The sequence below is a fragment of the Calidris pugnax genome, unplaced genomic scaffold, assembly GCF_001431845.1.
Source record: "Calidris pugnax isolate Ruff unplaced genomic scaffold, ASM143184v1 scaffold103, whole genome shotgun sequence".
In the NCBI taxonomy this organism is placed as follows: Eukaryota; Metazoa; Chordata; class Aves; order Charadriiformes; family Scolopacidae; genus Calidris; species Calidris pugnax.
The window spans coordinates 8,198,649-8,342,827 of record NW_015090990.1 but is presented as its reverse complement, the minus strand read 5'-3'; the positions used below and the strand labels follow the sequence as shown (position 1 = coordinate 8,342,827).

The 144,179-nt window shown below is 37.1% G+C and overlaps 4 protein-coding genes across 7 annotated transcripts in view; 1 reads left to right on the top strand and 3 right to left on the bottom strand.

The window, feature by feature from the left end:
* The window catches only part of DYNC1I2 (dynein, cytoplasmic 1, intermediate chain 2), a 29,768-nt gene extending 6,583 nt beyond the window's left edge, over positions 1–23,185 (bottom strand). The window contains exons 1-10 of one of the 4 annotated variants that reach the window (XM_014954307.1): positions 22,828–23,185; positions 21,108–21,225; positions 19,008–19,122; positions 16,308–16,452; positions 11,996–12,055; positions 10,631–10,746; positions 1,778–1,867; positions 1,346–1,508; positions 1,154–1,253; positions 488–613 (exon numbers count right to left, since the gene is read on the bottom strand). In XM_014954307.1, the coding sequence (XP_014809793.1) occupies positions 488–613; positions 1,154–1,253; positions 1,346–1,508; positions 1,778–1,867; positions 10,631–10,746; positions 11,996–12,055; positions 16,308–16,452; positions 19,008–19,122; positions 21,108–21,215 (1,023 nt within the window). In that variant the 5' untranslated portion in view covers positions 21,216–21,225; positions 22,828–23,185. The remainder of the gene's footprint in view (positions 1–487; positions 614–1,153; positions 1,254–1,345; positions 1,509–1,777; positions 1,868–10,630; positions 10,747–11,995; positions 12,056–16,307; positions 16,453–19,007; positions 19,123–21,107; positions 21,226–22,827) is intronic. The other 3 variants (XM_014954308.1, XM_014954309.1, XM_014954310.1) reach the window with 3 other exon arrangements.
* A 24,190-nt stretch (positions 23,186–47,375) lies between these two features.
* LOC106895320 (cytochrome b reductase 1) lies at positions 47,376–61,456 on the bottom strand. Its single transcript, XM_014954684.1, has 4 exons — positions 61,249–61,456; positions 54,447–54,655; positions 51,665–51,819; positions 47,376–51,563 (listed from the first exon to the last, which is right to left on the bottom strand). Exons 1-4 carry the CDS (start codon positions 61,433–61,435, stop codon positions 51,263–51,265), a joined length of 852 nt encoding a protein of 283 aa, XP_014810170.1. The 5' UTR covers positions 61,436–61,456; the 3' UTR covers positions 47,376–51,262.
* Positions 61,457–72,226: 10,770 nt separating this feature from the next.
* On the bottom strand, positions 72,227–89,927 carry DCAF17 (DDB1 and CUL4 associated factor 17). The gene is made up of 14 exons (XM_014954731.1): positions 89,477–89,927; positions 88,089–88,192; positions 86,639–86,729; positions 85,628–85,767; positions 84,782–84,860; positions 84,538–84,627; positions 82,194–82,301; positions 81,557–81,662; positions 77,922–78,064; positions 76,488–76,597; positions 75,999–76,086; positions 74,340–74,423; positions 73,718–73,873; positions 72,227–72,954 (listed from the first exon to the last, which is right to left on the bottom strand). Exons 1-14 carry the CDS (start codon positions 89,645–89,647, stop codon positions 72,766–72,768), a joined length of 1,659 nt encoding a protein of 552 aa, XP_014810217.1. The 5' UTR covers positions 89,648–89,927; the 3' UTR covers positions 72,227–72,765.
* A 154-nt stretch (positions 89,928–90,081) lies between these two features.
* On the top strand, positions 90,082–118,972 carry METTL8 (methyltransferase like 8). Its single transcript, XM_014954345.1, has 12 exons — positions 90,082–90,189; positions 90,621–90,733; positions 96,588–96,743; positions 100,737–100,828; positions 107,010–107,401; positions 107,940–107,989; positions 110,433–110,496; positions 110,839–110,978; positions 114,082–114,188; positions 114,293–114,358; positions 115,482–115,708; positions 118,693–118,972. Exons 2-11 carry the CDS (start codon positions 90,729–90,731, stop codon positions 115,670–115,672), a joined length of 1,263 nt encoding a protein of 420 aa, XP_014809831.1. The 5' UTR covers positions 90,082–90,189; positions 90,621–90,728; the 3' UTR covers positions 115,673–115,708; positions 118,693–118,972.
* The last annotated feature ends 25,207 nt before the right edge of the window (positions 118,973–144,179 follow it).

Below are 144,179 nucleotides of genomic sequence, written 5' to 3'. Positions count from 1 at the left end.
ATTTTTCAGAATTACAGCATTTTGAAAGTAAAGTGGCTATCCCAGCCTTGGCATAATGGAAAAGATTTGCATGATTTTATCTTTCAGAAAACCACTAGAAAACCTACATCTGCCTTTTCCTTGATGCATATGTTTCTAGTTTCCATCTTTGCTCCATCTCCTCAGGCCATCTTTCTTCACTTCATTCAATAAACTAAGCTCTAGTAGTATACAATCCCACTCAATCCCTTTACATACAAACTTTCTTTGTGGTTCAACAATTGCACAATAAAATAAGAAAATTAGTTCTCAAGCAAGACTGAATTTTGAATGACGTCAGAAATTCTGGAACAGAATAATGTTTCTAAACTGACATCTCTAGCTATCAACATCTGTTTGCAAATACATATGGTTAATGTGAATGCCAGCTCAATGAAATCATTATGCTGAAGGTACTTGTCCAAGTTCATCAACATAAAATCTTTAGCCTCTCAAGACAGAATCATACCTGGCAGTGAAAGACATACTCTGGGGTAGTTTTCTTGTACTTCATATTCCATACAAGGGCCACCCCATCAGGCTCATGAGGTGCATCCTCATTGTTGTTGTAAGAGGCTACAAGCAATTCTGGGTACTGTAAAATAAGTGAAAAAGACTCAAAGTAAGCAAGATGACTAGCTAATGGTCAAGACAATCCTAGAATCTTTGTCTTCTTTTGCCAAAATAGGGTTAGAACACCCAACAAAAAACAAAAGCCACCATATTTTATATATAAATGAGAAATTGTCAGTTAAAACTGTAATTGTTTCAAATTTAGCTCATAAAACAACATTCACTTATACATTAGAGTCTTGTTCTGTCTTTCATCATAGCTTACTTTTAATTGTAAAACCCAGTAATTTGCAGTGAACTTTTTTTAGTGAAGCTAACAGTTACCTCTACAAAGTAGTGCATGAACCAGAAACAAATATGCCAAAGACTTATGTCATAATACAAACCGTTGCTACTTTTCCCATGAAAGATTAACAGCTGTATTTACTTTTTGCAAACTATGGAGCATGTAAGAACATGGTGAGAAATACAACCTGTATCAACTGAACTTATAGAAGGGTCAAGTGCACAGAACTAGAAGAATTTACAAAGATAACTGCTTAATAGAAACATTATTTTTTACCTGAGATGACCAGTCCAAGCAACTGACAACACGATGCTTTGACCAACGTTCATCAAAAAACTGCCTATTTAATGACAGTTTTGCTCCTGCTTGAATCTCTCTATAAAGACAATTAGCAGATATTAATCTTAGATTACTTTTTCAATTACAAATATTACACATCCACAGTAAAATATTCAACATCCATGTTACCCTTCTTTGTCTTCCAAGTCTCTTCCACTGTAGTCAAAGAAAATGTTGATTTGCTCAGAAAGGGCTCTTTCAACAATCCTTGTGGAGTGATCAAAGAAACTCAAAAATTCTTCAGAATGCAAAATCTGTTGTTTTTCCTCTTCTGTCAGCTCATGAGGGGCAGCTAGAAAAAGAATTATACATGCATTCTCTGGACATCATACTTTCACCAATTTTTTCCAAGAAAGAAAAACAGATTATTTATCATGATGTTGGAAAGCTTGTTTCCTAACATCCATAGATTTTTAAATACACTTTTACATTTTTTATTTTGCTAGCTGATTGTTAAAATGTAAATCAAATTAATTACAACTTAAAAGAATGAAAAGAAGTTAAAAATGCACTGATGCCTTTCTTTTCGGCACACTCAGAATGTCTTGAGGTGAACTGTACCTTCTTCCTCCTCCTCTTTTTTTAATGTTTTTTCTTCCTCAGGTTCCACTAACGGTTTTGGTGCGACCACATCATCTTCATCTTCCTCATCTAAGGAAAAACATTACGGTGAGAATGCCAATGCTTTTTAAGAGGAACAGTAACATGCCATATGAATCTCAAATAAGCTGATGTGAAATGGTATCGTTTAGCTTAAAATGGTTATATTTGTAAAATGTAGTCCCCAGGATAACATTATCCCAAACCAAAAGCTCATTGGAACACTGTCTGCACCTGGATTTTAGTTGCACTAAATTATGTAGTTGTATAAACTGAAATAAGACACCCAAGAAATTGTAAAGAATCCAAAGTGGAAATCTCTCTTACAAGCACTTATGATTCCACACAAAACCATGTGGTGGATGCGTGCTCTCTGTAGTACACTGACACATTAATGCTGCAGAATAAAGAAAAATCAAATGTCTAAAATAGTCTACAGAGCAGCTGCTTACTTGTGATCTGAAACCATCAGAGTCTAATGGGTCTTCACATGGCATGAAGATGGCTTACATTAGCTTTCAGGTTGCTATTCTGAGAGGCAAATTTTGCTAAAGATAATAGCAGGGAGATTACATTTTTTCTGTCATTCTAAATGCAAGTCTCATTATCTGTATCATGTTTGGCAATGAGAACTTTACAGCAAAATGTGTTTTCCCTAATTGCAATGAATACCATAAAATGTTAATGTTCGGGAATACTGACAAGGTTTACAGCACTTTCTGCTTTTCTGTATTTTATTCTTTGAATACTGTAAACCAGAAAATAACTTTAAATTACTTAGTGTTGTGGAATATACATTTCCTGGGTTTTCTTCATCCGCTTTCTGGAATAAGCTTCTGAAAAGACTATTTTTATTGGTTAAACAGCTATGTCATCTGTTTATAAGGGAATGGCAGCAGGAGTCTGCCGTGTGCCTCATCACACGTAATGAGACAGTATTCAACAGGGACTACGCTCGTTTGTTGCGGCCGTCTCCCTGACCCATGTTCAAAGTTATCTAACAACAACAACAAAAAAGTAAAAAAAACCTCCACATGCACACACACACAAAAAAAAAAGGGAGGGGAAAGAAAGGAAAAAAAAAAAAAGGTGGTCAAGGGATGGGAACCAGCTGCCAAGCCATGGTCCCAGCAGCCAGGCCAGCTGACTAGATAGCAACAGCCAGATGGTACTGCTAGGATTGTCTCTCCCCTACGAGGTGGCAATGGGATGGCACAACATTTTTCTGCCTGACTGCTTCCAATCATGTCTTTCCCCAATGGCAAGCCTGTGCAATTACCAGCACTCCAGGAGGTCTACAGACAAGCCTTTACCCTGCAAACAAAATACAGCTTGTAGGCCATACCAGCTGCCAAACCACACACATAGTGATAGGTTTAAAGAGGTCTGAAAATCTTTCTAACTCCATAGTATAAGCAATAAAAATATAACCGTACCTGCAGGAAAGAAAGCTTTAAATGACACTGTATAATGCACACAATAATACAAACTCCAACTTAATCAAAATGATAATGACGTATGCCAATCCTACATTACTTGAAATTGAGCGATTTTTACGTTCTGACAAGTTTACAGAACTAGGATAAATGGCATGAATGATTTCAATATATGCTCATACTTTTGAACCAAATGGTGAAGGTTAAAATCTTTCCTTTCAAGGGCCTCAATCAGCCACAAAGGAAAACAGTAATCACTGTCTTTTCAGCCAGCCCAACCGCATTTGTCAGCCCTTTCTCCGTCAATGCAGCCAGAGCAATCAACCTGCCAAACATTCAGAATGGAAAAACAATCTGAAAATACAGGGTATAATGCACCTGCCAGTGAAAATGGCCATTTCAAGAAAAGCTAGTGATCTCAGTGACCCTGCTGAGGAGGCGGTGGTGCAAAGGGGAAAGAACGCGTAAAAGAATTCTTAGTGATCTCCACTCTCTTGCACATTGACACTTCCTTACAAAGCATGCCAATTACAGCTTTTGTGCTACTTAAAAAAAAATGAAAGCTTTTTTGGGCAAAATAATCACGCAGAGAAACAGAAAGACACTGCTCCTTTTTAGATGGATTCGCATGTACCGCGGAGTAGTAATCTGAAAACTGTATAACTTGTACCAATTCTAAAGAATGGAATTCTTAATGTCAAATCACTATAGGTGTGAACACTGATTAATTAAAAAATGTAATATGAGTTAACACACATGATTTTGAGAACAACAAATACAGGACTACATATTCACCTTACAGCCACTTGGACAGAAATCCCCCCCCTTGTTCGCCCTGCCAATCAATCTTGCAGATTTAAATGATGCCTTCAAATTCAGAAATTTGGTTTTGGGTCACCCTGGATACATTATTCTAGCTTTGAAAGTCCCAAATTAGAAATTTCAGCCCAACCCCCCATTAGTCATACTACACTGATTCTAAGTACCATTTTCAGTGACAGGAGTCAAATTCTTGTCAAATGCAGATGGTCAACCCCTTAGTGCTAAGTGACCTTCTAATCTACATATTTTATTCAAAAGATCATATAGTTGATTGCTCCTGCCTTTTAATGTTTGAAACATAAATGGCATATATTATACAGAGATCTAAATTCCTTCATAGTACTTTCACTGCATACAGCCAGCTGATATTACTGCATTTAAATGCAGGATACAGCACTTATTTTAATATTCTCAAAGTATCAGACTTGAAATTGAACATGTCATCTCACTGTGATTTATCTGTAACTACATAAATCTAAAACCTTCTCTCTAAAGAAAGAAAAGCCATATGCAAACTTTCTCATTAAGGAATCTGGAGGAAAAAAAACCCACAGGCCACACAACACAACCCCCTCCCTCCCCCCCATACATGTTCTTGATCTCATTATACAAAACTAGAATGCTTTCTCACAGAAGTTTACAATCAAAAGAGGCAGCATGAAGCTGTTGGAAAACAGAGAGATCAGAAATTTTTGTTTTAATTACTCCTGTCTCTCCTTTATTTTGAATGTATTTAATAACAAGCCAGCTGTGGGTATTTGCAAGGAATTGGCCTAACGGTAATATATTACCCAGCAGAAGAGAGTACTTACTGAAAGACTGGACATTATATTGCTGAAAAAGTTCCACATCTAGTAAGTCAAGAACCCATGGTGCAGTGATGCACTGCATTTATTTCAAGTCAGCTACATAAATTTGGAAACCTTAAATGGCACTGTCTAACTTCATCCTCTGTATTCATTATTGACTGCACCTACTGGCATTTTATGCCACCTCAACTGTCAGTATACCAAATACAATTTTGCATTTAAAAAAGGCTGCTAAGACTTAGAAGAGTCATAGGGCCATGAAGACAGGAAATGGGACTCTATGTCACATCAACATATTGATGAATATTCATTATAATATGCAAAGGGATTAACTCCATGTTATTTCTGACAAGCGATCAGGGGATCTAAGGCTACAAACTGAGCATTAAAGATTGCATAAAAATAGAAACTACTTAATAGTGACAAATTTCTTGTCAATGAATGTTAGGAACAGCTTTAATGAACAACTGAATTTTTACTTTGAGTTAAGATCAAAATTGTGATGTATTTTGGCAAGAAAGAAAAGTGGTGCTGTAAATTAGACTGCACCGAGCAATAACACCATAGAGTGAAGTTCCAGTTGTCTGAGTAATCTGTTGCTGCAGAGTAGGTTAATCAAAGTTAAATCATCTGTGAAATGGGTGGCTTTTGTTAAGCTGAATGTCTTCATATCAAGTTTTCCCATCTATATTTCACTGTATATTAAAGGCATGTACAGAATAATATATACATATAAAAGGGTCCATTATTTCTTTTTAAAATATTAAAATGTAAAAGTGCTACATTTGCTGTTAACAGCACCCAAGAAGCCAATCCTGTACACCAAGTTGTTATTACTCTGCTTAAATCAGAATTAAAAGGACAAAAATGCTTAATATTCTCATTCTCTGTCTTGCAGATTTTACCAGACAGTAATTCCTCAAAGAGCAAAGCAAATGCAGTAATACTGTCTGCAGGGAGTTGTGATTGCACACGCAGAATATTGTACAGCAGCACTAAGTAAGTAACAAGTATCCCTTTAGCCCAGGAAAAGCCTTAATTGTGACAGCTGAGCAGAATCATATTGCCCTATATGCCTATCTTTCTTTGCATAATTACTTGAAGGATTCATAACACATTTTTTGGATGCACAGGTGATAAATTTGAACAATCCGTTAGCAAATCACAAAGGAAGAGATCAAATAGTATAGTAGAGAGAAGTGTAACAAGAAGATTAAAAAAAAATTAGCACTACTGATTACAGTACTCTGCATGGTGGCCGACATGGAGCCTGCAGAACATTGAGACATGTCTCAGGGTTCACCTATGAACTGCATCTCTGTTCCCGAAACTGCTTCTGCTGCCTGTTAGGAAGAAATGAGTCTGTGAAGGGAACACAATTTCAAACGTATTTTCAGAGAGCAGACCCGAAAATCTGCTGCCTGATGGAGCGTGCCAAACAGAGGCTAAATAACAGCCCTAATAACCAGTTGACCACACTGACTAAAAAACATGTCCACCAAAATTGGGCAATGAGGGAAGCAGGTAGCAGTGTTACACGCAGCATTGTGGCAAATGAGAAATGGATTTAGATAGCAGAAAAAGGCACAGCAGAACAAGGATGATGGGAAATGGAGCAGCCTAAACACAGGATGATCCTGTTATGATGGTGACAAAAGTTACCAGGGTAATAATGGTGCAGAGACCTAGACACTTACAGTTATTAGTTACGAAATAAGGGAGAACAACACCAAGTACAGCACAACACTTCTCAAGCCAAAGTAAATTTTTTTGGTCCCTAAACAAAAAAGATGGCCATCATATCACAGAATGACTAAGAAACAAACAAACAAAAAAAACAGATCAGGACATGTCAAGAGAACAAGAAAGAGAAACTGCTGTATTCCTCAGAATAATGAACCATTTCATTATTTCATTTCTTTTACATAATAAATACAACTGCTACAGAAACACTCAGATTAGGAGCCAACAGCTATTAAATATTCTGGAGAAAAAAAAAAACCAAAAAAGTGAAAAAAAAATAATAATGAAGTACTGAAGACAGACACATGTCAGTATTTTCATCAAAGCAAGAAGTTTGAGAGCACCAAGATGACAACCCCAACACCATTTCTTACTGCATTTCTCTTTTATATCCTTAGTCACTTACTTATACACATGGGACACTGGGGAAAGAAAAGCTGTGAGTTGCACCCATCATACGAAAGGCCCATAAAACAAGTACTGCAGATTTACCTTCTAAGTCTACTTTGGATATGGACATCTTCCTACGAGAACTGTGAAATGTATTAAGTTCAATTAATGGGGACACTGAATATTCTATACTGTTTAGAATACTGTGAATAACTTCCTGTGGCAAATACTTCATGCTCTAAAGACAACTTATCTCTAATCACAGAGTGAAATCAATTTATGGGAGAGATCCTGATTTTGTTGTTTTACAATATTATAAAAAGAATCAGTCTTCTCAAGACAGGCAGCTTCTCAAATACTTCGAGGTCATAATAAATCAACACATTAGTACTGCCATAAAATAATGGAAGTTGTGAGAATTGTTAGTACACTAAATGCCTCCATCTCTAAGCAAGCTGTGACGTTTCAACATCAAGAGCTGGGCATCCCACAGCAGATGGCCTTGTCTTTCTGTTATTTTGGATACAACACTTCAAAGGGGTGGGGGTGAAGAAATGTGGAAAAGTAATAATTCCAGCAGTGATACTTTTTTTGTCTTAGCATAAAGAGGCTACAGTGCCACCAGCAGTGAGGTCACATTTAGCTCTAGCATCTAGGGCTGCAAGCAAACTGGTCACTCTTTCATTACAGATGGACCAGGTCACCAGCTCAAAACAGTTGTAGCCGAGAAGCTTTGTGTCCACAAGACAAAGGGGGGAGTTACTGCATATGTGAATATTGTCTAGGATGATGCAACGTGTCTGCACTATACAGAAGCATGAACACATGAACAGTCTACCTCCCTTCTCTAACTATGGAATTTTCCTGCCTTGGATTTCTTAACTACTGAATGCAGCCTTTTCTATCAACTTCTGAGATGAGTGACCCTTGAATTTTAAAACCAGAACTGTTGAGCTGGAGGATACTCATTATTTGAATTTAACTGTTTGTTACACTGACTTCAAAATGGGCATCTCATCTCCAAAGGCCAACTTTAAAGTTCAGGACATGAAATCTCTCCTATGTAACTTTTTTTTTGTGCTGCCATAAATATTTCCATGACAATTAGGAACTGTTTTAGTAGCAGCTTTCCCATACTTCCCATCTGTCCTACTAGACATACAAGTTGTAGCTTGAATGTTTCCCAATTTAGGTTATAATTTAAACACATAATCATTGTAGCACATAGAAATGGAATTGGTTTTTTATTTTTTATTTGGTTTTGAGTTCGTGTTGGGGTTTTTTCCCCCCCCAAATCAGTGTTAGAACAATTCAACCTATAGACAAGTAAATATAAACCTGCAGAATGCCTGCACAGTATATCTAATAAACTTACTTCTATTTTCCTTTGTTCAAAAGCACAGCTTCAACAGCATTTTAAAATCTCAAGATATGATAATTAAAAAAGGTCCGATCCACTTAATTTCATAATAAAGTGTGAATACTGGAGCTAGACTAGTTGAGATGCAACTAGTCACTGCACAAGCGAGCTACTGAAGATTACTTGTATGTGTAAATTCAGTTGCAAGCCCAAATTTCACGTGTACTTTTTAAGATTATCTTCAGTTTACAGGATCCTGACTAAAAAAAAAGACCCTCAGATTGTGAGAAGAAACAATAATCAATGAGATACATTCTGTCTGATTTGAATTAATCCAATTGCACTCTGAAAATTCAGCACCTTGCTTTTGTCAATTGTTTTAAAGACTTCAAAATTTTCTACCCATAATCAAAATCTGTCACCTAATGACTCTTTCTAGAGGCAACAGGATTTTTTTTTTAAAAACCTATGTTCTATTTCAGATATTATCATAAATTGTGATCATAGAGCTTAATTATGAATGCATGTAGGCAGTCTTAAAACAGACCTTAAGAAGATCCTCAACACTGAAATGATGAAAAAGCATCTGTAAGTTACTTTGGTGAAGTACACATACATGGCCCTCAAGAAAATGGTATTATTTTTATGGTGGAATGGATCAAGAGACAACATCTGTATTGAGAGAGCTTTCTAGTAAATGCAGAAGTACAGATCACCCATCTTTCCAGCTCCACTACAGTAAAACTCAACCACAGCCTATCTACTGAGCATGAAACTAGGCTTGTACAATCCCCAGCAATTTCCACTGACAGCAAGCAGAAGCAAAATTCTTCAAGTGCTCAAACTACGAACGAAGTCCTCAGATTCCATGAACCTGACAGAGAGAAGGAAAAAGCCTGAGGGATTAGAGAAAGGAAAAGGTAAGGGCATGGGAGAAATGAAAGCAGGAAAATCCAAAATGCCTATTTGTGCAGGGATACAGATAAAATTAAGAATGGAAAAGAAATGCAGTTAGAGAAAAAGCTTATTCTCTGTTATTCTGGCTCACTGAATAATGAGGTTTGAAAGATCTAGTTTGTGTTCTGAAGACACACCAATCCCTCATACTGGATACCCAGAGATAAGAAGGGAAGAAACTTCTCAACACAAAGTATTGTTGCAATTTACTTCTTTTCTTTTCTTTTCTTTTCCCTTCCCTTTCCCCCCCACCTTAAACTCATTCACAGTGTCATTTGCATCTAGTTAAACTTGCCAAAGTGACTTCAAGATACGATCCAGACAAGAGCAGCATATTGATGCAGACTGGAGCAACAACAACAATTCTGCATCACTTGTATTACACTTTATATCATCTATATTACACTTTCAGGTAAATTATACAGTTTCTGGAAACACCAGCATAAGATTTCAGTTGACTATTCTCTTCCTGTTTTAAAAAAATGCTTTTATCTCCTTGCAAAAGATTTCCCATACCCAAAATTTCACATTCTAAAGAGTAGGAAGATGCAAAATTATGAATGTAGAACTAGGTCATAAAATTGCTAGCAGACACATATTCGAAGTCAGTCATATGAAACAACTAAGAGATTTTGTTGTGGAACCACATACGAAGTAGGCCAAGATTAGTATTTTCATTTGCAGCTAAACTGAAGTGTTTCAACATTGAAAAGTAACTTTATTAGCAAACTATGTTTTCTTTGGAAAAATTTCTTTTCTGAAAAGCAAACAAGTCATGATTGAAAGAAAGCATATGTTTAATTGCTGAGAACAGAAACTGCATCGGTTAATAAAGAAACGAGTTCCTTCTTTTAAAACTCAATGTATAACTCCAGGTATAAAAATTCAAATTCTTAAAAAGTTGGGCATTTTAATGGCTAAGTTTGTTGTAAGGATACACAGCCTTCAAGTAAGTTGCTTGTGGATTCTTAAATGTCATAAATGCAAGCTATACCCCACTTTTCTCAGTTATCAGCTAATTAAGAAACTCTGTGTCTAATCTGAATATTTACTAGGAGTGAGAAAATAGCATGTATTAGTAACAAGACGAATGTTAAACAAGATGCAGAATAACAGTGACACTCTTAAGCAAGACCTATATGAATTTAGTAATAGAATTTATATCAGTTATCTCACAGATCAACCTTCATTTTACCTTATTAAGTTTCAAGATCACAAGTGCTGGTTCCAATTCAGTCAGTCGTCATTATTATAATAAAAGAAAAATAACTTAGATAGTAACAAGTTAACCATTCACCTTCCTTTGGCTGAGTCATAACAGGTGTTTGCGTCTCCTTTGTATACGTAACAATTTCTCGAGGAGGAAAGTCAACTTGTGTAATTTTGGCCATTCCAAGTTTAACAGGTCCACGTCTAAATAAAATTAACAGAGAAATCAGGAAAAATATTTAACTTTATGAACGACTTCACGTTTTGCCTAAAAAACCATCCAGGTAGTCATGTTACAACACTGCTAAGTCAAACTTAACTCCAGTAGAAACTTAACTCTGAAGAAGTCACTTGACTATGACTAATAATTTATCATCATTATTTAAAATCAGCAGCTATTTATACATCTGCGACAAAAAGAAAGATGTGCAAATACACATATATGGATTATAGGATAGAATTTTAAAGTCTTGCTCTTTGTGGTTGACTAGGGTACTGCTATATATATGTATGACATATCCCTGTTTTCAGTGGAACAGATCTGCTCACGAGTCATGCTTGTATGGCAGTGGTTCCAGGATTTTAAAGTTTGAAAACCAGCTTAGTTATTCTGAAGGAAAAAGCATTTCCTAGTCCTTTTTAACTTTGCTGCCCTTTTTGTCTGTCTACTTCCAAAATACTACTTAGCATGCAGAACTGCCAGTCTAATCTGAAACTCAGACACTAAAGTGATTTATCCATAATACATTACTCCAGAGTACGAAACTGAAAACCTCTGAGCTTTCTGACGTTAGCTTATGGAACCATAAACAGCAGGTATAGTTAGTATCAAACTACTGTGCATAACATACTTCCAAAAACCACACAAGATGAGTTCAGTCACTGTAACTTCCTATAAAAAACAATTTCAGTATATATTGTAGTAATATTGGAATGATCCAACAACAATTTAGCTATCTCAAATTTAGTTTCTTATTATCCACCCCTCTCCTAAGATAAAAGCAAAAGAGTAAACCTTTTTGAAAGATTATGATGGGCAGAATCATAATTCTTATAGCACAATATGGGTTTTAGTAAGTGCTTATAATGAGCTACAGCTTTTTAAAACGTATTTATAAATAAAGATGGGAATCACTCTGGTTTAAAATACAGTTATTCTAAGCTTTTAAAATAAATTACTTCTTGAAGTTTACATTTTGCTAAAGAAAGATTAAAAGGAAAAACAGGAATAAGTAAGTTCTGTTATTAGAAATAAGCATCTTATATATATTAAATAATATAAAAATTTTCCATCGCAAGCAAACTTCACCAAGTCTAGGCATAGTGAATTTCTGTAACTTACAGAACAGTCTCTTAAGACCAACTTGAAGTCTTAAAGAAAAAAAATAATTAGCTTTTATACTTATTATCCGTAAGTACATGAAAGAGGGAATATAAGAAATCTATGCAATACCCCAGATCGGAATCAGAGTGGAGCTGAAGAACTGATGGATCAGTATCCCAATGCAGCGTCCTGATACCCCAGGTTGAACAACCATGCAGCATTAGCAAAAAAGGCCAGAGATTAGTGAAGCAAATACACACTACAAAATGCCAGAGTTACAGTAAGCTATAGCTATTTCATTGTTCACAAGAAACAAAAGCAATGTAACATTAGTTAAGGGAAATTCACCAAACTTTCAGTGCAATAATACATGCAGTAAACACAAAAGTTAAAAAGCAAACACAGGATTCAGAGCTATTAGAAAAGAATCGAATTATTTTAAGGACTGAAAGTTAAAGATCTGCAAACAAATGTAGCCTTTGTGAGAGGTAAATAAAATATTTTAAATAACAAGAACCATTAAAAGCTTCAACTTCCTTTTAAAAAAATCTGTTCAGATTTGTGCATGTCATCTGAAGACAGATTTGTTAATGTAACACAATCTTGCCCAGAGCAGTAAATATGTGGAGGAAACTGTCATATTGGTAAAGGAAATGAGTCAACACATACGCCTTTTTGTAGAGGGGCAAAACACATTTCCACTGGGATAGAGAACTGCTAGAGTTTCCAAATCTGACATTGCAGTAATTACGGGTTAAGCACTGCCTTGGGCTTATAAGTGTCATCTGATTTAGAGCCAAGTCCATTTAAGATATTTAAATCTCTTCAAAATAGTGGGCTTTATATTAATAACACATTTCAAAGTCATCTGGAATAATGAACAGAATAGATCCATTTCAAGTCACTTTTATATCTGAAGAATTATGAAGGGGGAAATAAATCTTCCTTCTGCCTTCATTTAGTCTTTATCCCTTCTCCTCAAATTTTCATTTAGTCTGCTGCCTGCTATCAGGCTTAGGCAGAATTTAAGGACAATCTTATAACAGAGATTAACAAATGAACACACGTTTTTTCTGAAGTTCTTAGATGCTATTATAATTTTTTTAAATGTTATTTTATAACAAATACAAAAAATAAAGAATATGTAATATTTTACTATGAAAAGTCAATAAAAGGTAATTTTCCATTTCCATTCCATACATGGTAATGTTCTTATAAACCAGGTACAGAATTCTGAAAGGTAAAGCTGATCTCAAAAATGTACCAGCCATACCACTAAAACTCATGAGCATGTCATGAACTACCTTGTTCTTGTAGAAAGTATGCATCAGAAGAATAATTAATTATTGTTTAATTAAGAACTACAAATCCACTGCCTTCACATTTAGCAATTCATTCTGTGTAACTGCTATTGCATCCACAGCAATAGCTTAATACCTAAATCCCTATTCTTTAGGTCTCTGCTATTTTTCTTGACCAAGAAAGCTTGGAGTTTAATTTTGTGCCCGTGACTTCAGGCTGGATATTGCTAATATTTCATTCATCGAATTTCATTCATGCATCAAAAAAAGAAAAAAGAAAAGAAAGAAAATAAAACCAAACCACCACTACCTCAACCTTCATGTTGCTTCTGCAAAGAATGACTTATCTAGAGATCCAACTGCTGCATTGCCACAATACTTGTCAATCATTTTCTTCACTGTCTCATTCCTACTTAAGAAGAACTTGGAGAAAAAGGGCTACAAACTTAAAAGGCTCCAACTTTTGTGCCTGCTTAAGACCTAGCCCTTACTGAGGTTGCTTTCCTGCTTTCATTCTTTTAACTTTCAACAGTTGTTTCAGAGGCACAAGGTATAGCCTGCCTTTTAAAAATAGTTTGGGTCAACAAGCAGCACAGGATATACAGTTAAGTCTCTCAGAGATATTATTTTAAATACAGGTAACATTCTGAGATAAAATTCACGTATTATACATGTACCAAAGTGATGTAAAATGCTGTTCCTTTTGCTTTCCAGATGTTTCTTATGCCTTAAGTGAAATGAATTTATCTAGAAGCCTCAGTGAAAAGATGTTCCCACCTTCTACATACGCCCAAACTTTTCTGTATCCAGGCATATTTCTAATGCTGCCTGTATCTCTGAAAGGTATTTTCTGCATTTAAACTAATTCTACAAAGCATCCACCTAGCCTAGAAGTAAACCAACTGCATTAAATTCCAGTCTTGAATTTATACTCTTAACTGAGGAAAAGAAAGAAAGAACTGTATCAAACTCAGAATCAAAAAACCTTACCGATGAAAATAAAGCAAAACAGGTTCTGAACACTGCCCTACTAATTACTAAAGTTACTGACAACACTTAGTATTATAAAGGAGAAAAGACTAAACTAACAAAGGAGATCATCTTTGTAAAGTATAGTTGCAGCATGAAAAAGGAACTGAAATAATACAGTAATATGAAAGGGTTTGTTTTAAGATTATCAAATTACTAAGCATAACAGAACAACTTGGGCTTTCTAACACATCTCCTATTGATATGAAAGTCCCCTGAGAAATGCCAGGTATAATGCTAAGGGATATCACACAGTCCAGCTTTTCCCATTAACTTTCATGTTGAAGCACAGGTGTACGTTAGGAACACTGCACAAACTGGTACTAACACACGAGGATATCGACATCTCCTTACTGCGGGAGGGAAAGAATGTTATTCAGTGGTGAGAGAATAAGCAAGGGGACTCTGTGACTCTATATGGCCTTGACTTTAGCTAGACATTCATACCTCCAGGACTTCAAGATTCAATCTTTTTATGCTTCCATGTCTGGGAAATTGTCAAGGCACAGATTTAAAGTTTGCAAACACATGAAGCTACAGAGGATTAAAATACAAGCTTTCTCAAGGTTTCATAAGAAAATTTATTTATACAACATCATGTTATGATGTCCGAGAAACATACAGAGAGCACAGTACACCTCAGGTGGAGATCAATTTAGTCACAACATGGCCTTCAATTACAGATATGTGGCCTTTACATACTGTTTCATATTGAATTTAAATTATGTATGAATGGAAAGAAATTATTATTTTTTTTTAATTAAAAAGTCATCATCAAATGATTCTTGGGGATTTTTCTAGACAGTGAATTTAAATATAGACTGACAATTTAAAAAGCAATAATCACAGATTTAAAATAATTTAAAATCTGCTTGTTGCTCAGTTAACAAACAATTATATTCGTTCTTTATTAACGTGACAGGTGAACTTCAATTGCATAGTAAATAAGCTATACACAAAATCACACCTGGGCATTGTTAAAAAAAAGAATTTGGGTTCATATCTGCTGCCTGATGTATTATCCATTTTAAATGAATGGTTGCTACTTTGAAATAGGCACCTTGTAACCTTTGTTCAGGTCATTAAAATCTTGATTATTTTCAGATTAAGATTGTATATAGCTATGTATGTATAATCCATACACATACAAGATGTTACGGCAGTCTTTTTAAAAGATGTTTCAAAGCAATGTAAGTATTCAATCGTTCTCCAAAACAACTGAAGTAACTGATGATAACTGCTTCAGTAACTGCTTTAACTAAACTTCACCCAGAATGCATACTCAGTACATTTCAAGTACATGAATTTACTTTGCTGAGAAAACATAAGTTAACAAAATTGATTAGGCAAATACTATTTCCAGACTGTGCACGGGAAACAGTAGAAATACCCTTTGGAATAGTGTTTCTCACTTATCTCCCATGTATTGTCACTTTGAATTCCTAGTTTAACAGAAATATTTATCTGACTCTCTTCAGAGCAGCATTTCTCAAATTGTCATGCACAAAAAAAGGTCAAATAAATGTGGATCTGAAAAAAAATCCCATGGCTTAAATACATGGTGCTATCTTTTCACCAAATGAGAGAGATTGTGAGTGGTATAGTTGTGTTACAGAGATGGCTGCAAAGTGAAATAGCAAGATATACTGTTCTGAGTAAGGAAAAAAAAAATTAAAATCAGAAGCAAGGCAAAATTTGTAGACGGTATCTTTTATTGGACCAACTAGAATAGAGGGGGGAAAAAGAAATATACACATCCTTCTTTATAAAAAAGCTGGGAAAAGCCCAGAAGTTTAACTCTTCCAGTTTTCTATTGTCCTGAGACATTAATGCATATGAGAACATTACCACAAGACATTCAGATTCATTTTACTTTAAACTTGCAAGTTTAAGTAACTCCACATTAATGTTGGCAATTTCAAATTAGGAAGTGCAGTTGCATTTCAAATTTTAAAGTACTTCTGTAGAACAGTCACCGTTCACAGATTCAGTAACACTGTAACCTCATGTTATTATATTATAATCAAGTAATTAACCTCGATTTCTTCTCAAGCTTAATTGTTCAGTACACAACCATTAAGCAAAGGAATATGACATGGAAAGCGACATACCTAGATCCAACAGCGCCATCACCAGAGTCCTGGCTGCCAGCCTCACTTGGCGTACTCACGGATTTGGAAGACGGAGAGGTAGGAGGAGGGACTAAATAGTGAAACAGACAGGTATCCGCTGTTACTACTCGCAGAGGTTGCACAGCTTAGGATGTTTTCAAATTAATTTAACATGAAGTATTAAAAAAAAAAAGTGATGGCAAACAAAAAATACATGGATGAAAATGAACAGTAGAAAGAGAGGGGAAAAGACAATGTTAACAATTCATGCTGGACTTTCATGCAGTTGTTTGGCATTTATGCATCTGGAGCATACAAAAAAAAAAAAAGACATGGAGGGAAAGACATTTAAGAGAAAATGAATTGAAAATGTACTTTTAGTCTGAACTTCTGACCAATGATGGAATCAGTTTTCAAAGTGCAATTTCCACTAAATCATGTTGCTTAAACAAAAAAGGAAGGCAGTTGTTAAAATAGCTTTGACACGAGTTTTTCTTAAAAATTAGGTATTGAATGTATTTAATGGGTAATTTTGTTTCAAAATATATAATCACCAAAGCATGGACAAAAAAAAAAAGTGGCTTTGTCATACAGTATATTGTTATTTTTGTTCTAGTTTGAATCAAATAACATAAAACCTGTGTATCACAACAAAGTTTCTAGTGTTGGGTTTGGGGGTATTTTCATGTTTTCTTTCTTTTTACTTGACAGTCTAGTGCTGTTCTATTAAAACTTTTAAGAAAAGGTCAGTTCATTTTCAGTATGTAGATGAAGATCCCAATTATCATTTAAAAAGCAACATGTTTTTTGGAACTGATACATAATAGTGAATGATAACATGCAACCTGATACAAACACAAGGCTATTTTGATATTTCTTTCAACTTTTCTTTTTAGAAATAGTGAAAGTCATTATTTGAAGAAACTTAGGTTTATGCTGAAGAATCAGGTTGAAGGGCCTTATACACTCCACTTTTCAGCAATATGTAAAACATTCATAAGACACGATCACTCCTTAGCAACCCTTAAGAAGAACCTTGAACCAAGGAAACACAAGTTATGTATATAAATTGGTATCCGCTGTGTCAGGGGGAATTCTAAATTTAGATCTGCAACATTTCTAGAGGATTTCCTGAAATCACAAGTAGATTGTGAATTCTGAAGAATGCTTCCATCCCATCGCAAAACAGAGACATAACTGTGGTTGACAAAAATTCTACACTAATTTACAAAATCATCACAGTGAATGCTTCAATTTATTAAATTCATACATACACACACTTTATACATCTATATAAATATGGATGTATATATGAGTGTATATATATTCTTCAACTCATTATCACCATCTACTGAATAATTTATACGAAAGGAAATACCCATAGTCCTTTATATTCCTACATTATTTTTTGTGCGTTATCAGAAACGATGACATTTTAATGTAACCTTTTCTTAACTGAAGGGGTGACATTACAAATATATCTTGTTACCATTTACAAAAGTCAGCCAGCTCTACCTAACAGTGAGCACGGCCAGAAGAACTCAGTAGTTTAGTTTTGATGCCACAGTGCCCTCTTGTGGGGCACACTGTTTTCAATAAAGTTTTCCCATTGGTCTCAGATTTAAAAAACCAACAATCACACGCATCTCCTCAGCTGTCTTAGCAAAACCGCACACAAGATGCCATTAAACTATTAGACTACCAAACAAAAAAAATCTCGAGTAGGTAAGAACTGATTACTTAAAACGCTGTACTCTAGAGCTAACGTGGCCTGAAGGCAGTTTCCAAACTGCCAAAACAGTTCAAACTACTGAAATTGATTGCTGTTGCTGTTGGAATGGGGAGCAGCTATAATGGTATTTATTCCACATTCACTTTTAAATGCTTGAGGACTTTACAAAAGCCATTATGAAGATATCTGTGACTGTATGACAAATTATTATATTTCATTCTCAAACCCAGTTGAAATAGACCCTCACCATTGAGCCAAACTGAAAAGTAAGTTTTAAACTCCTTATGTTTCGGAGCTAGAGACAAAAAAAGTGGAGTTAAATTGTCACCCTCTTCACTTTTGTCTTCCAGAGAGACGTGGGCTATGTAAAGGCAAAAATCAACACCCAATATGCTAACCCATCCAAGAGCAGCATGGGCACGAAACATCATCCTTAACAGTTAAATTTTATACTTAGCCTTGCTATTACTCCATCAACATCAGTCAGGTATTTGAGATAAGGGAAATTAGGGTGTAAAAGATGCAGAAAGGAAACATGTCAACTCAGCACAAAAAAATGTCAGAATTAAAATTTGGCATTATGAAAAAGAGAAAGGAAAAAAAAACACAGAAGAATAATGTGCATGGAAAATAGGGAAAAAAAAAAGAACAAGTACATGATACTTATAAAGACTCAAAATAATCCACCAAGTGCATACTTTTTCCAGAATAGTACTAGTGATGTGTACTGGAGCACATCATTTCACACTCAGAGAGATCACACAGGACAAAATAGTGCAAAACCCAGATATGTACACCACAAAAAATAGAGGCCAGAAAGTTTTCATGCTAGTTATATAAATAACCCACTACCACCACACCTCCCCCAGTAAAACCCAAACACACCCTCCACCCCACAAAAAACCAACCCAAACAACCAAACAAGAAGTCCCCAAACATTTATCTCAAACTAATATTAACATTCCTACCAACAGGAGACTCAGGTGTCAACCCCATGCTCTGAAGTAATGCTTCAGCTTCTCTTCTCTTCTTTTCAAGATCAGATTCTTCTTGTACAGGAAGAACTTCTTTCTTCTGATCAGTCTAAAAAAAGTTCAATAATTATAGCATTTAACAGGTATTAAAAACAGTTCCTTTTTTTTTTTTTAAGATATCATAGGTTCCTTTATGCTACTGAAAGCTATCATCATATAGGTTAGATACTTAACTGTAGTAATTCTGATGGTCCTTTACTGTAGATAAAGTAAACAGACAGGAATGACAAAATTGCTCCTGCCTTTAAAAGACATATAACGTGCAAACAGCACCTTCTAATTTATCAAAGTAACTGACACTTCATAAGATCAATAATACCTTTTTCTACACTAATGCTAAGCACTGTAAAATGCAAAGACTGAAAAAAAAAAAGTACTATGTGCCTGTGTATAGAAGTATTTTAAAGACATGGTCATATTATTCCAATTTTGAAATGACAATAACTGTGTCAAAGAAAAAACTATAGGGTTAGAACAACAGTAGAGACAATCCTCTTTGGTCAAGAAAGTATTAGGACACTTGGCTAATCAGTGCAATCATTAAAGTGTGTAGCAATTAAGAAAGTATGTGTAAAATGTAAAAGTGATGATTGTCTATGTGTGCATTTTAAGCTATTTTTAAAAACAAAAACATCAACAAGCTGTTCAGTGAGAAAGCATTCTTTCGGATCTCAGGTTTCACAAGAAAAATAGGAAGTCTTAAAAAAAACTTTGCAGCAACTTCAAGTTTACAAAGGCATTTAAGGAGTTTTCTTTAAGGTGTGGTATTTGCTAAATTTCACATACACAAAAAAAAAAAAAGAACAAAAATTACACCCTCATCCCCATAATTTAGAAATAACACAAGCTCTACTGTGAAAGCTGCTGAACATTCTATATCTTTCCACACTCATTTAGCTACTCATTCAATTACAGAAATATGTTTTGTATCTTAAGGTGTTCAAAACGCAGTCATTGGCATGGTGTTTATTCCACATTCGCAAGTGAGCATTTTATAAGTATAAATTGATGATACAAAGACAAGTCTTTAATAGAAGCAGCAAAATCTAGACCAAGCTATTCTATACCTATGCCGTGATTAAATACTAATTGCTCCTCGCTTGACTGCACATTATGTTTCTAATCTACTGCACAAGTCCTTTTAAGAAAAAAAAAAGGAATTCCCAAGTTTTAGAGCAAGTTCTCAACTGATAAACTATTACATCACATGTGGAATCGCAGATTCAAGCAATACACTGTTACAAGAACATCAGAACACAACCCCAGATATTTTCCTCTCTCTCTGAGTCATGTAGCTGGCAGCTGCCCAGCCTTCAGTCATACGCTAATTTACCACAGCTGCAAGATCATAACCAAAATGCAGAGAAGTCTTGAAAAAGTACCCCAAAACATTCCAGCAGAAGTTGCATTTATGAGGTATAACCTGCATTCAGGAGAAACATGGTATTAAGTCACTGACGTCACGTACTTTTGTAGGGAGAAATCCAGAAGACTGTTAACAAACCAAATGTAACACACAAGCAGCACACACATCTTGAGTGTTGCTCTGATTTTAAAATTCAGGCTAAAATAAGTCAAAGAGAAGAATGTAGCGCATTGTTTGTACAATAATGCTACTGACAGACAGACAATTCATATGGACATCCTCAGAACAGCACTTCAGAAATGAATTAACACCATCACAGCTCATTAAGCAGAGCTTTTGTGCAATACTTTGCAGTGACTTCATTAACAACATTCCATGCATAAAAGTAGTTTTAGAAATCCAAACTTTACACGAGTGCAGGATTTTAAAAAAAAAGTTAAAATCTAACTTACCATATGGATAATTCTAAAGAAAACAGTAGATGTTTGCTCTTACCAGAAAACGAAAGTGCTACATTTGCATCAGCAACCAACCATTAAATAGACACTCCCTGAATAACATGTAGCCGTTGAGGCTTTTGGTGGTCGCCTCATCATTGTGAGTCCATTGCATTTTGGGCAAGTTGCATATGCAAACAGTCAAATTTCAAAGAGAAAATTATTTCTTACTTCTTTTTTCTTTCTTTCTTCTTCCTTTCTTTTCTTCTCCTCTCTGATTTGAGCTAATCGTTGCTTCTTGCGCTCCAACTCCGCCTTCAGTTCACTTTTGTCAGACATGGCTGAAACACTGATCAACAGAAATGATACCATTGTTTGGTTTTGGGTTTTTTTGCTTTTAAGATAGCAGCTTTCCTTTAAATAAGCTATCATTAAGTCAACTACACCAGCTTTTTAAAACCAGAACTGTGAAAAGTCTTAATATAATAATTAATTAAAAAAAAAAAAAAATCACATTCCTATTCCACATTTCTTTCACTTAACACATTCTCAATACTAAAGCAACTGATTTAAAACAAAACTATGTTCAAACAGAACTACGACATGGTGACAGCATCCATTCCCAAGGTAGTTCTGACACTGATTGAAGGAACTGCTTTGAAAGAAACATCAGACACCAAAGATAGGGCTATCTGATCTTGCCATTGGATTCTGTACAGTGCCAACTATGAGATGAAAAGAGCAAGAAAAGTACCAATACAATATCTATCTTTTACTTTTTACTTCAACTTCACTTGGCATGCTATAACTTAGCAGTATATAAGCTATATATCCTTCTACATACAGTTGTAGGATTAAAAATACAGATTTATTATAAGATTCAGTAGGATTACTATCAATTGCAACAGAAAGTAAGTACAAGTGCGATGGCTAAAAAACCCTGTAAAATATGTGCATTATAATTTTTTCCCCAAACTTTCTGTATGCTGCTAAGAAATTGGTGGATATATTAAAAACAAAAATTTAACAAAAACTTTTCCTAAATGGCTAACGCAGTTACATACAGACAAGGAAGTCAACAGTAAACAAAAAATTTTAAAAAAAATCCACCGCAGAACGTAACAAAGACTTAGAAAACAGGGATGAAAAAACATGTAAATGGGCTGAGTGAATAAAAGCTTAATTTTATTATTTGTGAGCAAATCCAACCCAGTAGAGAAAGCACAGATGCAGTTCTACAACAAAGAAGGGATCCATAAATGCTTTTACACTAAGCTTGACAACAAGGATACTGGATTACGCATTAGTAGTATACCTACTCACTAATTCAAAATTAACAATACCTGCAAGTGTTTGCATGGCACACCTAGGAACAGAAAAAGATGCAAAAGGATGCGAGCCTCATACATCTACCCCAATATTCTTAGTAGCATGTGCATTAGGGTAAACGTACGTATCCTCCATGTTGCCTGCAAACATTTAAGTGCTAATAAATAAGTAAAATCTGCTGTCGGCATTTATAAATGGCATTCCCGTGTCGCTTCAGAAGGGCACTCGGAAGCTGCGTTGTCACCACACCACCCGTCCCTCCCACCGGCCCGGGAAAGGCAGGAGGCACGGACCGGGGCACCCCAGGGCGGGGCCCCCCCCGGTGGGAGATGACACGGCGCCAACCAGCTGCCGCCGGGACCACGTCCCCCGCCTAAACCCCGCCCGGGCCCCACCAGGGCAGGAGCCTGGCAGCGCACCCCCACCCTGGGCGGACCCCGCCCCACGGCACCCCGAGGCCCAGGCGAAGGCAGCGCTACCAAACCCCCCACGGAACCCGCCCGTACCCCCTCCCGCTTATCGCGGGCCGCCCTCCCGCGCCACTCTGCTGCCGCGCCCCACAGGACGAGGCCGAAAGACGGAGGGTCCCCACTGGGAGGGGCGGTGGCGGCGCCCGGCTCACCTGGCAGCGGTTCCTCCTCCTCCGACGGCCCTGCTCCGCTTCCGCCGCTTCACAAAGGCGCCAGCAGCTGACAAGCAGCGGCCTACGGCGGGCGCCGAGGGTCACACCAGCTCCTAAAGCGTTGCGGGATGCGCAGGCACTTACAGGAAGGACACGGAGGCCTACACCGTACCGCGGCGCGCTCGGACACCAACGCTCCGCTCGCCCGCGCTGTCAGGGAGGAGCGATCTGACAGGGATTCCCGCGGGGAATCAGCGTGAAGCGAGGCTCGGGTGGGGTGCTCCCAGAGGTCCGGCACCAAACCCCGCCGGCGGAGCAGCCTTGAGAACAACGACGCCCGACATGCAGCGCGCCCCACGGAGCGGGCCTCGCCCTCGGCGCCCTACGGCGTGAGGGTGGGGTGGCTGCGCTTTGCATGATGGGAGGTGTAGTCTCTTGGCAGGGCGGTGGCCGCTCATGCGCTCTCTGCTGTGGCTCGTGCGGCGGCGGGAGCGCGCGGGCGGGGGCCCTGACAGGATGTCGGCCCTGAGGAGAGCGGTCCCTGAGGAGAGCAGGGCCCTGCGGGCAGCCCGCCTGCCGGGGTCTTCGCCAGTCACCCCCGTGCAGGCACCCATCGAACTGTGTGAGTTTAACCGTACACTAGTCAGGCTGGTGGCTGTAATCACTTCAGCGAGCTAAAGGTAAAATGTATAAAATCCCGATTTGCTGTGAGTGTCAGGCTCGGGACAAAAATGACCCACACTAAATCCACACTAAATCAGCTTTGCGTTGATGTTGGCAAGAGGACTTTAGTTGCCAGGTTGATACGACACTGTACATTAATAAACTGCTTCATTGTGTGTGCTGAATGGCATAAAAGCTATGCCAAACCCAAACTGCAATGAGCTACCACTGGGAGTGACTTCACCGTTCCCAGCTTTGGAGTCCTCAGCACAGGAAGGATGTGGACCTGTTGAATGCGTCCAGAGGAGGGCCACAAAGATGATCAGAGGGCTGGAGCACCTCTCCTGACAGCCTGAAAGTTGGGTTTTTTCAGCATGGAGAAAAGAAGGCTCTGGTGTGACCTTATAGTTTCTTCCAGTATCTGAAGGGTGCCTACAAGAAATCTGGAGAGGGAGTTTTTACAAGACCATGTGGTGATAGGATGAGGGGTAATGGCTTCAAACTGGAAGAGTGTAGATTTAGATTGGATATCAGGAAGTATTTCACTATGAAGGTGGTGAGGCACTGGAAAAGACTGCCTAGAGAACTTGTGGATGCCCCATCCTTGGAACTGTTCAAGGCCAGGCTGGATGGGGCTTTGAGCAACCTTGTCTAGTGGGGGTCGTCCCTGCCCATGGCAGAGAGGTTGAAACTAAATGATCTTTAAGGTCCTCCCAATCTAAACCAATCTATGATTCCCCAGCCATCTTAAATAAATATTACCACTTGTATCCTATGGAAACAGACATCAAGTTTTCTATGTTTTTTTCATAACTGCTGAGCTAGTGCTATAGACTACTATGTCAGTGAAGATCTTCTAAAACTCTCCTTGCCAAAGTAGAATTAATACGGACAACTCATATAGTTCAAGTAGAGCATGTGTTCACAATGCTCTATGAAATGAAGTTCTTAGTGGCAGTGACTAACAGCTTGTAAAGTTTCTGCTATTACAAATTGGAATAGTTTATTTAAAATCACTGGATCTACAAACATTTATGTCTGGTGAGTATATCTTCTGAGCCCCTGCTGAAGAGCACTGGAGAAAGATTGCATTTGCAGTCCGGCTCTGTCCAGCTGCAATCCTGTTATGTATGATAACGGAACAGGTTGGTTGGTACTTTGCTGGGATAGCTCCCAGGAGAACTTGAATTGCTGCAGGAATCAGTGTTGATTATTTACTTCTCTCTAGTCTTCCATCTGAGTCAGAGTTCATACTATACCTTAAGATAAATTAGAAAAACTGTGTGTTGTCTAGATGGCTTTTGATCATTGAGTAACCCCCATGCATTTCATAAGAGTATGGGTGTTACCATTCAGAGAAACTGTAAGTGGAACTGTCAAAGAAAATTGTATGATGTGCAAGAGAAGGGGTTGCATTTATCTTCAGAGATGGAAATATGAATATGATAGTAATAAACTTCCACAAGCAGCTGTCGCCTTTGAATTTATTTGCCAGAATTTTTTAATACCACTTACAATAATGTGTGCACCTCAGAACAAGAATGTGCATTTTATTTTTGTATTTTAAGTGTGCTTCTTGTTTGGCCATAAAATATCAGTTTTGTATTTGAAGCTTTCCAGTAGTATTTTTCAAGTTTACATTTAGAATTATGAATGTAGGAGCCAGATATTTCACATTTGTGGTGAATTTAGCTAAATGATTTTTGGTAATTGATCTTCAAAGCTGAAGTGTATTTCTTTGTCCTGAACCTACATGTATCTGTTGAAGGTCATGTTATTATTTTTTACATTAGTCCTTCATCTTACACAGAAACTAGAGTACCTAATTTTTGCAGCACTGACATCCCCATTGTTGTAAATGATGGCTATAGTTTTCCAATAGCTTGTCCTGCTTTTGGCTGGGATAGAGTTAGTTTTCTTCCTAGTTGCTGGTATAGTGCTGTGTTTTGGATTTAGGGTGAGACTGATGTTGGTAACACTGATGTTCCAGTTGTTGCTAAGCAGTGTTTACACTGAGTCCAAGGACTTTTCAGCCTCTTATCCTGCCCTGGCAGGGAGGAGGCTGAGGGTGCACAGGGACTGGGGAGGAGACACAGCCAGAGCTGCCGACCCAAACAGCACAAAGGGATATTCTGTACAATATGACATGATGCAACAATAAAACTGGACGTTTCTTGGCAGGTGGTGAGCAATTGCATTGTGCATCGCTTGTTTTGTATATTCTTTTGTCATTATTATTACTATTGTTTTCCCTTCCTTTTCTGTCCTCTTAAGCTGTCCTTATCTCAACCCACGAGTTCTTACATTTTTTTCCAATTCTCTCCCCCATCCCTCTGCGAGGGGAGCAAGCGAACTGCTGTGTGGTGTTTAGCTGCCTGCCAGGTTAAGCCACAACACAGCTCTCTCTGGGTTTGTTTAGCAGTGACAAACTCACTGACAGAATGCTAACTCTATACAAAAACATTTATGATTTTTTTGGCAGTTATTGATCTCACAAGTAATTAGAATTTAAATTTAAATAACCTGACACATTTTTCATCAGCTGGAAGGCTCATGAGGTATATGGTGGGAGGACAGGTTTGAGAAAGCACACTGGTTATAGATGTTTACAAGTGAGTGTTTTCTTCTAGCCTCAGCTTCCTGGTGACAGTATCTTTTGGTATAGTGAACCCCAATTTTATAACGGTCTGTGAGAATGTGGAGAAGTTGTGCTATGAGGTGGAGTCTTCCTGTATGTAGAACTGGGAAAACAGCTTGTAGGGGATTTTATGCACTCATCCTATGCATTGGGTGTAGGATGAAGGCTTGGTAGGCTTGCTTAAGACGTGAGCACCAGATTTAACAGTGATTGTGTACCCATGTAAACACAATTAGGGTATTACTGAGAAGTTATTTTGAGACATGTAAAGGAGTGATAAAGATAGTATCAGATCTGTGCTGCAGGAGACTCCTGGACAGAAATCCAGACTAAACACAAGATACCATTCGATTCAGAAGAGCCTCTACTTTTCTCTTTTGGGGAACATTAGACTTCCACGCTGCCTGGATCAGAAGAAGGGTAGATAGCAAAGGCAAGCAGAGCCTCACCTTGCTTTGTCACTTAATTGTGCTGTTGGAGAACAGAGGTTTGCTCTGGAGCATGAGCCCAAGATTTATGCTGGAGAAGACAGTTCCCTCAAGTAACTGCCGTCACTGCGCTGGCCTCTCTAGCAATGTGAGATACTGGGAAAAGGCAGCTGGCCTGCCTTTCTCCACTGAGGCTCCATTTTAATTTTCTTTTTTCTTTTCTCCTATTTCAGGAAAATTAAAAGTCCATTTTACAGAGTTACTGGAATTGAAATAATAAGGAAGATCTCATCCCATAATATAAAGGCATAACTTTTCTGGTATCATTTAATAGTCTGTGCTTTTCCCTTAGAAAATTTTCTGCATTGCCAATACAGGTTTCTCTCTGTCCTTCTCCCCCCTTTCCTGTTCCTGCTAGATGGACATATTTTTTTTCCCTTGTGTCAAAATAAGGTGATGGTGAATGATGGGTCCTTTCTGAGATGAGAACCCTTTTGCAATCTGGTAACCTTTGGCACAAAACACATATACTAGTGAATGGTCCAGCACTTAAGAGTGATTCCCTACTAAGCATTATAGAAAATAGGTTTACCAGTTGAAAAATTCCAAGGCAAGTTCTCCTTCCTCAGTGTCGTCTGTGTACAGTACTCTCATTTTGTTTCTATTATGTGGTTAAGAGAGGAGATAATGAGAGCTTCTTAAGGGATCCTGTAATGCACCAAAACCTGCACTAGTTCTAATGGTTTTAAGAGAGGGTATGAAAACCGCCCAGAGATCAGCCAAAAGGAACTATTTTAAGATATGTTGTATGCCAGGTTATATTCTACCCTCATTCATCAAAGGGAGATTGTGTTTGAATACTTGTTAAGTTGATAGCAGAATTCTTTTTTTGTATGTATTATGTTAGCGTTATTAGCCAAAAAGGTAATAGAGTAAATAAGAAGAGAGAAAGTGTTCACTTTTTTTCAAGGGCTTTTTTTGATTTTTCATTAAGTTATTTTTCTGTCTGGAAGCAAAAGGAGTATCTTATATAATCTTAAAGTATATTTTAGACTAGAATTAATAGGAACAAGAGCACACTAAAATACTAAGTTTTACTAAAACTGAATGCACTTTTCATCCACTGACATCAAATTACCTCATTTTAGAAATGTTAAATAATTACCTGTATGAAGTACTACGTAATTATTTACAATGAAAAAAGAGTTTAAAAGACTTAAGTGACATGACCACAGGGATTAGAATTTAGGATTCCTTCCAGACTTCTATTCTTGCCATAAAGTAACATTTATTCTTCTGTAATTGTTAACTGTAACAGTTAACTTTTCATGTTTTCACATTATTTTGGGAATTAGTTGAGTCACTGACTCACAGCATCAGTCAGTTCTATTCAATAGAGACAGGTGCCATGGGGTCATTCTGCTGCTCACAGCAATGCAAGTCAAGATAAAATTTGTTCCTTTTTCAAATTATTTTTAATAAGAAACTTACTAACGTGTTGGAAGAAGGTCTGAAAAATTATATGGAAGTAAATTATAAGGCAAACACATAAACATCAATTTTTAATATAATTTTTTTCTCAGAGTATCTCCTGCTTTTTAACTCAAATAAATCTTTTCTTTTAACATAAGTTGCAAGGCAATAGAAAGTTGGAAATTAATTTATTACTAGCAGAACCCAAGCTCTAGGCCATACTTACAGAACTTCTGAGCAGCAAGGAGGTGGCACAGAAATCTCCTGTAACAATTACTATAACCGTCTGGCTTATAGCAGGCACCTTGCTGGAACATATCACAAGTCCCAAACAAATCCATAGTTAGTCCAAACTGGAAGCAGCCCTTCTCTGGCTGAATATTTCCCACAGTATGATAGAACTTCATCCTCCTTGTTCACAGAGGTAACATGCTAACACTGGTATTTAAGCCTTATATCATTTGCAATGTTTGTAAGGAGATTTCCTGTGCATCTTGCAACAGTTTTTATGCAAGAAAACTTCTATTTTGAGAATCTGTTTGGCTGTCAACGAAGTCTGTTGCAGCTAAACTGTATTTGAATTTGATCAGATTTTTGTTACATTTCAAAAATGTCACTGAGACATTTGTGTGCATTCCTATAAAAAAAATCATAGAGAAAAGTTTTAAATTCAAACCACATATAATGTTAGTAAACAGGATTTGGATACATCTTGGACACATCCTAGGGCTAATGCTAGTTTAATTTTGTATGCTTCAAACAAACAATTTCCGTTGTTTTATTTATACATTGTTTTCCTAGACAAACACATCTTACTGTCTTAACCTGTTTGTTGTTTTTTAAAAAATCAGGATAAATTTAATCTTTCTACTTTGCTTGAACAAAATTTGACCACATTAATATCCTGTTATTTAATCTATTTGGCAAGTATTTTGGATCATGTTTTCTTGTGAAATAGTCTGATCTATGCAAGTAGTTAGTTTAAAAAAACCAACATTTTCAACGAAAGTAATTTGTTTAGGTTTGAATGTTTGATCATTCAGTGCCCTCGATTGCATTAGTGCATCTGTATTAAGAGAGAAAAAGAGAAAAAAACTGCAAAAGGCCTTCTGTAAGGCTTGTAAATGGAACATATGTGTGTGAACTTGTATAGACTTAAGTAAGTGTACATCTTTCCCATGACACATAATTTTAAGACTCAAGAAAACCGTAAGACAATGAAATGCACACATTATATAATGTTAGAAATTTAAACAGCTGCTGCTTTCAGTTTTTGAAAGGCTGAGAGAAGTTTACAATTTCCTGCAAATAAGGTATATATTGCTGGTGTGTATGTGTTTAAGTGGATACTCTACCACTGACAAATTTTTCCAGTAAATGCTTTTAACCATAGGCGTCATCATCACAAGTCTTGATGGCTGTCAGTGTTCAGTTTTCTGTGGAGTCAGATTTGTCATTTCTGTCAGAAAAAGTTTTGCAAGGCATGAGCCTGTTTGTCTCGGAGAAAGCTGTTTGTGGTTTTGTTTTGTCAAATTTGCTACGGGAATCTCTTCTGTCTGGATATTAATAGGAGATTAGACAGCTATTATATGTTAAAGTACAATGATTCTGCTAAAGTAGCTTGGACTAGATCTCTGGTTGTATTTTCCAAGTCTGTGTTCCTACTGTGCTGTGAGTGCAGGAAGGAAAAAAACCCTGATGTAATTCTTCTCATGCAACAATACCTTCTTATGAAACAGCGATCTGGAATCTTATGCAGCTTTAGTAGTTTGCAGTCAAACTCTGCTTCTCTGAAAAAAATAAACAATTTGAAAAAATTCTATTCTTCAACTACATTATAATTGCAGAAAAATATATTTATAAAGTTTAAAGTCCATTTAATTATAATAAAATATTAAATATATGTTTATAGCTGTGGACTTGCATTTATTTTCAGGAAATAGAATATATTCAGATATTTTTGTTGAAAAAAATCTACTTGTATGATTTGGCAGGTTTTGTTCTGCATTACCTATACAAAGCAGGCTCTATCCTGTTAAATCTAATTTTTTATAGTGACATGACAAAAATTAAACAACATTATTGTTGTTACTATTGTGTATGCCTGTAATGCTAGCAAGCTCCAACATATATTTACAAATATGTATGTAGGAGCAAAGTGTACTTACAGCTGTTCTTGAAGTCAGTGGAATTATGTGATATTTAAGCAATACTCTCATTAATCAAGAAAATTATTTTTCATTTCACTATAGCTATGAAGTATTATATCTTTTCTTGCTATTCATTACCCTAAAAGTGGCTGCAATTCAGGAGGGAGGAAAAAATCCATTGTACATGCTTGCTTAATTCATTATATATCTCCACAGAAAGTTACTGACCAACTGTTGTGATGTATTTAGAGCACCCATTTAGAGGTCAAGATTTAGTAAAAAATACAGATCCATTAAATTTTATAATTTTATTCTTATAATTTTTATGTTTAGTGATGCAAGAAGCATTTTGTAGAATTTGTTTCTCTGAAAGAAGCTTGTGGCTACATAAGCCACATAGTTCATCTTAAAAGGAACCATTTTCCCGGCTCTTGTCATTGCTCTGGAATTGTGGGGGCATCTCTTTTTCTCATCTCTTTTCCACCGTGATATCAAAGGAGAAAAAATGGTCTTTTGCCACCAGAGTTTTTGCCAGTGCTTTTCAGGTTACAGACATATCTTTATTTTCTCTCAGTCTCAGTTTATCAATGTGTCAAGTTAACCATATTTATTTCAATAACGATATTTCTTACAGCTAAAGCTATGTGAATTGATACTTGAAAGAAAGCTTTTTGAACGGAAGGCTCCATATATAACTTTGAGTGTTATTAAAATCATATCTGCATGGCATAGATCATAACTTCTTTACTGACAAAGAAATCAACACCTGAATCATGCCTGCATGATTTCTGAGCTTTTCCTTCTGCCACACTTCATAAGATGACAGCGTGACCCTCATGACATAGGTATAAAGTAAGGGTAACAAATATTATCGAGAGTTTTACAGGACTTAACTGAAAATCAGTCAGAGATATTCAAGTGACAGTTAAAAATTTCCCTTCCAATTCCTGGTTCCATGATCAACTCAGAAGAACATACTTGTTTTCTTAAATATCAAATACTGTTTAGAAGTAAATATTTTACGTGAGTGCAAATTCTAAATTTTTCAAGTTAAAGATGGCCTCTATAGGGTGAAAATTTCTGTGGGCCATTGTTTGAACTCCTGAAAGGTACTAAAGCAAATTTCATATTTATTTCCATTGAGAAGGCAAATTACTTTTTATAGAAAAGGATCAAAAGCAGCAGAGTGGATATGGTATATTAATAATAGCTGGGACAGGGAGGGTAAAAGAACTGATGGGACGCTTAACGGTTCAAGGAATTCAGCACTTTTCATTTAAGCTGGAAAAAATGTAAATGATGTCACCCTCGCCTCCTAGAGCAAAGTTATCAGACAGACATCACTAAATCATATCTCTGACATTAAAATGACTGGAATGATATTTCCTTCTATTTCTTTTCTCTTGGAAATCTTGCAATACCTTATAGCAAATGAAACAAAAATTCACATATAATGGTGTAAGAAACAAAAATCTTTCTGTAGTCTTGGTGCTGGATTATTGCCGTTCTATCTGAAAGCTAATTGAAATCCAAGATGTTTGTATCAAAGCTGTAAGGAGACACTGACAAATACCTTTCTGCCCCACTGGAAATGTAATCTTTCTATTGAACATTTTGTCCTGGTAAATTCCATCTGCAACAGGACTAGGCATTTTGCATTTGAATCAAGAAGGTCACTCCTTTGGATCAGATGATATGGTATACACTCCACTTGCCTTTAGATGAAATTGATCCTTTACTGTGTTGAACATAAGACTCTGAATTTTTTACACCTAATTATCTTATTGTTTCATCTAGATGAATTTGGAATGCTAACGCTAATGCCACTTTTTGATCTTTGCATATATCAGTGTGACAGTGCTCTTAAAAGCCCATTATTCCCTAGCTGGGGGAGTATTTTAAGTATTCGGTTGCATTTCTTTTCTAAATAAAACTGAGCAAGATCACAGTGTTTCATTTATTGATAATATATTGGATCATTTGTGGGAACTGAATATTTGATAACGTTTTCCTCACTTTTGTAGCAGTAAAGCAATAGTTCTATGTATAATTACTCAAACTTGTTTGAGTAAACTTATTTCCTTCTAAATACCTGGAAACTAAACTATGTATTCAACATTTGGGTTGTTTTACTCATAAATAATCCTACTGACTTCAGTGAAGAGAGGCACTGTAAACCTGAATGGCAGTTGCAGTCTGTACACTCATCCTCAGTGTTAAAACTTCCATTAGCTTTATTTACAAATGCATCTTGTTATTTTTTTTTATAATATAAGGTAGATATACAGAGTATATGTACAAAATCACTACTTTTTTCCTCTTCCTATTTTGTTTTGACATAAATATATACTCTTAGTATTTTCACTTCACATCAAGTAAAAAAATAAAACAGAAGAGATCTCTAGCTATGGAAGGGATAATGTGAAAGGCATAAATAGTAGCTAGTCTCCGCAGGTATGAAGCTGTTCTTATTTAAATCAATGGAAATTTCACCGCTGACTGCAACAAATGCAGGATCAAGTCCTCAACTCTTTCTAAAAATCAATTAGATGCATTCTTAATAGGCTTTCATGCCTTTGAAAATGGGTATCTAAATTACTATTGGAGACCAATCAATTAGATATTGGAGTTCATTTTATTAAAATAAATTCCACAATATTGTGTAAAATGAAAGGAAATATTTTAATTTACTGGGGTTTTATTTATCCAAAAAGATTAAACTCTATCTGGGATTGTCAAATCACCTTGTTTTATTTGCTGAAACATGTAGGACTCAACAGAATGCTGATGTGACTCTTTGTGTATTTGAATTGTTTCTGCACTGTGATGAATAGTGCTGGTACTAGGAAGCTGAGAGAAGAGAAATTGCTATGTCAGGCATTGGACTGAAATACATTTTAAATAGACTTCTTGTATGGTACTGTAGCAATTGAAAATTCTGATTCAATGTCTGCTAAGAAAATGTTGGAAATGCTTTTAGAAGTTTTTTAGCCAATACTAAATGTGCCAGTTCAGTAATAGTGAATAACCCAAAATATATTCTTTAAGGAAGATTAAGCAATTTTTAATGTAAAAACTGTGGCTTATTCTGATTTGGATTTATTTTGAATCTTCCATTGTTCACAGGAGATTCGGTGATGGCTGAAGAGTACGTGACAAAAGCTGGCAGGTGGTACAGCATAAGGTTTGCATAAAACTAATTATTTCATTTCTCATTTCTCATCTGCTGTCTTTCAGACTCAATAATCTGTTTCCTTAAACTGCATTATTGTTAAATATTACATTGACCGTGAGATCATATAATGTTGTGTTAATGTTATGCTACACTATGCTATATTTACCTAGAGAATAGCATATTCTTTTGAAATCTTAGCTAGTTATATAGCTTTTCTAGATTTAAAATTACATTAACATCTATTTTGTGTAATTAAGATACATTTTAATTGAGATACTAAAAAACAATATATTTATGGTTATATAAATTAAATTTACGTAATGTAGATAATATATTAATACATACATGTAGCATGTATATTAACATATGCATATTTAATATGATAAAGATTGAGATTATTATTAGTTTTATTTAATAAATTCTGATAGTCAGTCAAGTCAAAAGATGCCAAGAGGAGAAAAACTTCAGGAGGAATTTCAAAGCAAAGAATTTTTGAAAGTGGTGTTTGAGGAGTTATTATATTACTTATTTATAATTAGAAGGGGAAAAAAATAACAAGTTTGAATGGAAATTAGGAGCTATTGTAATTTGTAAATATTTAATAAAAGCAGCTGTATCTGTATAAATTTGAAAGCCTGATCCTCAAAAACTACTGAAAACTACTAAAAATGGTAAAAATGTGACTGTTAGTCTGAGAACAAGCATGAGAAGTATTGGCCTAGAGGTAATTGTTTTGAAAAGTTATTTTAAGCTAATGAAAAGAAGGTCATAGAATAAAAGTGTCATTTTAACCATGTAAATGTAATCAACTCACATAATGCAGAAGTCCATTTTGGCAAGAATAAATAAGCATTACAAAGCCTGATATGGACAGTATGGAATACAGAAACGTATCCAAATGAGTAAGCATCAAATGAAGGATTATCCCTACTTGTGAGGGATCCATTCCAGCAAGAAATTGAACTATGGACTACTGCATCTGAAATTTGTAGGATCCCTAGAGAGCTAAAAGGGAATCTGCAGATTCTATCATCAGTACACCAAAGCTCTCCGCACTGTAGTGTAGTGCACAAAAGTAAATGTTCCCCAGATTTCCCTTTTAAAGAACTTATTTCAGAATACTAATCAGACCTTGGTGTTCTGAGTTTTTACAAGTATAGCTAGGTTCTCTTTGTTGTTGTTTTGCATTTGAATGCAAGAAAAAGGTTCTGATTTTCTAAACATTCTAAAATAAGAAAAAAATATTGTGATACTCAGAAATGGCTTGAAAGGTAAATAGGTTTTAAAATGCTACCAAATGTGCAGGCTTTGCAATAGTACCGGTAACAACAGGAAAAGAGAAAGCATAAGCATTTAAGGAGAAATGCTTTATTCCAAATTTAGCTTGAAGTGGAAAGAGACTGTCCAAAGCAAATAACAGAAAGACAGCTAGATCTGTGAAACCAGATGTCAGGAGGCTGGGGAAGTGTGGAGGAAGACATTTCCAAGGCCACAGAATAAAGGTGTTAGGTATAAATCAGAATTGATTTTGTACTGAAGGACCTGCCAAAATGATGGTGCTAGAATATAGTGGTGCAGGAGCATCCTGCATATATTGCATATGTCTCAAACAACTTCCAGAACACCACACTAGGCCTCTCCAGAGCAAAGAAATTATACATGGATGATGAGTTAAAGAGAGAAAAGATTTCTATGTACCTATGTTAATTTGGTATAGAAAATAGAAAGAACTGCTGAACAAGATAATGGCAAATTGTGTACTCTTAACAAGATTATTAACTGTGTGAGTCAGAGACGATAACATATGTATAATACCTGCCACAAAAAAGCTTTGGCACTTGAAGCCTGGAGTGTAGTAATTTAGAACATCTATATTTTAGCAATTGTCAAAGAGATAGGAGATAAATAAGTGAGGATAAAATAATTAAAATTATTATTTCTTGCAAAGTGGCACTGATTTTTGGTGACCAAGGGGTATTACTTTGGGGGTTAATTTTGTAGTTAAAATGAACACCAAGAACTATAATGACTTCAGTAGCCAATTATGGATGCTGCAACAGTTCTTAAAAAAAGTCCTAACACATTTCAAGTAGACACACATTAATGGACACATGCAAAGTCAACAGTCCGCTTGAAAACTGTAGTCAAACAGCACAACCATCTTTTATGTAAATACCTGTTTTTTGTTTGGAAAAGGATTGCAGTACGAAATTCTGTCTCTGGACTCGCGAGGTAATGTGATCTATAGAATCAATGCTACAAAAGACTTGACAATTTTACTGGATTTTTTGAACTTTGTGTTTTGTATTTCTTCTGCCACACATTCAGTTGGCAGGCTCACTATAGTATGTTATACTTCTCATATGATCAGGAAACCTGTAATTTTAATTTCTATAATTTTAGAAATGCAGTGTCATAGTTCTCTCTTCAACACTGTTCCCTGATTGACTTTGTCAATGTAAAAAGTGTGATTTTATCTGTCATCCTTTCCTTATCGTTTATTTGTAAGCCTTGTTTGCACTAAAAAATATTTTAACTAAATAACCTCTGATTAAAACTTAATTCAGTTTTAATTGAACAAGTGTACGTCCCTGTTACAGAATCTCCCAAGTTACTTTAAGATATGTAATTTTAAATTACAATATGTTTTACATAAATAATTCTTTCATTGACTGTTCTGGCTAAACTGGGTCTCACTGTGGACACCCATTCTCAGCCATATTCCTCTTAACTGGGCTGGTTGTGTGATCATATGAAGAACTGGATCAGTATTCTAATACAGTTCACCACATAACCCTGCTGAAACTTAGACCACCACGATGGAGGAGCAAGTTATGAGTTAGAAAGAGGAAGCAGGAGATCATGGGAGTTCTTCTGTCCATATGCTTATTCTTACCTTGTCCCTACTGTAAAACAGAATATGTTAGTTTCCTCAACTTTCACCAACATTTTAAGTGAACTCATAGAGAACATGAATGCATACAATTAGGATTATTCTATTAATTCTGCAAGCCTTCGTAATTTGATTTGTATTTTCAGTCCTGTGTCCAGCTGCATAAAAGTGTGGATTAGGGCTTATCATGCACAAAACTGTACTGAAGAATCAAGACATTTTAGCAGAATATCCCAGTAGCCAGAGCTGTGCAGAAGAGTCCAGTTAAGATACTGTTAAATGTTTTTGCCAACCCTTAATGAAAAACACTGTTGTAAAACTTACAACAACAGCTAAGAAACATAAACATATATTCAAGTCAATGAAAACTAATTAGATAAGCTGACATCAAATTCGATGTGATTTGATTATATATCCAGAAAGGAATCTTCATGTTTATGAAAACTAGATTTCCAGTAACATAGTAATGAATTGCAGCGCATCTTTGCTAGTGCTTTTTGACCATAAAATAAAAAAGATTTTTCATTTTGTTTATTCTATAGCAATAAAAAAGATTTTTCATTTTGTTTATTCTATAGCAAATGGCTGCATGTTTGTGATAACACTGTAGTAACATTGACTTGTGGAATGTTAATGAAAAATCTCATCCAGAAAGCATGTTTATTTCAAACAAAGCAGAAATATTCATAATTTGATCTTTGGGGTGATATACAGACACTTTTACTGTGGAAATGTAGGCCTGTTCCCCTTAGATCTTCAGTCACAGAACTCAGCTGAAGTCAATACTTTGGACCTTATCTACTGTACTCAGTGAAAAGCTTCCTTATTATTACGTTTGTATTATGACATAAATAGGGGCCCTAGTCAGAAACAAGGAATTTGCTGTATGATGGGCTACACAAATTTTTTAAAAAAAAAGATACCTCTTCACTAATGGGTCCTATAATCCAAGTATAAAATAGGTTGGACAGAGGTAGACAGTTTAGTATGAAAAAAAAGAAGCCAATATTGGCTAGCATGATAGGTAGTGATGTCAGTGTATCCATGACTGAAGCACTGTCAAGTTCTGGTAAGCATCATGGAACAAGACAGTTTTAAGGAAAGAGGTCCAGAGAGCTGGCAAAACTGGATCCCAGCAGCTTACACAACTGCTTAGGCAACCGATGATAAGTCGATTGGTAAGCAACACTTAAATCATGGCAAATGCTTATATGTTCTGGCTGGCTTTTTTACTTTTACACAAATAGAATACAAGGATGAGTCCTCTCAAACTGGAAGAAGCTAATTTGTGCTTAAATATACACTAAAAACACTTGAAGGGCAGTTGGGCAGAGTAGTACTTGGGTATATGCTATAGTATATCTCATTATGCAGTAATTTTCCACTGCAGATACATCTTGAATAAGCTTTAGGTGGATTTTATTATACTTTTAAGGCCTCAAAAATTAATTACTGCTTTCCATTTAGAAGAACAGTTCCATCAGTGCAAACAAAATGATGGCACATAAAGCTGCCCTGCTAGTTGATTCATGTGAAAAAAAATCTGTAACATTTAGTTTCTAAGTCAAGTTTGAGGTGAATAGTTCGGAAAAAATCTTGTTACGTAAACAATAGACATACTGGAGTTATAAGTCTTTGAAATAAGGAGAATATTCATAGAACCTCTCTATGCCTCTATTTCAGAGAAAAATTGCAGCTGCTCTTCAATGTATCAAAAGATCTGTTTCAGGGTAAAATGCATGCAGAAATCCAACTTGTATCATTTATTTTATAACTCTGTCAGTAAGCAAAAAAATCTTAAATTATTATGCTGTCTTTGAAGTAACAATCTTAAGATGTTCTTCTCAATACAATCGAGGGGGGGAAAAAGCAAAAAACCCTCAAACGTACCTTCAGGGAGAATAGTTTTTTTGGTTAACTAACAGTTTGTAACAGCTCTAATTGTTATAATCTGTGGCTGCAGTTTAGCTTTGAATGTAAACATTCAAGCTTCTGATAGTCCATGGCTTCCTGAATGCTTCTGTTGTATAAAATAACTTACAGTGTCAGCAAGAACTGTGGACATTGTTAGAGAGTGAAGGCAAGGATCTCCAAGTCAGTTTCTTAAGGTTGTGTGGTTGTAAAGACAATAGTGGAGCATGGGATTCTGAACTAGGACTACTCTTGAGTAATTTCATGTGAAAGTCTAAGAAAGTTGGTGAGAACACTGCTTGAACTCGTCTCCACAGAAGCTGGTGGGAAAACAACTGTAGCAAAGTGTGGATTCTATGGTATAGATACTGCAGTGCGTGCATGTTTGTGTATAACTGCATACACACACACACTCAGTAGTCAAGGCACTTCCTTTTCAGAAAAACCTTCAGTCTGCAGAATTATGCCATATCTAGGCTATTTATACAGTGTCTGTTGGTTGGGTGGATACATGTTAAAGAAAAAACTTTGTGCTTACAGGAATAGAACTCTAATTGTGAAAGCCAGCTACCTCTGCATTTCTACAGTTGCTTATGCAGTTGGAGATGATTTATTAGGCCATTATTAGATGTGTAATTTAGTAGTTCAAAATAAAAGACAATTTGACATTTGGCAAAAATAATAGATTTAGCATGTTCTATGTTTATAGATAACTTTTTAAAAGTGTTAATCCATAAATTTTGGACCATGACAACTGTAGGTTCAAATGCTGGCTTTTAGATATCGTAAATTACCTACTGCCTGGGACAAAACCTGTCATTTTATGTACACCTGCACGATGTGCAGCCTGTTACAAGATTATTACTGACACAGCATCAGAAGCTGTTTTGAAAGATTTGGACTTCACAATGTATGTCTATCTCCTACAAAGCAGCTAGCACCCACAGGCCATATGCATGTGTGTTTGTGTCTGTACGTACCTGCACCACTGTGTGTTAATTCTGTCATTCTAAACTCAAAATATATAGGTAGAGTTCCTTCCTTTAGCTACCTTTCATAGGAATGAGTTAAAAAACCTCAGGTATGCAATTATTGTGTACAATGCAAAGCCGTCCAGTTTTCCTTTTCAGATAATTATGTTATTAATACTGCAGCATCCCTAGATCAATAAAAAGTGGAAGGTTTCTACTACCAAAACCCCTTCTATGAGCCAAGGGAAATATTTTGCTGTAAGTGGCAGTGGAAGCTAGTTATATGTTAAAAACAAAACAAAAACCAACCAGCCAAAATCCCCAACAAAAACTAGATACATAGTAAGATGTGTAAAAGGAAAAAAAAGTGTAGTATTTCCCTACAGTCAAGGAACTGTTGGAATATATTACTTCACTTAATGTTCTTTTTGTTTCTTCATACTTCATATAGATAGTTTGATTACTTGTGAAGTACTGTCATGTTTAAGGAGTTTATATCCATAAACTCTGAAGTAACTCAATTTCTTTGTTTTTCTCAATTTCTTTTAACTAAGGCTAGATTTCAATTTCTAGTGTGTTAGAGAACAGGCTGCCCAGGGAAGTGGTTGAGTCACCATCCCTGGAGGTATTTAAAATGCCTGTAGATGTGGTGCTTAGGGACATGGTTTAGTGCTGGACTTGGCAGTGCTAGATTGGACTCAATTATCTTAAAGCTCTTTTACAACCTAAACGATTCTATGATTCTAGAGTCCATCTGACTTCCAAATAAAAAGCTAGATTTTATTCAATAAAATATCAAGTTATAGTTTTATAGATGCCCTAGAATTTGGTAGGTTAGCCAGTGTCAGAAATTACCACCCTAGGGCATGTTCTAGAAAACTTCGGTTTCTCTTTTCTGGTGCCTTAATTTTATATTGCAGGATGAGTTTATTGTAATATGTTGGTAGAGTTTTTGTAATTGGAGTTTCATTAGAACTCCACTTGAAGAAGAATCTTAATACTTGGAAATGTCAGTCTAAAAAGTAGTACCTGCCTTGCACTCTGTATGTTTCCTCTACTGTCCTGTAGTACATTTAATTACAGTGTAAGACTTTCCTACAACTATTGATCATCAGTTTGCTTTGGAATCGTAAAGCAATCATGGCACTCCACAATAGTATTTATCTCAGAGAGTAGCAGTCTCTGGAATGGAGAACAACTGTAAAAGTTGCCTACCGTTTCCTTTTCTTCACTTTGTTGTTCTTCCATGTCATTCTAAATTACCCGGAGACCACCTGCCTATATATACAGATAGGGTTGCATATTGCATGGGTACCTCAGCTGCGAGTCTTTTTCATTGCAAAACTTTTTGCTAAAAATCCATTAGGTCACAATGAGCACATAAGCTTATTTTGTGAGACTATCCATGCTTGTTCTTTTGAGTCAAGGGGCATGAAAAATTAATAACATGCTCAAGCATCTCTTGACACGTGGATATTTGTTTGGCAGTGCAGAAATTTGTGTGTTCCAAATACAGAAGAAAGTATACCCAAATCAAATATGTCAGGAAATATATATGGAACCACAGACTGCAGTGGTTTCTCTCTGCTACCCATTTTGTGTGTCTACTGGAAACTATCCTCTCAGTATTTACTTATTTATATTTTATAATTAAGTATAGGAGCAATGTGCTTGTCATTTTGCAAAAATAGCTCAATAGGACTCAGTTAATAAAGCAGCAGTGGTCTGGAAAGCTGGGAAGCTGCCAGCAAGACTTCTGGTTTTCTGCTTGGAATCCAGTTTGCGCATACATTTAAGAGTTTGGACGTTTTTTTGGTATTTTATAGGAAAGCACTGTGTTTCTAGCTAGTTTCCTCTGATGTGGTGTATATATAGTTACACTGTTTCCTTTTCATTGGCTCTTTTTCCTTTAACCTTTCAGAAAGGCTCTCTTGGTTATATTGCTAACTGTAATCATGGGCTGGTTGGTTAGTTTTTAAAAATCTCATTGTACAGGTTCCTGTATTGGTGGAAATAGGATGTGATGGTTTGTCTTTCTTATAAATCTGGTGAAATGTCTTTCCCCTTCATAATGTCACCTTCCAACTTGTGACGTGGGTGTAGAAAAGAATTGAGGCAAAGAAGTTCTGTGAGCTGCTGGTAGTTTTGTCCCAGTCCTGCCCTGAACCATGTGGATGAATGAAATGGCCAAAAGAACCATTGGAAGGTGACCTTTTATCCTGTTACAAAAGTCAATTTTATACCAAATCTTTAGAAAACTAAAGAAAACTTTATTTTTCAGAAGAAATTGTGAGAATTTGAGTTCATATATCTCAAAGAAGTCCTAAAGCCACCTTTGTCATATATAGGATAGTTTTCTGTTGTATTTTGCAGGAATAAATGTGAATTTGCTCTGCCTCTGCACGGAGACGGCTGGACTCTGTTGGAACATAATAAATATGGTGACAGTTTGAGCTGGCAGTGACAAGCCCAAGCTTGAGCTATTAAAGATTTTAGCTTGGATATAGCCCTGTGTAAGGGTGTAAAGTGATCTTCCTAAGTGTGGTCTTATTCCTGGTTTGTTTAATTACTAATAATGGGATTTCATTTTATTTATTAAGTGTATATGATTAAATTAGAAAAAATACTAAAATTTTGTTAGATGACCTGTTAATAATTACATTTGAAAACCCATATGCTTTCAGTGCTCAACTCCCTCATACTGCCTTCTGCCCTCAGTATTTCTTGCCTGCTTACTGTGGAGTCTTGCTCTGCTTGTGAAGTTCCCTGCATTGTGATGCAAACATTTTTCAGTGTCTCACAACATTGCATTTTCCATAGGTACTGTAGGTTAACAAAAGACAACAGTCTGACAACTGGCTGTAAATGATTTCATGTTGCACAAGTCTGCTGTACAAGCAAAAATTTTAACATTCAGAGCATGTAACCCAAAATCAAAGAGTATACAGACAATGAATTGCTAAAATAGCTGTAATGATGCACGGTTCTACCATCACCCTTTTCTCTCTGCTGAAGGACCCTGCATATAAGGCAAATTTCCACCTGGCAAATTCTAATGACAGTTTTTCTTAATTACCCATCTGTTACAAGATGCGGTATGGTCAGCTCTATATAAAAACAATATATTGCTTCCATGATAGTTGGACATTTGCATTAAACCACAAATAGTTTCTTTGCTTATCTGTGTTCCTGGCTTGAGGCCAGTAGCTTTCCTGCCTTGTGTTAGTTGCAGTATAATCTAAAATAGAGGCTGAATAAAATAATTGACCAAGAATATAGCTTCAGACAATATTGTCTGTGTGCCCCACTCTGTCTTTCCCTTTTCTGTCTCTCCCTAGGGGAAAAGCAGTTATCTTCCTTATGCTAAATCCAGTTCCTATCCACAGCAATCATGTAAATCTTGGCATCAGTCTCACAGCAGAATAAAAAGTCAAATCAGCAGGAAACTTCCACATAAGAGCAACAGGCAGTCCCAGGAGGAAGAAAAACTCAACAAAAAAAAATCCTCTCAAACTCTTCCATTTATTTTCTCTCAAAAATAGGAGTTCTACTCATTAGATACACTCAGGTTTCCTTGTAATTTTTAAGATAATATGCCTTCAAAGAATAACAACTCATTGTTCAGCAAGCTTGCCAGCCTTTCAAAGCCTTTTATTTCAAAGCTTCTTTCTGAATAAATCTATAAAGAGAACAAATTGAAGTTTCTGCTTTTCCAAGTGTTTTGCATAGAGGCTACACAAGCTGCCTTCTCTCAAAGTGGGTCAGACCTCAAATTGTAGCTATAAAGTAATGAAAAATTGTTGGACGTAGCTGGTGGGATGGATTTTATGTATTTTACATACAGACTGACTCTGTATGTAAAGCCACAAAAGATATTTTTAATTGAAGATTCGAGATGTTAGATCCAAACCCCAAGGTATTCTTTATTATTACAGTTCTACATATTCAAAAATATTACTAGTAATTTGATTATTAGAGATAGGCAAAGGAAGACTGTTTAATACAAATAACTATTATATAAACATGTTGACAACATAATAGAACTAAAAGTGTGGTTGGTAATATAATCTGAATTTGTACATATTGGACTGATGTACAGAACGTCTTTGTATCCAGTTATTACATTCCACAAGAGCTTACTTCAGAGTGAATTAGCCCTTAAGGCATTAAGAGGAAGTCTTATTCAAGACCAAACTGACTTGCCCTCCCCAAAAGGAGAGAATGATTACCAGGGTTATAAAACAGAGATACTGTTATATATACTATAAAACAGAGATGCTACTCAGAGATAGAAAGATTTTCTTTGCTAGAGCAGAGATTCAGAGAATACTGAGTTAGGAAGAACTGGAGAAGGGAGCTTTGAATTAGAAAGAAATGTTATTTAGTCAATGGAGCACATGTAACTCAGTGGCTTAGAAAGCTTAATGTTAGTAGGTGCAAGATAATGCAATTTGTAGGGAAAATGTGAAGAAAGGTCTAAACTCTCATAGGATTGTAATCACCTCTTAACTTAGGAAGGAGACCTGGGCATTGCTGTGAAGAACTCAAACCAGCTGTAGATTCCCTGATGGAGGCTCCTATATTCATTTCTGTGTTAGGACCTGAGTAACAATTGAAAATTACAGAGAGGCTGAAACAGGGTACGAAAGACTCCCCAGTGACTGGCGTAGGCTTACAAAGGAAGAAATCAAAATAAGCACTATATGTAATTCTGTGCCAGGGTACTTTATAGAAAAAGCAGGCGGAGAGTATGGGTACATTCAGAGACTGGAATGACATTGAGCTCTACTGTCTCTGAAGTCCACTAAAAACTCTTGAAGCAACTCTTACTTAAAGATACCTTTTTTCAAAGTGGCATAACGCTACTGTGGAGATCTGAACCCCTGTTGGTGTGGGAATGGCTGACTGCCTGCATATATTCTCTCATATATTTGAGGATAGGGCAGCAGTGCTTAGGTCCATATGCAAACTCTTTTTGAGGCAAATGCTGCTTTTGGTTATACACTCACAGTCTGGTGGGTCAGCAAATTCTTTCCAAGCTTTTGCAGTGCCACTGGCAGGGTCCCACTGCTTGGTAGCAGAGAACAGTTCATCCAAGTCCATGTATAACAGTGCTACCTTTGCTGGGGAGCAGTCGTTATTTTCAGTCACCAGCTGTATAACCGTCAGTACAGACAAAAGAGCTGGGAAGTTTTCTAGTACAGCATTTTGAAAGCCACTGCAGATCTGTTTTGGTAAAGGCCCTTCCAACTTCTGCTTCTGCTATGCAATAAAATGAGGATAAGGTTTATCTCGTTTTACATTGCTACAAACTTTAAGAAGCATATTCACACATTTCCAGCTGCTACTCTTACGAGGTATGGAGACCTGTGAAGTGATGGTATGATTTCATATCACTCTGTAAACACAGGGGGAAAAAAAAGTGCTTTATTTTATTTACCGCAACTATCCAGCAAACATCTTTGTTCACTCCATGCACCTCATCCTTTATTTGTGAATTATAACTAAAATGTAACTTTAACGCTTTTTAAGCAAAGTATTTCCATAGAACCATATGAAGAGAGATGGAGAAGCCATTTCCTGTCCATGGCAAATACTCGATGAGGACTGATCTATCCAGTTCAGAGCACAGGCTGAGTATACAAGATTGCTGTCAGGGAGCAATGAGGGCTGGCCAGGAGCAGGGCAGGTACGGAAATCTGCCACAGTGACCTATGAGCTTGGCCTTAACTGCAACAGCAGTTAATGTTTTTAACAAAAATATCAACCACTCAGGCTGAATTGCCAGGATAATACCTATAGTGGAGGTCTTTTAATGTAGAATTTCTACCAGATCCAAAAGTCATAGAAATAATGAGAATAATATCCTGGAGAATCAGAATTACACTGAATTTTGCCACTTTGTTGTCCCAAACATTAATACAAAGCTTTGTGAAAAAGCACAGTGCCCTGTCTACATCAGCACTCCCACTGTTACTAACACCATGAAATCACTGCCATAGCTATAGGAGACAAAATATTTTCCAGTATAGCTTGAGAGGATAGGTAAGCAAGTTGGATCAAAAAGTAGCACTAGCATACTGTGTACAAAGTAGCTTTCAGTAGTACTGACATGGAAGTACATTCAGTGGAATATATCAGAAAACACGCTTACACAGTCAGTGCCCACAAATAGCGTAAGTTAGGAACAGAAGCTGTTAGCACGTACCAGAGGGGAGAACTTTACTTTTTGGTTATTTGAAATTGGCACAAATGCTCACTTTGTCAGGATCACATTTACATGAGACTGAAAGTTCAAATGGCAAAAGTACTGGAAGTTCCTGTTTTTTCTAATTCTTGCTGCTTTTGCATCTTGTATGTGAGCTTATCCCTAAATTTTCATGCTGTTATGTTCTCTTTGTTGCTTGTTACTCACACTGAAGTCAGAAACTGCAGTTTAACAAGTCTGTGGTAGGGCACAATAAAGAACGATTTCCAACACCAGGGATGAATAAATACTGTATTTTAAGTGGGCCCTTTAACAGAATATCAAACTAAATATATAAATTCTGTTATGACCGTGTGTTTTATGTCTACTAACCTCGTAATTTTATTTTATGGCAGATGACTCATCATATTGTATCATTTAAAGCAATGATAGGCTCGCATCTGCCAAAGGCCATTTTGGCAGTGCTTGCCACCTAGTGGATTACTGCTTGTATACACATATGAGAAGAATCATCTGGTACAAAAATATTTGAAAGTATGCTTATTAATCACATTATTTAATGATATCCTGCTGATGTTGAGTACCACTAGACGGACATTTTTTTTGTTGGAGTAAAATGCTAGTGAAAATTGAAATGAAAATTACAAACATTTTCACAACTTTTATCCATTTTCTGGTAGCTCTATTTATAGCTGTTGCTCCACTCGGTGACAGGCAAAAGATGGAATTTGAGAGCCAATGAGTAGTCAGTATACATGGCTATGGACTCAACTGTAAACTCAAGCCCCAAGCTAATGTATGTTGGTTGGTAGCCTGTGATGACATTATTTGGCAAACATAAGTGAGCTCATTGACATTTATACCAGTTATTTCTACTTCTTCTATTGGAGTTAGATGTGGCCTTGTCATTTTTGTTACAACAAAAGTTCTGATATGTGTACAGTAGAAACTGGATTTTTTGAACTTTACCTCTTCTATTAGCTGCATCACTTGGAATCGTTGTCATCCATTTTTTTTCACCTGGACTTCAGTCTCTTCCTCTATAGTAATTTACCCTTCATTACTTCCCACTATTCTTACTGACATCAAAAGTGTTGCTCATACCGTAACACAATGCAAGAATCTATACTTAAGTTACAAGGGTTCCATCAACTACTGGCAAAACTACTCCACACAAATGCAATCCTCCTCCAAAATTTTTACCTCCCTCTTTCAAATGTGAATACAATTGAGCTTTTATTGAATTTTTTAATAATGTATTGAAAAAATACAGACTATTTTGCCAGAACTTTCCCCAAAAAATCCAGGCTACAAGAGACAGGTAAGAGAAGTTAATAGTAACAGGGAATTGTCAGGTTTGAATATAGGAAGTTTTCCGCTATACTGATGATTGTAACAGTATTTTTTACTCTTCCATGATGATGATGATGATGATGGAAAGTTTTAGCCAGCAGCTATATGATATTCAGGAATAATCAGTTTATGCTTTACACTTTTAGAAGACTTCCCAATTAATCTTATTAAACTCAAGATACCATGGGGTCAAAACTTTTCCTCTGTGTTCAGTTCGGCTGTTACTTACCTGAATATATTTGGATCTTACAGTGCATTATGAGACCATCACACATCACAATTTATGATCTTCCCTTATTTGCTGTGGCAATCTTATGACTGAGGATGGTTTTGGGTTGTTTTCCCCTCTAAAGCCTCTTTGTTTTTTTTCCTCCCCTCTTTCTTTCCTTATGGGGAATTTCTGTTATCATGAGAAGGTGAAATACAGTAATTTCTTTATACAGTGAATTCCTTCACTTTCCACTATGTACTGATTATCCTTCTAACACTACACATTATATAAATTTCATCAGGAAGATCATCAGGAATACTTGGAATTAAGAAACTCTTAAGAAATTTTGTACCTCTATCCTCCTGTCTGTTGTCAAAAAGTAATCATAGGAATAATTTGATCTTTTGCCAAATTTGGAAAGTTGTCTTTTAGTACCATAATATAAATCTGTACTCAGTGGTATCATAAGCTTGAAAAATCATTTTTATTAAGACACAAAAAAAGAATAAGGAAAATAGACATTGTAATTAAACATTTGCTTTCATCTACAAATCAGTACCGTGAGTAATAAAACAATAAAATAATTCTTTAAGTTCTTGAGAACAGTTAGAAAGAGAAGAAATAGAAACAAAAGAGTCTTCTGAAATAGAAAATATTTGGCAATATCTTTTAGTTTCTCAATAAAATTTCCATGTAAACAAGTAATCTATATTTACAATGTGATATGCAATCTTCTTGGTTACATGTATAGGAAGTGTACATGTAATTACTGTACATTCAATTTTAAAATCTAATTTGCACCATCATTTCTCAGTTTCATTAATGTTGGAAAAAACACTGTTCTGCTCTGTGCACGGTATGGCATGACAGCATGTAAATACATTAAAAAAATATTTTTTTTCAGGCATCTTAAAAAAATAGCATTTTTAATGTTAGGTTTTGTAACTTCCTATGTTGTTACAAAAATCCAAACTTGGAATGTAAGCTCTACAGTCATGTCCCTGTAAAGACAACGATGTAGAAGATTTCCAAACATGCAGAAAACTTCTGATAAAAAAGCTAGAGTTCTACCTTCCATTTGTACCTTTGAAAATATACCTTTTTATTTCCCTTGTTGCTACTATTACACTTAAATGCAGGTCAGAAAAGTTGCATGAAAGGAAGGTTAATGGAAGGCCACTTTGAGAAGCAGCTTTAGGAATATATTTTTTCCAGAGAAAATTACTCTCCAAAGTCCTATGGATTTTTATTTAGCCCTTGAACTAACCTCATATGTTGCAAGGATACTTAAAGACCTTTATAATCATGTAAGAACAGAAGGCAAAAGTCTATAGCATGTCATCTGTCTTGAATTGCACACACCAAGGTTGAGCAAGGTTTAGGTATCTTACAGCTACCGCATCTCACGGGGACCTTCCAAAGGCCAGAACAGCCAGAAGCCCACAGGTCACACACATGAGATATCACTGATGATGATAATTTCCCAGAATGGAATCTTCTAGCTCTCACTGAGTTTCTACTATCATGTTTAACCTCAAAGTTGAAAAACAAAAATATAGTCTGGGAGACTACCCTCAAAAGGCTGCTAATCCTTGATTTTAAATTAGTTTTCTCTCATCAGAATCGAGAAGTAAAGAAATGCCACCATTCTTTTCCAAGTATCATTATCCTTGAACAGTATGTGGAATAAAAAGGAAAACAGAGGGCATACTGGTTACTATAGCTTAACTTTAACAGCATATAGAACCATTCACCTAAAAGCTGTTGATTTCAAAACATCCAAGTCAGTGTTGTAACAAATGAAATCACAGATTTTGTGGGCTTTTTTTTTTCCCAATATACTGTACAGTTACAGTTTCTTCCAGAACAACCTTTAGACAAGTGACGACATTTCACACAAACACAGTCTTTAATTAGATGACTTAGTACTATGCAAGGATTGAATGAGCTCATTTTCACAAGTGGATGAGACACGGTAACAGGCCAATACATACCAACCTAAAATGCTGTTGCCTGTGTGAGTGTGGTATAGAAAGCTAGCACAGTAAATTACTAGAACAGTTGAGTTCATTTGTTCCCTTCACCTGTTAGATTTCAACAGTGTTAATACAGTGTCTCTCACAAAGACTAAACATGCATCCACCACCAAGATGCTTACTGATTTCATCAAAAAACAGACTTGTTGAACAGAACATAATGAGATCAGAAGAAAAGAAGACAGTTCAGTATTCTCCAAAAGCTACTGCAAATCTCTCTTCCTACTTAGCAGTCAATATATAAATTTGTAATAGGATGCATAACATAATCATGTTGTGTCAGCTGAGCACTAATGTCATGTAAAAAAAGTGCTTTTCTTTTTCTCTCAGAAAGATACTATCATACTATCTGGATTTTATGCTGAAGCTGCACAGAAAAATTTTAGAGGAGACAGATAATTGTGGGGAACTTGAAAAACAGGGAAATAGCTGTCTGGTCCATTGCACATAGTGGGACTGGAGGAGTCCTCACCCAATAGGATAGTATTCCTTCTGTCATAACTGAATTCTATAGTAAAGCATTTAAAAGCAGGTATTTTCTCAAATTAAACAATACACCAATGCTAGGTGGGTCCCAGTCATCCACAAACATATATAAGTGAAAACTCTGTGATCTAGTCCTTGAGGACCAAATCGTACAGCTGAAAGGTTTTTCAAATAATTTACTGTGCTAGCTTTCTATACTGCATTCACCAAATAATTAAATGTTATTAAAAATCAAATAACAGGAACTGAGGTGCTTCTTGTCAGAGAAGATCCAAGAGAGCTGCTGACCAAATTTGTTTGTACTAACACAACAGTGAACTACAAAAATTGCACATTTGCTAAAGCTTAATGTGTTTAAACATTCTAAAAAGCTGAAGTAGACAAAAATTTATGTAGTCTTTTAAAAAGTAAGAAATTATATCCTGTCTGAAACTGTCTATAATGCATCACGAACAGTGGTAAATTTGGACTTGCAGGTTTTACAAGAGACTATAATAGAAAGGCTCATCATTTTTGACATGTGCAATCAAAATAATCTACTATAATTATTCTTCTATAGTTGTAAAAAATAAGTATTGTTTATATCTGTGAAAATAATGAATGAGAATAATACATTAATAGTCCCCTCACTAGAAAGAGCTATAAAAGTAAAGTGCCAGTAGAGACTCAAACTGAATTATTTAACACTTTAATTTAAAATTTAAAAGTCATAGTGTTTATAGAGTTTGCTTATAGACTAAAGTATGTCTTCATACCTGTGACAATAATGATTTTGACACCAGTGTGGAGATACCAAAATTGGCTTTCAGTTAATGGGTAGCGTTTTAATCAAATCAGAAAATCTCAGCTGTTTCTGGGAGGAAACATTTCTCCCTTCAGACTACTTTCTTCTGTGAGGTTGCTAGCAGTCTTCTCTTGTTTCTAACCTCCTAATCTCTAGACTAGTGTCATAAATCAATAGAACAGCGCAATCAAATAAATATAGTAAAATGCTACCTTCTGGGATAAAAGGAAGACTTAGTTTTAGTGATACTTATTTTTCTAAGTGTGTATCTATAGCTTTCCAAATAAGACAAATTCTGCATTTGGATGTCTTATAATTTCCTTAGATTTCAGTAATGATCACACATAATCACACATAATCCAAAGCCAAATGTTTTTCAATGTGTTTCATAGAGTTGGTTAGAAGTCAACAGATTGGTTCTGACTAAAAAAACCCCAAATATAGAAGTTTTTAAAGGAAACATAACATTTAACGAAGTTTTCATTCAAACTTTAATTTCTTTTCTTGAATTCAAATTTTTAGACTAACCATTTTACTGGTGCAACTCTGCAAAGTGCTGATTGACCTCTAATCCCTTAGAACTTAGTAGCTGGTGAGGGGGTTAATCAGCTTGAGAAACAGGGGCTTTAAAAAAAGGTGAACATTACCAGAAAAAATTTGTGTGACCAACTAAATTCTGCTGTCTGGTATGCCTCATGACTCTGATTCATAACATGCAAAATCACTCAAAGCAAAATTTATTCTCAATCTCATTAATTTTCATAACTATAAAAGATATAAGCATTAAATAAAGGAGTGATATGGAAAACTTTTTCCAATTATGTGATTTTCCCATTATGTGATGTCATTCCCACTCTTGACTTTTAAATGAGGACTGAGCATGAACCAATATAATATGTTTGGGACTTACTGAATTTAAACTCATATGCAGAAAACTTGAGTATCATTGAGCAAGCCATACTGAAAATAAAATCCCAACCTATTTATATATCAATATAACTAAATTAGAAGGGGGGGCTGGCAGTATAATAGTACTGTTATTCTGTGTGTTTTCTTTACATAGTTGATCGCTGGCCTGCTTCGTCAAGTTTGAGGTTTTGCTTTCTGGCTGCTTCGCTATTGATTCTTAGATCAGATTTATCTGCGTTACTACCGTCTGTCATTGTGGATTCTGCTTCTGTGCCTTCAGGAGTCCCTCCAATGGGCTGCAGAATTTTAGCATTCTCTTCTGGGGGGCGCTTCCAATGCGACCTGCTTGCCATCCACAAAATAAGTGCACCAAATATGACAAGCAAAAGACCAAGACAGTTGACAAAAGTTGCCTCTGGTGGGGATGCACTATATGCAGGATCTTTCCTTTGGAAGGGGGGAAAAAAAAAGGTCAGTTGTTTTAAAGACAGTCCTGGTCTAAAACCAGCAGTCTCCGACAGTAAACAAGTGGGGAAAAAAATACTTACAATGAAAAGATAAGCTTTTCTGTGATTCCCATGAGAGCTGTTGCAATCACTGTTGCAAAGATGGCAAGACCCGAATAAACGTGTATTGGCATGAGAGCTGCTCGGAGAGAAACTGGAGCAAAAGGGAGCAGAAACACAGCAAAACCCAAGACGAGCTAAACACAAAACAGAACCGTGGTTAAAGCTATATGGGAAACAATCTGTACTTCTCAAGCCAAATAAAAATCATCATAAAAATTCCATTTTGAGATGTCTTCAGGTACAAATTGGCAAAGAATTGGCATTTTTATTTCTGAATGTGTTTCCCTTCAAAACCAAAACAATAATTCTGGATTAGCACCTGGGAAGCAGACATGAAATATTTTATAAATAACGCCACCTGTATCAGTGCCCAAACTTACTGGTAATGCTAAAACTGCAACCAAACTAAGTACTGGAAGCACAAGTTTTCAGTGTCACTAATTCAGTAATATATTGAAGGTGTGAGTAACTACATTTTTACAGTCCCTTCAAGTCCTGTCCTCGGCTTCTGGTACAGATTGACACATAAATGAAGATAAGAAGGCAGTCTAACCTTCTGACTTGAGTGGACTAAATAATTTTACCTTGTTGGTGGTTTAGTTAAATTAATATACATGTCTTTAGAATGGCCTTCGTCTCTTAAGATACAAATCAGTTGGCATTTACAGAGTGAAGGAATGTGTGGGTGGTGTGACATTATTCAGGGGACATGAGTCCTCCCATTAGTGCTAATTTTGTGAAGGGCGATAACCCATCATGTCGCGTGGTTTCAGTTACAGACATATTGAGGCCCAGTCAAGTTGAGGTTGCATCCCTTCTGCAGCTCGTTCTGCCGTTACTCACCCCTGCTGCTAAATTAGAATTGGTGCATGAATTTGTATTTCATCTTGCTTTAAATTCCAGTCTTAGGCCTTGTTTTGTCTTTCCATGCTGGATTAAAGAGCCTGGTATTTTCTCCCTGTGAAGCTTTTTAATACACCATAATCAAGTCATGTCTTAATCTTCTTTAGATCTGCTGAACAGTTGGAGCTCTTTAAGTCTTTCACTGGAAGATAGTTTTTCCAGCTCTCAAATTACTTTTCCAGATTTTCTTTGCTTTTTTTCTTTTCATTTTTTTACATTTGAAAAAATGTATTCCACAGTATTTTATATTAGTTTCACTAATGCCATATATGGACATGAAGATAATCTCTTATTAGAGAATTGACTTTTCCTGTTGTCACAGCATTGTGAGAACTCATTTTGAGCCTCATGTAGTCTTTGAGTACTTCTTTCCAGGGGCATTGCTTTTGAAGAGACAGCCTTAATTTTTCATTTCTGCCCTAGTTTTTTTTATGTCCTTGTGCTATACTGTATTAACATACATTTGGCTTAATACAATTGTTCCCGTAGGTATAGTATTATGTGAGCCCCCCCTCAATAATTTTTCAGTTCTGAGATTGACATGCCATTTCTGGCAAATGCCAAGTGTCTTCTCTATTAACAGAGATACTACTTTATTACTATTTTTTAAAAATAGTATTCAATCACTTAACAAACATCAGTCTCTATCTGAAGACATGCATCCCAGTTTGGAGGAAGTAACACCACAGACACTACAGGAAGTAACACCATTGATAAGGAAGGCAAGGCATTAAGTGTCATTGATCATGTTTATAGTAGCAAAATGAAAAGTAGAATTAAGATCTTATTTTCAATTCCTTATCTTAACCATTAGAAAAAAAATATGCTGATACTCAGCATAGTGGCAGCACAGATCTCCCTGAAATAACTGCATTATTAGGACAAGGAAAATCTTAACATTGTTTCTTCTTATTCAACTATAACGAACATACTCAACAATGCTGCAATATGTTTTCTTTCATCACTATTTGAAATCACTATTTCAACACTGTTTCTTGTACCTCTTAGCCTGAACAGTGAAGGATAAAAGACCAGAACCCAAATCCCTCAGCTGGGAATCTTCTGTGCTTGAACACCAGATAATTAAGTCTTCCTTTTTTTTTCTTAGTGTTTTGGCAAAACAATTAAGAATCACAATTTGAAGGAAAAAAATAAATTTCCATAGTGTGATAACACAATATATGGAATTCAGAATGTATATGCAGAAACATCACATCTGTATGTGTACACTAAATGTCAGGGCATGCCTTCTCTTCTTCTGTGCCAAATGCAAAACATACTAATTTAGCTCATTTTAGATTATGATAACTCTAATTCTCTGCCAATGGGAGCAGTTAAAAGCATGCACATGAACATTTATCAAAGTTTGCTGATTCGGGAAAACTGGTTGGCCAGTAGTAGCTCATTCAGATGTCAGATCCTTTAGATCTGCACTGCTCCCTGCTGCACTTGTTCTGCTGATAAACAAAAATCTTGAGGCCAAGAAGTGACTACTTGAAATTATGATAACTGGAAAAAAATAAAAACAATTACCTCATTTGAGACTTCCTTAATAAAAGTTCTAACTGTATTTAAATATGCTGCCAACAAACCAAATCACTTCCTTTAACTTCAGCAATTTATAGAGCTTAGAAGCACTGAATAGTAAATGAACTGCCATTATCCCAGCAAATAAACAAAATATGCTTTAAAACACAGGATCCAGTATTTGCACATTTACATGCTGATTTGCCAAATCACAGAATATAAAATAAGTATCCCAGCAGTTGGAGTGTATTAATGAGGGACTATTGTCCCTGAATTACTCAACATATTATTCAAATTTACAACCTGTTTATACATACAGTTAGATTCTGACCTGGAGAGAGTAAAATATAACAGCAGTCAACCCAATCCAGCTGTGCAGACTGTACATGTTAGGAATGTTCTTGGCATTGTGGAATTCAAACACGGCTACCATAGAAACAATTGCAAGAATCATAGCTATGGTATTTAGTCCAGCATGTATGAACTTCATTAGGAGTTTGCTGCACTTCCAGGTCCAGGGCAACCTGTACACAATAATAGCTGAAGAAAGAACAGAAACAAGATTTTACATCTTATAGATAACTTCTCTCAGATTTTAATAATCATACATCATTCACATAGTTCCATTGTAAATTACAGGAAAATCCAACCTTTAATCATCTAAAAAAGTTTTTTTAAAGTTTTTTTCTCCTACACATAGCATAGCATATTCCAAATATACAACTAAGGCTTAAATACAGCCTTTAGGGAGACTTCTTCCTAATTTAAAAAAAAATTCAGTGTGTTTTAAAAAAAGAACAGTAAACAGCTTGGTGTTGTCTTTTCCTCATTCCTTAAATTGATCTAACAGAGATTCTGCATAGGATTTTGATTTTTCTGCTACTGGTCACCTTGGAGGAATAGGGCACAATTCTTATATCCAGAAGACTACCTACTGAGAAAGTGTGTAAGGTTATTTTTTATTATTTATTCTCTTTGCCAACTTTGGATAACGCTATTCTCTAATTCCATAGATATTTATATGACTATCTATTGCATTGATATTGATAGGACTACTTTAAATGGGAAAATTCTACTCAGCATAAGGGAATCATAATCTTACTGTTAAGAGACAAAGGGTTTTGGCAACTGCAACTCTTCTCACACTGTCAGATGAATCTAAGAGGTTTTTTGCCTACATTTACAGGCAATTCTAGCAGATAGTATTTTGTCCATTCTGAACAAAACAATTTCTAGTGATCTAACTCCAAACGGTCCGTAAGAATAACTTAGCCCAGAGCTACTTCTTGCCAAGCTCTTTCTTCAACGTCCCCACTGCTCCTTCCCTGCCACAACTGTCCCCTGCCTATCAGATGGCCCAAGTGCTTTCCACAGGGGACACACACAAACCAGATTAGATCACTGAGGCAGCAGGTACATCTGGCTACACACTAGGTAGTAATTCTGGATGTGTGGCAGCACATAAGTACATTCAGATAACAGGGGGTAAATATTTATGAGAATACCTGATCACTTGACCAACAAAGGCTGATGCCCACATCTATAATATCTTGCCTGGGCAAAAAGAGTGAGCTCCATTCATCTGATTCATCACACCCTCATTTAAAGTTTCTGCTTATGAAATTACGTTCAGATCTTTATATATAATTAGCTATATTAAAATAAAAGAATAAGAATATATGCAGGTTTTAAAAAAAGTTCCTGTTCCAAACATTAAGAAATAGGTGTGCACCAGAAAAAAAAAATTAGCTGATAAATGCAAAGATTAAGAATTTACTTAAGTGCTTCTCATGTGCCTTTCACATTTCTTCTCCATAACCCTAGGTTTTTATACAAAAAGCAAAGGTTATGGAAAACAAATATAATATTAATTCTGTATGTTGTGATGAATAATAGTAAATGACAAATTAATTTCAAAGTTCTGTTTATCTTTTTCTTTTTCTTTTTTTTTTTTAACTTGGATGCATGCCAGGAAATACAGTACTACACTAAATAATTCACAAAGAAAACACTGTTCACAAGCGAAATTTCCAGACTACGATCAGATTTTAAATCAATGTATGCTTTTACATACCGTGTGAAAATATAATACTGGAATGAAAGTGTCCCTTAGAATATTTAAATAATATATAGCACTGAGGTAGTTCTCAGCTTTCTACTTTCAAAAAGTAACAATAGCAAATCCTACAAAATCAGGAAGATAGAAGCCTTGTTTTTAAGATGGTTTGGCAGTAATCAGTCTCTATGACATAGGTATGTTTCAGCACACCAAGCTTACGATCACCTCCAACAGTTCCCCAAAAGTTATACAATAGTCTTATATCTTGTTAATATTGAAATAAATGCCTTCATCAGGCTATTATTAATTAACCTAGTACTAACGATTATGATTTCCAATTCTGTAAAGCAGGTATGCCAAAAGGCCCCATACAAGCCTCAACCCATGACGATATTCCCAGTGAATCCTCCTTGCTCCATCTCACTGAATGGCCCATAGTATTGTCAATAATTTATTCCAAGTGCAGCAAAGTACTGGACTCTGCATGTCTTGAAGTAAACTTGATGTGCATAGGTCCTGGTCTCAGTTTTCAGGTCAAGTTCACGCTAATATTTTTGTATAACATTTTTCTTTGACACATAAAATGCTGTCATCTAGTTGATATAACTTCCAAAATCACTATCAAACTCCTTGGTCTCTCATCTCTGTAGTCTCAGATCTCCATCTGGGCCATGAATTTTGTGGGCTGTTTCCCATAAACAATATGATAGAAAAGTAAGGAGTACAGTAACGGTTTGGACACTTGTTAACCATACGATGCATTAGCACGTTACATGCCACAGCCCAAGACATATAGAACAATAGTACAATTTGGTTTAATCCTCCTTCTTTATGGGCTCCGAAGTTACGCAACTGCAACTTAAGCAGATCTGATTGTTTATCACTGTGAAAAGACACAGTCCCATTTCCCCATCATCTCTTTAGTTCCAGTTCTGGGTGCTTCCCCTTGCCTTTGTCATATCTGGTGCTTTTCTGACCAGAGGAGGAAGTAAGACGATCTGGGGATCAAAGCAGAGAGGAGGAGGAAGATTCTGCTTTCAGTGGTGCAAGGTCTTAAAAACTGACTCAGACATGATATGTCATTTCATCTCAAAATAGCCTGGGTTAAAAGCACATACACAGTTACAGCATTTTTAATGGTGACATGCTAAAGCAGTCCTGTGAAGAACTTTCTCTAGGTACAGCACATCTACTTCAGCTAAGAGATTTGATACTCTAGGCATCCTTAGACACAGCTTCTTCACTCAGATGTCACTTCTGTTTTGAGCTCTGATTTTAAATCACGTCATGTAGAGCCAAGTGATCTTGCAATATCTTGCATGCAGCATGGGACACCTATTCTTTGCCAAACACACAAAGCAAAATTCTAGAGTTAGCTCTCTGGTATTTCTGACTGGCACATGCTTCATGTGCTGTAGGGAGGGGTGATGGATTACTCATCAGATGACTTCCACCTTAGAAGGAGCACGGCGTGGTTCTGTGAGCGCACTGGAGTAGGTAATTGCATCCATACAGATGCAATTTAATTGACTCTGTAACACCACACAGTAATGTGGCAGACCAGAATTCTTTGTTTACTTTTCTCTGTAAAAACTCTTAAGCAACATTCCTATTGTACTGCTTTATTAATATACTGCTGACGTTAGGCTATAGCCTCATGTTTTAAGCCTGTTAAAATACAAGTTATGTGATATTTATAAGTCATATATGAAGAGGAATACACACTTTGCAAGCGTCTTCCATGGCTTATAGTGTCAACCTACAACTTTATTGTATAGAGTTTATATGTGACTCATAAGCAGAAGAAGAGTGATCAGAGGATGGGAGACAAAGACTACGGCACCCTCCTTGTTCTGGCTTTCTCTTTATTCCATCTTCCACAACCCCAAAACCCACCATGCTGCTCCTCAGTCTGCAACAGAGATTGTTACATCTCTGTAGAAAAAAATATTCTTTTATTAAGTGAGTAACGGCAAATCCTCAAAAAACATTTATTCCACGTTATATCATGGTTGGTCTCATAATTACTCCTTTTGGAGAAAATGAAACATTATCATTTGCAGGCCAAACACGAACTAGTATACAAAAACTCCTTTGGAGCATGCTCTGTATCTACAGTCATTGTTTAACATTTCTATGTGTAGAATACGATAGAATCCCTTATTTACTTATTTAACCCATTCTATCACACTATCTGAAGATACCTTAGGGCAGCCTTCCAGTACCTAAAAAGGGCCTACAGGAGAGATGGGGAGGGACTCTCTATCAGGGAGTGTAGCGATAGAACAAGGGGTAAGAGTTTAGGAATAAATTCTTTACTGTGAGGGTGGTGAGACACTGGACCAGGTTGCCCAGAGAAGCTGTGGATGCCCCGTGCCTGGAAGTGGAAACCTGGTCTAGTGGGACCCAAACCATTGGGTCCCACTTCCAACTCAAACCATTCTATGATTCTATTCTTTCAAGCCCTTCTTAAAGCTCACTTTTTCCTCATGTTTTATTCCTATCTCATTCTTTTCAAAAATGTGCTAATACACAGACACACTTTTATTGCCTGTGCTTTTCCCACTTTAAGCCTAGAAAATCATCTGGACAATTATTGTGCACTGAAAGTGTTTTGTCAGGTATCATTTACCTATAGGTGCTGATCCGCAAATAGTAAGTATTAATATTAACATGCCTACAGCTTTTTCATTTGATTGACAAGATATATACAACACTTTTATCAGGGCACATCTGCTTTCCAATATGCACATTATTATAGTCTTCCATTCTACCTCCTACAGATCAACAAGACAACATTTCTATCCTTTGTATAGATTTTAATGAACTCAAGAAGCAGTTGATTTGGTTATTATTTCATATCCTCCACACAAATGTAACCACGATATTTATGAGCTATTCCTTTCTACTTTTAACTACTTAAAGACTTTTTTTCTTGAATGTCTGCAAAGAGGTATCCTCTTTCCCAGTCTTATCCAAATTACTTCAAATTCAGTGGCAGACTTTTGTCAACCAGATTTGAATCAGATTCACAGTGGTATCTTAATCTGTTGATATTTCTTCTGATTTACTACAATACTCCTTCAGCTTCCAATTTTGCTTTTCTTGTTGTATAATAGGATTTCCCCCCCCAAACAATGCTCTGTTATCAATGTATTCCTTGCATGTGTTCCTCTTCTTTTTCTAACTACCTTAAACTTCCATTTACTTTACATCTGTCCTTAGCTACACAAGGCTTGGGGCAATATCCTTACTCTGTGACACAGGCAAAAACTGAATTTCAGAGGAAAAAAAAAGAAAATGCCTATGAAAAAGCTGCAGAAAACCTCCCCCTATTTTCTTCAAAAGGTCTATGCTTGTATAAAAACCAGTAGTTTGATCACAGATCAAAAGTAATACAGATCTTAGTGAAGTAATCCAGGTGTTTTTCATTAATTATTTATAGCCTGAAATTACTTTTCCTATTGAGCAATATTATGTAGAACAACTTCAAAATGTTGTTCATTGCTCAACAGTAATTTGTAGCTTGAAGCCACAAAGCTGAGAACACCGCCATCTCCCATTGAAAAAATGGAATTTGCAGTGTGTGATCAAATCCCAGTATTCCCTTCATAGCCAGGACTAGGGAGCCACACACTCCTCCTGCCTCTTCCAACCTCTGCCTGGCTGGGCTGCTGCGGCAGAGCGAGCGGGGGAGCGAGCACACATGTGATGCAAACAACATGTTCCCCTGGAATCAATGTCCGGATGTTGCTGGACAAGTTTTCTGGCGGGATGAGCGCAATAGATCATTCACTGGTGAAGCAGATATAAATAAGGTTATTAAAAATGAAATTCTAAATTTGTCTAGACGAATTCATGTTTCTCTTCCATTCCAAAGAAAAAAATACTCCTGCTTACATTTGTACTGCAAGTCCCCAGAGGTTCTTCATTACTTAAGAACAGTAAAATCTTCCCTGTCCTCCCCCCGCCACAGTCAGTGGCAGACCTGTGGGCGAATTTCCACTGCTCTCTGCAGTATTTATCTGCCCTTCTTGGAGCCATTACTAATGTTTCACTTAGTTCTCTTCACATTGAAAGTAGCAACAATTTTGTCACTGACTTTATAAAACATTCCTGTTGGAAGCTGTTATCTCTGTCAAAGTTCTAGTTTTAATGCCATTAGCATAAATTGACCCTCCCAAATTTCAGGATTTTTAAGGTACAGTCCAGTGCCCTTATTTTTCAAATATTTAGCTCTAGTTTAAATATATTCACAGGCTAGATAAGCACCTCTGTGGTACTCTATCGTTATCTGCTTTTTAAACATTACTAAGAGCATTGTATTTTTCTTTCCTAAATTGATGGTGTTTATCAACTACAGTGTGTGTAACTGAGTTGTTTTCCTGGAATTAGCCAGTTATGCTAACAGCAAAAACACAGTTGACACTCCAGTATTCCCACTGGCCTTAAGGAACAACCCGTGCACTTAAGACCTAACATCCTAATTGTGTGGGATGGGGAAAAAAAGATGCTCTTCATGTTTTAAGTCTAATGGGAAACGTTTAAAAGCCAGTTCAAGGCTGAATTGTGTGCATTTTAACGATGCTCCTGGTGCTACGTTTTCTCTGGCGCAAACCCCGTTCCTGGATCTGGCTTCAGTGGTGCTGCTCTTTCCTCTCTGCTCTTGGGACGCGGGAGGGAGCCAAAAGAGAGAGACTTTTCCTCGGGCAGCGTTTCTGGCATCGCTGTTGTGGGCTCGCACAGCCCCGGGCTGGCCGGGGAACACACCTCGCAAGCAAGCGCTGCTCCGAGGGCGAGGGGAGCCCAGGCCAGGGTAAACAAGTGCTTGCGGGGGAAAAAAAAAAAGGAAAAAAACCACCCCACAGCACACACAGCACTTTGGGCTCGTTACAAGGGACTCTTTGTCCCTGCCCGGGGAGCGCTGGCTTTCCTAAGCGGCTCCGGCCGTACCGGGCGGCTGCTGCGCTCCCGCTGTCACCCGCCACCGGCCGCCCCCGCTCCCCCCGCAGCTCCCGGACCGCTGCGTGGTCCCCCCTCCCGCCCCGGTCCCGGTCCCGGTCCTTTGACGCACCGATGCCCTGGATGAAGACGAAGCCCGTGATGATGAGGACGGGGTGCCAGTTGAACTCCCGCGGGCTGCCGTCCCAGCTCAGCCCTTCGCGGTAGTGGAAGACCCAGACGAGGGAGAAGACGACCGAGAGGAAGCCGAGCAGCAGCGCCGAGACCAGCAGCGCCAAGAACCGCCCGTAGTCCTCCATCTTCCGAGCCCCGAGCACGGCAGCGAGCGCCCCGAAGGAGGGGCCCGGGCGGGCGGGCGGGGTCGGGCCCGGGCCCGGGGCCGGGCGGGCGGTGCCAGCCGCAGTTCTCCGCGCCCCTCCGCCCTGCCCGGCGGCGTCCGGCCTCACCGGCCGGCTCAGCCCCGCTTCTTCACCGGGAGGGTGTTGTTTTTAATTTTTGGAGCCCGTCCCCTGGCAAAGCGCCGGCCGCAGGGCGCTCCCCGCTCCCCCCCGGCGCTGGAGCTGGCGGTGGCAGCTCTTGTGCAAGCGGGCTGGGGTGGGGGGACACCCGTGGGCCGCAGGAATTTACAGACCTGCCATAAAGATAAGGCAGCGCAGCCATGAGCACTGACAGATAAAAGCTGGACGGCGCCGGGCTGAAGAGGCAGAGAGGGCACACAGAAAGCACCGAGTAGGAGCACGCGTGAAGACACGGATGGGCTGCACTTGGAGCGTGCCTGCTGTCCTGATGTTGCGGTTTGAAGAACCCACAACAATTTATTGTCATTTAGCCAACTCTTCTATCACCTGATGATCCCTCCCTACCCAGTGAGGGGAATCGGGAAAAACAAGGAAACTCGAGGGCTGAAATACAAACAGATTTAATAGAATAATGATTTAATAGATGATCAGCGGGCTGGAGCACCTCTCCTATGAAGACAAGCTGAGAGAGTTGGGGTTGTTCAGCCTGGAGAAGGCTCCAGGGAGACCTTAGAGCAGCCTTCCAGTATCTGAAGGGCACCTACAAGAAAGCTGGAGAGGGACTTGTTACAAGGGCATGTAGTGACAGGACAAGGGGTAATGGCTTCAGACTGGAAGAGGATAGATTTAGATCAGATATTGGGAAGAAATTTTTCGCTATGAGCATGGTGAGACACTGGAACAAGGTGCCCAGGGAAGTTGTGGACACCCCATCCCTGGACGTGTTCAGGTTGGATGGGGCTTTGAGCAACCTGGTCTGGTGGGAGGTGTCCCTGCCCATGGCGAGGGGAGTTGGAATTCAATGATCTTTCCTACCTAAACCATTCTATGATTCTATTCTATGAATAATACTAAATAATTAACATTAATAATATTAATGAACCAGTATTGATTCTGATACCAATATAAAACAGACAAGGACTATACTCAGCCAATTCTATCAGCAGGAAGCTGTGCACTCTCACCAGTGGACAGCAAATGTCGGACACTGTGAGCGCAACGGCTTCGGGAGGAAAGGAAGGCCCCCGGGGTCTGGCACTGGGGCAGTGCGTTCTCAGGATCACAGCCATCAAGAGAGGGATAGATTCACAGCAAACTTTATATTGAATGTGATGTTCATGGTATTAAATAATCCTGTTGGCCAGCCTGGGTCAAGTGCTGAGGTCTCGGTCCTCCTTGTCCCTGCACCTGGCAAGGCTCAAAAACACTGAGACCTTGAACCCCTCATAGCCGAGCTGGCTATAAAGTAAAGTATTTTCACAAATTCAGACAGTAGGATCTTCTAAAAATGCAGTTTTCCCTGGTATGAGAAGAGACCTTACTGAAAAGTGAAATTACTGAAAGAGAAATTAGTCCTGTGTTGCTCAAACCAGGATATATGATCATTCCCTTCCCACTGGATTCACTGAAAGCTGTAAACGTAAAACAGATACCAACCAGTTTCATATGTGGACTCTAGCCTAAGCAGGCAGGAATATTTGGCTATTGTTCTGCTCAATAGCACATCAAATGCCCCCTAGCTAAGACAGGGGACACACAAACCTTAATACAATTCCAACTGGTATGGAAAGGCGCATTGCAGGGAAGTTATAGAGTAAAACAGCAGAAAACAAAACAGAATTGCAAAAGAGACAACAGGGAGCCATAGCCAAAAATATAACTTGATAGATTATACCAGTTTTGTCAAATAATATATTCAATTGCTTTTTCCTTTGCTGTGGAACATTCAGATGGCTCTGAAGCATGTCAGCTGTAGTAGGAGGATATGCCCAAACATATATTCAGCACTGCTTTCCTGGTATTTGATTAGCTTACTTTTGAAATAGATATAGTGTCAAAATACATATGAATTATAAATTCATTAATTGATTGAGAAAAAAAAAATACTGTTCACTCTGGCTAGTCTTTGAGCTGTCTGGTATCTCATGCTCAAACTGAGGCTTAAAAAAAATGAAAGGAAACATTTTTATGGAACTTAAAATAGTTTCAGTAGAGTATCTGCCAATTCAAACCCAGTACTTTCTAAAGTGTTGGAAACATCTACACAGACATGTGAAGACCAAGCCAGATTGGAGTGGGGTGGAAATATATTTCTTCATTATTCTGTCTAATCTCCTAAAAATAGATGTTGGGCTCTGACATGTTAAAGGAAAACTTGCCTTGAGCATCACTTGTAAAATGATGTTTAGCTTTAATTTGCACAGATTTGGCGTGACCTGCTCTCAGGATTTACATGGTTGCTCATTCTAGTGATGATGGTAACTAGAACATTGTCACTGTTAAGTGTCAGAAGTCACAGCATCTAAGAGAAGTGAAGATCTAAGCCCTGACTCTTCTGATTAATGCAGTCATCCATGAACTTCCAAGGATGCCAGATTATTATAGGTTTATGAGGCAAGCAGGTCATCTCAATATTATGGTCATAAAAATTTTATGAAGTTTCCTCTGGATTGCTTATGAAGTGAATCTTTCTATTCTTTACTTGTAAACCAGCATATAATAAACCTGTAAATCTGCCTCCTTATGCACAAAAAATGCCATGTGGCTTAGACAGCATACGTGATCAATTATGGGGTATTTTTACCCGTTAAAAATACCTTTTTCCCTTCTTCTCTGGAATCCTTTACTCATGGTCTTACAATCAAATAATCTGTTATATTTTCAAAAATTTAGTGTTTTATTAAGGAGTGTCGTAAAACTTTCAGATTTATGTTGAAATCTTGCAGATCGCAAAGGGTCAGTTTTGTAGTGCTCATCAGTTCCATTCAGGGAATTGCAAAATTACTACATATAATTCCAAAAAAAAAAGATTCACAGGCCTCAAAATGTGTCCATTCTTTCCAGTAATATGAGCTGGTCTAATAAAATGTCTTTTGTCTCCATATAGAATACAAACTAATGTAAAATAAACATTTGTTTTTATCTACCTTCTGTGAACCTAAATCTCCAAATTGAAAATACTTCCAGATCCCACTGATTTCCATGAGCTTTGATTACATCCAGTCACCCCAACAGTCCCACGTAAGAACCTTCTACCCAAGTGGATTTTACTTATGCTTAAAACTGTACATCTCAGAAGACCTTGAGGAATTCCTTTAGTTCAAAGTGGTGTACCCTGTTAAAGCAGCCAATAACCAGAGCAAACACAGAATTTTATTGAACTGAAAAATGAAGCCCAGTTTTGGCAGCTAACCATGAACAAATTGTTTGTAGAATGGAACTGAAGAAACGTGGAAGCTTACAGAGTGTTAAATAAATCAAACCTGCACAAAGTGCAAAATAAATTTTTAGACAAAGTGAAATGTACTTTATGAAACATCTGTAATGCAGAAGAGATTTCAGAGAGCACAATTAGTAACTCCTGCCTATATTTCTCCTTGTTCCCTGTTCTTCCATCTCTTCTTTCCCCACTTGATACATTGGCATGGAATCAGAAGCCATCTTCAGCACAGCCACGGTGTCCGAGGGGATTGCACGGTTATGTGGGGTGGGAACTGGACATCATACAGCTGACTGCTGAGGCCTGAGTTACGCGTTTGATAATCTGTTTGCAACATAAACCCTCACTGGCATAAAGACAAAAGTAGGCTGTGTGGGGCTGTCGCTCCTCTTGGGTCAGTGAATACCTGCTTTTGTTAAGCATTACTGTGGACGGGTGCCACAGCCTTTCGTAATCTCTGTTCTTTCCCAGAGCCTCCGTCTCCTAGAGCGCGCGGACGTGTTTCCAGGATGGCACCAACTCTGTCAGGGTGGTGTTCTCTCGTCGCAGCTCCGGTGGGACATCACCTAATAGGCACTATTAGGTGATACTCTTTGGGTTGCTGCATTGTCAGGTGTAGGAGTAGGATGACTGCAGCTTCAGACCTGGAAGAACCCACAAAATAGGCAAAATGAGACCTAGAGAACAGAGAAAGATTCACGGGTTATTTTGAAGAGGTGGCAATGGCCTCCTGCCTGTGTCACGCCTGTGGTACGGGGCGACTTGGCAGCTCCTGTCATTGTTGCTATACCATTCATACATTTTACAGCAGCGGCCTAGACATAAATGTACATGAATGTTTATCTAAGCAACACATCATGTCACCGTAGATCATTGTTTTGTGCTTCTGATGTAACTTTTTAAATATAGGAAGTGTTTCTAATTTCCAGTGACCAGTAACTGACTTGTCAGAGCTGTAGTTGGAATGAGGTTAGTGTCTCTTTTACCAGCTACAACTTTATCTCTGTTTTTCCATGCTGGATAAGTCATTGAAAATCCAAACCTTAGAACAGGACATTAAAGACTAGTTACAGTGTCCCTCAAAGCAATTGGATGAGTTTTTCAGAAGCCTGATGGCTGTTCATCTTGTAAACAAACAAAACTGCTGGGAGAGTCCAGTGGAAGCTTTAGAAATATCCTCTCAGAAGTTATTTTACCAGGAATAATACTGACAAATGAGTTTAAGTAATTAGTGTTTGAATGGCAGCAACAAACCAGAATTATCCTTTTACTCTTTTTGTTACATGTCTAAGAGGCAGAACCATTTGACCTTTGCTATCAAGGGCGTCACTAATTTATCTTTGCAAAAATTGTGACTATTGAATGGGGCCCTTCCTAGAAATAATCCTTACTTACTCTTCATCCCGGAGAGAGCTTTCATTGAGCTAGAATAAGGTAGATAGAGCAGCTTTTGTCCAAAATTCTATGCTGGTTATAGGCCAGTCATTATTACCTGTGCAATGAAACTCTTTACTGTGCTCCGGTGCATAGACATGTTGCTTCTGTGAGTTGTAAAATGTTTTTCTAGGAATTTAAAGTCTTTTGTAACAATTTTTGAAAATTGTGGAACTGTGGGGCAGTAGCTGGAACTGCCAAAGGAAGATTATAAAATGTTACTGTTTGCACTTTTGATTTGGCTTGTGTTTTGTCATTTTCTTCTTCATTGCTTGGCAGCCTTGTCAGGAAATGTGTACTCAATGACAAAAGAAAGACAGGGTGTGTGCTCTTTGTACGCTCAAAGAAAATCTTATCAAGGGAAGCCAGACCTTCCTATCTTTTCAGTTCCTCAGCACTGATGGTGCAATTTCTCCTGGATATATTGAATACAAGTAAAGACAGGGGTGGCACTTCTGGGATCCCATTTTTGTCTCTCTGTTCAGATAGCTGATCATTGAGACATCATGGTTAAGCAGAAAAAAAAATAATATTTTGGTAAAGTACAAATACTGGAAGTGTGCTGCTTGGGTCCACAAAACAGACGTTTGTAAGACAGTTATAAAATCGAGCCAGCTTCCAGGCACTAGAAAGAAGGGGCAGTGGCATTGTAGAGAGTGTGGTGTCAACAGCCATGGTTTCCTAGATCTCTGCCCTGGAGCATGGAAACAGGCCTCAACCATGTTGCAAATTGCGTGTTAGAGGCAGGCAACACACGTACATACCCAAAGTTGAGGCTAACTGGAGATCCAGAAGATGATCAGGAAAACTGCCAATGTATGAGTCTGAATAGGGAGCATCCAAGTAAACACATTAACGGGATAATTTTCCCATCTGGCTTCTGGCAAGCAGCTGTTACTGGGGTCTGGCTGGTGAGGCTGCAGTCCTGTGCATCACGTGGAGTGCATTGCTTCTCCTGCGGTGTCTCAAAGTAGCCAGAGCTCTTGAGCCACTCTGCGGGGTAATTCCCGTGAATTTTAGCTTCCCATTCCATGCTTCCTTTATCTTTTCCTGAGAAGAATGTGCACTTACTCTTCCCTAAGAATACAATGTTCCTAAGAACACAACATTCAGGCAGGAATAAGGAACGTGTACTCCCAATTTACTAAATGAGTTGTTAAGCTATACCAACCAAAGCAGTTCTTACAATTGTATTATCATAACTCTTCACTCTGCTAGAAGGATACCTAGTTCCTTTTATCCTTTAAAAAAGCCCTATTTTTGCAGTTAATTTTAATGTCTTATTACCCAAAGCAAGCAGTTCAGGTACTTTAAATTTATTTAATCTATAAATATTAGAATGCATTGGCAGAAAATTCTTTTGGAACTCCTGGAGGTTATTTTGGTCATCATTTTGTACCTTCAGTAAAGCAGAAATAACTACTAAAGTTACAGTTGCATAAATGCCAAGTCTGGCAAGCAGAGAGCTTCAAGTGGTCCTCTCTGAAAATCTAAGGTTGTGAAATAGCTGCAAAACAAAGATGTCCCTTTATGTATCTCTAACATTGATTTTCAATGCTGGAATACTTGTTTTCTTCTTTTAGTACTCATAACCTATTTAGTCTGCGTATCAGGAGAGACACCTGGAATTTATGTTGATACACAGAAACTTTCTTCAAGATGAATAGGGCTAGCTGACAATTACTATACTATTCATCCGTTCTTCAAAAGTAACATTTCTGCAGGAAGCGTCTGAATTGTTTTAACAGGGACTAAATAGTTTTTATCTAATTTATCCAATTCATGAAGATAAAGAAAAGGTTCAAAAAAGGTTCAGATATGTAATGCAATTCTTATTAGTGAGGCATTGCTATGGACACAGCAGATCAATTCACACACCTTCCAGAAAAAAAAAAAAACAAACCTCTTTGAAGGTTTTGTCCTGGTGACTGTGGCAATACTTAGCAGTTATGAAAGAACTCCGTCGCTGTGCTATAAATTATTTTGTGGCTCAGCCTTTGAAAACCACATTTTGACTACCTCTTCCCCCTTTTCACTCATATCATTTAGGTTTTGTAATTCTGGTAACATCAGAAAGCTTGTATGAGAGAACTTTAAGTGAAACCCAACATGAATCCACTAGTCCATGACTTTTTTTACTTACTAGACCATCATTTTCCCTTTTGCAGGCAGAGTGCCCAGAGACTTTTCTTTAAGCAGCCGACAGCAGTTCCTCACAACTGTTCTTTAAGAAAACACCCACTCTACATGGCACCCTATGCGGGTGTCCTTTCTGGTAGGTATTCCTAATAGCAACTTTATCATAACTGGGAAGCAAATTAATTTGTTCATCAGCTGTTCCATCCTGTGGGATAGCTATCAGAGTTTCATAAGGAAAAAGTTTCTTACTGGTTAGTTTTTGGCAGTCTTCAGTTACTGTTAAGTAATATAAACGGTATTTTTCTCAATAACAAGAGGGAAAAAAAAGGCAAAAGGAGGCTGAAATGAGCAAGAAACCATGCTCTTAAAGTAACAGGACATATCCAGAAAAAAAAATAATAAAGAAACATTTCTCCACACTGAAAATGCAGAAAGTTTGGGTGAACTTACCTAATTGGGAATGTTAGCTAACATTCCTTCAATTCTATGTTTGAAATGCACAGTTGAGAATGTTTACTCATGTTAATAGTTCATACATATTTTTACATTCGTGTGTGTATATATATATATCTCCTTTTTTTTCTTGGGCATCTAGTGCTAGTGAAAATAATGGAAGAGTGAGCTTTTCAGCTTCAATCTTTTAAAGTATGAACTTGGTGCAGTTACTTGAGGCTGCATTTGATCTAATTGCTTGAGGCTTTACCTGTGGACTCTGGAAGCCACGGTGCGAGTGGGGAGGCTCCCCCCGAAGTACACGGTGAGTAAGGGAACTCAGAATGTCACACTAATAGTTCCCTCATCTGATTTTTGTAAAACAGAAAACTATCAGTAAATGGGTTTCCTGATCATAAAGCAGTTAGTTAGCTACTGCTTATGGAAAGTGAAGAATATTTTCGTCTCCTGCCCTCCAGTCCTGAGGAAGATGGCAGATGAAGTTGCTAAGCCACTATGCATCATATTTGAGATGTCATGGTGGTCCAGTGGAGTTCCTGCTGACTGGGAAAGGGGAAACATAGCCCCCATTTTTAAAAAGGGAAAAAAAGAAAACCCAGGGCCCGTGCAAACCTCATCAAGTTCAGCAAGGCCAAGTGCAAGGTCCTGCACATGAGTTGGGGCAATCCCAAACACAAATACGGGCTGGGTGGAGAATGGATTGAGAGCAGCCCTGAGGAGAAGAACTTCAGGGTGTTGGTGGATCAGAAGCTCAATGTGAGCCAAAAATGTGCACTGGCAGTCCAGAAAGACAACTGCATCCTGGGCTGCATCAAGAGAAGTGTGGCCTGCAGGTTGAGGGAGGTGATTCTGTCCCTCTACTCGCTCTGGAATACTCTACTCCACCTGGAATACTGCATTCAGCTCTGGAGGTTCCCACATAGGAAGGACACAGACCTGTTGGAACGGGTTCAGAGGAGGGCCACGAAAATGATCAGAGGGCTGGAGAACCTCTCCTATGAAGACAGGCTGAGAGAGTTCAGCCTGGAGAAGAGAAGGCTCCAGGGAGACCTTATAGTGGCCTTCCAGTACCTAAATGGGGCTACAGGAGAGATGGGGAGGGACATTTTATCAGGGAGTGTAGCGATAGTACGAGGGATAACTCTTTTAAACTGAAAGAGGGGAGATTTAGGTTAGCTATTAGGAAGAAATTCTTTACTGTTCTGGTGGTGAGACACTGGAACAGGTTGCCCAGAGAAGCTATGGGTGCCTCATCCCTGGGAGTGTTCAAGGCCAGGCTGGATGGGGCTCTGAGCAACCTGCTCTAGTGGGAGGTGTCCCTGCCCATGGCCTGGGGACTGGAACTTGATGATCTTTAAGGTCCCTTCCAACTCTATGATTTTATTAATCTTACTTTCTGAATTTATAAATGGGAATTAAACTACATTTGAAGAAGTTATTTCTGTTTTTTCAAAGAAATTTTGCTTCTTTTTTCTTGTACTAATGCCACGCTTCAGTGCTTGCAGAGATAATTACGGTGGGCATGTGCACAAGAATATTTTTTCCTCTGTAATGGAAACCACATGAGTAGCCTCAGAATTTCTCCACTTTACAAATACTGTTATTCTTTAGCATACTGAATTATTCAGATTGTGTAAGAGATTTCCAAGTACCTAATTTGCATTATGGAAAAGAGAAAAGTAAGTGGTCTAGAATCATCATAAATGGACATCAAACTGTAGGTCTACAGGTCAGATGCAATGCATTTATTCAAATTTCACATGAATTTGATACTGCACAATAGTACAGCCCTGCTAGCACCAGTTACAAAAAAATGCTTACACATAAAATCTCCTGGCAAAATAAAGCATTACCTTATTTGAGTGGGTGAATTTTATTTAAAAATTTAACTTGAAATAAATGCTGTTGATTTACCAAGCATGTGGGTATTTGTGTTTGGTTCAGATACAGAGTTAGTTTTAACTGCAAAAAACTGCTGGTTTGTGGTCAGGATTTTCTTCCTGTTTAAATAGATGTCTATTTTCAGAATTTTCTGGGGCTCTGCATAGGTAGAGAAGGCAACGCTGCTGTTCAAAGTGTGGAAAGCACAACCCACAAGCATTTAGTGATTCTGCTCCTCTGGTGTGTCCCATCCCATTCCCAAATAGGGTTGTTGAATATACCCATAAAAGTGTTCAGGTCTGGTCATTCTGGATTCTCTATTCTTAAATAGTTTTCAAGGTGTTTTCAACGTGTTTTAAAGTAAACAGAAACATATGTCCTGTTTCTGAATGAAAATGCCTACGAGTGACCCTCCAGGATGGAACATCTGCCATTACCTGTAGAGCGGCAACACACCGTGTATTTATAATGATAGAATTTCTTACACAAAGCCCATCATCTTCTTCATCAAAGTCTGGGCTGCTTTTTGGTCATTACAAATGACCACATTTTTCAAAAGACGGATACAACATACAATTGTTGATTTAGCAGAATATCACAAGTCTGCAATAACTTAAGAATAACGGTTACTGGCAAGTATAGAAAACTCCTGAAAGCTACAGCTGATCATCATGAGCAGTACGTGCACCACTTAATGAAGTTTAAAGGTCTTGCTCTGGGAGGAACTGTTTTAATATATCCAAACAGAAATAAGCATAAAATATCGATATTTGCTTAAGAGTTGGATCTTCTGTTCAAGAGTATAGATTCATCTTTGGTTTTACCCTCATATCTTACACAGTTACTTATGTAGTAGCAGATAATGGACAGGTGCTCATTCCTGGATGCTGAGCGAAAACTTAAATGAAGCTCGAGTGGAAGTAGAGAGTTGCTGCTGCTATTTAGTTCTACTGTTGTTTCATTACCTTCTTAGATCTCCTTCCTGGGTTGTCTTTTCTTTCCACAATTGTATTTCACCTTTTCCTTTTCCATTACGCTTTTTGTAAAAGCTCAAAATAGGTGATTTTATAATTCTCTAGAGCTCTTCCCTGTTGCACCAGCTAGAATGATCCACACTTCATTAGTAAAGCTTGCAGTGAAAAGAAATATTTGGGTTTAGAATTACCATGCTCATGATGCTGGTGGTGGTAGTGAGAAATCAGATGTTGGTCATCCCTCCAAGAGCTGCTCTCCAGAGCCCATCTTTAGCTTACATTTCGAAACAGTCTTTATCACCACGGAGTCTACAGCCTGGCTTTTGTTGTGGGTGTCTCTTTAATTTACAGTGAAAAGCCACACAGTGACCAGGCTGAGCATCAAACTAAACAACTCCTGACCCCTTGACACAGGGAGAACCAGAGAATTGCTTGGTTTGAAATATATATATCAATAAAGATACATAAAAAGGCAGTAAAAATACATAATTTATTAAGACTTCTCTTTAAACCAAAACAAACACAACCAGAAAACCTGAGTGATTTTTATTTCTCACACAAAACCAACAGAAGGATTTTGTCCAAGTGGCCAAATGGTAACTCTGCCATTTTCATACTACATATAAAATTTATCCTATCCACAGTTTTCCATACTTTGTTTAATTAACAGTCTCTATTTAAGTCACATAGGTAAAACTATGTAAGACAGACCACAGTAGATGGCAAATGATCAGTATGTCCACATCCTTCTCCTTGATGTCCAGTATTTCAGTCCAATTGCTGAAGAGAAGCAAGAAATGCTGCATCCAGCATTAATGACAAACTGGTAAAGACTTGAAAAGCCAATACGGGCTATAGGTAAGTCTACAATGTTATGGAAAGAAAAGAAATAAAACCTCATGTGGTAGTACAAAATAAATCCTGCCTGAAAACAGCAGTTGACTAATTACTATGTATGAAGTACTTAAATAACATCCAAATTGAAGTCTCTGTAGTTGCTGTCTATGTCTTTAAATATATTCAAAAAGTCTCCCTCCTTTTTTACAAAATATTCTTTCAGTTTTTTCAGGGCTTGAACATTCATCATCTTTTGCAGTATCACAGACCATTTGGTAAACATAACAACTGAACCTCCTGTTAGGCTTCTGTTCTATATGTAATACGAGGTCTTTGTCAAAGTAAACTTCATGACTGTAAGTCTGAAACGAGAAAAAAAAATAATCTGGTTGCCATCTCTATTTCCACAACTTGCTAATACCAGTACCATTTTCCCTGGGGAACAAAAAAAGTATTTAACATTAGTGACCTCCGTGATGAGTCGTGAATTTTGTGTGGATACACACAGACTGCTTTTCCAGATAAAGGACAGAATTTCAAAACTTTGAGAGGTTTCCCACATGCCTGTTTCAGGAATATAAGTGCGATTCAGAACGTCTGATTTAAGACCTAAGTTGCTTTTGCAGTCAATGATAAATGAGGTGCCAAAATGCTGATATTTCAAACCATCTAAGTTGGATGTCCACCAAAATTTGAACAACCCATTCCATCTCTCCAAATAAACACACAACAAGGTCCATGCTTAATTCTATGCACAAGTAGTTCAAGTTCAGCCAGTGAGACTATTTACAAGCTGTAAAGTTAAGCTGATGTAACCAGCCAGAGGGTGAGCATTCAAGTTGATAAATACTTCAGAAACACCCAAAGACTACTCCTCCTCCAACCAAAAACCCAAACAAATCAACAAATAAAAAATATCTTAATTTCAAATCACGGAGATTTTCAGTTAAATGAACTACTGTCTGATTGAATATTTAATTTTTTTGAGTTACAGTTATTATTTTGTACAACTCTCATCCACAGCACTTGGCAACACTATTTACCTGCTTCAAATCTGAACAAAAATGGTAGGTAAATGGGTATGGGGAAGCATTAGTGTAAATGAAAGACAGGAATTCTCCTCACCACATCCCAGGACTCCAGTAATGGAATGCTCTTCAGTAGAATCCCATGGTCATTACAATGAAAGTCAAGGTGTGCTTTTCCATCAGCTCCTATTTCAGTAACTGCCACAGTGGATAACAAATCCAACTCATCTTCATAGTCCACAATTTTGAACGTCTTAGGAAAAACAAAACCTCAAGTTTATAAATCAAACATAAATTCACATCGTCTGCTACCTAAACTGCACAGCTCTCTTTCTTTCAGGTGAAAGCAGGAGTGCTTTATAAGAAATGTTTAAAGGACATGTTTGAATGGATGAAAAAAGTAATCGTTCATCACGTTAACATCTAATTCCTGTGTGACTGAAGTTGCATGGAGTTATGATGGCATCGTGGGGCATAAAATCAGTCCCTAAAAGAAAGAGATGATCCAAAGCACGAATGTCAACCAAGGAGAAAAGACAATATACAAGGAGGGGAATTAAGTATTTAAGAAGACAAAGACAGCCACAGAAGAGGAATAAAGAACTAGGAGATTTACACAGTTAATGGTTACAGCCACTGCACCTCGAACAAGAATGACTTCTGGTTAGCTAAACATCTTAAATAATCCATGAACTGCTCTTACTGACGACATCAGTTACCTCTTGTTCTGGGTCATCATCCAGCAAGTTCAAACGCTTTTTTACCACTCGACCAGAAGCTGTTACAGTAACAGCATTGTTCACCTTTGGAGAAAAAGAAAGAAGTGGCTCTAGACTTTGGAGCATTTTAGTTTCTCCCTATCTATTTGACAATGCCTCCATTTCATAGCTTTTGCTTTCTGCTTTTCCTTTGCTTTTGTTTTAATCTCTGCGATCTTGTTTTACTCATTAGCTATGCGTAGCTCTAGTGTTGCTATCCCTTCTTTATGGGGGCTCATGAACTTGGTGGGTTTAGTTGAGATTATTACTGATGTTTACTCATATTCAGAGATTCCCAGTCCTGTAGAGGTGGCAAAGGTTCTCAGCTACCGTTATTTTTAGAAGTGACTGGAGCCAAGATGCTGGAATGAGAATTAAGACATTAAATCACTGCCAATTTGTTTCTTAAACTCTTACTTCCAGAAGATGGGGAAAGAAGCATCTTAAACCTATACAGCTGCTTCCACTGGGCATCATTAACACCAGACACATTCAAAACTGGGGTCTCAGTGTCTTAATGGAAGTCAAAAGGAAAAGGCATAGCACAGACAGGATTATAACTCATACTTCTTTGCTCTTATTGCAACACCAGTTATCTAAATGAATTCTAAAAAAAAAACCAAACAAACCAACCATTGCAAGTCATTAAGTGACAAAGCTTATCCTTTCTGGATTATTCAATGGAAGTTTTATTCCTGAGTTAGTGTAGATTTTTCATACACAAACTTTTTTTCTGCAGAAGCTTCAAAATTAGTGTTACTGATTTCCAGGGACTTTACAGTACTCATAAACTATAAAAACATGTTTTTCTGCAAGACATAACTTTGTATGCTGAAGAAAAACAACAGTTCCAGGCACTGCAAAAAAATTGTCTTCACAAGTTTGCTCTTTGGTCTTTTTGACATTTAGATTGTCTTTGTGATTTTTCTATCACAAAAGATTTCATGAGGTGATTTAACAGCTCATTTCTACCAAGATCATCCCCTCGCCACTTGGTTCTACCTTTCCGGACTCTTCTGACCCACTGGTGGTTCACTTCTGTTATGTTCCAGCTCATCAAGCAAGCCTGAAAAGTACTCACCTTTTCTGGGCTATTAGTCTATTATTTCAGTGCACTGATTTGGCTTACCATGGGCTAGATGAATGCCAAACCTGTCACAAGGGAGTGACAGATGTGCATGGCCACAAAAAGAAACATTTTGGAAGTAACATATTGTCTTTGTTGTCTTATGAAGACTTACCCCTAAATTATGAAAGATTGAAGCATTTCTAGCATTTGTAGGATCAATTTACCTGAGCACCTGAGATGCACACATATCATCTGGTGGCACCTTCTTTTGAAGGAAATTTGTCACCAACTTTTAATTACATTTTGTATCAGTGATACATGGTTATACTGCACATCATCAAGAATGCTGAAAAGACAAGACTGGAGGTTCCAGAAAGTTATCCTACGAGTTTTCAAAGTGTTTTTTTCATACAGTTTAAAGTCCAGTGAAGACACGGAATGTCTTTCAATGAACTTTGAATTAAGCCCATAAAACACAGTGATTACTCACACACACAAAACCCCTGTGTATTGCTCAAAATCATGTGTTGTGATCTGGACACTAAACTCACACAGTTTTCTCTGTTGGCCACAATTGTAAAATCTTCTGCAACCTCCACTTGATCTGTGCTATTTTTAACTTCCTTTAGCTTCAAGACTCTACAAAAGGAACAGAAATGACAAAATAAACCATGTATTCTAATACACCTACTACAACACTTCTATATTTATAATTTTAAAAAATCAGGTATACTAAAACATCAGAAATAACTGAAATTGAAATAAATTATTTTTAATTTATGTTTATCAGTGAAATTTGAACACAGTGGTCCTTGAACATTTTTCATAACAAAGTCTAGTGTTGTCTGCCAGTGCCCACACTCATAATGCAGAAATCTGAAGATGTTTCTACCAGAACTTCTGATTCTGACAAATTACTAAGTGTTACAGTTTCTAGGGCTTGATGAGTGTTTCACCCTGAAAATTTTCAAATTACTTCATTTATGCAGTTATGCAACTTCTCCTTAATGAAAATACATTTGAAAAAAAAAGGCTCATACTTTATCAAATTTGGTCCCACGTGGATTATTCTACCTGACATATCTGGATGAAAATATATCCAGTCAGGTTCCAGTGAACAGCATTTCATATCCTGTATGCCATTTTTTGCCTGAAGAAGGAAGGGAAAGCTTAGAATATTAGTATTTTGAAAGTCTCACAGATGTAATTAAAGAGGAAATACTGAGCTCCTCTGCACATACCTCTGAAGGTTTTTAAGTATTGCTCCTAATCATGACCAGAATGGATGGCAGTGGAACAATAACAATAATAATAAAAAAAAGACTCTTCCAATTTTCAAGATATTCCATGGAAGAGTTTCAACTTTTTAAATATGCAATAAGCAACGAACCTGTACCACAGCTATACATGGTCCTGTCTCTCCCGAAACTCAGCAAAATAAAGATTTAAGGTATACTCTGCAAACATTTCAACAATTCCAGCAATTTGAGTGTGAAAGACATGACATGAGAAAAGCATTAGCACAAGCTTTGACTTGAGGCTCAGCCTCTTTTGTGCAAATATTTGTGGAGTGTGTAAGCCTGGGAGAGCTTGTGATTTCAGCTACAAGCTGGTCAAAAGCTTAGGATTTTGGCAGTGGCGTTTTTTTGTTAAATTTAGCTGACCCTGATCATTCAACTTTTCAAATGTATGAACCCACACAGAAAAAACTAGGTGAGAAAGAATCGCACAAGTCCCTTTGAATCAAAATTGATCTTCAACTATGGTTGTGAAAGATCTGGTTTTAAAGTAGGAGGGGGATCATTGATTTGATCAGGCTAGTAAAAGAGATGAGGACATTTACAGATGCAAAGTTTTTTAGTGAAGAATCCTGAACTAACAGGCCTAGAAGCTGCTTGTATTACAAAATTATCTTCAGGTCAAATCCAAAATAAAAGCTGAGATGGAGAGTGCACACAAAAGAATATATGATGAATAGTACAGAAACAAAAATAATTAGGAATGCTGGATTAAACTGAGTAATAAAATCTTTCTAGGGAGAGAGAGAGAAAGTACAAATCAGGGATAAATTACAAACATTAAGGAAATTTATTCTGCAATTTTTTAAAACTTAAAATGTTCCTTTAGTCATGTCATTTTGTAGACTGACTGGTCAGAAGTGCACGAAGATGTTACCATGCAAGGAATCAGGTAATAAGATTCTGCCTGAGCTTTAACTTTTAAGCTGAGAATACAGCGCTGTGTAGCACTAACAGTGCTACGATTCTATTGGAATGAATGAACTATCAGAAGCAGTCCTAATGCAGAAGAAAACACATTATGCTGGATAGCAGATGCAACACTGTGGGTGATCCCTGTGAGAGCACCACACTGGAAAACAAGGATATTATTACCTCAAGCACTACTCAGAAGAAGAGATGAAGACAAACATGATACACATTCATTTCAGAGAAGCTGCTATCTAAATATATTACCAAAGCATTGTCTTTCAGGGAACAAATATGGAAGACTCCTTTATGTTTTTTCTTGTTAGGTGTGATGATATAATGCCAAGGGTAACCTCCAATTTGAAATGCATTCTCCAGAGAAGATGCTTCAAATAGCAAAGGTGGGGTATCTGCAAATATTGTGTAATGTTAACACCATTAGTAGCAGAACAATCATAATTCCATTGATCCTTATAATTCAAAGTTCCAATACAGCTACTGATTCTTCAGAACTTTTGAAGACTGGTGGAAATGCATTGGCTGTGATCTTTTTTTCTAGCACTAGCTACACTGCCTCACCTAGCATCCAGGCACACATCTGCAATTCCCAGTGGAAGGTTACTGCCTTCTCAGATTTTCATGCTGAACTGCTCTTCTGATACTTATGACTTACTTCATTCCAAATGAACTGGATAAGCAAAGACGTAGCAAACAATTAAAATTAATCCAGCTCGTCTGGATGACAGAGGATACACATATGAACAGATCAAAGAGCAAATCAAAAGGGTCATTATTCTGTTGGGAAAAATAGTGATAAATACAGGAAACAGGCTACCAGCAGCAATCTCGAATAACAGAATTAAATGCAGAAAGATACCTAAATCTGAATATTTCTTCTCCTTCTGCATAATAAAACAAAAGAGTGTGGACCACAATGAATGCAATCTGCAGCTGAGTTCATAAAAATCAATACAAATCTAGGAATTTTTGTAATTAATGGCAAAAGGTAACCAGTTTTCCCTTCAGTTCACTTGGGGTAAATTATACAGATGTAATATGCCATTCTAAGAAGTCTTCTGGGTACTAAATACTAAATGAGAGAAGCATCTATGACCAAAACGGACTGCACAGAGCTTTACAGCTTTCAGCAACTAGCTAAATAAAAGCAATTTCTACAGCTGCTATAACTGAATCAATTTTAGACTGAAGATCAGCTCTTTCTAATAAAAAAAAAATTGACAAAATGTGGAGAAAATCTGCAATTACAAGGGGCATTTAAGCAGGCAGAATATAAAAACCCAAGCTGAATTACTGTGAGGAGGACAAGGTTCTTATCTGGACTGCTGTGTCTCAAAGGTCTCATCCAAATTCTGACTTGTTCTTGTCCTGCTTAGTCTAGATAATTATCCAGATCCTAGCCAATGGTGCCAAGATGTCACATGACATCAGAAATTGTGTTTCCATAGTGCTTTTCTCTCTTCCCTTCATTCATGTTTTCAACAATTTTTTCATTTAGATTGCAAGGGATTAGTTCACTGCCCAAGGAAATGAAGTCTTTCCTAAGCTGGGAAGTGGCTGTCTTCTAGTTGTCTTTTGGACTAACACGTAAGAAATGGGAGATTCTGTGCAGATATAATAGAGTACAGGTTATAAAAACCGAGGCATCTGCTGAAAATGTAGAGAATGTTGAAGATGGAGGCCTAAACAGAGGACCTACTGGTATTAAAAGCTGCCAGAAAATTAAAAATGAGTCATTGACATTTTATTTTTAAATAAAGCATATATAGCAAGGGTCCTCAAGAATTCTGGTAGATGGACTAAATGATAGATTCCAATGCATTTCAATAATACATCAATCCAAAGGAGTACAGGCTGCTGACAGAATATGCCTTTCTTTTTATGTTCATTTGGCAAAGACTTGCAAGATTGTAGCCACCTAAACCACTGTGATAGCCTGACTCTGCTGCTTCAGCTCTCTCTGTGTCACTTGCTCTTGTTGCTCAACACTTCCTGGGCTCATTGTTTGTAAACCCTTTCCCTAGCACTGCCAGTTTTCAATCTCCAGTTGAGCTGCTTTGTTCACTTCCTTAAAATTCTCCAGTCTCATCTAAACATAAAGCCATAAAGTTGTTTCTGGCAGTGCTAACAAGTATTTGTTCTGTATGTGGAAAAAAAAACCTCAGTAAAGTATCTTCCTCACTGTTTTTTATGAAATTACTGTATCCTCTAATAATAAATCAAAATACAGTTTTAAGTTCTGGACCTTTCAGAAAGTGACATAATGAAGATTTATAGGTACTTTTCCATTCCTTCTTCCTTCCACTGTGATCAAAATCAAATTCTTTATCAGTCAATGGCTGTAAATGATGTGGGAGATACATAAGTTTTGATCTCGGTACACTTCCTCTTGGGTATGTACCACACCATAAAACTGGCACCATAATAACTACCATCCCTTCAGACAATTTCTGTAGGGAGGCTAGGACTAAATAAGCAGGATTTTACACATAGTTAAATTATAGTAAACACAGGCTTAAACTCTGAAACTGTTAAAATCTTGCTCACTGAAGCATTATATTACATGAACAGTCATTGGGCCATCTCGTTCTTAAAAGAAAACAGCTCAAAAACCACAGGAATGCAACTCTCTGCAAAGAGCAGCCATGGCAAATGTCTGTCATGAGTTCAAAACTTCTTAACCACAAATTCTTGAATATGATTCAAGATCAAAAATGTTTTCTCCAGTGCATTGGTTTTAAAACTCAAAACGGAAAAGTACAATGATCTCTAAGACATGAGAACAAATCTGGTACAGGCTTCCTATTAAACCTCCCACAGCATGTTTTCCACAGGGCCCCTGACATTACATTGTGGGTTTGCCGACTCAGACAGGGAGGAAAATGAAGAGAAATTTCCCTTTGCAGAACCCAAGACATCAATTATAGTAGCCTATCACTTTGTTTTGATTAAACATCGCGTTATAACTGAAAGTCTTCACTATATAAGTCCATATTTTATCTTTGTTTATTTCCTCAGGTTTATGTAATTCTGGTTTGGTTTGCCTGTTTTATCTGACACTGTTTGCAAACAAAAAGATCAAAAGCATTTTTTTATGCAGTCACCTGTAAAAACCTTTTAATGCAGAAACATTCAAAATTAAAGAAATAAAAATGTGCATATTGGTGAAACCTGCTATTTTATTTTTTTTAAGTGCCTCAAGTGTGAACTTGTGAGAATGTTTTTTTAAAGTAAAAAAAGTTTCAAAGGAAGGCTCATTCATTAAGATTCTTAGCACCAAATTCTAATCTCAAATGCACGAACAGAAATGATTGTTTGATTTCAGAGAAATTGAAGTCATTATGTAATGCAGAACATTAATAAGTTAATGACTTGAAGCATATGAATTGTTTTTAATAAATAAATTTGTTCTCATCTCAGGAATTAATTTTATTGAAACTGGTGTATTTCTGACAACTTAGAATTATGAAAATGCAACTCGGTCAAATTGGATGCTGTCTCCTTGAATTCCCTCTGCAAATGTTTTCACATCTTTAGCTTACATACTGTATTCTGTTTCTGGGTGTTACTAACAGCTGCCCCAGTCTTTCCTCTTTCCCAAGAGCAGTTGTCTCTCAGAAATAAGGAAGGGGCTTCCACTTCATGCATTGCTTATGAAGTTTTCAAATAGCTCAGTTGCTGTACTAGTTTTCTAGGTAAGTCCTATATAATTAATTCTTGTAATTAGAAGTAAAGCAAAGCACATTTTTACTATAATGTAAACCGAGAAATAGAGCTACAGCACAATATGAGTACAGTAATTTTAATGTTTTTTCTTAGTGTGAAATAAATCATAATTAATCCATAAAAGCCACCAGCAAAGATAATACAAAGATCGTAAATACCTGTTATTTTAATGTTACATGGAAGACCAAATGGATACTTCCCTACAACTCCCACTTGTCCATTCCAGTTGAATTCATGTCCCAAATCAAATGGCTGTTCCATGAACTAAAATAACACAGAACAATTTAGCATTATTAATGCATATTTACTTGTTGTTTAGTTGTACTGCTCTATTACTACCACAATCTTTATCTTGTTAAATACTGCTTGAAGTCTTATTTTTGAATTAACATTTGATTTTTGATTGGAAGAATATAAACTCAAAAGTCTCACTGCAGTTCTGTTTCAGATAAACAATCTACCATGCCCATCAGTTTCTAACCTTAACACTCATCTGTAACTACAGACGAGGTGTGTAAAGAAGAGCACACCCTGGTCTAGAATTTAAATATTTCCTCTCTATATGCATTTAAGTGCCTGTCTGATCCTGGATCTCAAATCTTTTATGACCTGTAACTGGTGTGGGTAGAATTTTCTGATCGTGGATCCATTTGCGTCTTCCAACTATAAATAGATTTAGGCAAGAACCCTACCCTTCAACACATTCCGCATGTACCTATGGGGCATTACATTAATATTTATGATTTGTTGCCCTAAAATAACATGGATTGTATGAAAAGTTTTGTATTTCATTACCTGTTCACAGATGGCCTGGAAGTTATAGAGCCTGACCAGCCCCATGCTATGCATTACAATCAGGATTCCATTAGAAACAGCAACATCTGTCACACTATTACCAAATATCTGGGAAAAAAAAATCAGAATAAAAATATTCTAATAGGGAAGAATTAATTGAGAGACAATGCAAAATACTGACATTATGTCCTTAATTCTGCAATCACTTTAATTTTTCATTCTGACCAAATCTTATATGCTCAGTGTTTTAGTTCATTAAGTTTTCTGTAACTCATCTGTTCTGCTGAGTTTCTGTAATACTTTGCACTGCAGTAACACCTGAGGTTAGATTAGTCATATTCTGCAAGTAGATTAATTCTCTAATCAATTCTCAGTGTATCTTCATATCATGTTACTCAGTTATTATAATACATGAATGGATTATATTACCCAGCATCCCACAGGAATGTTAGCAAAGCTAACAACTCAATCTAAAAGTCCTGATTTCAGATCTTCTGTTCTTTCTTCATCACTAGGGTAAAATACTAGTCTAATCATGGTTCTATGACTGTGTACAGCTGTACTAAAACTTCATTATCCAGCTGTCACAGAGCACAGGATCTGAATTCAAATTAGACACACACACAAGAAGCTGACTTACTCCTTTTAACAATTATGCAGTATTCACTTGTGCCACTGCTTAACACATCTCCACTGAGAAAAACCCAATAAACTAATTCTTAGTATTTAATGAATAACAACACATGATGTTCATATTTTTTTTAATACAGATGCTTGGAAATATAGTTTTAATTTCTTTAGTCTGAATCACTATGTGAAAAAGCAATTAAAACAGGCTTAAAAACAATTTTTTAAAAAAAAGAAACTCAAAAGCTGTAATATTCCTAAATCTTAATACTATGAATGACCTTGTGATCAGTTGTTTAGTCCTGAATGATACATTCAGTCCAGAGACCTTGTCTTTTAGTCTTATAGCTCTTTCTCAATACATTTGTTAGTTTAGGCCCCAGTGTCTTCCAGACTCAAACTCTAAAACAGTCTTCCAACCCTAAACTTTCCTTTCTATCCTTGAGACTTTACTGAACTCAGAATTGATTGTGGGGACCATCTCAGTAAAGCAGATGCATTAGGTGCATTCTGCAGCATTGAATGGTAACCCTAATCCTAACTCTAATCTAACAGATTTCACTGCTCTGTATCAGGTTTGGCATGACATTCACTGGTTGCTTCCTCTGCTGGGTGTATTCCCAAATCCGAAATTCTGCCCTGACATTATTCCTAGCTGTAACAATTAGTGTGATGGGTACTCAGTACAGGCCCAACTGAAGAAGTATTCTTTTAGACATTCTGCCAACTATGACCATAATGAATCTGGCATGCGATTCTTCAACAATACCTTTCATACTGGTAACAACAGTTTTTTTCAGTCCTAAAAACCAGTTTTGAACAGAACAACACACATGATGCCCCTACACCTTCTTGGGCCCAAATGAAAAATGTTTAACCCCATTCCTTCACTTGCCAGCCCAATCTTAATTACAGTTTCAACCCAACCCAGCACCAGCTAAAACCCACTGATAGCTCTGGACCCCAAATGAGACTGTTGCTCACAGAGCTTTGGTGACAGAGTTTGCATGTTTGTACTGTTCCATTTAAACGTTGTATCCAGAGTTCTCTTCACTTAGAACAGACCTTTTTTTTTTCATCAGAACAGTAAAACTTACCATCAGGCTTGACGTTTCCAAATACATACACTCTTACATACAGGTCACAAACTGACCTCAGAAAGGTTGTTTGCTCTTGACTGATAGAACAGGACACATATTTATATTTTGCCATTCAGTATCAAGATAACACAAGTCTGAAACATTTGCAACTGCACACAGAATTGATAGGCTGTCCCTCTCTCCCTCCTCTCCTTGGAGAGAGAGGAGAGAGCATCTGTTGTTCACCTCAGTGGCCAGTCCAGCTCAAACCACTGTTACTAGAAGTGGGTCAGAAGCACATCTGTCTGTCTTTAAAGAGGTGAAAAGAACTCTACAAACATTTTAGGATTCCCTAATTCTTATCATTGCTCTAAGTAAAGGCTAACGTCCTTCTACAAGTCAAAGAGTAATCCAATAGCAGAATGCATTTGCATTTTCTCTTCCAGTCATTCAAATGAAGAATCCTCCCCCCAATGCTCCTATCAGACACAAGAAGAACATTAGTGCTAATTAATGTTTCAGGGCACTATACCTTCATAAGCTCTAAATATGACTTCTGAAATTCTGGGACAATTGCCTATACCATGCTTCTCAAACGGCTACAGTACAGATCACAATTAACAGTGGAATTAACTTACCTTTTTGTTTATTTCTAGCATTCCAATGAATGAAAGAGGCAACACTTGGAATACAGCAAGATAGAACAATACAGACTGTTGGATACCTGCCTGGGAAGGAATAACAATACTGAATATAGTTATTATACTTGAATAATCTTCATATTCCACCATAATAACAAAGCATAAAGTCTTCATCTCTGTCCTTGTAATTTAATTGATTTTGTAAAAATCTAAGAAGTTCAAATTTTTTCAACCAACTTACCTGTCGTGCTGCTGCAGGAAGCTTATTCTGAGCTGACTTTACAACCATTATCTCTTGAGGAGTATCCCAGCTCAAATACCTATTTGTGACAAGAAAGGCCTATCTTAACAATTTAAAAATAATTTAATAGTAAATACATTATTTCACATAAAATATAATCTACTGTAAGTAGGCAGATCCCTGTGTCCAGGCAAACTGTTCAATATCTGGTTCAGGAGAGGTACCTGAAATTTTTGCTGTTTGCAATATTGCAAAACCCACAGAACTAGGAAAGGCTTATTCCATACAGGATTGTGAGAAAAATTCTGAAGTGTGAAAATTTTTCTCCTTCCCTTCACTAATCACCCCTTTCTTAGCCTTCAGCCTAAAGGAAATAATTTCTTCTGAGAACTGAAACAAAGATGCAGATTACCAGAAGCAGTAACTGCTCTGCTTTTAAAGAGCAAACCAGCTACCCTATGAAGAAGAAGAATGCTTGCAAGTTAAAAATGGATTAAACTTTAAACATATTTTTCTTATATTTTACGAAGTTTCTTTTACAGCTCTTAAAGGTCCTCTCTTGGTATGCTGCTATTGCAATATTAAAGGCTGTAAAATTGTCAGAGAAAAGCCAATAATAGCTTAGCTTTTGTGGCTTTTGCAGAACTTGATACCAAATTTGAGACCATAATGCTTAAGCTGCTGAAACTCTTCTATAGAAAGCATGTGGGAACAGTACTGCAGTTAATCTGCTGGACTAACAAACCTGAAGTCAGCCATAGGATAGTGCCAAAATAAACATGAATGCCTTTCTCCAGTATGGTACTAATGATGTTAATTATATAAAGCCTAGTCGATGTTTAATACCTGAATTTGCAACAGGAACCAGCAAGGTATATTTTCTCCAGTATTTCTCCACTATCAGCAGAGAGACGTAGAAGCCAGTTCTGCACTGTCAAGACTATCAGGGAAGATTTATAGTCTGATGGACTTGGCAGCATTTCCCCCTACATGACAAAAGGTTATCAGGAAAAAGTTTGTACCAGGAGGATACATAACATTTTGGCACAGTAACAAGAAAACAAAAGTTAATACACGTTCCTCAGAAACTAAAGGTGGAAAACTGCCTGCTAATCACATCAGGATCTCTAAACTCATGTCTGTGCTAAATAGTCATCTGACTATCACATAAATAATCTGTTGTCCCACATTTTGCAAGCCAGTTACCTTTTCTAGAAAAGACACATTTTAAAACTTCCTTGCCTTGCAAAAATGAAATGTAACTGCTTATAGATCTAATTGACACCAATCTTGAAGAGAGAACTAAGTATTGCAGAACAAGACATCCAGTGGTAACTCAACAGTAACTGCTAAGAATGGTATTCACACTGCTTTATTTTTAGGTACCTCAAGGATGGGGCTAATATTCCTAAGATGGATGAGAGGAAAACTCCTCAAGGAGGAGGGAAATTACATGATCTATTAGCTAGTAATAGCAGAATAGCTTTTGGGCAGAGTTGCTTTAATGGTTCTTCAGTTTATCTGCTTTTTTTTTTATGTCAACAGATCCAGTAAAAACTAAAATTCCCACCTACTGCCCTTGCTAATTAAAAAATAAAGAAAAATATTAAAGATAATTTATGCTGTAAGGAATTACAGCTAGTTGTATAAACATAAAGGCACTGCTTTTACAATCATAAAAGTATACCTCTAAACATTTAGTCAAAATAAATAAGCACGTTGCAAATTTAAGTGACCTAACTCCATGAAAACAATGAGAAAATAATTCCCAAGGAAAGAACACTCTATTCTAAATATGTTTCACTGAAAGATATGATTTTTTTTGCACAACAATGCTCTATTAAAAGGTAATCTTACCAGTGGGCATTCCAATAATAAAGCATCTTCTATTTTTTCTGACTTAGAACACTTTGGCTTTTGATAAAGTATTCTTGGCTCTCGTGCAATGCTGAAGAAAAATGATTGCTAATCATTAGTCTACTTTATGAATTACTTTCTACCAACAAGTCATTTCATACAATTTTATAAATCCTCCATCTTTTTAGGCAGGTCAGAAATATAAACATCTTATTTTTACTTTGTAAATATAAATGGAAATTGCTTTCAAAGTAAGACCCAATAAACAATAGTTAGCATAACATAATATTTAAAAGCTAACCTCTGTAATTTCCGATTTGGTGATTTCTTTGCTTTGTTTTGAAATAACAAACTTAATAGTAACATTCTTACTTTAGTGACATACATTATAAAGAAAGTGTATTCCAGAAATTAACCTTCTCCTCAAGCTCTTCCAGTGTTGCCTTTCAATAATACAAAGGACTAGCATCATGTACAGACATTTAGAAAAAACATCCTAGAATAAAAACTTAGCAGTGTGCACAGTTTTTGCCTCAGGGAGAGGATGAGACAAAGATAAACCTGAAAGATGTTGGACGGGTTAACCCAGTACTGGAAAGCATTCAGACAATCTAGGAATAAACCACCAGTAAGTAGATTTAGACCTCTGCTCTACATGATAGATAAATTTAATTAACTCTCAGTGGTTTACACTGACAGAGCAATTTGTCTTTTATGTATCATATGACACTGTCTCAAAACTGTTCTGACCACAACTTACTTAGTAAAGCAGTTCTCCAAGCCCCTGCTACCTCCCTCACAAGAGGGATGGGCAAGGACAAAGGACAAGGGCTGGTGTAGGAGAAGGACTTCCCAGCCTCTACCCTGCCCTGTGCTGCCTCCTAAGCTGTGCCTCTGCAGCTGATCATGGAATAGGAGAGTACATCAGATCAGAGAACTGATCTCCAAAATACATCAACAAAAGCCAGCAGGTACTCTGCACACTGTACTTTTACATGAACAATAATTTACTCCTTTAACATAGAATTTATAGACACAGTACCAAGCTTGTTACATAGGCTGATTTTGTGACACGCTTTTTAGCACACTGCCAGTTACCAGATCACAAAGAAGAACTGTTCATTTGGCTTTTTAGTGCAAAATTATAAAATGCTGATAATCTTCCACTCCTGTTAGAGTGCTCTGAAAGCTTACAGCATCACTAAAATTAGACTTTCCTCCACCAAAGCAGGTGACACATTAAGACACAACAGCATCTGAGTGTAATTTAACAAAGATTTATGTAGCTGGTCATTTTTTGTTCCTAAGTAAATTCCAAGTAATTCACAGGGGCTATTTGGATGAGTAAAGTAGTAACACTTTACTGATCAGTAAAGTAGTTTTAGAGTAGTAACTGAGTAACAGTGTTAAAACTGGAAGCCAGCATAACTTTTAATTGTAAATGTATTACCTGCTAATACAGCACTGGTAATTGTCTAAGTAAATTCTTCCTCTTTCATATGCAATAGGAGATGCAGAATGAGTTGTCCAAACGTTCTTGAATTTAGTACTTTCCTGAAACAGACAGTGGTTGTAACAGTGATGGCTTTTGTAACAAACCTTGCTTTTAGAAAATATTTTATTTGGCTCCTGCAGCTAATAACTTACTTTAATTGAACCTTTGCTGTTCAATAGATAAAGAAATGTAAAAAAAAACCAAACAAAAAACAACCCACAAATTAAAAGACATCTTAAGGGAAATTTTATCTTTTTTAAAAAACAAAAGATCTTTTTATTAGCTATTATGAGCAGCATGGGTAGTGAATATTTTGTAATTAACTTGCCTGCATTAAAATTAAACCCGGCAACTAAACTTTACTAGCAACTTTTAAAATAAAGGACAAAACTCGCCAGAGTGTAAATATGCACATAACTGCACATAACTCTTTTATATGTAATTAATTATATTTACTGAATACCTGACTCAATTCTGCTGTTGGTGCTTTGTGTGAAAGGTAGAAAAACACGTTTACAGTTATTTGCAAAAGGTGCCTGAAAAGTTAATGGGATAAACTGCACACATAAAGTTTCTTTTGTGTATTAGAGACATCAGGAGCTGTATACCATTAATGAAGAATCCAGTCTTACAAAAAAAATAAGTATTTCTGTAAGTCAGATGTACTCATTTTTATTTCAATAAACCTTGCATGCCCATTGTTCCAGTAGACACTTTAGCTGACTTCAAATAAATATATGGTCCATATAACACAATTACTAATTAACTTCCACATATTCACTTTCAATGCATTTCTATCAACTACTGCATGGGAGCAATAATTGTTTTGATACAATAATCAAGTTCACTTTAGTCTGTAACTGGTTTAATTCCTATTTTTTCTGTAACATAAATTTCACTGACACATTAGGGGTATGTTTACCTGAAGACCTCTACTGATTTTGCTTTGTTGTGAGAATCTAATTCAAATTTAACACCGATTCTCCCGAAAACACCAGGAAATTAATATTGGTATTAAATATTAAGCCACCTTAAGGGAAGGAATAAGCGATATAAAATCTCATAAAAGACTACTTTTAACATGATTGTGAGATTTGCAAGTGCTTCGGCGGTTTTTCCAAAGCATCATCCTCTCTACATTTCTAGGTTTGGGCCTCATTAAATGAATCTCACTATTTCGAACTCTCTTCGGCAGAACGGCAGCCTTTTTCTCCCCAAAGCTGTGAGCCGGCGGGACCCAGGGACTTCTCCAGCCCCCGGCTTGCGGAGGGACGCTCAGACCACCCCGGCCGAGAGCCCAGACACCCAGGGGATGGGCCAGCGCCGGAAAGCATCGCTATTACCTGACACATTATCTTTCTGAGGAGTCCCAGGTTTTTTCTGTGGGCGACACCCGCATCTCTGGCATAGAAGCCGTGGGCCCTGCGGCTGAGGAGGCGGCAGACGCTGTGAGCCCCGGCCGCCCGGGAGGCGGCCCTCCTCCTCCCGCCGCCGGCGGCTGCCTGCGGGCACATTCCCGGGCCTGGGGGCAGGCTGGCCTTTCTCCCCTGCTGCTGGATCGCTCTGGGCAGGGCGAGCAGCCTCGCAGGACCCGGGCCCGCACCGGGTTTCTCTCAGCCCCTACCCTGCCCGGCGGGAAGCGAAGCGGGAAAAGGCCCGAGCCGGGCCCGGACTCCCGGGAGCCGCAAACTGGCACCTTCCGATAAGGCTCCAGTGCGGGGCCGGGGCCGAAACTGAGCGCACCCGCCCGGCCAGGTGCGCACCGCGTCTCCCCCGCCGCCACAGAGCCCAGCTACCACGAAACGCCAGGCGACAACGACCCCGCCACCGCCTCCCCCCGCTGCCCGCCGGGGACTGTAGTTTTCGCGGGCGGAACGCCGCGGCGGGCCCGGACTACACCTCCCGTCATGCCCCGCGGCAGCCCGCCCTCTCCCTCAGGCGCCGGGGGCGGGCCGCGCTGAGGCGGGCGGCGGGGAGCAGGGCGGCTCTCCCGTCGTGTGGTGGAACGCCGCAGGGAGGACCGCGGGGCAGGAGGAGGGTCGGTCGCTGCGCAGAGGTCGGTGAGAGCCGCCGGCGGTGGTTGCCTACCGGTGCCCGGCCGAGCCGCCCACGCAGCGGGAACCCCTGCCTCAGGCCGGGCTCCGCTGCCCGAAGGGACTGAAGTAAACGCAGTGCGCTTCGGCGTGTAAATGGAAGCATTTTAGTCGTTATTTTTTAAAAAATAAAAGCAGGGAAGTTTTGTTAGCGATAAGGGAAAGTGGGAACTTCCATCTCCTTTCTCTTCACGGCGGAGAGCGGGGGGTTCCTCGCGGGCGGGCACCTGCGAGTGGCCCCCAGCCACCACCGGGGAGGGTGCGCGGTGCCGCTGTGGGGGATGGAGGCTGCCAGGGCTCGGGGGGTGGCGGGTTTTAAAGGGTTTGTTTAAAACAACTCCAGGGTCAACGGCAACTTCTTGAGATGTGTGACACTTCGTTTTTATATTTTTAGAGCTACGTCCCAAAAGCAGTCGCTGCCGTCAACAGCTACTTGCCAGCAGAGCGACTGAAGCCCGTGAAAAAACTCGTTTCCCTTCCTTGCCAGAGGCCAGGCACCCAAATGGGGTAATGTGGAAGTTGATGACCATTTGTTTCCCCGTCTGCTCTTTAGCATCTCTGAGTAAAACCTTTGATCTTCGCTGATAGCGTAACAAAAGACAGATTCCTGTGATTTTTCTAGTGCTTTGCAGTTATGGATGAAGTGAGCTGAACACACAAACGGGGTGGTTGCAGTGGCGCCTCCGAAGAGCAGGCTTGTGCTCTGGGTCCTGGCCGGTGGATCTAGGGTCTTGGAGCTGACAGGGCAGGTTCCACCTAAGCAAAGTCCACGTGGACATCCAGAGTCTTGCAGGGGTATAAATAAACGAGGCTCTTCAATGTAAATTATAGACAGCAGTAAAATTCATGTTGTTCTATCTTTGTTCTCAGCATCTTTAATAAAAGAAAACCACAGTTTGAGACAAATCACCTTTTGTTAGGCAATACGGTTACATCTTCAGTATTTTGCAGAAAATAGGGTTGAAAAGCAATTTAAGTGATTGAAAGATATACTTAGATGATGTTCTAAGATAGATATCTAAGATAGACTTAGATATATGTTCATATATGTATACATAAAGTCAACACAGCTTTTTTTTTTTTTGCTTTTTTTCCCCTTCTTCCTATGTAAGCCACGGCCAGCAGAGGGTGCACAGGTTAACTAGGAAGCCTTACTTCCCAACTATGTTTACCATTGATGGCTTCCTCTTAATGTTAAACTTGTGAATAGATTAATTTGGTAATTCAGTTTTGTGTTGTATTATGCTGTATAAATAACAGGAAAATACGTGAATTACCTCATGGAAAAAGTGAAAAAGAGGAAAAAAGTAGAGGATTGCACAGAATGCTTACATATTTAAATCCCATATCCTACAAACACTCATTGATATGTGTAAAGACAACTTTTCTGTAAAGTTAAACAACTGTACAGATATTTACAGGATTGTAGCCTAAAGAATGATTTTTGAATTTGCCTCTTTACGTTATGCAGTATTTAAGAAATTTGTACTGACTGGTATCTTCTTCATTTCTATTATCCAAATTATTTTAGTCAATAATATTTATAATTACACTATTTCTGAGTGTGCCTTTAGTAATTGTTACAAACATGGAACAGTAGAACAATTAACAATGAAAATGTTTTATTTTTAGTTGCATTCTTCAAACTGTCTTCATTAGCTTAAAAACGTATTAACTAGTATAGTTGATTCCTTCAGTACTGAGGAGAAAGCTTTGCTTCCATTGTCTTCTGAGATCAATAGATGCATACGCCAACAAGAATTAATGTTGCCGTTCATAGTCTCAATTGAAGAATGCTTTCCCTGTTTTCCAGGAATGGTATGGAAGCTTCTTAAAAATAAAAGAATAAAAATAAAATTATAAAATCTGTAGTTTTATAAGATACTGCAAAAATTACTTATATAGCAGAATAATTCCAACAGGAGTATCAAGATGGAGAACAGTGGCTGAGAAACAAAAAGTTAGGAAATTAAATAATAATTTTTTTTTTTAACTCTCAAGGATTTTTAGGTCTCTGCTTGCCCCTAATAGTTGTTTGTCTGCTTTCTTACTTTTAGAAGTTATTATATAGTACCTACATACATTATTTTATCCCAAATAACGTACCTTCAAGTTCTGTTGCTTATCTCCTGAATGTATGGTGATTCAAGTAAATGTTTTCCGTAAATGAGTAGTTTTATCTCCATCCTTCTCTCTCTCCCTCCCTCTACCATTGTATAAACCATTTCCTCTTTGCTCAACTCTTTTTTAACAGGCTACCTAGAGGGTGGTGTAAGAACAGGCTCTTCTTACTCAACATTTCTGTACCTGTGTTTAAAATCATATCTGGTGGGGTTTGTTTGTTTCTGTCTCCTGTTGCTTTTTAACCAGTCTTAACTGCTTTGTCTCTACAGGAGTCAGAATAAATAAAAATAATTTTCTTGTTTTTATTTATTTTTCCCCTTGATAAGTCAGTGCTCTGCAGTGGTTTTACTGAAGCTTCTGTGTGCCCAAAGGGAGGTCTGCATCATTCCTGGTGATGATGATACATGAGAAAAAAAAAAAACAGTTGAGAGTTTTAGATCTGCTGAGTCTGAAAAGTTGTGAAATATTCTGTTCTTTCAAATGTGCACAATTCTTTTGAAATATATAATAAAAGACTAATTATGAAGCCCCAAGAGGGCATGTTTAGTCACTTGGTAGAAAATAATAGCATTAAACATTCACTTAATGAATGAGTCTGGTTGAGAGTAAAGCCCCTTCCTTACCTCCCCGATTTGAAATATTTATAAATATTAATACTTATGTATTTTAAAAATAACTGCCAGTAATTCATAGTTATACTTCCTGTGTTACCATTATCTTGAAGAATTTTTCACTTTGTGTCTATGATTGCCATTTGCATCTGTTTGTATAAGGTGTTCTGAGTTTTGATAGCATTTGAGGATGATAAAACAGGTCAGCTACGCTTTACAGGAGAGCATTGGGGATTAATTGTCGAATGTATACATAAGCCCCCAGGTGACAAGTAGAAGTAATTGTATGGAGGTCATTGTTTCCAGGGTACTCTTCTGTCTAGAAATGTAAAATGAGATGTGCATACTCTTCCTTTTTTTTTTTTCCTTCCTATTATTTTATTTCTTTATAACAGAGACTCTACAAGTAGGCTTAGTGATTGGAGATGGAAGAAGTTGTTAGCTTTAGAGTTGGAGGTCAGTTAAATGTCAAACTGTTTTCATCAAGTAAGTTCAATGAACTAGGTTCTCAGACAAAAACGACAGGTTATTTCAGCTCTGTTGTGGGACTGGTACTTCTCAAGGATTTTACTCATCAGTGAAGTGGATTGCATATGTTTTGGTGTGTAATTCCCTATGTAAAAAACGAGATTAGAACAGTTCTTTTTCCTATATCTTTAGTTTTTCCTCTGTGGATGTGACTGCTCAGAGGTTTTAATGCCAACATCAATTAGAAATGTATTATTTCAGGTCTAGCTGGCACTTGATATGTGTACCTTCTGTGTGTCCACCTCCTGAAAGCTGTACTAAAGATACTGTGTTAGATTGTTTGGGGAGGGAGAAATATTAATGCTGTTTTCTTAAAGTTTCTCAACTAAACTGAGGACCTGATCCGTATTTGTAACAATGACTAAATTCTAAAGGCTACAAGGTAGTGCTCTGTTGGGAGAGTCTTCCATATTGCTTTTCAGTGTGGTTACCAAGTACATTGTTTCTTTAAAGTTTTTTTTCTGAAAAATAGTTGTGCTGCCTCAAAATATAGGCATTTTTAAAGAAATTCATTATATTATCCTTAAAGATGAAGATTGAATTGCTTTAATTAATAATCAAACTTAAAGCCTTCCTGACCGTGGCTCTCAACTCCTAATTCTTTCAGATACTTCTTGCTGTCCTGGCTTCAGGGTGTATATATATATTTATATCTTATCTGACAAAGAGAAAGATTGTTTGCCTGTTTCATTAACAAAACCAATTAGAGAAACAATTGAGCACTGACTGGCTTCTGAAAATGTAATTTAGGCTTCCAAGTCATTTAGATGCTTTTTGAACTTTTAGTTGCCAGATTGCCCATTAATCTCATGATCTATGGAGCTCTCAGGGATATACATGCACGTCTCCAAGGAATTGCTGCACATTTAACACTGGATGCAACAGTAAACTTAAATCCCCAACCTACCCCACTCTCCTTGCATTTTCTTGATGTTTCAAAATTTATCAGCTGAAATTGTGCAATTATCGCTCAAAGGATCACATTCTCATAAAAAGAGCTGCATCTCTGGATTTTACTGAGGCAAGATCATCTTAGTCATCTGACTATAATTCCCATCTGTGCATCTTTTCATATTCTTACTGAGATATTTAGAAAACCAAGAAAAAATATGTGACTAGCCTAGCAGCTGAATCATTGTATTTTATGTTGAATATCAATGCTGGCACAGGAAATGCAAGATACTATCTCAGGTCTTTTTGAATGATTGAAGGAGGAAGAGGACTTGTAAACAGTTTGCAATGTAATCATGGAATCTTTATCCAGGCAGTTCTGTAATTTAATAATAATAGTAGTAGTAATAATAATAATTATTATTAATATTTTAGATCAGACCGGGGTTTGGGGTTTTGAGGGATTTTTTATTTGTTTTTGTTTTCAAGAGTATTGCCTTTATGTAATTTACACATTTTGCAGAAATTCTCACGGTGTGTTAATTTTTGTGTCTCACAATTAGTATTTCATAATATTCCATATATGTTAAAAATTATGCATTGTGTTATGAAAAATGCATACATATTTCCAAAACCAAGGCATGACCAGTTTGTAGTAATTAACGTGTAAACTGAAATTGTTTTAGTTGCGGAGCCACAGTTTAAAAAAAAAATCTGTAATAAACTCGTGATCATTAGAAGAAGTTTTAATTTTTTGTTACCTTTTCACTTTATGGTGGTGCCCCACGTCGTAGTAACACTGCAGTCCCAGCAGCCAAAATTTATCAGTGCTTTTATTTGGCATTGACAGCCAAGAGGCAAACCCCATTTTATTTAATCTTTGACAAATAAAAAGAAATTTTAAACTTTTCTCCTTTTTTTTTTTTTTTGTGTAGGCTTAAACTGAATAAACAATGCCCTTTTTAAAGTATGACTCATTCAAAAGTACACCTTAAATGAGGGATTGTTCTTTTAATTGAAGTGATTCCTTTGCCAGGCTTTGTATTGATGTGTACAAATTAATCTTTTTTTATTCACGGTACAAGACTTGTGATCAAATAGTACTATTTTCCTCAAGATAAAAATCTTCATTTTGTAACCATTTTGCACAGAATGTTTTCTAATGATGTCTGTATTTAAACTGTGCCTGTTCTTTTGTAACTACATTTTGTATTTCCAGTGCATTAAATTTGTATGTGTGATTTATACAGAAGCAGCTCTCAAAAAAAAAAAAAAAGACAGGAAAAAAATAGGACTAAGAATAGTTTTTAAAGTCATATGCAGAGCACTTGAAGGAAAAAAGAACAAAGACACATCAGGGTAAAAGTAGTAGGAGGGGTATTTCATTTTACTCATCTCCTAGAAAGCCTGCATTAACAAGAAGATGGAAAAAAAGCCCCAAACCCAACAAGACAAAATGCTGGTACTAGCTACATACACTTGTTATGTTTCATTATTAATACTGTATGAAGAGATTCCAAGTAAAGTAAAATATAGCAATATAAGAGAGAATTATACATGTAATAGAAAAAACTCAAGCACTTTATAATTTACATTAACAGCAGTTTAACATTTAAAACCATTCATTTCAAAGAGGGCATTAAGCAGGGATCAGGAGAATATATGGCAGAGATTTTGGAAGGCTTTCTGGTGCATAATGTTTACACTTAAACAAAAATAAGATCTCTCATTTCCTATCTAAAAGTATAAAACCACAGTGACAGTTCTAGAATGAAATTTTTTTGAAGACGGTTAACTAGTGAGTGGGGTGAAAAATGTCAGTCTCAATGACAGTACGTACCCACTAGAACAAGTGGTTTCTTTACTGATCACTTCTTGCTTGTCTTCTTAAAGGTATGTCAAATTTGGTTTATTGTCTTACTCTGTATTTCTTTCCCCCTGCCCCCCACCTGATAGGACTTTGAAATGAAACCAAATAATTTGTCTTTCATTTTGTTTCATTCCAGTAGCCTACTTTGGGATTATTTGGGCTTTCAACACACTGAAGGGATGTTGTTATTTTCTAAAAAGCATTTCAATTGATATGATAGTAACAGATTATTACTAAAGTTGATATTGGTGCTTGATTATTTGACCAGTTTCTCATGTAAGTGACATAAATAACTGAGTTACGGCAAAACTGTAATTTGAGTTAATTGTGTTTTCAGGTCTCTGAACAAAATGAATTTCATTACAAGGCTTTCTGCTTTATGTCTGAGGAAAAGCAAGATGCATGAGAGGCACCAAAGTAGTAGACGACCAGCTGTTCCACTTGGATCACGGATTTTAACTGATCCCTCTAAGGTTTTTGAACATAACATGTGGTGAGATGTTTCTTCAAGGCTGATTTTAATGGATTTTTGTATATTAATTACTATGGTGAATAATGGGGAGCATAGTGGTGTATATAACAATGGACTGCCAGCATAGATGTTGACAGGTAGTGCTGGAGAGAACTCGAGACTGTCACGAGCAACCTGACCATTGCAAGTTCTCAGTGACTTGCATAAAAAGCTGCTGAGCAAGTAGCTAGTCATGGAATGAAAGGCAAAATATTGTTATAGATCAATAATGATTTAGGAGACAGAAAGTGCAGAGGATAAATAGTCCATGTTATAATGGCAGAAAGTTACTAGTTAGGTAAAATAATGTTGCATACTGGATTAGCACTGTATTCTAAAATTGTCACCATTCCAAAAGGAACATGTAAATTACTTGTATTCTTCTAAAGATGTACTGAAGATGTTACAGCAGAGATTTCCATACAGTGCACAATTGCCAAAAAGAGGAAAATTCAATCTTAACATAAATAAGTGATATAATAGCAGAGAAAACATTAACATGTAAATGTTAACAAGAGTAAGAGTTTTGAGAGCAAGGATTTAGAAAAATTAGAAAAGCAACGGGATGTGGCTAATGGTAACCAATGGGTAACATAACGTAAAAGAAACAGATGACAAATTTCAGGGCTTAAGCCTGAAGTTATCTGCAGTTTTTACACCCTCTTCAGAGGTGTTCCCTGCGGGCAATTGTCAGAAGTGCAAGCTTTTGTTCTTAAATGAAGTTTCCAACCTACTGGGTTTTTTTTAAGTTATTATTCTTTTTAGTAGTCCTTTTTATTTGTTAATTGGTCCATTTAACTTTTTGATCTAAATTATTTCAAAAGTTTCTCTAATAAAATTCTGATGAGTAAAAAGATCTTAAGAATATAACACAGAAGATTGTCTTCTAGTTAATAAACTAATATCTTCATTACCCTTTTTAGTCTCTAAATTTGGGCTTAACTCATGAGGTAAGATATGCAAATACATCTGTCGCCTATTACTGTTTTCTAAACTAGATGTCCCCAAGCCATGGTCCCCAACACATACCACCTTAAGGCCAAATCCGGAGTTACCTATACCGTGGTGAAGGAAGCTGGAAGCTGGCTGGTTATTGTCTTAAAAGAGTGTAAAATTTATCTCCATGTTTAATAAATCTATATGTGGTGTATTTCTAAACATCTTCCAGACTCAGGACCTCCTGCTTGGTGGAAAAATCCTTTACTGATTCAAATGTAGGCTATATAGTCTAAGTAGGAAAAGATTTTAAGAAAAATGCTGCCCTTTTTCTAGGATAGTGTACCTCGATGAAACTCAGTTTTGTTTCATTTTTTAAATTTTCTTCCAAATAACTGATAATGTGTAGCTTCCATTTTTCTTGCTAGCATTTGGTGACAGTCTAATACAGAGTTATCAAACTGTGATGCAGGTGTTTGGGATGGATTGTGAAGATGGGATTGAAAGGAAGAGGGTGGTTCAGAAAGTGGATTTGAAGATGAATCCACATAGCTCACAAGGGGAAACAGGTGAAACTGAGTTGGGGCAGAGGCTGCAGGGAAGTTGCAAAGGTCTTGATAAATCAAGCACCTGGCCATGAAGTGGGGGGAGGTCCTTGAATCTGAAGCTATCTGAACCAGTTGAGTTATCAGTAGGGAGAAAAGGGGGATCAGGATGAGTACTGTCAGGGCTAAACAGATCATGCAGGGTGAGCATAAGAGATACATCTTCCCTAGCATTGATATTTGAGGAGTTATGTCCTTTTTTTTTCCAGTCATCATCTTTGGTACTTCATAAAGTGGCATCCTTCTTTTTGCCTGTGTGTGAATTGGCAGGGAGCCAAGAGCCGCTACCATTGCTGCTAGGAATACTAAGTGAATTAAGTTTGGGAATTAATGCTTTAGACATTTGCTGTGGTGCTTTTCTGGCATTTTGAGAGAGAAGTAATAAATAATGCTAAACATTGGAGCAAAAAATGTCTGCTTCTATTCGGGTTAGTAATTGGCATAGTTTTTACATGTTAGTTTTCAGAGATAATTTAACCCTATGTTAGCAAACAAGTTAATGGAAAAGGCCTAAGTTGAATAAGCTGAACTGAAAGTAGCATTGCTTGATCTCGTATCAGGCCCACTCATGTTAACAGGTCCTGGTGTGGTTAAAATGGATAGCTTGCTTTGCTGATGCCAGCATTAAGCTTAAAACACTTCCATATTTAAATACTTCTGTGCTTAGAATTCTTCTGTATTCTGTGTTCCTGCCAGCTGGTATTGCTGAAGGAGCCACCTCATTTGAAGCATCCCAACTATGTAAATAGTTTGCAGAAGAACTATGTTATGTCTCCTCTTTTGCAGATTTTGGTGAGGAAGTGCTGCTGCAGCCTTTTTGTTTGGGGTCTTCCACATAGAGATTTCTAGGAAAGAGCCAAAAGATCTTACTTCAGCTTTATGAATTTCCAAGGAGAGACAAAAAGCAAAAAAGTTGTTGATGAAGATGCACGACTTCAGGAACCTATAGTATTGCGTGTAGAGCCCTTAAGAGGTCTACACGATGATGGATTAAAATTGATCAGCTAAAGCTATACTCCAGCAAGTCGTCTGTCAGAATTGCTGACTGTATGTTATTGCCATCTGAATACTCCTGGTTTTCAGCTTGCTAGAATAGGCAAGGTCAAAAGTGGTGACAGCAGTGAGGGAAGCAAGTCTTTCCAAGAGGATGGCTGCCTAGTAATTCTTTGGTCATTCAGTTTTATTCTACCAGGGCACGTCTGTCAGAGCCTTGACACTGCACAGGAACATTTGGTATATGAACAAATACAGGAAGGGGAGAGGCAACCTGCTGAGGACAATAATGAGAAATATTTCAGTAGAGATGCGGAAATCAAGTCTGAGGCAAGCAGACAAATACATACCAATTAGTCTCCCACAATTAACAAAAGAGGAACAGTGAAGGTCTAAGAATTAAATTACCTATATGTCACCAAGCATGGAACAGGAAGATGCTCGTTAGCTTTAAGAGACAATCAACTCTTTTCAAGTTGGCACCTTGTTCCTTTTCCCATAGTAACCAATGGAATTTTAGTCATAGACTTTCAGGTAATTGATTTCAGTAGGATTAGGATCTAATAGATTACTTGAATTATATTATCTAATTTAATCTGATTTCTAAAACTGTTCAGACTGAACAGTTTGGAGAGACAGCTGATTTGCTTTTAAAAGCTGCGATCAGCACGTTTTTGGGCACTCCCCATTGTGGCCTGATCCAAACACAGAATCTGCAGGGAAGGCAGTTTAGTCATCAGGGTCAGGTCTTGGCTTTTTTCTGTGACCATTTAACGGATTAATATAACATTTAGTGAACCTCTTTACACAAAGACAGATAGCAGAAACTCTGTAACCATTGCAGTACTGTTTGTCTTTTCTTAGGAATGTCTCGTTCTTTTTTTCTAAATGTTTCCTATCTCTGTTCCCCAAGTAAGTAAGATCCTGTTAATCAATTCCACTTGTTCCACTTGAATAGGTGGATTATGCTCCCTGTTTCAGGAACAGCTGATTCCTTTGCTAAATGACCTTTGTTCTTTATCATAAACATTAGTAATGTGAGAAGTTTCTTGCATCAGGGTGTTTGTTGGCAGGCCTATTGTTATAACCAGCTAAACACAATTCTGATGCAACACTCAAAATACATTCCTATAAATGCACTCAATTTAAAAGATATATGTTAATCTTACTATTAAGAAAAAAATGCATACTATTTCATCCTCTTTGTAATTGAAAGATTTTTTCATAATGACTTGAATTTTACCTAACCAGTAACTAATTTTTATCTATCATATGCTGAAACTTAGTTTTTAACTGTCAGTCCCCTTGTGGTCATTTGGTTGCATTCAAAATGAAAAAGTATTTGAGACAGTGTAGCTAATTTGTGACTCTTTACCCTGGGAAAAAAAAAAGATTATGTAAAAACCTATTTAAAGACTGGTTCTTCAACTGCTTTTTGCAGGGACCACATGCAGTGGTCACAGGAAGAAGAGGAGAATGCCAAGGAAAGAGCAGCAGAGAACTCACGTGTGAAAGTCCAAAGGGAAGACCAAGGTAACAAAATCATAATGGCTTAAAATTTCCTATTTTAATACTATTTATTAAAGCATTTAAAGATGCTTTAAAATCTAGGATCACTCTTTTTATTTCTACATTCTGTTGTCTAAATTTGTTGGGTTTTTTTCCTTCGTTGCCTCACATGATTATCTCAAAGTGTGTTTTTCTAGCAATTCAGTTACGTATTTGAGCAATTTTGCATTTTGGGGGGTTAACAGGCTCTATGTAAGACAAGTATGTGAGTATGAGACAGTTGCAAGTTCTGGCTCCTTTTGCAGTTCGTAATAAAACTACTACACAGGACTGTTACTTCATCAAAGGGAATGAATTTGCAGCCAGCTAGGGTGCTGAGGATGACAGTTTTCCCATGTACAATATTCAAATGCTTTTTGATGATTTGTGGACTGTTTAAAGAGCTAGTGTTTGTACATTGCACCATATTTCAGTTAAGTGCTGTGAAAGTTGCACTGGTCCCAGCTGGTCTGAGCTTGCTGCCTTGACTAGGCTGAGCTGGGAGTGCTTCAGGAAGCAGCGTGTTCACTTTGTGTGGAAAGTGTTCCAGTACATCATGCAGAGTCTACTCTGTAAATGATTAAGGAATTTCATGCCTGTTTTCAGAAGGGAACCTTAATGTATCCAGCGTTTCTGAAGAATGATAGCTCTAGGTTCAAACTGGTAAATTAAATCCTAGACTAAACTCTAGGGTGCATGCCAAAGCTGGAGTATCAACTTGATAGTACCATAGAAGACTGCATTCTTAATTTGTTCCGAAAGCAATTGCTTGGATGTCCTGGACCTCAGTTTACTTAGTGTGTCTTGAACCTGTCAAATTAGATAGTGTCATTATGATGCTGTGCTCAGTTTCATTAATGTAACATGTGTTAGAGTTACCTGAATTGCCTGTGAACATGTCTTGGATTGTGTGCCCTTCATCACTTTGAATGATCTGGGATTGTCATCCTGCCCTTTTCTGTTACCTCTTGCATTCTTTATCTAAATACAGGAATACCATGTTTGTTTTCCAAAAATGACATATTTCATTTGGTTTGTATACAAAGCTGAGAAAGAGCTCATAATTGAAAGTAAGCTGTGTAACCATGTGTCTCATGGAACCTTTCATTCTTCATCTACGATCAATTAGAACTTAATTTGTGCTGGTGATAAATGGAATAATCAAGCATTTGTCTATGGCCAAGAAATACAAGAATCCAAGGGCATTTCCTATGAACGCCCCTCTGTTCAGAACTTGAATAGGTGAGCATTGCTGATAGTGTTCCTTCAGAAAGCTTCAGCTTCATTTTGCAAGTGGAAGTACATTTTGGCCTATTTGTGTAAACAATGAACTAGACTGAAGCTAAAGAGCAGGTTATTTTGGGGCCTTGGAAACTACACTAAGGGGAAAAAGACAAGACAGATTTCAACAATACTGTTATATCACTATAATGGAATAGTTCTGGTGAGCCTTGTTAAAACAAGAGAAGTTAAACTGAATGAACTAATGATACTACCTTTAGGAATTTGATTTACTTATTAGCATGTCCAGTTTCTTCCTAGGCATGCCTGCTAGTGTATGAAAGATTCTGTTAAAGGGAGAAAAATCATCTGGCTATGTAAGGGATTTTTTTGTCTCAAAAGGTTATATGTTTATTAGTTTTGTCATTTTTACATGCTTTGGAAGATTTAGTAGTCAGGCTACTTAAATATACAAAGTGAAACAAAAAATTTATAGTAATGCATGTGTGGTTATTACAGAGTGGTTATAACTCCTGGAAAAATCAAAGGAGTCACCAGTGAAAGAATGGAAAGTAAAGTGTTCTTTGACTCAAACCTTACTATATTACCGTACTACATTACCATACTAATTCGATTTGAAAGCTGGGCTTTAGCCATTGCTTTCCCTTAGTTCTGAAATCTAGAAAACTTGGTGGGAATATAAGTACAAGGGTTTTGAGCAGACTTGGTCTATAACAAAGGGTGACAATGATTTAAGAACCTTTTGAGTAGAAGGTTTCTTTTTTATAGTGAAGTTGAGCAGTCTATGAATGTGCAACTTACACTATTGAAATCTGGTATATATGACCTCAGTCAACTCTGCATGTACATTATAAAACAAGTCTGTACAAATACTCTGCATAGCTGGGTCTTGCCCTTTAATAATACAATTGGATGTATTAAAAGTTAAATTTAAAAAAATTTAAAAATTATGCAGATTTCTAGGACAAGGCATTCTGCCACCTCCTTGCCACTTCCCACTGCCTGTCTGTGCCTCTAATGATATTTCTCAGCCTTGTTTATCTCTAAAAAGATGTAGTGATTTAGGAACTAGTTTAAGATTTAAATGAGAATAGTAGGAAAAATGCACCATACACTTACTCTGCATTTATATTAAAAGAATTAATGGATCACTGTGAGTACGGACAAAATAGAAAAGGCAACATATTATATGATGTACACTTAGCAAGAGATGTCAAGGGTAACAAGAAACAGTTCTGTAAATGCTTTGGGAGTGAGGGGAAAAGCAAACAAGAAAAAGGTTTGGTTTGGTACTTAGGAGGGATGATAAAGAAGGGAAAATCATCAACAAAAGAGACATTGAAAAAGCTGATAATTCTTTTATCTTTTTATCAGCCTTTCTTTGAAAGGGTTAGCTGTAGTCCAGCAGCTAGCACAATTAGTGCTAGTGAGAAGGAGGAAAGATTTTGTTCTTGTACTGAGAAAGAACAGGTTACAAAGTACATGTAGTAGAGTATGAGTGTAGAGTACATGGATGACTGGGAAAGCAGAAAAGAGAGTATTTACTTTTTTACAAAGGGAGGTGGAAAAAGAGAAGAGAAAAATAATTCGTTTCAATTCCTGGAAAAATACTGGAAGAGATAATCGAGAGCTTGCAGGCCAGGGGTTTGGAAGAACAAAGGAGATGAATACTAGCCAACAAATATTTTTCAATAATAAATCGTGTAACATCAAGCTAATTTCCTTCTTGGAGAAGGTTACAAACCCTGGGGATAAGGAAAAAACAGCAGACATCCTGAAATTTATCCTTAGTCAGGCTTCTGAGTTGCTTTACTTGACATTTTCATAAGCAAGTTAGGCAAGTGAGAGCTAATGAAGCTGCTTTTGGGTGAATGAATGCCTAGAGAGATCCTTTCAGAATAGAAGGCTGTGCTGGGCAGAGAAGCATTTTGTTCCGTGTCCAGTTCTGCTTGGTATTTTCATTAGTGACCCCAGGAAATGGGAGACTTGAAGATGATACTAAATGAAGAGTTGTTTCATTTTGAGCAGACTTGGTCTATAACAAAGGGTGACAATGATTTAAGAACCTTTTGAGTAGAAGGTTTCTTTTTTATAGTGAAGTTGAGCAGTCTATGAATGTGCAACTTACACTATTGAAATCTGGTATATATGACCTCAGTCAACTCTGCATGTACATTATAAAACAAGTCTGTACAAATACTCTGCATAGCTGGGTCTTGCCCTTTAATAATACAATTGGATGTATTAAAAGTTAAATTTAAAAAAATTTAAAAATTATGCAGATTTCTAGGACAAGGCATTCTGCCACCTCCTTGCCACTTCCCACTGCCTGTCTGTGCCTCTAATGATATTTCTCAGCCTTGTTTATCTCTAAAAAGATGTAGTGATTTAGGAACTAGTTTAAGATTTAAATGAGAATAGTAGGAAAAATGCACCATACACTTACTCTGCATTTATATTAAAAGAATTAATGGATCACTGTGAGTACGGACAAAATAGAAAAGGCAACATATTATATGATGTACACTTAGCAAGAGATGTCAAGGGTAACAAGAAACAGTTCTGTAAATGCTTTGGGAGTGAGGGGAAAAGCAAACAAGAAAAAGGTTTGGTTTGGTACTTAGGAGGGATGATAAAGAAGGGAAAATCATCAACAAAAGAGACATTGAAAAAGCTGATAATTCTTTTATCTTTTTATCAGCCTTTCTTTGAAAGGGTTAGCTGTAGTCCAGCAGCTAGCACAATTAGTGCTAGTGAGAAGGAGGAAAGATTTTGTTCTTGTACTGAGAAAGAACAGGTTACAAAGTACATGTAGTAGAGTATGAGTGTAGAGTACATGGATGACTGGGAAAGCAGAAAAGAGAGTATTTACTTTTTTACAAAGGGAGGTGGAAAAAGAGAAGAGAAAAATAATTCGTTTCAATTCCTGGAAAAATACTGGAAGAGATAATCGAGAGCTTGCAGGCCAGGGGTTTGGAAGAACAAAGGAGATGAATACTAGCCAACAAATATTTTTCAATAATAAATCGTGTAACATCAAGCTAATTTCCTTCTTGGAGAAGGTTACAAACCCTGGGGATAAGGAAAAAACAGCAGACATCCTGAAATTTATCCTTAGTCAGGTAGCCAACAAATATTTTTCAATAATAAATCGTGTAACATCAAGCTAATTTCCTTCTTGGAGAAGGTTACAAACCCTGGGGATAAGGAAAAAACAGCAGACGTCCTGAAATTTATCCTTCTGAGTTGCTTTACTTGACATTTTCATAAGCAAGTTAGGCAAGTGAGAGCTAATGAAGCTGCTTTTGGGTGAATGAATGCCTAGAGAGATCCTTTCAGAATAGAAGGCTGTGCTGGGCAGAGAAGCATTTTGTTCCGTGTCCAGTTCTGCTTGGTATTTTCATTAGTGACCCCAGGAAATGGGAGACTTGAAGATGATACTAAATGAAGAGTTGTTTCAAGTATGGTGAAGGACAGGATTATGATTCAGAAAGATCTGGACAAACAGTGGAAAAAAGGATCTGAAAGATATAAATTTGCTAAAAATAAAAGCTGAATACTTTGCTTAGGAATAATTCCTTGAAAAAAAATACTAGGTTCTGGAACAATTGGCTAGGTAGTCATTTTGCAGAAGAAGATCTGAGGGTTGTGGTGAATCAGTAGCTGAATCAGCAGTGTCATGCTGTTGCAAAATGGCAATCTGGGAGTTATAAACAAGATTACAGCATGTATGCCTGGTAAAATATTCCTTTTGCTCTGGTTTGATAGTGCATTTACCAGAATACAGCACCAAAAAGTAGCAAGTCAATTGGAGAGAATCTAGAGAAGAAAAATGAAAATTATCAGAAGTCTAAAAATCATTACTTGTGTGGAAAAAAGAAGGAAGAGGTTTAGACAATCTAGAAAAATTGTTTCTGGGAAACATAGTAAAAGACTTCAAATAAGTAAACAGGTGTTGCAAAGAGAAGAGAGTAATCTTTGCTTTATCTCCTTGGTTAATGGGACAAGAATTACTGGACTTAAATTGCAATAAGGAAATTTCAGGTTAGGTAGTGCAAAAGGTTTCTAGTGGTACAGGTGGTGAAGGACTGTAATATATTACTGAAGAAAGTTGTCAAACCTATGTGAAAGGGGGTATTTTAAGAACAAGTCACCCAAATTTCTGAGGAGAAGGGATATGAATTCCCTCACTGGGTGAAATCCCTTCCAGTCCTATTCTTTGGCATTCTAACATTCAGCTAGAATGTTTCGTGAATTAAAAGTTAACATAGAGGTCTATTGTAAGACTCTGAAGCGTTTTGAAAGTAAGAAAGCCAGTATGTTGCTTCTGGCTGTATTGTTATTTTTTGTCAAAACTGCATTGTTAAATGGGTAAGAGTGAATTACTGACTATTGGCTATGCAGTAGCATTTATCACTCCAGTTCACAGAACGAGATTTGTAATTGATTTTTTTTTTTCAGGTGACTAGCTACCAAGAAATTTGCAATTGTTCATAGAGTTTCATAAATCATGAAATTAATTTCAATTTAGTATTTCTTAAATAGGGAAAATATGAAGAACACTTAATTGAAAAGATGCATTGCTTTTATAATTTGAGACATGAAAGCTTGTCTAAGAAACTTACGATCCCATATTTTGCTGATGCTGTTCTATTATGTCACTACATTTTAAAAGAAACCCAAAGCCACAAAACAAAAAAAAGCCCCAAGAATGATGCAGAAAGCCTGTCTGACCCATCATAAATGACATAAAATTGAATTAAACCTTCATGGGAGTTATTTTGAGCACAGACTAAGGTAAGACCCCAAATCCATATGTTTTTATTTAAATCTGGGGAACTATGGATTTTTAAACTGTAAATTTGAGGACCAAATTCTATGTTGCTCATATTCACCAAGTTTTTGGGTTTTTTTCTAATTTCAGAGAGATACGAGAGAGAAGCCAGTAAATATTGGAATGAATTTTACAAGACTCATAAAAATAACTTTTTCAAGGATCGCAATTGGCTATTCCTGGAATTTCCAGAAATTCTTCCAGAAAAAAGGAGAGAAGAGTTGAAAACAGAACAAAGATCTTTGGAACACACAGAAATAAATACTACCAACAGTTTTTCACACAAAAATGAAATGTTTGAGGCAGGAGAAAAGTATTGGAAGAAAAACTGTGGAGGTGGTTCCACTGCTGTACAAGGATATGAATATAATAAAACCCAAGTGAAACCTCTCACTGACAATGCTCGGGGTAAAAACTCTGGAGAAGAACTTGGCAAGCTAGAATCCTTCCCTGGTAGTGATGCCACTTACAGAATATTAGAGGTAATGCACTGCAAATGTTCTACCCAGCATATACAACTCCACTTAATTGCTCAAAAGTCTGATAAAGACACTTGTAAGTATCAAGAAAGTAAACATATAGAATTTGACATACTATGTTCATTTATGGCAGAAACATTCAGAGAAGCCTAGGATCTGTGCTTTGTTTTCCCTTTAAGGTTTCACCTGAATCACAATTTAGGACTAGATTGTCAGATTCCTTTTTCACTTGAAGTCAGGTTTCTAATTTCATAAGGAAGGTGCCCTGTCTTTAGTGCAAGTACTTGACACATTCTTTCCAAATGGTGAAATTGGACAAGAATACTACATTTTCCTATGCAGTTTGAGAGATGGATTCTCTGAACTTTAGAAAGACACCGGGGAGAAATGTGATCATAGAAGTGATTTGAGAATTGTGGTATGAGCTCTTTATACCTTAAAGTCTAATGGTTCCTGCTAACTCATTCAAAAGGAAAATTAAAAAAATACAAGGTTTTATTTGCTCATTTATTTAAACTTTTTGTTTCTTTTCTGATTTTAGGTTGGTTGTGGTGCTGGAAACAGCGTCTTTCCTATTTTGAAAGTTCTATGGTATGTAGCCCTGGATTTTCAACTATGAAAGTCCAGTTCTTATCTTCTTAATTTTCTTCAAATGCTGGTACTAGATCAGTGCTGCAGGAAGTGTTGAGTGGATTGTTTTACAGCCCTGAAATTGTGATTGCTTTGCAGACCACAGATAATGGTACCAGCAGTACAAGATACTCCTCATACTGGTCAAACCTAGTTTTGGGGGGACTGTATTTGCTGACAAGGTTTGCCTTCAAGTGCATTCAGACTGATTTTTTGTAGTTAGTTTCAGGCAGGTGAAATATTATCTTGCCTTAAATGTCTTCGTAAAGCTACCAGGTATCTTTTCAAAAGGCCAAAATCAAAGGCAGTAGGCAATGGCATGTAATCTACTGGTAAGAAGTTGTATTATTTCTGAATTTGTCCAGTACACTTTGTCATATTGCTTCAGGTTCTAGTGTCAAGGAAAGCACAAGTCCTGTATTGCATTACTTAATTCCCTGAAACATCTTAATGCACTTAGACTCCGGTCTTAGAAAAAGCTGTCCCAACAGGATGTCCTCCCTTCCATGTTGGCAGAAAGGTTTTATTGGAAAGGCTGTGATGTTGAAATAGATTTCTTTTTATTCATGCCTACAAGAGCTTGAGTGCAGTAGAGTTTGTTATTCTGTAAATGAATTCTGATTGCCAGCATCAGCACTGTACAAAAATACTGCATTTTGCAAATATGGAAATGGAGACTAGGAAGAATTGAGTGATGTACCAGGGTTGTACATGAAACCTACTAGTTTTAGCAATGCATCTTCATCCCAAACCAATGCTTTGCTCTAGACAGCATAAAAGAAGAAGAGCCCTGTTTCATATGAAAAGTTTGGAAAGTAACACTATATAGGGAAAAGATAGCATGTGGCTGTATTAAAAAAGATAAGACACTTTTGTGTTTTCCTCACAGGAGGCATTAGTCATAGGTTGGCATTTCTGATAATGAGGAATCCACTCATTAGGTGTTTTTCCTGGAGATCTCTATTCTTATGCAAATCCTTCAGTCAATCACATTGGTTTGTACATTGAACAACTCACATGTTTGTCTTGTATATGACCTGATGGAAACATCTCTCTCCTTTTAGCAAGTCTGGCTTTATAGCACAGATGGTTTTACTCTGAATAATACAAAAATTGCCTTTTGTATGGATATTGAAAGAAGCCAGTGTTAAGTATGAGTGTGCCCTAGCTAGAAAAAAAAATTCCACTCCTGCCCCCCTTAAAATTTAAGTTACTGCTTTTTAATATACTGCTTCATACAGATGAAATCACCATTCAGATCAAGCTGTGTATTTGTTTTAAGTTGACTTTTTACGCAGCTCCTATTCTGCTCTAAAAAAATTAAAATAGCATCCTAACTAGTCAATTAGGTAATCAGCTTAACCTTTCCCAAGGGACTGGCTGGATCCAAAGGCTGGCTGCTTGTCCTTAGCCATGATGAATATCTAAACTCATCAATTCTCATGGTGGGCACAGAGCTGATAAAAGTTTTTGCTCAGCAGCAAGGGTGGAATATATTCTGGTCCACAAGGGCTCCCCTGTTGAGCCCTTAAAGAGGAGTCACTAACTCAGCTGAGTATACTGTGAGACCTTATAGGTACTGGCAAAACTTATTGATTCCCTTTCTAAAGAAACTGTCTGTCCAAAATCTCAAATATTTTTTAAGAGAGTTTGATTGATCGTGAGTTGACCATGAGGTCATCCCTCATTAGGTTTTGAGGGACTTGCTCTCTTTCTCTTATATGAATTTTTCGGAGATGAAAAAGATGTCTCCCTTAAAGTTACTGGTGAATGGTATGAGAAAATTTGCAGCTGGCTTCGTCTTGGAAGGGAAAGGAAGGGAAAACAGTTCTACAGGAAATTCTTATTCATCTTGACTTGCAAAACAAAGGGGATAATGTAAGGAAACAACCAATACTGCTTAACCTAATCAAAAGCACAGCAAGGTGGCACATGAGAACTCAAACCTCTACAGAACTGTGGATGACTTGTGCAACAACCCACCCCTGCCCAAATCATATTGCTAATTAAAGTGCATACATGGGCTAATGACAGAGACTTAATGCAGTGCTTCTGTAAGAAAATGTGACCTATTAAATGTGCATTTATGTAATATAACACCAGGACATTGTCATCAATCCTGACAGCCCTCTGTGACCTTCTTTCTTTTCCTTTTCACTTCCTCCCTGGCAAGGCTATAATTCTCCTTTTTATGCTAACTGCCTGTTGGTATTCTTATGAATTTGTCTGCCCTATTGGTTCATTACAACCTATGTGGCTTTCCATGTGCTAGACATCAATAAGGCACGCTTGATCAAACCTGTGGAGAACCCCAAAGGGCCCTCTGTACTTCGATGAACACTGATGTGGGCTTTCATCTTTTACAATAACAATTTTTTAACTGATGTTGGTTTTGTTTTCCTAGCAATACACCTGGAACCTTTCTATACTGTTGTGATTTTGCTTCAGGAGCAGTGGAGCTGGTAAAGGTAATTCATACCCTCGCTTTAGAGTACCTTATAAGCCTGTATAAGCCTGTAATTCAGGAGGCTGCTAGGAAGCGGTCTTCATGAAAAAGAATGTGATGGCTTTGACAACTTTTAACTGAAGTTTTCAATATTCCAAAGAACAAAGTCTTACTCTATGCAGAGAGGAATGAATACCATCAGTGAGCTTGCTTCTCAGCTTGAGTAAGGTACCAGACAGAATAGGCTTTTATATGAGATGTTTTACAATGCTGAATAATTGAAGAAAAAAAGTTTCTTGAGTCACAGTAAACGTATTAACTACTACTGTTCTCTCTGTGCCTCTTTTCATCTTTTTCCTGACAGTCACATTCGTCCTACAATTCAGCCTGGTGTTCTGCCTTTGTTCATGATGTGTGTGATGATGCTTTACCCTATCCTTTTCCAGATGAGATCCTGGATGTCATTCTCCTTGTCTTTGTGCTCTCTACTATTCATCCTGACAGGTAAATGAAGACTAAAGGGCAAAGCAAATGGGTTAAATCTCTTTTATCACTGGAGGTTTTCAAGAATAGCAAAAGAAGATGATGAATCTTTAATTTATTATTTAGTAAGCTACTATATATATAAAACAAGGTACTTTAAATGCTGTTTCCTATTTTCAGGCTTCAAGAGAAAAGCTGGTCAGGCTAATTCGTTAGTGAGCCTCCTGTCTCCATCAAAATACAAGGAGTATATTGTAACTAAATACATCCCTATTAAAAGTGACAGTGATTCAAGAAAATTACAAATTAAAAAAACAGACCACTAGTCCTCTAGGAGGAAATTATTTTCAGTGACCAAACCCAAGCATTCATGATTTAACACCTTACAATATGTTGATAAAGACTTAGGTTGCTGATTTACCCACATGCAAATGCTTACATGCGGGTTTTTAAAACCAAAATGCATTCAGAATTTTAAAACTTGTTTAGATTAAGAGAACTTGATCTAATTTTCATGCATAGTGTTATGTTGAGTGCTGTTAGCCTTGTTACTAATGCCTTTCGATCTCTGATGAACCAAACTTTATGACTGTTAAGGCTGGCTGATTGTGAAAATGCCCCTTCTTTTAATGGGAAAAACGCAAAAGAGAGCATGTAAGTTAAACTTCACTCTTCCTTTAATTAGATCATATGAAGGGAAATACATGCTGTATGCGTGGTAATACATTTATTACTTTAAGAATGTCATTAATGTGGGCTTGGCAAACAGAACAGTATTTGCCTAAGTCTGAGAACTGTTTCCCTGCCTCCCTGCCTAAGTTATTAATGATTAGCTTTACAGAAATATCTTTCCTATATAGGATATGGCTCCTTCCTGTTTGTTCAGAGATGAGCACATGAGTCATGCAAAGCCTGGGTCCAGATTTCAAAAACAATTCAAGCAGTAGATTTCAGATCTCTGTAACTGTGGTGATGCTGCCAGGAAGAAATTGGACAATAGAGGCACATTCATTCATTCGCTTTGCCTGTAGAAGCAGTAATCAGATGTTCTGTCAGAATTTCTGTGGATCTTTTCCTATTAGTCATTTGAAAATGTGTTTGTAGGTTTTGGGTTGTGGGGTTTTTTGCCTCCCTATGTCAGTATCTAAAGGCTGTCATGGATGCTTTTGCCTGTGTGTGTATATACACACAAAGATTTCCATGTAATTATCTGTAAGACCCACTTTCCAAAGATTTGTTAGTCATTACTGTCATCTCATAGAATTAAAATGACTGTGTAAAGGCAAATGTAATCCAGATCCATCTTGCTCAGTGTACATTTTTTCTGGAAACTTTGAAAGTTGAAACACCAAAAGAATGATCATGCAGAGTTTCAGTACTTTGGAGACCTGGAAAATATACATGAGAAGGACATATTTGTATTCAGCACAATTGTTACATAGTGATTTCACTTCAGGCTGGTGTGGTTTGTCTTTGATAATTGCTACTCTTGTACCCCGTTTTTAACACATTTCAATTCTGCTACAAGTTCCTTCTAAAAGTTGATTGCAGAATTTGAAAGGTATTAAACTTTCTTCAAGCTATATAATTAATGTACTTTAGTCCTACAGGATGAGATTTCTCAAAGCACTTTCTTTTTTTGTGCATGTATATTTTTTCTGTGTGCACAAAACTTATGTTTATATAGGCAAAGTCTGTAATTCCGTGCACAACTACCTCTCTTGAACAGTCTCTTATTCTAAGGTGATGTTGCCTTTTCTGTCTGTGGCAGTGCACCTTGGCTGCCTGTGTTTAGCATAAGCAAAGAGAGCAATATTTAAAGCACTTGGCTTCCTGTAAAGGAATTCCATACTCTAAAAGTATGTGCTGCTGTTTGTTCTTTTTTGTTTGTAAACACGATACTATTTTCTGCTAATTCTGTACCTTAAAAATCAAGGTAAGATGCCTGCACTGTTGTTGCATAAGGACCAAATTGCATTGGTGCTTGAGTTCTGACATTCTTTGGGCCAGGGGGTAAAGGCCCCTGAGAGACAGGAAGGGTGTATCATGTTCTCTTGGTACACAGTAATGGTATGCTGATTTTGTATAGTTAAGTAGGATTTACTCTTCTTTAGTTCTTTTCAGATACGTCACCCTGCCTTTCCTTTCCATTCATTTAGCATTCACTCTTCTTCCATATCTTCCTCATAGTCTATCTGCTTCCCTGTGGGAGGAAGGGTTGAATTAGGCAAGTGGACTTTTCTGTCTTGCAGCCTGCCAGGTGCAGACTGTCTTCTGTTGTCTTTCATGCATATAGAAAACTTGAGTCTTTAGTTTTTTCTGAAAGAGCAAGGCAAATCCAAGCCATCATTCATTAGTAATGTATTTTGCAGAGAAATGCAAATGTATTTATATGAAACTTCAAGGTAAGGTTAAAAAGTGAGAATGAAGATGATCCAATGAAGGAGAAAGAGTACTGCGTATAGTGCTTATTCCTATAATACACACAGCAGGCTGGTGTAATCTTGATAAGGAAGAGCTGATGCTAGATATCAGCAAGATTCACAAACTTGTCAGCATTTTGGAGGTTGCAGACTTTCCTCCTCAAACTAGCCATATCTCCAGATGGGGTTCTGCCAGATTCCTCACCTGAGGTACTACTCAGATTCTTCTTTCCATCCTCAGCCATTAGGTGTGGAGATAGTGATTTTTGTGTGTAGTATCAGTAATAAGGAAATCAAGTAAGTTTATGTCTGCCTTCCAGGCCCTTGGTTTTGCTATGTGCAGCAAGAAGGCTCAGTCTAGCTCACCAATGCGTGTAATGAACTGCTCATTCGTGCGTCGTGGATCTGCCTGCCCCATATACTCAAAAACTGTGTTTTAATCCATCCTTGAGATTCTGGTGAAGTGAAGGAGAAGGGCTACTTTTCTCTTTCCAGTTTGTATTCTCTTACAGTTCCTTTTAAATTTTTGGTTTAGAGGTGTTTTTGTAAAGAGTTCTTCCTGTTCACTAGTGCCTGGCCTTTTTATTGTAAATATAAACATATTTTTTCACTGTAGTTTTGGAAATCTATGTATGATCCAAGCATCTAGAAAAAAAACAGTTATGTTTGAAATTTCACCAGTATCCCATCTATTTTCTAAGGATGCAAGGGGTTGTAAATAGGTTGGCTAAACTACTGAGACCTGGAGGAATGTTGTTATTTCGAGACTATGGAAGATATGATACAGCTCAGCTTCGTTTTAAAAAAGGTAATTCCTGAATGCTTTTGTAATGCTTTTTGTCATTTTAATTCTTTTGTAGGAAAAAAAAAAAAAGTGACATATCCTTTTTCATTGCTGCTCTAATTTCTCAGGTCATTGCTTGTCCGAAAATTTTTATCTACGAGGAGATGGAACCAGAGTATATTTCTTTACCAAAGGTATGAAATGGTATAGTTTTGTGGAAAGGATTAAGTGTCTTTCAAGATATTTCAGGTTATAAAAGGTCATCTTAAGACAGAAATCTAAGGAAAGTTTTATTGGCTTTTTAAAAAAATTCTCTGATTTCACAAAGCCCAAAACTAGCTGTTGTAGAAAATAATTCGGTTTATGTGTACACTTGTTGCATCTGGGGCCCTGCAAGATTGCTTGCAGATATCATTGGAATTTCTCTTTGTCTAAGCATCTTGTGTCTAATGGTATGCTCAAATTCTCTTATTTAAAGATGTATGATTTCTTTCTTAAAATATGAGAGAAACATACCGTTTTAGGAATTTGGTAGCAGTGCTCTGATATTTTTATTTGCTCTGTTGGTGATTCTGAGCTGTGAGGCTGCTCTTTCTGCAAGAGCTAAACTTAAATTCTTGATTATGGGTACTATTGTTCTTTGCCTGTCCACTTACTTGGTTCTGTTAGCAGTCAACTTAAACTGGTATATTTTAACTGAGCCCAGAAACTGTGAAAGTGAGCATCACAGTACTTTTCTTTTTTTCTTTTCTTTTTACCCTCTGCAATTTAGACTGTAAGCAATAGAGATGGATCAGGATTTATCCCATCCTAAGTAATTTTAGAAGTGAGAAGGAGGATCTGGGACATGTATGGGAAATCACTTGAATTCAAAGAGCTTTCTCAGTTTTTAAATGTGTTGTTTTGTGCTTACTCATGACAAAGAAGCTTAAAGTTTTCCACTGGTGACTGACAAGAAGGAGATAACGATGGTGGGGTAAATGTGTGGATTGTCTTTTGGCAGGTGAAATAGCTCTGTCTTGACAATATGTGAACAGTGACCAAATGGCATACTTTTGTTTTCCTCAATTCTGGCACACTGAACCCTCTGAATAAAGGGGATCTATGAATGCCACGAGTAATAACCAATGCTTTGGGCATCAATATAACATTTTTTAGTGTAATACAAATCAAGAGCTGTGAAAAATTAATTTCTAACAGAAGGCTTCTTACAGGCAGATTCCTTGATCTTTCAAATCACAAAAATTTATTTAATTGCTACATTCTAAAAGTGTCTTTTTTCTTTTAATTACAACAATTCTTCATATGAGAAAATAGAGGAGGTATGGAACATGTTCAACTTGGCTGGATTAACTGAAGTACAAAATTTAGTTGATCGGCGATTACAAGTAAACAGGAAGAAAAAAGTGAAAATGCAGAGAGTTTGGATACAAAGCAAGTTCCAAAAACCATTGCTGCTATCTCTGAACAAGCCTGAAGAAACGACCGAAAGGCACCCTTGTAGATAATTGTACCATGAACTCCAGAAACTGAAGCAAATTTGAGTACGTATATTTCCTATAAATCTTGTGTTTGCCACTAAAAGGAGAAATATATTGAACTGAAAATCATTCCCTGATTTTTTTGTAAATGTATGTGTGTCAAAATGATTGGGGGCGGGGCAGGTATTTCTGACTTCTGCTTTATGTGCAACAAAGAGCTATGCATTAATCTAGTCATAACTGTGACCAGGCACTATTTTACTTCCTTGAATATAACTGCTCAATAAGTATAAGCGTGTGTCTTGTTCCTGTTGAAATTCACAATGTAGAAAAAGTTTTCGACTGAAAATTGTTTCAGAGATTGGGAGAAACAGAATATGTTCTCACTATCGCTACAAGCTATGCTGTGTTAATTTCTGAGTCATGTCTCTTTTAACTACTGTGTGTCTTGCAACTGTATTTCTTCTTGGGGGGGAAATTTCTTGGTGCATAAATAATGAAGACAAAATCTCTTTCTTATTTGCATGTAAGTTACCATTTCATACTAACGGCATGTGATATGCATAGGTATCAGATTAGGCAGTGGTTGGCATCCTTGACTGTGCCTGACTTACTTCTCTGAAAGGCATCAGAAACATGCCAAACTCAAGGTTCTGTAACAGCTTAGTGACGTATACACTGTATTTACAATACCATCAGTTGTAAACTGAACATCATTTAGAAAAGAATTGCCAAAATGCCTGAACAGTGCTGAAACCAAATAGTTAACATTTGCCTGGATACATACAAGCATTATTTTTATTATATGTCAGATACGCTAGAGGGAGGAGCAAAAAGAGTAGTCCAGAGTACATTTTATTAATATTGCTATGGGGTAGTGTAATCACAACTGAAATGGCGACCTACATGGCAGCTGAGATATTTTTGTTGTTTACAGAGAGAGATTACTTTCTCAGGGCTTGAGTCTTAGAAAAAAAGACACGATGTTTTCATATTGACTCTGTGGAGACACAGTAAAAGGACAGGACTACAGTAGTAGGTTAAGTGCTTTTAAGAAGAAAACCAAAATGCAAACACTGTTTTCAGATGCAGACCGTGATACTGAGACTGTTTAGCTAGTATTTAAAGATGCCACTTCTGCTATTTAAATGTAATTTTACAGTCACTTAGCCACAAGGAGAAGAGGACGAGAAATGGCAGATGACTAAAATAAATCTCTTACTTCAACAAGGATATAGGGTGCATGTTATCTATAACATGCATGCAGTTTTGAGTGCCATTAATATAGTGAAACTCTCAAAGTATCGTTTCTTGCTTTTGTTTTAGTTTGAAGGGTAAGCATATTACAGCTAACAACCCATTTTTTTGCAAGTTATTAGCTGCTAAACTAAGTAGAACTGATTGTCTTCTGGAAAAAAACCCCTAAATTTAGATGCTAAGTATCTTCAGCCCCTTTGACGAGATGAGGGACCTGCTTAATTTCCATAAACCCAGATCTGTTTCAAGAATGAGGTGCATTAAGGGGTCTTTGAAGGTAGGATTTGATCCTGCATTTCTAGTGTATTCTAAACTCCCATTAGAGTAAGATACTGTTTTATGAATTAAGTGGCTTAGGAAGCTTTGGTTAGCAATGGCATTATTGTAACCTGTGATAAAACTCCTGTGGTATAAATCAAAGGTTAAAACATAGCAGTGTTTCTTCAAGCCTGAGGTCTTAAAAGACTGTAGCATCTCTGTGGGAAATGTAAATAAATATCTGCTTATATTTTAATTAGATTGCTACCCTGTGCTATTAATCGTGACTTCTGAGTATGTATAGCTCGTCATCTAGTACAAAGCGTTTTCAGTTGTAGAATTTTCCAGGAGGGTGATGGTGATGATAAGCTCTTGAGCATCATGCAGTCTTATTTATATGTGTGATGTAGATTTTCCATGTGTAGAGGCTAATGCAATGTTTGCTTTGGCTCTTACACTGATATGTTGATTTTGGCAAGATTTTAATATGCTATGTTGTTAGTTCAACAAAAATGTGACATCAGAAGAAACCAAACCCTGAATTCTAATGTGGCCCTGAGCAAAATTGACTGTTTCTCTTCCACACCTTGCAGCTAAAGTATTAGCTGCCTCTTTTAGAATAGTGGTGCCTGTTTTAGAAGTAATAAGATCAGCTACTATCTGTAGGTGTAGAATATCCGCTGTAAAGTGAACTGTAACTAGTCTGAACAAGTAAGATTGATAAAAGGGAAAATGGACAAAGACATTGTTCCTGATAAGGACTTTTGAGCCTGAGTAGGACTTTCTGTATTTTGGTTTTGCGACATTTCAGTTTTCAAAAAGCTTAATCAAGGATGTATTTTTTAAATACTTTCAAATTTTCTGTATTAGTTGGGAAACTAATACTACAATATTGGCAAAAGAAAAGCAAGTAGAACTACTGAAATGAAAGGAAGAAAAGAGAAACAACTATATAGGAAATGCAGTTTAAAATGCCTTCTTATTAATTAATTTCTGGAGAAAAGAAAAATTAGGGTATTGCAAACAAAGTATGCCTGGTACAGAAAGAAGCTGTAAGTTTCACTTATGAAATCTGAAGTTACTTCTTTAATCAATTATGTACCTGAAATTGCTAATGGTATATATGTATTGGAGTACATATTATATAAATCCAAAACATTTAAATTGTTAATTGCAAATAATTTTTTGTTGTTGTTAAGCATGACTTCCTATGCTGGTAAAGCAGACTTGCGAATGTATTCAAATGGCAGTTAGAGGAAGATAATCTTGTTAGAATTGAGCTTTGGCTTCATTTGCTTTGGCTTGATTTATCAATAGTGTGTATTTTTTGTCCATCTCCACTGGTATTGCATTACATTATGCACAGGGATACATGAGAATGATACCTTTTGGTTTAGATGTTGCTTAGTTTTTAAGCAAGTACAAGGCAGCTATAATGTAAAGAAAGTGACCAACGTTTTTTCCTGCACTAATTTTGAAGTATCTAGTCAATAACAATTAACTCATGTGAAAAAATGTTGTTTTTTTTCCAGCGAAACCAAGGCCAGGTGCTTGTGCCATATCTACAAATCCACTGAATCTGAAGAGGACAACTGAAATGCAGGGCAGAAGGGGAGACAGCAGGAACCCTAGTGATACCAGGGAAAAGTTTCTTGTATTGGAATCTGCTGTTTCTATCTTTTGCTTGCGACTCAGTTAATCTGCAGATTCTGCTGTTTAGTAATGACTAAAAATTTGTAACAAACCATCCTGAAATTTGTATAAAATACCAGCGGAAATCACTTAACATAAATTTTTGCTACTTCATTTTGATTTATGGTGTGATCTTTATTCACTGCTCCAGTGTGCTCTTTGATCTGTTGACATATGCTCCATTTCTCCCTTTTCCTGTGCTGAGTAGACAATTAAGCAGTTTCCACAGGAGCTGTATACACAAACATTGGCAGTAAAGTTTGCTGGCTGGGTTATTCTAGGATGGAAGCAAGAGAGTTTTATTTCATTCTGCACAGAACAGATTGCTTTTTCTTTTTGTGTGAATGCAATGAGTTGTATAGATGCTAAATTAATATAGAGGTATTGGCTGTATTTTTTAGTTATTTTAAGCCAAATATACCTTAGGGTATGCTGTTTGTAATGGAAGTGATAATAGTAGACCACTCATAGATAAATAAGTCTTTCTTCAAAGAGCATCCTCATAATGGGTGGTTGAACAACCTTGGAAATAAACCATATATACATATTATAAAAATATTAAACATTGTTCTTGTTGATAATACAAGTCACTTTGCCTTTCAGTATCTGTAAACTTCTCTTCATGTTTGGAACAAAGATTGGACATGAGGGGTTTTTTACATCAGTTATGTGACAGTTATGTGACTCTCCTCTTGAGAATCAGCCAGAAACTGGAGAAGTCTAAGTCTGCTAAATGCAATTACAGTTAGTATATAGTCAATAAGAACTACATGGGTTGCCATGGGCATCTTGGTAGGTTCTTTGTTGTACCTGCTGGTCCAGGCTTATAGGTCATGCCTGGACTGGGCTTGGAACTGAGAAGGGAACTTCCCTGTCCCGTGGCCATCCTCCACCCTTTGCTAGTACCAAGCAACTGAAAGAGCTTGCCTGATTTGAAAGCAAGAGCCATACAGGCAGGAGGGGAGGAAGATGAAGGTGCAGCTCAAAGGCAAACAAGAGAATGAATGAGTGTTTCCTCTGGGAACTGGAATAAGAAGGAAGCTTGGATGGATTGACAAAGCAAGAATAATGAGATGCAGAACTGAACAGGGAACTGAGGAACCATGGGCACCATATTGGGAGAAGATGCATAACAGGAGACAGTGTGGCAGCATGAGGACATTTGCCCTAGAAGTGAATGAAATGAAATGCAGGAGGCAAAAGGAAAAAAGAGTCTGTCACAGAAAGAGGGTGAAAGCTGGGTAAACAAAGGAATTAGGGTAAGGATTGGAGGTAGAAAGACCTATCTTCAAAGTCTTTTTCTCCCAAGTAGTACTGTATTTTCACATCTTAGTGGAATATTATAGGCTTTGTCTTTCATCCATATGTGCACAGTGTATTTCAATTTATTACAAAGATGGAATGTTTCATTTGTTGTAGTTTATATGTGCTATGCATATGTTTGTAACAGTGCAGGTAGCTTTACGATACACCTGCTTTTGCTTTTTCTTTAGGGAACAATGTTTTTACCTTCTTTCAAGTAGAACTCTATAGTGACAGAAGCTACGCTCCTAACCTCCTGGGGAGCAAATACAAAAGAATAACAGAAGTCTCTGCATCCTGATTGTGTTCAATCAAGGTAGGACAATTAAATTTAATCCATATGTTCCAATGTTGTCCCATTTAAATCAAGACCATATCTGCAGATTATCACCTTGAAGTGCCTCCCAATCTCAGTTTCTGTTATACTTGCATCTGTTCAACAGAACTTAAATGATTTTCTATAAACTAGAAATACAACTTAAAAGGAAAATAGCAGAATAATTTTTAGGCTTTATCTGGGATTACAACAGTTCCAGGAAGGAATATGTTCATTATTTTAAAACACACTTATGGTTGCAGAGGAGCACTCATCCAAAAGGCTGAAAATTTGAGTTATTTGTGGTATAATGTACATCATCAAGAATATTAAGCCTAATATCTGTGTTACGAAGCTTCACATACTTAATGTTAGCCAAAGGAACCTTGTCAGTTGTTACTGTGAAAAAGGAGTTAGCAACAAGCTAGTCACATTTTCAGAGAATGTATTAGTGATCAGGTTACTACAATTTTTGAAGGGAAATGAAAGATTAAGAAAGCAAGTGAATTAGTTTAATGATGGCTAAGACCCACCGATGACATATACAATTTAATAAATGCTCAAAGAATAATCTGAACATTCCTGTGTATTGATACTAAATGAACTTTTAAGTTTATTAAAAACACAGACTTAATGTGTGCTGCTAGTTATAAAAAATATCCAAAATCTTAAAATTTATAAAGATGATGTAAAAATAGAATGTTATATAGTTATAAATGTGATGTAAAAATAGAATGCTCTACAGCTACTGCATAAATCTAGTGTATGGTCCTCTCTGTAGTGTGTCCCGTTCAGCTAGAAAAAAGATGCAGTGGAGATAGATGGTGAAAATTCCTAGAGACAAAGAACTTCATATGAAGGCAGGTTAGGGAAATGAGCGACAGACAATGTGAGCATGGCATGTAGCATGTTTTAGTATTTACATGGTCCAGTTTATCCTTTTACACGATATAAAAGCAAAGTAAATTAGTCACGTTGGCAAGCAACAAACCTCCGTTGATAAATATATACAGTGTGCCCTATAAAAACACAAGGAATCACAGTGTTCACAAGGCTGAAAGATTGGTGAGTTACCAAAAATGGGTTATATTAGTTTTTTCTGTTTTTATTTTTATATATGTGAAAGGGAAAATCTGCGTATTTACTGTTTATGATTTTTAAATGCTGCCAATAAACCCCCCCCCAACAATCCTACAACCTTTCTCATTAGCTTTTGTGAGATCCTAACACTGCTCAGCAGTAGAGCTGGAGAATAAACTTGAATACAAAATGCATCTAGTAGGCATAGTTTCCCGAATTAAAAAAGATAGAGGGAAAAGAAGTAGAAAAACAGAGAACATATTAATTGGCATGACAACATGTAGTCCTGTAGCAATCATACAGCAGTTAGTATTTTATACAGAATGACAAATTCAGTACAGTGCCTGAGAGAGAGGGAGAGAGACATCAGTCTTACCACACTTCCCTGTCACTTACGACAATATCAATTTAAACTGCCATTTGGACAAGCCAAAAGCCAAAGAATAAAAGTAATTGGTTTGCTAAAAGAGCATACAATTGATTAATTATGCTTGGGTCAGACTGGCTGTATTGGAGAGTTTCATTGCAGAGCCAACGTTCTTTTTTTTCTTTCTTTAGTGTCAGGCACACTCTAGCCTCCATTTCCTCCCAAATAACAAGTGCTCTTTAAATGGAGGAGCTGCATCTTTGAACTTGAATAAAAGGGTTGTTGTGCAGCGTAGGATTTAGCAGATGGGCTTAGAGAATCCGAACCTACCACTGGTCTTTTATTCTACACTAGGAAAAGCTTTGCCATTTTTAATTCTGTTTGCTACATACTCTATTAAGCACAGTAGTCAGATGTCATTCTGAGGAATCGGGCAGCTTAGTTTCCAATGACATTGATTACACTCAACAGTGAGAGGATGAGAAAGAGTGGTGGGTGGAGAAGTGAAAAGACAGTGTGAGGCATTTCAAGGAGGAGGTTTGCGCTCCAGCACTTGCATGTGGGTGACAATCCCTCTGAGAAACAGTTTTTACTCTGAATTAGAGCAGAGTTGAATCTTTTGCACTCACTTCAGGTTTAATCTCCATCCCCGCAAACTACCAGAGCAGCCTGCAGTTAAATGTGCATTTACTAAAAATGAAGAGAAAATAACTGTAGCTGCATCTTTAGAATGGAGCTGTGATTTCACAGAGAGAGATCCTGGCATGTTAATCCCTGGCATAAATGGGTGTAATTCTTAATGACAACGCTAAGCCTGTTTACACAGGGGCTAAGCTAAACCCAAAGATGAAACACAATGCTGTTCAAAATCAATCATTTAATCCTTTTTAAATTTTTGTGATCTAACAACCAAGGATGTTTGTGTTAATAAAAGATGGTGTGACAAAGCTGTGATTGTCACTGAGAATGACTTGCTTTGTGATAAAAATTATGACAAACACACTTATAATCGTGTTTTAGATAAACATTTCATCTTGTTATTCAAGAGTGAATATTAGTGAGTTACCAAACTGTGAAATAAGGTCTATTTTTAAAATTGGAAATGGTCTGAGTTAGCATATACAAAGAGAGAAGAACAGAATGACACTGGCAATAAGTCTATGTTTTATTTTATGGACTTTTACAAGGAATCAATATAATGAACAAGAAACTTGATTTTAGTTTCTTTTTATTTTGCATATACTTATTTTAATAACAAATGAAGGCAGAGGAAACTGCATGGCACGCAGTCTGCAAAGCATGTATTATTATATCACTTAAGATATTTAACAATCTTAAATACCACACTCTTCTCTTCTTGCATCAATTGGCTTGAGGCAGAGCATCAGAAACAGTAAACATTTGTTTTACTTTGAAACAATTAATGTTAATAAAAGGCATCAGGATTAATCTGAAAGAAAAAAGATCTTTGAATCTTTCATCCATATTCCGAATGTCATTAATATCAACATAAGCCCAGAAGACTCTTAAACTCTTTGGAGTCTCTTCAAGATATAGACTAGTTGCTTGCAATTAGAATCCAGATTAACTGGTGCCTAATATTCCTTGTAAAAATAAAAATGCAAACATAGAAGTACAAAACTATTCTGTTAATAAGAGCATCTACATTAATCATTAAAAATTGAATTCAAAATAAATTGCACAGAGACAATAGCTTTGTTCATTACTCTTACTTTGTTTAAGGGCTGAAATATGGTTTGGGTTTAAGATGCTCATGTATCTGTGTTTATATTTTAGTGTAGGATATTCAGAATTTTTTATCCTACAACATTCTCTAACAGGTTGTAAGTATTACGAAGCTTGACAACCAACCAGATGAGCATGGTTGATTAAGGTAAGTGATTTGCAATAAAATGCTTCAGACATGCTCCCTTTTGCTGTTTCTCTGTCAAATACTTGAGAAAGTACTTGTGAGAAAGTATGCCTATTTTTCAACTTAACAGTCCTTTGAAGTCCAAAATAACAAAATTAGTGAAGAGACGATTGAAAAAAAAAATAAGGAAAAAAATGTCTTTTAAAATGCATTTTCAGGAGGTGAAAATGCATATTTATGTTTTCTTGTCTTTTCAGATTTCATAGAAATTCTGTTATTCCATTACCAAAAGACTTTGCGTATTGGTATGTTTTTCTAAGGGAATGCCAGTAAAGCAATACAATTTAAACTTACATTATCATTGTGCTTCATTTTTTTTCACAATTGTTTATTCTCCTCTTCCTAAATCAGTCAATCACATTAAAAAAGAAAACAAACATAATAACATTCTTTGAAAGTCACAAATTGTTGATGATAATGCAGGCAAATATTAACCGAGCGTTGTTTCCAGTGGATTTTCCCACTATCTGTGAGATCAAGAATGGGACAGTTCTATCTGCTACATTACCAGCAGTTTTTTAATTAGAAGTATACGATATATGTCTTTGTGATGCTTCATATCATTTTCCCATCCTTGTTTCCAGTTACCCTACTTTCTGATTTACGTTACTAAAGCTTTTGGAGATTCCCAAGTGGAACGTAAGTAAGTATTACTTACATATTACTTACATTATCTAAGTATTACTAGTTGTATTCTTAAAGTAAATAAATACAAAGTTTAAGATAAATCTCCATATTTAAGTACATGAACGGTGACAGCTTCAGGCCTCTTGGTTTTCATCCCCAGCTTACTAGGCGAGATCAGCAATGAATGTGCAAACTTTCCCCAGCGGAGCCTAAAGCGACCTTTTTTTATCTCTCTAAGAGTGCTGCCAAATATTTCAATGCTCCCTAATTTAAAAAAAAATACAAAACAACACAACAAAACAGTTATTGCCAAAGAAAAGCCTAAAGGGCTTGGATCATATACATACATACATATATCTGTGTGTGTGCCTGTGTATAAAAATAAAATGAGAGCATAGAGAACGTCAGCAGGCTGGAAGGTAGAGAAATGGAAATTGGCAGGCATCCAGTTAAAGAAAAGTCCAGGCATGAGAAAGAAATTCTTTAAAGAGGCATTTAACTTAAGGTAAAAGAGAAAGGTTGTATGCTTAGAAACTCCTCCTAAAACCAATGGTTGTATGGGATGAGAAGTAAAAGAAGAGTTAGTAATGGACTTTCAGTTTTTGGCCTGAAAAGTGTATAAGCCATAACTTCCACGTTTGGACTTTCTAAGCACTTTTATTCAAGGGGCCTGCTGGGGATCCACATTCTTCTACAGTCAGTTTGGGTGCTGAGTCATCAGGAAAGTTGGCCATTTGGTTTTAGGTTTCTAAATATAGAGGTGAACATTTAAAGCCCTGATCTGGGAACACTGGACACTCGTATGTAGCTTTGGTGACCTGAATGATTTTATTCTTTACAGTGCTCGTATCAGAACCAAAGCTGTGCCTGTATTACACCTGCTTCTGAAAATCATAGCTCTATGACAAAAAGCAATTAATTAAAATTTAAAAATGGTGAAAAGAAATACAGGAGAGTGGAAAGTTTCAGTCTCTGCTAAGCATCAAAGCTCTCAAGATAGCTCATGTGCTGTCGCTCCTTTCGCAGAGGAGGCGGAACAAGTAGACTTTGGGGGAAGGAACAGAAGAGCAACCTAACTTAAGGAAGGAAGCTTAGGTTAAGCCTTAGAAGGGGAGAATTTTAACTTTCTATTGAGTTATAGCTATTCAGGGGGTAAGGCATATGAGTTTGTGGGAGTCTGTCTGGAAATTGTCAGTTCTCTGAATAAGTATTATCAGAGAAGATTTGTACTAAACCATCATTCAGTACCTAGGCTGGTGCATTTTTTTATTTCTGATGAACTTCTGCACACTTTGGTCTGTTTGGGAACTTGCTAAAGTAGGACCTTATTTGATGTTCAAAATGCTGTGACAGAGAATCAGAATTGCAAAAAGACGTTTTCACTTTCACTATAGATAAATTTGTGTAATCCAGTATTGTAAAGTAGGAGCTCCTTCTTTAAAAAGTGAGGTTTTACACTGGTGATTCATTGTTTTACTTGGACCACATTTTTTGCCTTCTGCATAGATCCTGGCTGAAGAGATGCTTCTGAGTGCTTCCCCACCTGAAAATGTGGGGCAGGGACAGAGAAATTCTGTCTCGTCAACAATTCTGTCAGCTGGACTAAACACATACATCGCTGCCAGCAGTGATGCATCTCTCTGCCAGGGCAGGCCTCAGCCATTGTGCCTGCCAGGTGCCACCAAGGTGCTGTGACTTGCTCCTGGTTCCCTCTGCATGCATCTGCTGCTGCAGAGCATGTGCAGCGTGGGTGCCATCTCCCCACCCAGCTACCAAGGTCTTCCAGGGAAGTGAGGCCTTGAACGAGCTGTGAGGTCTGATGGGTATTGTTCTGGCAGGCCAGGTATGGCCCAGGGGCACGCCAGCGCCTGGCTCTGCTTTAAGTGAAGCAGAATGCTTCATTATTTAGATTGATTACAGTCCAGGTAGACAAAGTTCTTGGTGATTTTTGAAATAAGGGAAGGATGTATAGCAAGTGGATGGCAGCAGAGGAAAGACTGCGTTGAGGGGAAAATAGGTTTTTTTCTATAAAATTGGTAACAAACTTTCATCCTGAGTCCTATGGTGTGTTTCAAGAGCTTTTTTTTTTGTGGGTGAAATAGCTGGGAACAGAAATGCTTAAGCGACAAAAGTACCAGCCATTGCATCCAACATGCATTGCTTTTGTGCAGTGGCACTTCGCATGCAGCTGATTGGTTAGTCAGAAAAAAAAGTCATTACTTTACTATAAGATGTGAGCTTCAAAATGAGACTGTGCCCTCATTTTCTATGAGAACTTAAAACATGCAAATTTTGAGGTTTTAAAAGTTAGTCAGCCATGTGTGAGTTACAAAACCACAAGGAGTTAGCAACTTACATTAAAATTTGAAATGAGTATTTTTTTATTTGCTTCTAGCTCAGAATCAGTTTTATCAGTTTCCTTCCAACCAGTGTAAGACTAAGACAACATTTTTACAACAAAAGGGGATTTCTTGACAAAGCAGGATAATGAGAAGAATCTGTTTGTGATTAAAATAAGGTGGAGGACTGCGCTGGCACTTGTCTTACAAGGCAGTGCTACTCACCTGCCCCTTGCACTAGACTTCTTGTCTGTTGCTCTACAACACCTGCTAAATTCTTGGAGTTTCTCAGCTGCATGAAGATGGGGTCAAGATCTCTGGGCTCCATAAGATAAATGCCTAACACATGACTTACGCGTGTATTTCTGCTTCCTCTGATAGATACAAAACAAAGCAAGAAAGTCCTGTTTTATTCCACCAGGAGGAAAATCAGTAAATGTTATCTAGCCCTTTATGTGGAACTTTCTAATGTGTTCTTTGGAGAGGACCGAACCCTGCATTCAATTATGCATGATATGCTGCAGGTATTGAATTGTGACTTTATTACCAGTCTTTATTATAATTCTCTTTATTTTGGGGGCTGTCTTTGCACAGGATCAAAACCAGAATGTGTCTGGTTTTCTTAATTGAACTTCTTACTATTATATGTCTGTTTTATACCTACTACTACACTAGCTACTTCATGTGTGCTACCATTAATATATAATGGCTGAGACCTTGGTACAATTAAAAAATACAGAATGCAGCTGAGATGAGACAGACATACGAAATCCAACTCAATGATTGTCTAAAATAGAGCCATGATTCCAGCATAAAATCTAACGTGTGACCAGTTGCTACATTTCATTTGAATCTTGTATGAAAAGAAACATGGAAAATGCAAAGTATTTCCTGTATCCACAAAACTGCTAATGCTTCTTTTCTCCAGTGGTAGTGACCTCCCTGTGTCTTTAATAGTGAGATAACACCCAGTTAGGTAGCAGTAACTCTCATTGGTATCATTTGAGTTTTGTTTTCTTGCGGAATTCAATGCCATTTTCATACAGTCTTTTTCTTCATCTGAAGGCCCTGAAGTTTCAGACATCCCTGTTAATTCTGTAGGTGCAGCTATATGAGTTGTGGTGAAATAACATTTCCATACAAAATGCAAATTTTGTACACAAAATACACTTGTAGATTTCTCTAATGAATGTGGTAATGCCACAAAGGACCCACAACAGCTTCCTAGTCAGTGACTACTATTATGGAGCATTTAATTTATGCACAATTATAGTCCCACTTGTAGACAGCATCTCTAATATGACATTTTTAATATATTAGTTTTCTTTCCCACAGTTCCTAAGACCCTCGCTCAAATTTGATATAACAAATATTGTTCTGACCCACAGGAACAAAGTAAAAGTTTTGCCATGAACTTCTCTCACGACAACATTCATCATAAAGAAATTTCATAGTCTGATCAGCACCTATTGTGCATACCTCTTCAGGTAGATCTGTTGACGCTCTGATCAGTTTAATATTTTTGTTGGACTGCTTTTTCTAGGACCTTTTTGATATTTGTGGTTTTACCCATCCAGATAGGAAAATGTGGAATCTTTTGCCAAAATGAAAAGGAAAGAGAAAATCCCGAAACTTGAGTATGTCTGTGCATTGCTGCATTGTCAGGCTTGCTTTTTAAAATTAGTTTTTCAGTTCTTCTCAGAAGTGCTTTAGTAGAAGATTAATGTTGGTGTTCAGCAATCACAGGACGGAAGCAGTCCAGAGTCTGTATCTGCTCCTTACAGAAAAGGCCTGTAATAGAAGCAGCAGGATGACTTAATACAAAGAATTTTGAAAAAAGAAACTAAGCTGCTCTGTGTTCTCATTTATTAGACAGAGAGAGGGAACTGAAGAGTAACCTTTAAGGAACTCAAATCGCACCTGAATAATTTGCATTTAGAAAGGATGTTCCTTTCGTGTTCAATTGGTTTATTGAATCTATGTTAGATTCCTGTAAATGCTGCATAGCTTTTGCATCTCCAGTACTTTGCCTAAATGAAAGACTAACCTTTGGAATCTGGCTTGGCTATATTACATTTATGTTTAGTCTAATAGAGGTGATGAAAGTCATTTAACTGAATGGCACAAATTCCCTTGGTCCTTTAGAAGCAGCTTTAACAACAATCTCGCTTGGATGTTCAGAGTGACAGGAATTAACATCATTCCTATACATAGGAACATGCGTCTGCTTGAAACAGCCTTCACCAATTCATGTTTCAGTAATCTTCCATAAGGCCAGTGGTGCCAAAGAAGGAAAAGCTGAATATACTTTTCATTCCCAGGAGAAATTAAAAAGAAGGCAAGTGCTTTGAGTGGTTAGCAAGCCTACCTTCATTTTGATTCTACTGACCTGCCATAAAGAAACTTGAAACAAAGCTCATGTTACTGAACAAAAACATTTTGAAAATGAGTGTCTTAAGGAGGTGTGGGGTTGGTGTGAATGCGGTCTGAGCTAATTTTTTTTTCCCTCTAGTGTACAGTGTATGTTGACAGTAAATTCTTCCTGCAGATAGCGGTCATGAGTTCTTCCCTGGGGGTCAGACAGAAAACTGTACCAGAAGTGTAAGAGAAATCTCACTGTGTATGTGAGACCTCTATATAATATGGCTATTTCGATCCCTTTCTGTTTCAGCATTTTTGTGTAGATCTCTCAGGTATTTTGTACAAAGTCTTTATGGACAAAGCAGTATTTAAGAAGGTTTTTGAGCCCTGTAATGTTTTGGGATTTTTTTGTGATTCTTATGCAAAAGGAAAATTATATTGAAATCAGACATGAATCTAGTTTGTGAATTACATTACTCTGCACTCACACTCTCTTTATGGGAATTTTGCAATAACCGTGCAATTGCTCTTTTGAGTCAGAGTCTGGGATCGCCTGAGTTATTCTGAGTGTGTGCTAGCCTCGGTTATTGGCATCCTGGTCCCCAGGTGGACCTTTTCTTCCACTGCCCTGCAGCATTCCTTACTAAAAGGGTTACTCTTGCCCTTTTACTAGGTGAAGGCAGAAGGGCTAGAGTTTGGAATGGCAATAATGAAAAGTGAAAGCTTCTATAAAAGAGAAATAATAACTTTTTTTCTCCCAAAAACCTATGTAGACTTTGCTTTCAGCTTGTTGAATCCCACCCCAAGACACTATCCAGTAAACAGTTTGTCATTGCTGGGCATCAGGACCAAATAACAAGAGGCATGGATAACCGCCATCATAAAGGACTGCTAAAGCCATATATAAACAAAAGATTCTCAAAAACAACCTGGGCTTTTTGTACCTGTCATATCAGGAAAAAGGGGCTGGCTGTAATCCTGGAGTTCAGTGCAGCTGCTTAACTGTAACTGGTTGTGAGGCTATCTAAGAAATTGTCACATACTGGTGGATAATAATCTCATCTCTGTCATTGTCAGCTCATGCTTGGGTTAGAGTGAGGGCGGTACGATAACATGCGTTAGAGTAACTGTGGTACTTAGACTCACAACTAGTGTAGAACAATGTTGCTTATTCTTAGTGATGGAGGATACAGCCCATTTGTCTTCTGTTCCTTGCTCTGCCTGTTCAAAGAATAATAAATCAGCATCAGTATCCTGCTCTATTTTCTCTAGGCACTCCAAGAATGAGCTTTGGGGTATTTGAGGGATCCACTAAAGCTCAGAAATAAAACATGGGTCATCTAGAACAATGGATCTTTCTGCAGTAAGAGCAAAACTTGACTGTGTGAGAACAGAGTTTTCTTTGGAAATGGTTCAGCTCTGTCTCAGAAGCTACAGAAAAGGAACATTTCTTTAATGTTGTGTGCTCCAACATAAGTACCCATATTTACATGCATGTGTGTGTAAAACAAAATAAAAATTCCATAACAAAGCAAGCTGACTTGTTTCTTCCTAGCTCCACGCAGACAAAATCTTAGAACTGCACAGATAGCAGATTTGTTGCTTTACACATGCCTGAGACATGGTCGGGAAACAATACAGAAATACATAAAAAATAGAGACAAATGTAGAGAAACGTCTTGCTGCTATTTTGTTTGCCTCGAAACAATGTTATAAATAAATGAGTATGTGCAATTGACCATGGATTGTCCTTTACCCCTGAGGATCTAAAAGCTTGATTTGGAACAAGTTTTACAGGATATTGTATAACTTATTGGATTTTTTTTTTACTTTTTAATAACTTGACATATGAATTTATGAGTGTACTGTGGTACTATCATCAAAAAGAAGATCAAAATAGTGACTAGAATAACTGAAAAGGAGATAGAACTGGCACAAATTCTGTATGGAACAAAGAAGTTACATTTATTACCCAAAGTACAACTCCCATTGGGAACTTGGGTAGGTATCATACAAATCATGATGGAATATGTTCTCTAACGAAGGACCATTATTATGGGAAGCAGGTAGTCTCCATTTAAAATAAAAAGCTGGGCACAATTATATTAGTTGTTAGCATGCAAGCAGCTAAAGGAGCTCTGTGTGGTGTTAGGCTCTTACCCCTACTACCTGAAGCGGAATTGTCTGGTAAGAAAATTGGGTAGGATTTTCTGTGAAAAAAAATGCAAATTGTGTACAAAGTTGTCTGTATGAGTCTTATGACTGATTTTAGTGCTTTAAGGTGAAGTTTTGCTGGCAACGAAACAAGTATTTTGGCTGTTCTTGAGGTCAGTGAGCTTTATTAAATACATGAATAACAAATACACTTGATATATCTGATAGCAAACTATCATCCCTTTGCTTCCCTAGGATCCTTAAACCTTGACTGAATCCCATCATCTGAGACAGGCATTGCTTTCACTGTTGTTTCTATGACAGTTGAATGTGAATGGTGAATCTATCTTCGGAAGGCAGAAAATGAGATGCATTGTCTTTTAGTGGTCAGGTCTGACAGACACGCTCTTTTATGTGTCGGCATTGAATCTTATATAAGATTTTGCAAAAGTGAGAATAAGTTTTCCCTAGAGAGACAGATGAGGAATAAAGGATTAGTGCATCTCTCAATACAATAACTCCTAATGTGAAATTCTAGCCCTATTTATAACAATGAGAGCCTTGCCACTGACTTCAGTAGGATCACGATTTTACCCCTAAGGTGCAGTTGTGCTTTCCTAGGAAAGCTAATGTATAAAATACAGCCTCTGCCAGCACATCATCGATGCAATAGCATAGAAAGAGGATAACATTGAATGACATCCATAGCCAATAATAGCTGCTGTGAGCATCCCGTCGAGCAGTGTGTTAATGTTAGTCACCAGCTTCCTGGGTTTGTATAAGATTATTTTCTTCATATTTGAATGAGGTAGACTCAGGATGAATTGGGGTTCTCTGTGGAACTGTGCTTAGCATTTGTTTTTTGTAATTTTTTTAAACTCATCAAAGAATGTCAGATGTGGTAAAGCTGCTTTGATTTTTATTAACGAAGCACACCATTTATAACTAAGTAAGTTTTTTAAGCCCTTTGAGGCACTGTTTAATTTTTCAGCTCTCTTTTTTTTTGATTCTATCTAGTTCTGCATTAGCTTCCTATCCTCAGGTCTTACCTTTTGTAAAGCAGATGTTGTCGTCCATGCATCTCTGGGAGGTATTTTGTACCTCATGAAAGAAGGAAAAAGAGCCTTGATTCGGATCCCAGTCTTCACTGACCAGCTGTAGGCAGTGTGCTGTGGACATCAGCAACATTACAGCGGGTCTTTGGCCAGTATCTTGCCTACAAGTCAAGGATTGTTGCTCCATATCTGCCAGGTAAGACTAGCATACTCTTTTTGATAGGGCTGTTTATATGTCAGCTAAGAAAATAACTCCTTGACGTGTTTGCATGAGAATGAATCCTGTAGATAAAATTATATTGCATAATAGTTTCCTGCAGCTCCCCAGATACTTGTTAGAGTAGTCCAAAATTTAATTCAGCCTCTCCCTATGAAATTGGATCTCTGCTTTAGACTTCTGATTGCTTCTCTCAGCTCGATTAATGACATGGAAGCACTTGTTCTTTCTCTGAATAGTGTCTGGGTGCCTCCTGCCAGAGCAGTGGAGATCACCTTCTGCTGAGCTTATACATATATGCAGCAATAGCAGGCATAATGGGTGCTTCAGTGCACTGTGTAATCTTCTCCCAAATTAAGGAGGCCTTGACATATCAGTCAGTTTCTCCCTGCCTGTATTTGATTGCGCACTTAAAATCAGCTGACTCTCAGATCAAGTGGTGCCTTGTAGCTTTAAGCTCAGCAGTGGCTGTTGTCTATGTTACGGAATTCTTCTGTCACTGTAAATGGTAAAACAAGACTCATGCTAAAGCTGGCCCCTATAATTTTTTTTTGCAATGACCCTCCCTGAGAAACTTGAGCTTTTTTTGGGTGCAAATAGGAAAATTCTCGAAGGAGTGTGGGCACATGGTGGAGAGAACTTAAGAAAAGAAGAACATTATTTTATTGAATAATTTCCAAAAATGAAGTGAAAAAAAAAAGATGTATATCAAACCAGAAGGAAGTAGAACAGTAATGTGAGGTGAGAGAGTCCTTTTAGAGCCTGAAAGTACTGGAAGTTTTACTCAAGACTGGGCAAAGTTCTGCATTGTGGTATTAGATGTCACCATCCTGAGATATTCAGTTTGGCACAGTGAGACCACTTCATTGCCTAATTTCATGCTAGTCTGTTTCAGGCTATGCGCTGAGTATTGCCCATATTTGACTTTTTATACTATGTGCAATACATTCAATTTTCTTATTCTTACAGCCAATATCTTTAACAGTATGCCCTGAAATGCCTTATGGATTCAAGCTGTCCCTTAATCAGTGTTGCAGAGGATGCAGTTTTGATCTTTTTCTCTAGTACGTGAACTATGATACTAGATTCATTCTGGCATACATCTGTCAGACCAGACTAAAAGCATTCAGTTTGAGACACTTCATTACCAGAATGGGGCCAACAAATCGGAGACAAGCTAAAAAAGGAGGTTTCAAATATAACGTACATGGAAAATAGAGGATATCTCAAAATAAGGTCATAATGAAGGACTTAAATTGCACATCTATCCAGACAGCAACAGGATATCCTCAAAATATTCTGCAGTATCTGCATACTGATATTGACTTTTACAAACATGCAACAAATATGGATTGTTTGTGAAAAGAACAGCTATGGGTCAAGATGTAACATAACAGAGGAAACAACTCTGCAAATATAAATATTTATTATTACTGGACAGGAGCTGCTTCCTACTAAAATTGGAAAGAATGATTAATCCAACCCTCTTAATACTTATTGGAGAATTAGGAAGCTAATGAGAGAGTGCAGCAAAAAAAGCTCTTCTGCCTTCTAGAAAAATCAGCAAAGCTAACATTGGCAGACCATAATGAAGAAGCTCTCCAGCGAACTGAGAGCCTCTGGGCTGCAGATCTACCACTAAAAACCACCAGTGGCTGTGAAAAGGGAGTGAAAAATACAAAATGAAAAATCCTGCATTGGCTGAAGGACGTGCAGAATCCTTTTCCATCTGTAGTTTTTGTGATTGTTAATACTTCCATGAAATGCTGCTGGACTGCCATAGAGCAAATTTCAAGCAAGAGATGAACGCATCTGGTTTGATCTTCGAGCCTCTTTGATAAGGTGCAGGTAAGAGTCAATGTCATCTCTGCACACTGTGGCATGTTTTAATATCTGCTGTTACTTTCTGGGTTGGTTTTCGGTTTGAGTCCTTAATTTATGACCTTTTTTTTTTCATTTAGCCATTGATTACACCCCAGAAGGTGTGATTTGCTTGAACTACAAAATCCCTGTTTGTTGTGGTGCTAATAAGCATTGTGCCTACTGAAAGCTGCAGCAGAAGAGAAAGGGAGGAGGCCTAACAGGCTTGACACCGTCTTTTGTCTGTGTTGCAGCAAGGGGAGAAGGAAAGATGTCTAGGAATTGTCTTATCATCATATGCGCATATACACATACATAAGCATTTTTATTTGTTTATCTAATCTCTTGGATGCTTTTTCAATGCCTGTCTTAACCCTTTGTTCTTGAAGTAAGCAAGGAAAAACTATATGACAGGCATTTAATTTTTTTCTTTCTCAAGAGCAGCTAGTGTCCCTTGTGTTAAGAAGAAAATGGGACCATGTGGAAAGCTAGATTTCAATTAACACATCAAAGGGCAGTTTGTGGGGTTTTGCCTATAACTAAGGTTTAGCTGAGTTCCAGGACTGTGGGAATGTTGTGTTTTTCTACACACTCATGTATTGCATTCTTACCTCTCCTACTTCTCTACTTTTCCTCTGCTTCTCCGAAGGGCCCGAATGAAAGCAGTATAATCTTGTTGAATATATTCTATGGTTCTTGCTGATGAATTAGATGAACAGCTGCTGTGAACAATCTGGGAATAGAATTTGGTGAAAAAAAGAGATGAGATACAAACAAATTCCCTTATGATGCCATTCATTCTATATGCAGTATTATACCAGAGGGGTGGAAAGATGGGAAGGCCTAAAATTCAATTTCAATTTGAGCTGGTTTAAAAAGAAGCAATTCTACATACATTGCACCCACAAAACCATGTATTTATAGGCACAAACTTTCATTTTGTAGGTAGAAACTGCACAGTTGGTTGTATACATTTGGATTTTTGCATGCATAAGATTTTACTTTTACAGGGCACAACCACGGTACTTTCTTCTCAATATTTCCCAAACATTTACGCTAATTCTTACATTATATAGTTCATATCTCTTCTGTGTGCTTTAAACAAGATAGGGAAGGGGCAGAAAGGCCTACATTTTGGCATGCAGGACAATCAAAAATCTGATCCAAAAAATGAAAAGGGTCTCATTGGTATGTGTCAGTGTTCCTGCAATGTCCTCCCACTCACATTTCTGCATTGTAAAAATCCAGCAAGCAATTGTGTGTTAAGACTGGAAATGAAATGTAATCTCAGTTGCCTTACAAATCTCATGCACCGACTCAAGCAATGGGCATTTTGCTTTCTTGTCTTACTAATGCAGTAAATTCCTTCTCAGTTCCTTTTCACCTAGTAGCATCTGGGAAACACACACAGAATTAAACACACCTGTCTACAGAAACAGGACAGGCAAACATATGAATTACATTGATCTTGGATAAGTTACCATTTAGTGTAGTTCTGATAATTCACACTATTTTAGAAAGGTTGATCAGATTTTTTGATGGGAATCTTGGTAATATAGAACATGTTATGGCCTTTGGCCACACATCCCATATTTTGAACCAGATGTCTGTGGTTTACCAACCTGTCTCCTTTTATCCCACTGCAGGCCAATAATAGGAATTGAATTATTTACTTGATTGGTTGGTTGGAACACATGAAAACCCTCTTATACTATGTATGTTTTGTAAACTACAGGCTTGGTCTGAAAACATAACCATTTTAGAGTTCTAGGAAAGTAATTTAAAATAGCTATTTTAAAATTTTGTTCTGGAACAGAATTTTTTTCATGCCTAGATATTTGGAAGAGGCCTTCTTGGCAGTTATGAAAAATGGAAAAAGAAATGTGTATTTTTTTAAAAATCAACTCTGAGAAATTATAAGTTTTAATAGCAGTCATGAAGACTTCAACATCAGTGATGGTTTTGTTTCTTTAAAAGGGATTGCATTAGGTCTCAGGATGAAAGTGTCGTCAGATCAACTGTAACTATAGCTTGACACTTCGTGCCTCTGTCGATGTGCATAGCTTGATATTATCGAAGTACCGGTAACAGTGATACCTAAGGCTACCGTGGATAAACACAGAAGGTTTCTGATGACAGCATCTTAAGCACAGGAGAAAAACTCTTGTGTGGTTTATGATACCATCATAACCCTCAGGTGCTGACAGAGAATCATTCACAGTTTTTCTGTGAGTTGTTTTTCTGTATGTCGTGTATGACTTTTGTTGAAAAATCACAGATATTTTCTTTTCTCTTTGAATAAATCCAGATTAAATTAAGAATTAAAATCAAAATACCTCTTACTACTCTGGTTATTTAAAAGGCATTCAAAATCTCCAGTTGCGGCAAATCTTAATGGTTATAAAATAGATGTTTTGGACAACAGAGCTGTATCTTAAGAAACAATGTAATTAATCAAGAATAGTTTGGGTTTTTTTTTTAATTTAACACAGCAGTATGATTTTCTTTGATGTGATTGATCACATCACTCAATATGACAGTCAATTCTGTCATCATTATTAACAGAATATAGTGAGTACTGAATGAAGCTTTTGCAAAGATGTATATGTGCAAGCTGACTAAAAAATGTTAATACCATTTGCCATTATAAAAATCTGGGGTTTATTTATCTGTGGGGTTTTGGGGTTTTTTTGGACACATTTTTGTTTTAAAATTGCTAGTTAGTAGTTGTTTTTTTTTTTCTTTTTTTCATTTTCAGTCATTTCTTATTTTATTTTACTAAGGCCTTGGCTGCCTACAACAGTTTTACTGCCTAACCTATAGCAGCTAAGTTAAAGGAAACAGGTTCTCTAGTACTGAAATCATTACAGGGGAAAGAAAAAAAAAAGGAGAGGGGCAGAAAAAGACCTTAAAAGGTCATCCAGTCCATCCCTGTTCTGAGGCAGGAAATGGGTAACTAGGTCATCCCTGACAGATGTTTGTGTAGGCTGTTGTTAAAAACCGCAAATGAAGGGGATTCCACAACCTCCATAAACCTATTCCATCTAATCTAGACTTAAATTTGAAAGGATTTTTTTTTTGTGGTCCCCCCCCATCTAGTCTGTTCTTCTTTGCTGCAAATTAAGCAATTACTTGTTATAATTCAGGTGGGTATAAAGAACCGTTGATCACGGCTTTCTTTATGCTACCTTTTCAAATACGCATTTTCCCCCCAGTCATCTTTTTCTGAGGAAGCCATTCATTCAACCTTTCTTTGTAAGTCATATTTTCAAAATAACTTATCATTCTTGTTGATTTCATTTCAACTTCATTCAAATTGTTGAAATTGTTCGCGGAGTGCATTGCCCAAAATTACACAGAATGCTGCAGCTGAGGCCCCAGCAGCACTGAAGATTGCAAAATAATTAGGTCCTGCATCTCACATACTGCACACTTCCCAACACATTCTGGAATGAGAAATGCCTTTCTGCAACATCATCATGCTGTTGACTCATAGTTAGTTTGAAATCCACTCAAACCTTCCTATCCTTTTCTGCAATCCTGTTGCCTTGTTAAGGAGTTGTTGTATTATATTGATATACTCTGGTTTGCTTTTGTCATGGGTAGTCCTTAGTCTCTCTAATATGTAGCTTGTTGCAGATATACTGTTTCTCACGTTATCTGGCTATTTTGAATTCTGATCTGTTTTCCTATGTGTTTGCAACCCCTTTCCAGATTTTTTGCAAATTTTACAAGTTTACTCGCTGTTTTACTATCCAAGCTGTTCAATGAAAAATTGAACAGAATAGGACTGATGAGAAATCCCTGAAGGATGTTACTGCAGTGCCATCCTGCTTTGTCAGGAAACTGTTGATAAATACTGTTGGGGAGAAATATTTAACTACTTGTGTGTCAACTATTACTTGATTTCATCTGCACCATTTCTTATATTGCAGGCAAAATTAGAGAGGACCCAACAAAAAGCTTTGTTAAAGCACGGATATCACATTTACTGCTTCCTCCTTATTCAATAGGCCTGTTGCCCTTTCTGAGAAGGAAATTAGAGTGGTTTGATGTGATAGTGATCCTAAGATTACATTTTAACGTCTTATTGCTTAATTGTTTTCTATCCTATTGTTATTTTCATGCCTGTACACTAACTGCCTAATAAACTATGATAGTATCCCTCAGAGATGGATGAACTATTTATGAAAGTTAGGTCAATTGAACTCTAATTCCTAAGACAGGCAGTATTTTCATCCTTTCCAGTCTTCCAGGACCTCCCTTGTATTCCATGAATTCTAAAAAAAAGCATAAATCACAAGCCACAATCCCCTCCCCTGAATTGTCATGCAGAGATTATTTTATCCTTTTAGGTGCTCCAGGGTAATTTTTAGCACATTTTCCTATGGAAACACGGTTTATATGATCACACTGTATGACCAGTCAAACCACATCATGCCTTGAACTTGTTCACTTTCCAACTAAACTGGACTGAGTAGTGGTGGTCTCAAACGTACTGCTTTTCTACAGTTTTTGTGAAAATGAGCAGGTAAATAGAGTCCTCCATGGCAACAAGGAATTCAGTGTAAATGAAACCATGATATCAGGAATTGGAAAACTCACAGAAGAATGTTACAGATATTCCAGCCATAAATTTCAGTCAGAGCTTTTGCTCTGGGCTGATCCAAAAAGGAGATGCAAGGCTACAGGGAGGCAGGCTTCATCCTCCGCCTTCTGAATTACACTTTTAAGTCAGCAGGATTGGAAATTGTTGTGTCTTACTATCACTTAACCCATTCCCTCCCTTTTGTAGTTTGCGCTTCTTGACCTTTATTACAATTAATTGCTTTGCATGTATGATGCTAAGGTTTTTGTAGACACATTAGGCAAAAAAGACCGTTGAATATTTTAGTCTTCTCTATGTTGCATTATTTGGTATCTGTCTTGTTAGATATTGGATTTGAACCTTCCTTTGTCTCTCTTACTTTATGTGTGTGTGTGAACACGCTTTTAGTCATCTGTTCTTGTTTCCACATCTTTGTGTGATTCCTTCTTGTTTAATAGTTAATCAAGTAGCTCCTGATGAAGCCTTGCTGCTCTCTTTCAGTGCTTTCTTTGCATCAGGGTAATCTCTTGTTGTGCCTTTAACACACTTGTTTCAGTAACTTTCAGTCTTCTGTGTTCCCATTTCCTTCTGAATTTCTTCCAGAAGATCTACCCACCCATTCATTCTCTAAGCCAACTAAAATCTGCTTGTGGAAGAGCATTCTCTTTTTGCCACCCCATGCTTTCTTTGACATCATTAATGTTATTGTTTTGTGATCAGTTATATATGTATACCTTCCACCTTACTCTTAATCAGGAAGTATTAACTAATAAGCAAAACGGTCTTTCCTCTCTTATCTCCTCAACTGTCTGAAGTTGCAAGTAGTTGTTCTCAGTACTCTGCTGGGCAGCTTGTCTCCTCTACAGCTATTTTCCAGGAGCATGTGTGTGCGGGGTGTGGGGTGGGAGGGGTGGAGGAATACAACATACCTGGGCAGAACCAGGGGTAGGACACGGGACCAGGTGGGTGTCAGAGGAGATGGAGCAGAGCGGCTGCCCTGTGCCCGGCACAGGGGGCATTGCAGAGTGAAGCAGCAGAGCAGCTCACTGGGAGCTGGAAGGGAACAGAGGCAGGGAAGCTGTACATTAGAATACTGTCATTGTAATATCTAATATTTCATCATCTATCAGGCTTATTGTTGATGATTTTTGGCGAAAATTTGAAGGCCTTACTCAACAATTACAAAAAAACCAACAACCCTAAGTGGGTATGACTTTTGCTTGAAAAAAGCATCGGGACATGCCCCATTGCTATTAGAAACCACATACAGACATGGCTCTCTGCAAACACTGTCTGTCTCTAATGGCTTAAAATCAAAGGCAACAAAATAAGCTCCAGGCAAGACAGATACTCCAGGAAAGAAGATATAAGGTGTAAAGAGGGAGACAGAAGTATGAAAGATGTGTGGAAAAGCATGAGCTTGAAAAAAGATGGAGAGGAAGCCTGACAGATAAGAGGGGCCTGTTTACCTGAGAGCAGCATTGTTAAAGGAGTAGTCTGAGACTAGGAAAAAATTGCAGGGAATAGCAGACAAGTAGATTGCAAGGGACATGGGAAGAAAAGCAATAGAATAAAATGAAAACAGACACGTGGGGAAAAAGAAAGTGAATGTAGCATCCATCAGGATGGGGTTTTTCATTTCTTTACCAGGGAACATTTAAAACCAAATTATTTTTTATTAAAATGACATACATAAGAAGGGATTGTAAAACTGTCCTTGATTCTGACTGGACTGTAGCTAATAATCTTAGTAGCTAGAGCTGGGAGAATGGAGTCGAGAGGAACATTTCTATGGTAAAAAAAAAACATAACCACCGTTTAATTTTTGTGTTTGGTTTGAAGGGAAGCTGTTTGCAGGCTTCTTAGTGATTTGGAATACAAATAATCATAGCAGAGGTGGATCACTGGATCTGAGTGACGGTGATGATATCAAAGGTATGATAAATGCAGTTTATGACAATTACATGGATGATAAAAATAGATCTGTGCTTACATGGTGTTTGTGTCTATTTCTCGAATGTAGGCTTAATGTGATACCATTTTTTTTCATTTTGGCTTCTCTGCATCTTGATATGCTGGTATATTTAGGGAAGATATTTTTTCTAGTATATTATTTATGTATGGTTTTGTTACCTTGCAACTCAGAGTTGCTAGCAAGTGCTATATTAAAAAAATTATAAAGCATGTAGTGTAGTATATGGCTCAGGGAGACAGCTCTAATTCAGTGAGCCTCAAAATTGATTTAATCAAGATCTAAATAATTTTTTCCTATAAAAATATAATTGTTATAAATCAATTTTAGAAAACTTTAACTAAACTTGAAAATTAATGTTAGTACAATTGCAAGGTTCCTATTTGCTCATAAATAGAAATGCTATGTGAGAATTGGGTGCAGAAGCTGTTACAATCTGAGATGGTCTTCTATCACAGCAATGCACTTGCTGTCACAGTCACTTGGCATTTTACCTTGTACTCATGCCAAAACCGCATTTTAAATCTTCTGAGCTACAGAACACAGAGTGGAAGATTCTAGTCATCATTCCAGCCTGAACTGGCCAGGAGCACATTGGTCTGATACAGGGAGGGTCCATGCATGTGGTCAGCTGTGTCAGGAGAAGGAAGGACAGATTGTTTGGGCTACAAACTTCCAGCATTCACCAAGATAGAAAACAATATTTTCTTATCCCAAGTTATGTTTTCCCAGCATACTACATTCCATCTAACCTAGAAATATCATAAATAAATCATTTTGATAATGAAATAATTTAGATGTTTTCTGCTCAAGCTGCTGTACCAGTACATCTATTTACTTACAAGAATATTTTTCTACAATGATAGTTAAATCAGATTGGCTACTGGTGTTGGCATAGTTATAGGGTGTGTATGTGTCCTTCTATATATGGGGTAGGTGAGTGCATGTGTACATGTGTGTATACATATATCTGTGTATAAAAATCGTATCTATTGGCAAATATTCTGGCAAATATATAGTGTGGCATACTGTAATAGCTTATGCTTTAAAAAAATCCTGCTACATGTCTATTATCCAAAGATAACATGGAACTGACAAAGAATTCGATGCCTTCTTAACAAACCAAAATTCAGTTTCACAGGCACTGCAAATAATTGATGGGCTAAATCAAAGGACTTGAATATTGCTTACAGAAGATAATTGCTTGTTTGAGAAAAAGACAGAAACAAGGCTGGGTTTCTTTCCTGTCTGTTGAAGAAAGTAACTTGCTCCAAGTCCAAGAAGATGGAAGATAGCAACATACTAAATACTTCTGATTAAATACATGAAAAGGTAAAAAGAAGAGATGCAATACCCTTGTTGGGCATATTTTAGAATTCTTAATCAAAAGAAGCAGGTAAAGGAAATAGATACCAAAAGCATCCAAACTAAAGACACTAATGATCTCTGGTTCCTGACATTTTCCTGATCTGTGGCTGATAGAGACTGATTTAAGATTGGAAGCATGTAGTTTAATACTTTTCCAGGGATATTGTCATTTATTGTAATTCTGGAAACTGCTGACTTTCATTCCTAGAAGTATTCCTGCTAAATCAAGTTCTTCTACCTCTGCTTCTTGTGATTGTCCTGTGAATTTAAGATATTACTTCTAATTATTGACATAATTAAAAAATGGTCTTATTTAGAACCAATATGTAACATGCGTTATTCATATAATCAGTTATCTGACCTGATCAGTCACTATTCCCAGGTATTACAGTATCTGTCACTTTCATGAAACCTAAGTCAATGAGTAGCAAATTGATTCTGAGAGCTACCCAGTTATTAAGAACATTATTATTTGATGTTAGAGTATATATTCTTCATGAAGACACCAAAATGTATTTGGTGCCTGTGAGTGGTAAAGGTGTCAGAACAGGGTAGAAACTTGAATCTCTCTGCAATTGGTACCACAATCATAGCATATTCTTCCCCGAGAACATCTGGGTTAAACTCTGGATTTTACCACATGTAATGGTTGAAATGATGTCTCTTTGTTGTGTAAAGGATGTATGTAAAAGTTTTGAAATTGACATTTGATGTGAGTGCATGGTTATCTTTATAGATGCAATGCAGATATCTCCAGAAACTCACTCCTGCTGTAATCTTCCTTATTTTCACTATGCAGCCCATCAATTACTTTTTTTCAAGCCCTTTCCTTCGCTATCTGCCAGTTAACTTCTCTTACTTTTCTAAAGATTTAGGATTAGATTGTGAATTTACTGCAATAAAAGTTTCTTGCACAAATAATTCCAGTGGCAAAGTTGAAAGCTCTCACAATTTTAATGTTTTTTCAGGATTTTTGTTGCTTGGCTTTTTTATCTTTGGAATAATGAAATTTCATTATGTTTTGCTGTTCTTCGAGTGTCCTTGATTTGAGGGTTACTACTGTGATAAACCTTGCTAACTTCCATTTGACACATTCTCATGAGAAAAATAGCACATAGGCATTTCACTTCTCTCCCTTCTGATCTGAATTTTGAGGTCCTCATCCCTAGCAGTCAGCAAAACTAAATGACCTTTCTTGGGCTTCGCCTGGAGTCAAGCTTTCCCTTGTAGGTAGGTATGTGGCACCTTCATTATTATCTAGTGCAACCCCACTGGAAGGGGACTTCCCTATATCTACTACCTCAAGTTATGCCTGATGTTGATGGTATGCAGTGTTGACACAAGAAACCTTGATAGGAGACTATCCTGTTCCTGAAAACTAGAAGGCAAAGAAAAAGATCTAATATTTATTATATTTTTAAAAAAGAATGAGTAACACTTATTCAGTACTATCTGAGTTGTATTTAGTTTTTAACACTTTCAGTGGGTGAGACTGAGCTGACTACTTGCCAGTGTGAAAAAGAGGTTATCCATATGGCCACTGGACCATAAAGTTTTATTGCAAAACGAAGGCAGGGCATTCAAGGAAAAGCATTATGTACATTTATGATGCTATGTAATAAGGGAAGTCTTTTAGAATATGTTTGGAATTTTCTAAAAGGTATTAATGAATATGTGCTCTCCTGCTGTGATACTATTAAACTGGTAACACTAAAGCAACGTGGCTTTACAAATAAAGGGATACCTTAAAATCAGTGTGAGCTCTAAAACATTGAGAAAGTAGGTTTT

What these genes read in the sequence shown, in the direction of transcription:
- DCAF17 (XM_014954731.1), bottom strand. Translation starts at nt 89,647, where the DNA reads ATGTGCCCGCAGGCAGCCGCCGGCGGCGGGAGGAGGAGGGCCGCCTCC. An exon ending in TACCAGTGCTGTATTAGCAG is followed by an intron (nt 86,730 to 88,088) that starts GTAATACATTTA and finishes ATTTTTCTTCAG; the next exon opens with CATTGCACGAGAGCCAAGAA. An exon ending in TATTATTGGAATGCCCACTG is followed by an intron (nt 85,768 to 86,638) that starts GTAAGATTACCT and finishes TTTGTCATGTAG; the next exon opens with GGGGAAATGCTGCCAAGTCC.
- METTL8 (XM_014954345.1), top strand. An exon ending in AGTCCAAAGGGAAGACCAAG is followed by an intron (nt 100,829 to 107,009) that starts GTAACAAAATCA and finishes TTCTAATTTCAG; the next exon opens with AGAGATACGAGAGAGAAGCC. An exon ending in TCAGCTTCGTTTTAAAAAAG is followed by an intron (nt 114,189 to 114,292) that starts GTAATTCCTGAA and finishes CTAATTTCTCAG; the next exon opens with GTCATTGCTTGTCCGAAAAT.
- LOC106895320 (XM_014954684.1), bottom strand. Translation starts at nt 61,435, where the DNA reads ATGGAGGACTACGGGCGGTTCTTGGCGCTGCTGGTCTCGGCGCTGCTG. An exon ending in CGTCTTCATCCAGGGCATCG is followed by an intron (nt 54,656 to 61,248) that starts GTGCGTCAAAGG and finishes TTCTTTCTTCAG; the next exon opens with CTATTATTGTGTACAGGTTG. An exon ending in GAAAAGCTTATCTTTTCATT is followed by an intron (nt 51,564 to 51,664) that starts GTAAGTATTTTT and finishes CCCCTTCCAAAG; the next exon opens with GAAAGATCCTGCATATAGTG.